This window comes from Halichoerus grypus, chromosome 7 (assembly GCF_964656455.1).
Source record: "Halichoerus grypus chromosome 7, mHalGry1.hap1.1, whole genome shotgun sequence".
NCBI classification, from domain to species: Eukaryota; Metazoa; Chordata; class Mammalia; order Carnivora; family Phocidae; genus Halichoerus; species Halichoerus grypus.
The window spans coordinates 46,457,182-46,594,905 of NC_135718.1; the positions used below are offsets into that span (position 1 = coordinate 46,457,182).

General features: G+C 47.2%; 1 protein-coding gene across 3 annotated transcripts; it reads right to left on the bottom strand.

Moving 5' to 3' along the window:
- Nucleotides 1-36,627: 36,627 nt before the first annotated feature.
- Nucleotides 36,628-99,045, bottom strand: SH2D4B (SH2 domain containing 4B). 3 transcript variants are annotated; one of them, XM_036089778.2, is made up of 7 exons: nucleotides 98,347-99,045; nucleotides 97,123-97,270; nucleotides 82,582-82,729; nucleotides 67,500-67,716; nucleotides 65,268-65,395; nucleotides 43,590-43,657; nucleotides 36,628-39,215 (listed from the first exon to the last, which is right to left on the bottom strand). In XM_036089778.2, exons 1-7 carry the CDS (start codon nucleotides 98,445-98,447, stop codon nucleotides 39,123-39,125), a joined length of 903 nt encoding a protein of 300 aa, XP_035945671.1. In that variant the 5' UTR covers nucleotides 98,448-99,045; the 3' UTR covers nucleotides 36,628-39,122. The 3 variants fall into 3 exon arrangements, with proteins under 3 accessions (XP_035945671.1, XP_035945667.1, XP_035945668.1); XM_036089774.2 differs by having other exon boundaries at nucleotides 43,437-43,657; nucleotides 98,347-99,037; XM_036089775.2 differs by having other exon boundaries at nucleotides 43,437-43,657; nucleotides 65,268-65,392; nucleotides 98,347-99,036.
- Nucleotides 99,046-137,724: the final 38,679 nt, after the last annotated feature.

The window sequence follows — 137,724 nt, forward strand, 5'->3', positions numbered from 1 at the left end:
GCTGATCCAAGCCATGGTTGAAAATGCACTTGCCTGTTTGGGAAAAGCCATCTGTTACGGTTACAGGCTACCTGATGGGAGTAAAAGTAATGACAGGCACATCCCAAGCCAGGCAGATGAGACAGTACCATGTGGTTTTCAATTCTAGGAGAATGAGAAGTTGTACAAGGAAGAAATTAGAATCATAGGACCAACTTGACCTGCAGTGAACAATACTTTTCATTAAATTCGGAGGATCTGGGTGGCTGAGGAAATGAAAAAGAGGGTGCAGACAGGCAACACGAGAGCTGACTCCAGTCTGTAGAGAATTGCCTAAAACTGAGAAATCGAGAAACAATAGATTAACCTTGTAATTCAAGAAAATAAAGCTAATACTAGAAAGAACAAATAAAGAATTGAGAAAGGTTGTGTCTAGGGAGTGGCATTGGGTGGGCAGGGGAAGGGGGAGGTGGGGGCCTGCCGGGTCTTACGTTCTTCTCTGCATGATTCTGGGACCCGTGAACTGCCCACTCTAGCTCTCAGTTTCCCTGTTTGCGCCATGATAGTGCCATCTAAGTGATCTTTAGTGGCTGTCCAGTTCTCTGGAGTGGAGTTCTGGGCTTGTGGGTTTCTGTGGATGGATCATACTGGGTGTGATCATGGTAACCTGAGTATCACACACAACCAGGCCACACCCGCCCCCACACACATCTCAGAATGGTGCTCAAACTCCAACAGGCACATGGTCTACCCAGGGCAGTCTCGGCCTTTCCCTAACTCAGCCAAAAGAAGCCCTGCCCAGCTGCTCCCAGGCTGAGGGCCCGGCCACAAGAAGGCACCTCTGAACAGGTATCATGGATATTATTGGAGGCGCTCTACCACACTGCAATGGTGGCCATTTATTGTAGATGCTAGTCATCACCCCGCAGGAGGCATCTTTATGTCTGCAACCTCCTCCCTGCATTCTGAGCTCCCTCTTCGACCCCCTCCATCCTGCATCCCACATTCCACCCCCTATTAGCAGACCATATTAGCAGCTTCTATGTGAACGGAACATGCGTTTCTATGTTGAATGAATGAACACGTGAGAGAATGAATGAATGAATGAATGAATGAATGAAATCATATACCAATTTGTTCTCTAGGCAGTGATGTCTTTCCTGGGCTCCAGAGTTGAAGGAATTAAGGCAATGAAGAGATACAAAGCAGGTGGAAAACGACATGCACACTCAACTCAGAAAGAACAAAGAAGTAACCCTGAGAAAACACAGACTTCTTTGTATGGGCTTCCTCTGGAGACTAAACATTTGTGGGGAAATGAGGGAAGTCGTCCCTATAGAAAGGTAACTTTCTACAAACCTTCCAGGGAATCTTCCTAGCCTGGCGCCCAGCATGGTCGCACGTAGCCATGTGGCCAAAGGGCCCTTTCTTTCACTCGCAAAGCCGGTTGGGACGGGAAATGCTTGTGTGTGTCGGCACCCCTGGAGATACTGGTTATCTTTGACCCTGAAGATCTGAGGACAGGGAAGAAGCCTGTGTTTAGCTGCTAGTATACATCACCAACTTTTTATATAGTTTCTCCTTTAATCCTGAGAATGACCTTGTGACATAGGGATCATTACCCTAACTTGCAAATGGGGACACTAGAAACTCTCAAAGCTGATCTGTCTTCCCTCAGCTCCCGTAGCCAGTGAGCATCAGAGCTGGGGTCAACCCAAAAGTCAGCGAAATGCATTCTTCCTCATCTACCGACTTGCACAAGACTTGCTTCACACAGTTCTTGGCCTGGCTGAGGAGGGACACGAGGGTCAGACCCCAGGAGGGAATGTGTTCAGTGGCTGGTCTGCTCCCCCCTCCATTTCCCAGGCTGGGGAGTGGATGGAAGACCACAGTAGTTTGTTGGTCAGAAGGGCCCCTTGCTGAGAGGGAAGCCTGAGAGGGGGTTCAGCACAGCTATATTCCTTCCAAACGGGGAACTCGATCACCCTGCGTTAACTCTGTACCCTTACGAATGGGTCTGTTTTTTTCCTGTTTCCAAATATTTTAAGTGCACTTAAAGGAAGGGATTATTTCACAACTTCTGCAGATTTTCTGGTATTTGTTTTGAGGGTTTTTTCTTTTTCCTTCTTAATTTTGTTTTTGTTTGACAGCGTTGAATCAACAAAATATTGTAAAGCACTTTTTTGGCTCACTAACTGATACACTCCTGCCTAATTGCCTGCAGTTTCATTTCTTCTTTGTTAAAATGACACAAGGTTTTCAGTTTTGTTGCTTCCCAAAAACAAACGGTGTTGCTTCACTACCCTTCCATCTGCACCTCCACCAGGATGAGAGTGCACAGCACAGACTCCACAAATCACTGGTCCTGGGCAGGAGGTAGGGGGCAGGAGCCGGGAAGGAGGGGGGCAGGGGACAGTGGCCTGCCAAGAAAGCTCCCTCCCCAGCACCCCGGCTGACATTATCTAGTGGATCTCCCGACATCTTTGGCAGGTCTTAGTTATCTATGCCATGAATTGCCAAAGGATTTTTAAAGCTCCTAGGAGTCTCCAACCAGAAACTACCAGAAACCAACTGGCCTCATGCACTCCATAGTACTGTACTCCACAGGCACCCAGCCCAGATGAGAGCCCCACCTGATGCTAGTGGATGTGTGGACCCTTCCCAGCATCCTACATTTCTGACCTGTGGTTTGACCTCACCTCTGGTTCCACGAGCTCACCTTGAATCACAGGACTGATTGTTCTTCTAGCCCCACGTAGGGCATGGTGTACATGCTGGTGCCCCAGGCCAGCCTTGTCTGGCTCTGACCATGGGCTTGTCCATGATGCCCTGCCTCTTCCAGCTTTACCCAGGTCCCAGGATAGGAAAGCAAACTCCAGTAGTGCTTGGCAACATTAGAACTTCAAAGGGGTATGTTTTTCTGAGCACACTTCTGCCTTTTCCAGAGAACCTTGCCAAAACCAGAGGTTGATTGGGAGCCAATATTATGATCCTGACCTCCTGTACTATAGAAGAGAAAATACCGAGGCCCAATGAGAGGAAAGTAGAGTCCAAGGCCACCGTGTGAGTCAGTGGCTGAGCTGGAACCAGACCAGGAGCCAGACCTCTAACCTGGTACTATGCTAATTCCAGACTTGACTTCTCTCCACCTTTCCCAGAACATCCATCTGTTCTCTCTTTCTGAGGACCAGGTTATTGCATTCTCTAGAGTCAGGCTCATGAGTTTAGAATTTACTCTGCAGTTTTCACAAGTTTTCTTGAACTTAAGAATTATCTGGAGTGCTTATCAAAGAAACAGATTGCTGGAGCCTAACCTAGACATACTGGTTTAGAACTTCTGGGGGAAAGTTCTGACAGACCAGTAATTCTTTTCATCAAGAAAGTTAAAAAAAAAACTTTGTAGAGGTAATTGGGAGTCATCGAAGGCTTTAGAGCAGGGTCATAACATAAATAGTCATGCTTCTGAAAGATTAAATAAGTGGCCCTGTGGAAGCCAGACTGTCAGCATCGAGCTGTAAAGAGCTCTGATAAGGGGTACCTAGAAAGGTATCTCCAAGATCTGAGTGGAGACAGGAGAAGTGCAGGCTCTGAAACCATGTCTTCCTCTCATGATGCCGCCTTCCCAGCCCAAGTGGAGAAGGACAGCATGCACATGTGACACAGGTGGGGACAGTTGGGTTGTCCCTCACAAGGCTTCAGAACTGGTGTCAGGATGACTCTCTGCCTCATCTCCCTGGTCTAATCCTGCCCAGATCAAAGCCCACCCCTCCACTGCTGTCCTGAGCCAGATAGCATCTCCTCTTCCTTCAAGTACTTATGTCACCTGTCCTTGGCCTCTCTTCCAACCCTAGTTACCTCCTTGCATCCTAAATCAGGGAGGTACTTGATCATTAGACTAGACAATCTATTAGGAATTGAGACTCCAGCTCATTCATGTTTCTATCCAAGATTCCTTAGACATAGATTACAACACACCGGCCTGGGCTTCCAAAAGTATTTCTCTGACTACAGCTCCACTTGTTCCATGGAAACTCTGAATCCTCTAAACTTCCTTCCAGCCAGTTCTCTAAGTGGCCAAGAGGTTTCCTATAAGAGCTTTGCGAATGAGACCTCTTAGCTACCATGAGACATGTGCAATTTACCTCTTGTCCTCTGAGAGCTGTTACCTACTCAAAGAGTGGGGCCATGGCCCAGTTGCTGCTTATTAGGCACTGAAGCTCAATGCCAAGTACACGGGAAGTCAATGTTGCTGCCATCCTCAATTCCAAATCTATCTATGCCTTATCTTTTCTATGTCCTACAGAGACACAGTCAACACAGTTATTCATTCAATATAGATTACTATGGGTCTGCTTAGTACCAGGGCCATTGAGATACAACCCATTCACACTCACTTCCTTTAAGGCTCAGACATCTGTGGAAAGTATCTGGAGTGAAGGACTGTCTTCCTTGGAATCCCACCTCACCCCCCAAAAGGACCCCCTTGGCCTGAAGCCATGCATATGCACCATGATGCTGTCTTCCCCAACCCAATGCCATCCTCTGAATCAATGCTAGGGTCAAATCTCACCTCCACTCAGTCCTCCAGACCAGGCTAACTGCTAGGGTAGACATAGCTTAAGCCCACACTAACAAATATCTCTTGAATACTGAATGAATGTCTTCCCCACACAAATCCTGTACAGACCAAGACATTCCCTCCAGTCTCCTTCTTGACCCTTCATACACATCCTCCTAAAGCACAACAACTAAGAAAGCTTCATGGCTCTTAAAGGACTTTCAACAATACAGTCGAGGGCCTCATAGCCTCAGGGAGAAGTAATTAGAGAGCATAATCATATGAATCCTCTTTTACAGATGAGGCAAGTGAGGCCCAGAGACGTTAAGAGCTTCTCAGAGCTGGGCGGATCAGAGGTGGTATGTGAGTCCAGGTTCTTTGCTCTTAGTTGCTGCACTTTTCCAATCCAGCTTCTCTCCGAGGGAGGGAACGGTGCCTGATCAAGCACATGCTCTCTTCCAGCTGTCTTACATGCTTCATCTCATCTAATCCTTGCAGTGGCCCCAGGAAGCAGAAGTCATCACCCCCATTTTGTAAACGAGGTGACTGAGATACAGGGAGGTCAAGTCACTTGCCAAGATCACCCTACAAATAGGTGATGAGAGCAGTATTCCAGTTTAGGTCACCGGGATCTGAACCTCATGACTTTGCCCTTCACCACATTGCCCTGCCATGTAGAAAACTCGATGTCTTAGGACTGCCTCATTTGAAAAACAGCCCTCACGCTACTGCAATCCTCATAAATAAATTACCTCCCCAATCAATGAAATAACGAGCAGCAAAGGGTGCTTTAACTCTCAGACTTCCAGCCAGCCAAGTAGAGCCCTCAGTGTAGCTGATAGGTGCTGTCCCTGTGTAATGTCGCACAAATTCCCAGCTGAATCACCACAAAATTTCAAAAGTTAACAAGTGCATTAGCCCAAACAGAGACATCTCGAGACAGGACTGAATGCCCTTCCACATCACAGAAGTACCTGAAATCACCAAACTTGTAGGGGTTTGACTGGAAATTGAAAGGGTCATTGTGAAATCGTATTTGGAGAAACTTTATTAAGACACAAATTATGCCCGCTACGAAAATTATGCCTGCTACAAACTCAGATTTTTTAGCTCATTTTCCAGATGGGCAGTAGCACAGACTTTCTTAGATCTTCCCTCCCACAGTCCCACTGGGAAGAGAAACAGGGGAAGGGAAGTGGCGGGTAAGGCAGACTTGAGATCGGGGTGGGCACAAAGTGTCTGGGTCACGGGGCAGAATGCGCCAGGACCTCATCTGGGGTGGTTCCCAGCAGACATGGCCTTGCTCTTCTCCTCATGTTTCCACCTCTCACTCTTCCCACCCCTGCCCTTGTCCCCTGGGCCAAGCGGGGTAGTGAGAGGACATTGAGGACACCAGCCCACCCGGGTGCTGGAAGGAGAAATGAGTCCTCTTCCCCCGGGGCCGGCCTCCTCCAGGCATGAACAGAGGCCAGAGTACTCCCACCATTTCCCAGTGCCCTCGTGCTTGGGCTCGTCCACGCTTCCTCCCTCATCTCTTTGGACGTGTCTCCTGCGGGTTCACTTCCTTTCCCTGTAAGGAACTCCCTGAGGATTTGAGCACAGACTCAGAGCGCACTGAGTCTGCCTTCTCAAACTCCTACGTCGCTTCTCCAGCTTTCTCCTGGGGGTGCCAAGTACTCTCCCTCAAACACCACACGCCTGAAACCAGGCTGCTGTTACATGCCAACAACAGAGGCGGGTAAATGAGAGCCGGCTTCAAGAAGCACCGTAGAAAAATCAGGACAGGACTTGAGTGGCCAGACAAGTTTTCTGAAAAGGCAGCACCACCTTATCATGCCCCAAACTGAGCTCATTGTCTTCCTCTGCTGCCTTCTCCTCACAGGTGCTCTGTCCTGGTTAATGGACTCATCAATCAGTCAGTCACTCAGTCCAGAAAGCTAGGGCAGGGGGGCAGGAAGGACGGACAGCCTTGAACTCCTACATCCAATCGGCAGCCAAGTGCTGTCAATTTCATCCCCTTGATACACCTCAAACTTGCCCCCTTCTCTCTATCCCTAGCTGACATTACCTGACTTCAGCCCTTCTCACTCCCCGTGTGGATGATGGCATTGGCTTCTTCTCTGGGCTGCCCCCTGAATAAGCCAGTCCTTCCCCAACTCTGCTGCCTCAGGGGTCTCTGGGAAATGCAGACTCTAACCTCGGTAGCTTTCTGTCTATCCAGCCCCAGAGTGGCACAGACTCTAAGCATTTTGCCGCCCATACTCGACAACACACAGCCACTCCCAGGCGCGCAGGCGGCCGTCCTAGTTCGCACCCATATTCCTCAGTGGGGTCTGTTCTCTTCATCTAAATCCCCCTGTCCAGATCTCCCTAAAACACTGCCAATCACCTGCAGGGAAGTCCTACTTCTCTTCAAAGTCCACTTCAGGTACAGTCTGATGTATGAACCCTTACCTGCCACCTCCGATCTCCCCTTAGCACTAATTAGTCCTTCCTCTGTGTGGTTCATATCCTTAAGCAAATGTGCTTACCTCCTGTCTGTCTCCCTGAACCACTTGAGAGCAGAGGGCTTGCTTCCTTTGTCACACATCCGGAGGGCCTGTCCCACTGAACGACCGGAACTCCATTCAACCCACCAACTCACTGCAGAAAACTTGAAGTTCATCACTTTGTGTAAAGGGTCTAAGTATGTACCTCTCTATCATCCCTGAAAATGATATTTAAAGGTAATAGATGGTGACATATTTTTAAGTGAAGGCCATGTAGAAAACTCCCATCCTGGGCACTGGCAAATGGCACAAGGTACCCTGAGACAAACCGGGGAAAGCTATTGAGTGGATCAGCTGTCAGGGAAACAAGTCACCCGGTGCCAAAATATAACAATTTTTATGGGAATTATTTTGGAATATTATTCTGTGGAGCAGGATATGACTCCCCAGCATGGGGAGTAAAGAGGACAATGACCAAAAAGACTGCATCAGGTGGCTATTATAGGACAAGCATTTTGTGAAACATTTTATAAACATTGACTCCCTCCACAGTCATGCAAGATGCATGCTATTAACTATTTGCAAATAAAGAAATGAGGTCAAATACAGAAAATAGTCCTAGTTTTTGGCTAACAAATGACAAAACAAGAATTTAAATTCAAATCTGATTAGTTCGAAGACCAGCTTCCCAGACCAAATGTCAAATCAAAATAAGGAACATAAAAGTCATGATATGAAATGATGGGCAATAAAAAATGAAGACCCCAAAATCCTAACTATAGTGGTTAGGATTAAGTTCAGCTTCAGTTAATAGTGACACAAAGCGACAGGGACTTAAAGCAGGTAGATGTTTATGTTTGTCTTATTTCCAAGTCTGAAGATAGGCAGGCCAGGGCTGGCTTAGTATCTGCAGAATCGTTGGTCACTCCCATTCTTAGGGGACAGCCCTCCTGCTCAAGTCCCATCATGAAGCTCCAGCCATCCCATCCATATTCCAAGAAGCAAGGAAGGAAGGAGAGGGAGAAGAGGCAAAGCACTCCAAAAGCTACTATAAAACAACGCCATTTAACCCTATTGCCTGGAGCCTAATACATGACCTCACCTAACCGCAAAGGAGGACAGGAAATGGAGTCCTCATTCAATGCAGCCATGAGCCCTGATAAAAATCAAAGGTTCTGTGAAACAGAAAATGGACATTAGGTTAAACACATACTGCCCCTGCCACAAGTACTTAATATTAAATGTATTAGAAATATTGCTATTGTATGAATGCACCACTGTTCCTGCAAAAGAAAATGTGTACATTTATATATTAATGTGTGCTCATTTGGAAGGACCCCAGCCTTTATTAACAAGCCTGGCAAGGAGGAAAGTATGAAAGCGAATGAGGGTTAAACTCCTCATGCCTTGGGGGCAAGTCAGGAGGGGGGAAGTGAGTTTTACCATTAATTATGATAACAGAAAAAATGTGGTTATTCAGAGCACACATCACATTTAATGCAGAATTGCTGAAGGCATTGGTTACAAGGCAAGGACACCCATTTTTACGACTCTTACTTAACACTATGAGAGATGATAGCCAATCGATAAGACAGGAGGAGGAAATCGCAATAAGAGCAAAATAGGATGTATGGTTTTTACAACGGAGAAAAACTCAACCTACCCAATGAACAGCAGAAGAGAAGAAAAACACACAAAACAAATGGAAAATAGGACATAAGATGGCAGAGATAAGTTCTAATCAAATAATAACAAAAAACCCAAATGGGTTAAACTTACCAATTTAAAATGAGACTCCCACATTGGATTAAAGAAAACAGTATCCACCAAGACATTATCTTAGACACATTTCAAGCAAAGAAATAGAGAAAAGCTAAAGAAAATTGTGAAAGGGGAGAGATACACCAGGCAAATATGAAGCCAAAGAAAGCTGGGAGAGTAGTCCCAATACCTGACAAAATGGAATCCAAAACCCAGAGAATAATGTTACCTATTGATCAAAAGAAATAGTAAAAAGTACATATAATTATGAATATTTATGTACCTTATGATATAATTGTAATAATAATTCAAAATATATAAAGCAATAACTGACAGGACTGTGGGAAGAAATATACGAATCAACAACTATAGTTGAGAATTTAATATCCCCTTCTCAGACAGTGATAAATAAAGCCATAAAAATTGAGCAAAAATAGAGACTATCTGAATAATGCAATTATTGAAGACAGAGGACTTCACACCAGATAAATACTGAGTATGCATTCTTCCTAATTACATATTTAACCTACACCAAGAAATGACCATCTATAAGACCATGGAAGTGTCAATAAATTCTAAGAGGTATGTTCTACTACCACAGAAGTATGTATGTTCTCTACTCATACTCCAATATTAGAAATTACCAACAAAAAATTAAATTCAAAATTCTATGTACCAAGAAATAGGATTACACACTACTAATAACTTTTTTTAAGATTGTATTTATTTATTTATTTGACAGAGACATAGCAAGAGAGGGAACACAAGCAGGGGGAGTGGGAGAGGGAGAAGCAGGCTTCCCGCTGAGCAGGGAGCCCGATGAGGGGCTCGATCCCAGGACCCTGGGATCACGACCTGAGCCGAAGGCAGACGCTTAATGACTGAGCCACTGAGGCACCCCCTACTACTAATAACTTTAGAGCTAACAAATCATAACTTAAATTAATAAATTCTCTAAGACTCAGTAACATTTAAGACACTCCACTTCAAAACTTGTGGGAATAGCTGAAGCAGAACTTTTTGGATACTCATAAATTCATCAAAAAAATAAAAACAGAAATTGAAAACATTCAATTCAAGAAATTGCAAAAAATATAGCAGAGCAACTAAGATAAATAAAAAGCAAAAAAAAAACCATAAAGGCAAAAATAAGTGAAATTGATAATTAAAAACAAACATTTTACAAAACCAAAAGGTAGTTCTTTTTTTTTTATTAGATTAGGAATTATTTTTTAATTTTATTTTATTATGTTATGTTAGTCACCATACATCATTAGTTTTTGATATAGTGTTCCATGATTCATTGTTTTTGTATAACACCCAGTGCTCCATGCAGTACGTGCCCTCCTTAATACCCATCACCGGGCTAACCCATCCCCCCACCCCCTTCCCCTCTAAAACCCTCAGTTTGTTTCTCAGAGTCCATCGTCTCTCATGGTTCATCTCTCCCTCCGATTTCCTCCTCTTCATTTTTCCTTTCCTTCTCCTAATATCCTCCATGCTATTCCTTATGTTCCACAAATAAGTGAAACCATATGATAATTGACTTTCTCTGCTTGACTTATTTCACTTAGCATAATCTCCTCCAGTCCCATCCATGTTGATGTAAAAGTTGGGTATTCATCCTTTCTGATGGCTGAGTAATATTCCATTGTATATATGGACCACACCTTCTTTATCCTTTCATCTGTTGACAAAAGGTAGTTCTTTAAAGAAATTGACAACACAGAACTTTGGCAACACTGCTCGGGACAAAAGGAGAAAAATTAAAATAAACCAAAGACAGAATGAAATAGGAAACACAACTACACAATAATAAATCTCAAAAACTGAGATAAAAGGAATAGATTTCTTAACATGCTTCTGGCAGGAGCAGAGCGTGGGTCTGACCCAGTGAGCAACATAGCCCACCTCCCCAGATCCCTGCCCCACAGACTAAGGGTCTGAGCCCAGATGCCAGAAGTCCACCTGTCATCCTTTATACCCTGAGGCTCATCTCTGAGAGGACACCCACCTTCCATCACTCTAGTCCCAGAATTTTCCAAAGCTCAAATCTGACCAGATAGCACCCTTGTTTAAAACCCTTTGGTGGCTCTGAGAAACTCACAGCCAGGGGGAGCCTAAGGAGACATGACAACTAAATGTAACATGATATCTCTGATGAAATAAATCCTGACACAGAAAAGGGACCTTAGGTAAAAACTTAGGAAGTCTGAATAAAGTGTGGGCTTTAGTTTCTAATAATATATCAATATTGGTTCACTCATTGTGATCAATATACCATATTAATATAAGATGTTAATGATAAGGGAAACTGAGTATGGGGTCCATGGGAATACTCTGTTTTATCTTGGCAATTTTTCTGTAAATCTAAAAACTAATGTAAAATAAAAAGTTGTTAAATTAAAAAGAATCTAGTGGGGGGGGAACCCTTCAGTGATTCCCCAACACTTCTAAATTCAAGTCCCTTATCTTGGGAAATGCTGCCCTTCTTTGTGCACTGGCATTCCTACAGGGTAGAGACCAGTGGCCAGGGCACCAAGAATAGAGAGAGATGGGAAGCCTGCTTCTCATCATTTACCCAGGCTACAGAACAGAATGTGGGTGGGAACACTTTAAGACAGGGCTCAGGAAAGAAAGAAAAAAGAAATGGCTTTGGCTTGGGAAGGGCCCTCATTTTGATCAGCAAAACATTCCCCAAAAGGAGCCTTGGCATGCCTTGGGAACATATTGTCCCAGCTGTTGGGACATCTCCTGCCCTACACCCCCAGTTTGAGACCTACAGTGTTGCAGCAGCCCAGGTTGGAACCCCAACATTGGCCCAACAGGGGGTCCCTCCACCATCCAAAGCATCAAGATACGGTCAATCATGGTTTAGTCATCTTTAAAGAACCTGTCTGGATCAGATGCTGCTCCCCATGGCTGCAGCCCCAGATCATTTTCAGATCACCCTCTACCCGTGGGCTGGCTATCCCAAACATAGACAATAGCCATGGGTCTTCGTCCAAGCTTGCCCATTTCAGGTCAAGTTCCCAGGGCTCGATCCAAACTAACTCAAAGATTGCCACAATTTTATAAGAGAGTGCTGGAACAGAATAGATGACTTCTACAAACACTTCCAGCTCTAAAAAAAATTCTCTGAACTTTGGGGCACCTGGGTGGCTCAGTCGGTTAAGCGTCCAACTCTTGATGTCGGCTCAGGTCATGATCCCAGGGTCCTGGGATCGAGCCCCACATCGGCCTCTCTGCTCAGTGGGGAGCCTGCTTCTCCCTCTCCCTCTGCCTGCTGCTCTGCCTATTTGTGCTCTCACTCTCTCTCTTTGTCAAATACATAAATAAGATCTTTTTTAAAAAAAAATTCTCTGAATTTCTCCATCAACTCTACAAAGATGGACTCAAATCTCCTTCTCCTTCCTGTTTCAGACTCCTCATTTTCAATTCCTCTGCAGTTCTGTTGGAAATGAATGAAACCCCCTAAGAGCCTCCAGGTTTCTTTCTATCCAGACCCCACGAAAAGAGAATTCTATGCTTGAAAACCCAGTGTGGGCTACAGGAGAAATGCCAGGCGGCCACACATAGAAGCTACTTTGCAAGTTACATTTCATCCACATCCCCCTCATTCATCTTTTGGCAAAGAGCAGAGAGAGGATTAAGAATGAGGAGGATTCCATCAAGTCAGGCAAAATTAATTAGCTGCAATTTCACTGCTGAGCTGCCAGGTAAATTTCACAGTGTAATCACTCCAAGCTGCCACATTAACACGACAATAACACTTTATAAGCATTCAATATCCCATTTCCCTCCATCCATGATCAAGCCTAAGAATTAGGTACTAACCCAGCTGCCATGCTTGGTTTGGATCTGGGAAGAATCAAATTTTGTAGAATGATTCTCGGAAAGAAACACAATAGCTGCTATCTCCACTTTTCCTCCTCCCCACTCACCTCTCCACTCTGGAAGGAGGTTGGACTCCCATCTCTGGGCCTGTGGGCAAGGCTGGCTGGCAGCGTGCTAGAGCAGAAAGCGGGTGGGAGTTGGCCATGAACCCACTATGTAACTTGGGGCATTTCGCTCCGACTCTCCGGGTCTTATTTTTCTCACCTGTAAAATGGGAACAATAGCAGTCTTGTGTGCCTCTAGGCTTGATAGGAGAATCACTTGGGATTATGGAATATTGTTTACACTTTGCTAACTCAACAGCGCTCCGGTCACAAAGCATCGTAGCAAAAAAACAGCATGAGTGGGAAGACTCGGTTATTTAGACATGAGCGCTCACACACCCACCCTGCACATCCACCTCCCAGCCTGATATCTGGCTGAGTGTCAAGGTCAGCAGGAATACTGGGGGCTGCAGATGTGGGCGGGGTGTCTATCCCCCATGGCCCAGAGCTGATGTTCAAGGAAAACCCACGTTTGTCCTCAGCTAATATTCCTTAGCTATTATTCTTCAGAAAGAGCTGACGTATCTGCTGTTGGACCTTCACCAAAACATCGATAGCTAGTTGTTTTTCTCTAATGGCTTAAGGGAAGAAAAACAGCAATCCCATAATTAACCAATGAGGTTGACAAGACAGCTTGCACGGGAGTCTGGACAACCACAAGGAATGTAACCCTGGCATCCGGGCAGTTATATACAGTTACATGGATAAGCTTTGGGGCCAGGCCAGCTGGAGTTTGAATCCAGTCTCTACAACCTCATCTTTCTGCGGTCTCCTCACCTTTATATGGGAATGATAATACCCACATTACTGAATTATTGAGATGCACCTAACACAGCACCTGGCACGTAGTTAGTGTTCCGTGTAGCCTTACGCAGCAACAGCCATGTGGCATCCACCCGGCTGCAGCTTATTGATGGGCTGATTTCCATTTAAGAAAACTGAAGATACAGGAAGAAAAACTCAAGGGGATTGGGGGCATGTAGTATTTGGACTACACTTAATGGCCCAGAAAGCATAGAGGGAACTAAAGCTTGGGCCTCAGGAGTAGCCTCGCACATCTGAGAAGAAGCAAAATGAACTGGAAGGAGGACATCCATCCACCGTGATCGTGGCTCATCAGCCTGAACAGGTGGCTAACTCAGAGAACACTAGCTGCTGGGAAGTCTCCCCTGTGTCAAAGGGAATCTTCCTGGTAGACCAGTGTAGGCTCTGGGTCTGCCCTCTGCTGCTACACAGAGCAGTTCTACATCTGCTCCCAAATGGTGGCTCTAGAGAAAGCACCTCTCGTCCCCACTAAGGACGCCCCATTCCTTCCTCAGTCCCCAGTGACCAGACAGAAACTGTGTGGCCCAGGACTTAATTGCACAAGCTCTGAAGTCAGATGGGTGTGGAGTGAATCCAGTTTGGCCCTGGTCCAGCTAGTTTACCTTCCTAAGACTTAATGCCTCTACTGTAATATGGAGAATTTAATAGAGAAGACACCTCACAGAGTCTGGTGCATAATGTGAACACTGGTCTTAACTCATATTAAGCACTTACTAAATGTTAGTAATTTTTATAAAATGGAGCATTTACAGGAGAAGATAGCTCATAGAGTTTTATGCCCAATGCAAACATGAGTCTTAATGCATATTAAGCATTCCATTAAATACTAGTAACTATTCTTCCTTCAAACTCTTTTGTATTTATGATTCTGACACCTTTTATATATATATATATAATAAAATATGTATATAATATATATGGTTCCCTGTAAGTGTCTAGTTTCCTCCTACCTCACTGGCTGATACCACTCAGTGTCCTTTGTTAATTCAGGCAGTTTGGATGTCTCCAAGTGGTGGGTGCCTGGACTTTGTCCTAGGCCGTCAAACCTCCTCTATCTACCCCTGGCATTTAATAACATCCTTATGTCTAAGACTGCCCCCAATCATGTTAACTCTAGCTCAGATATTTCCATTGAGCTCCATACTCATATATCGAACTATTTACTAGACATTTCCATTTGGATATTGTGTAGTAAAAAAGTTAACCTTGCCCCAGAAAAGGTCTAGTCTTTGCTCTTCACTCCTGGGAGCCTATCTGTAAGCGCTTGGAATGTCCTGACTGATAGGAGTGTCTTTATTTGCCCGAGAGCCTTGGATCACACCAACTCGTCTACCAATGTGATTTAGGTTACATGGTATCAGCACAACCAGAGAGACTGGAAATTAAGATCAGCCACGTGAGTAGTCATCCATGCCTATGTGATGGAGCTCTGAACGCCAAGGCCCAGGTGAGCTCCCTGGTTGACAATACTCCATGCATACGGTCACACAATTGATACTGGGAGAGACACGCTGTCCTGACTTCACAGGGAAAGGAGAATGGAAACTCCATGTTTGGCGCTTCTGGACTCTGCTATGAGCTTCTTCTGTTGGCTGACTTTAATCTGCATTCTTTCTTTGTAATAAACCATAAACATGAGTATAACAGCTTTCAGGGAATTCTAAGAGTCCACCTAATAAATGATCAAATATGAAGGTGGTTTTAAAAGTCTCCAAACCTGCAGCTGGTGTCACTGTGCACTTTCTAACTTCACAGTGGGCAAACTCTTGTGGCTTCTAAATAGCATCTCTAACCTAGTGTATCCAAAATAGGAATCATGACCTGTCTTTCCAAAAAATAAACTAACAATGTATTTTTTTAAGTCTCCAAAACATGGCACCTAATACCTTGCTCATCTCCATCAAACCAGCAGAAGGAAACGGGACATGAAAATAGGCATGGGGGTTTTTTACAGGCTAGGACTGGAAGTGGCATCTATCACCTACACTTACATGCCATGAGCTGAAACCTAATCAGATGGTCACACCCAACAACAAGGGTGGCTAGGAAATATAGAAGACTTGGGTGCCCAGAAGAAGAAAGAGCTCAGTTAGCCATCCCTGCCATAGTTCCCATCAATTTAGGACTAGCGCTCAATTCCTTATTTCTGTTCTTCAAACACACTAGGTTTATTCCTGCCTCAGGCTGCCCACTGCTATTCTCTTTGCCTGGCTCTCTGCATGGCTGGCTCCTTCTTGTCATCCAGACCTCAGCTCAGACGTCACCTCTTCAAAGAGGGCTTTTCTGGCCACTCAATCTAAAAGGGTCTCCACTCACCAGTTGCTTTCTGACATACCCCACTGTTTCAGTTTTGTCATGCACTTATATTGGTATCTGAATCCACCTTGTTATTTTTGCATCTGTTTATTACCAGTCTCTACATTAGATCAAGAAATCCATGAGTGCCTGGCACTGGCAGATGCTCATGAATATTTCTGAATAAGTGAATGAATGAATGCTTTTCTTCCACTTTTCTCTCCAGTGAATATTGTTATGATCATTACTTTGAACTCTTTATCAGGCATATTGCTTATTTCTGTTTCATTTGCTTCTTTTTCTGAGGGTTTTAATTTGTTCTTTAGTTGGAGCATATTCCTCTGTCTCTTCGTTTTGCTTGACTTTCTGTATGTTTCTATGAATTAGGCAGAACAGCGACTTCTCCTGGACTTGAAAGAATGGTCTTGTGTATGGTCATCCCTTGTGTAGACTATAGGCGCCTGGTGACTTTGGCTGGCTGGCTGAAGCTGTGGTTGGCATGAGCTGGGGGTCCCATGCACTTTATGCTGGGGTTGTCCAGGCAGGATGGCATGGGGGTGAAGTGGGAGTGGGCCGGGGTGTCCCAGGGCTCTCTGCATAGAGGGCACCCTGCCAGGTAGCTGGATCCCAGATGAGTCATGGGCTAGGGGGCCCCAAAAATTATCTGTGCAGGGAGCACCCTGGCAGGACAGCTATAGCTAAAGTGGGTGTAAGTCAAGCTGTCCCAGGATGCTCTATGCAAGGGACACCCTGGCCAAGTGGCTAGAACCTAAGCCGGTGTGAGCCAGGAAGTCCCAGAGTGCTCTGTGCCAGGGGTGCCCTGGCAAGCCACCTAGAGCTGAAGTGGCATGGGCCTGAAGTATTCTGGAGTGCTTTGCCCCTGTGTCACCTTGGCACAATGGCCTGAGCTGTAATGAGTGCTGACCAGGGATATGTCCCACTGTACGCTGGACTGGGGTCCCTTTGGTGGGATGGCTGGGCTGGTGGGCCTAGGGGCCCGGAGCTCACTGAGGTGGCCCTCAGGCTATGGTGGCCAGAACTTGCTCCTTTCTGCTCTATCAAGGCCAAGGGAGAATGTGAACCATGGCGCTTGTTAGTCCCTCCACCCCAGAGAGAGTTCCAGCAGTTCCTCCATCACCTGGCAGAGTTCTGGAGCTGGATCTTTAATATGCTAGTTGCTCTTGTAAACCATAGCTTTTTTCCTGTGCCTCAGAGCAGACAAATGTTCTCCTTCCCTCAGTGCTATCCCTCCCCACTGCAGTTCCCAGGGTCAGAGGAGGGGGGTCACTTCTCTCTTACCATTCTATTTTTTGTTGTACAGAAGCTGTTCAGTCAGCCCTCAGATCCTCCTCAGGAAGAATCTCTTTATTTTTTTAAGATTTTATTTATTTATTTATTTATTTATTTGAGAAGGAGAGAACGAGCAGAGGGGCAGAGGGAGAGGAAGAAGCAGACTTCCCGCTGAGCAGGGAGCCTGACATGGGGCTCGATCCTAGGACCCCAGAATCATGACCTGAGCCAAAGGCAGATGCTTAACTGACTGAGCCACCCAAGCGCCCCTAAGAATCACTTTAGAAAGAGTTATAGATTTGGTGTGACCATAGAGGAGGCGAGTTCAAGGTCTTCCTATATCGCCATCTTGGACCAGAATCTGAATGAATGTTTTGATTGACCAAACACCATCTGAACAGTACAACGCATCCCACAGGATGAGATCTCCATAGAGCAAAAACACCTATCTTTTTTCTCGTTCTGCTATATTTCTCCTAGCAGAGCCCATGATCTGATGAGCATGGAGATTAAAACTTTTCAGCCTTTTTTGGGTAGAGCCTAAACTCTGCCTTTTCTGACTGACTTGTACCTGTCTAGTTGATGTTAAGGACCGAATAGTGAACTTGGGAGTTATTCATGCTAAAACTCATTTTATTTTATCTAAATGATACAGTTTGTCTCTGAGGGTCTGTTCAATGATCCGTTGTATTGGTTCTCCCATCCAAACTGGGTCAGTACATGAACTGATGCTCCCCACAGAGAGAGAAAGCAAACTAGTGCTCTTTCAGTCCATCTATCAACCTTGCCCCAAACAGCAGGCAAACCATGTCCTTGTTCAATTAATTCCAGACAAAATTAAATAGGCCCTTGAGCCCACCTGCTCTTGGCATTCGCTGTGAGTCTCCGATTCTCAGGGCTCTGTTCACCCTGACACTGCCTTGCAAGACCAGGCTCGGCCTCTGTGCCCCTCCCCCCACCCTTCCTACACGTGCCCTGTGGAGCCTCAGGAATTTCTGCAGGGGCTTCTGATGTCCATCACTGGGCTTGGCATCACAGGCTAAGTTTTTAAACATGGCTCCTTCACCTGCTAGTTGTATGACTCTGGGACTCTGTGTCCTCTTCTGTAAGATTAAAGAAGACAAAATGTGTAAAGCACAGAGCCTGGCACAGAGCAGGACCCCAACAAGAAAGTTCATGTCCTCGAAATAATACATGCTTCATGGGTTCACCGAGTCCTTTACGGTGCTAGCATCCAGCACTGTCTGGGTTGAGGGAGGATAGCTAACTGTCCCTCCATAGAAAAGTTCAGTGTTGCCAGACCTCACCATTATCTCATGCACTCGCTACCTCAAACAGGGGCAGAGCACTGACTCCTCTCCAGGGACGGGCTTCTGGTTCATGACAACGCCTAAAAACAGGGTTCGGTGGGCTCAGTCCCTGCCGAGGCAAGGGTCAGGGGTCAGAGATGAGAGCTGATCAGAATGTAGAATACACCTGCTGACCCAGGGGTTCTTACTGAATAGTTCACCCCTCTGTCCATAGACCTGAATGACATCAGGTTCTGGAAGCTTCCATAGGGCAAGCAAGAGAGCCTGCCAGCCACCCAAGACGTGGTCCTCCAAACAGGCCTGGGTCCCTAGCAGAAGGCAGACTGTGCCACAGGGTGAGAAGGCTGCAGGGCTGCACGCTGCTTAGGCACAGCTGGAATGAAGCCAGGTGAGCACGGGAGTTGACAAGAGCCACCTCACACCTTCCCATCTCTCTCCCCTGGGGGATCCCCTCTGCACAGGTTAAAGAGAGAAGGCCTTCACAATGATGGAATAAAAGGCAGCTCAAAGATCTTTCCTCCAGGAATAAAGGTAGCTGGATAAGAATGAAAGAGAGAAATCTTAGTCCTTTCATTGTAGCATTTTTTTCCTTCTCTGATAAATCGTATCTGAAAGGTCACTCTTTGAGATTGATGGCTTTCTTAGGAATGTGCTTTTTCTCCCCTCCTCAGTCGTGGGGTCTGCATATCACAAGACAGAGAGGCTGATATGCAGTGGTTCCTCTTACAAAAACTTAGACTGCAATGACATAAATAGCTAAAATAAAACTTTCCAGGACTCTGAGATTCTGGCCTTTTTAAGATTTGAATTTATGGGATGCTCTGCTTTCAGACCTCCCTCCCATTCTGGCTTTTGAAAAGAACCATAAACACTGAGTGCGGGGCTGGGTCTCCGGAGCCTCTCAGGAAGCAGCGATTCTGGTTCTTCTGGCCATATACTCATCATGTCCCCACCCATCCATCCATCCATCCATTAAGGCATTCATCTCTTCTCGCAACAACCCGCTGAGCACCAGGTTCTGTCCTATAAAGGAGGGACATAGCAGCAAATTCCCAGACCTGGTCACCAGTCTCAGGGGAGTGCCGCTCAAGGCACATACAGACAAGTAAACTGACGTAGCAGCATGCTTTGTCAGAAATATACTATAACCTGGTTTAGAAATAACTGTGTCTTATTCCCCCAAAGAGACATCCAGGGCTTTCCGTCTGAAGCTTCGGGCTTCCTTTACCCACCAGATGAGTGTATGAGTAAGCTTTTGTGTCCAAAAATCTGGGCAAGTGATCTCACTCTGATCCCTGCGGGCCAGCCTGCACCTGCTGTCACAAGCCTGCACAAAGCTTTAAAAGACACCGGATCTGAGCAGGTGGGAGCCTTGGCGTCCTGTGTTGACGGTAACCACTCCCTCTCTGCCGCCGGGTTTGTGAACCTTCTCCATGCTCAGCGAAGAGGAATTGGGCTGGCAGCCACTCTCAATCTTGACCACAGGTTAGAAGCACCTGGAACTCTTAAGTCACTATGCCCACACTACATCTAAGCCAATTAAGTCAGGAAATCTGGAGGTAAGAGCCAGTCACCAGTCGTGTTTCAAGTTCCCCAGGTGAGAACAGCTAGTCTAAGGTGAGGTGTTGGCCCCATTGAACATTAGGGATTCGAGATCGGCTGCATTAAGGGGAAGGGTTTGGGTTTCTCCTTCTGCTGGGAACTAGAACATCATCACAGCAGACTTCCCAGGGAAGCAGCAACGTCATTAGCAGATGAAGCAAAGAAGCAGGGGTGCCTGGGTGGCTCAGTCGGTTAAGCGTCTACCTTCGGCTCAGGTCATGGTCCCAGGGTCCTGGGATCAAGCCCCAAGTCAGGCTCCTTGCTCAGTGAGAATCCTGCTTCTCCCTCTCCTCCCTGCTTGTGCTCTCTGTCACTATCTCTCTCTCTCTCTCTCAAATAAAATCTTTCGGGGGGGGGGTGGTTGGAAAGAAAGGGAAACAGGCAACCACGGTGGATATGAAAGCTTCAGGGTACTTGTCTATGGAAAGCCCTGAAATGCCTGGACCAGTTTCTTTATGAGCTGAATCTCAGAGCTGGATTTTGTATTAGTTAGAAAAATTAGGAAATGTGTCACTTTTTGTACCTCAAGTATCATCTAAGTAATCCAGCTCTTTTATGCATTCAGTGGTCACACAGGGTAGCAAGCGCTAAGAGGGAGGGAGGCCCCTGCCACAGTAGCAGAGGAGGGTCCCCAAGCTGGCTAGTACTCTCCTCCTTTTTCTGGCACCCTTCAGTCCTCCACAGGTGCCTTGCCCAGCTGCCAGCCATCCCCACCAGGTCATATCCGCGTGGCAAGGACTGGCAGTGGTACAGAGGGGCATCAGGACCCCCAGGGAGAGGGAGACTTTACCTCGAGGTAGAGGGGAGTGGAAGGTAAGAACCTTGGGCTCCAGGCAGCCGAGTCCCCTCAAATGACCAGAGTTCTTCCCGTGACTACAGATCCCAGGGTAGATGCATTCGCTCAGCTGCCCTGCCTCCTGCCCTCTCGCCCACTGTCCTTCCCACCCCCTGCTCCAGCCTCCCTCCCAGAACAAGGAACTTTAAAACATCGGTAATGATGGCTCAGCCCCTTTTCCTTCTGCAAAGAGACTTCCATCCCATTCTTCTGAATTTCTCCACTTGGCAGCTAAGCCCAGACCCCAATTTTCTCCTGAAGCATATGGCTTTAAGAACCTTCCCTTATTTACCGTTGGGACTACTGACTGTATTTTATAGAAATAAAAAACTCGAAGCTTGTTCTCTCTGTTGGCACAGCCAACAAGGATCATCTGGCAGCTTTGTAAATGACTCCATTAAATCCCAGCTCTCTCGTGGGGCAAAGAGTCCCACAGCCCAGGGCTTCTTAGCCTCGGCTGCAAATGGAATCACCTGGGTGGGTTTTTAAAAATAAGAAGCCTGGGTCCCCACCCCCCAGAGATTTTGTTTTAATTAGTCTGCAAGAGGTGAGGCACGCCATGCATGAGGATTGCCTTTGAAGACCCCCTCCATGGGATCCTGACACGTAACCAGGGGTGCAAAGCACTGCAGTAGAGCAGATCAACGTCTTCTCTGCCAGGAGTCTTGCCTCTTCACTGAGGAGCGCATCTCGGAAGTGCCAGTGTCGGGGGGAGACATGATAAAAGCCACGTTACTCATTATCCTCCAGGGTATCTGCAGGTCCCCACCTGGTGTTTTCATTGCCGCCACACCCCCCTTCCGTCAGTTACAGGCACTGCTGGGGCCACCCCCATCTCTGTGCACATGCATTTTCCAGGATAAATTGTCTTTGCCTGGTGTGTTTCTCAGTCAGCAAAACTTTTCTGAACATGCACACTAGGAGGGATGCATCAGACCCTGCCCCCAGTTGGAGAAGAGCAGGTGACCAAGGACTGACCTGTATGTCCATGCCCGTGAACTCAGTGGGAATACAACGGGCTTTCAGAGAAGGGGCCGACGGTGGAGGAAGCTCCCTGGAGGAGGCAGGCCAAAGGTGGGATGGGATGGAATGCAGAGAAGGGTAAAGCCAAAGAAAAGGCTTCTAGGAAGAGGCAACACAGTAAGCAAAGGCTGAGGGCAAGAAACAGTATAACCTTAAGGGGAGGAGACGATGGGTGAAAAGGAAAGAGAAAGTGGTCTTATGGGTCATCCCTTCCCACTAACCCTGTGGCCACCCCCTTGCTGGGGCCGTCATGCTCTCCTCTCTGGATCTGTGCATCTGCCTCCGCCCTCCCTGTAGATATCCCCTACTGTTGGGGTGATGGGGGGTAGTAGGAGGTGACCATTTGCTGACCCATCATTTACACTATCAGCACATCTAGCCTGATTAACAAAACTTCCTTGGCATCAGCTGATCTCCTGACTACATCCAAATGTCCCCTCTGCGTGTTTCACAAATACCCTTTTCATAGGTGATTTGTTCAGCTCGAGATCCAAACAGTGTCCACGCATGGCATCCGGTTGATCTGTCTCTTAAGTTTCTTCTCCTCTAAAACTTCTAAAAACCTCTAAAAATTCCCCACCCCAATTTTTTATGCCATTTCTTTTTTGAAGAAGTCCCATCATTTGTCCTATAGAATTACCCTCATTCTGAATTCAGCTTACTACGTCGTTATAGAAGGCTTAATTTAAAAAAATAAATAAATAGGCAAAGAATCACCAGCACAGGTGAGAAGCAGAAAGACCTAACTGGGAAATACTCTTGAGAGGAACAGAATAACCAAAAACATTGGCTTCCTTTTATACTAATCCTTCAAGTTGTGGTTTGAAGAGAGAGGGAAAGTGGGATGCAACTATTTCTATCCCAAGCCCACCCACAGTTCCAGACTTTGGGCACGTGGTAAGAAAAAGAGTTAGTGGGAAGAAAGGACACATCTGATAGAAGGGGAATGACACTGAGGTTTGAACCCACTCAAAGGAGGTGAACAATGAAAGCTGCAAAAAGAAGCTTTTCCAGTGGCCCCATCCTCTGCTGGAACCTTCCCTGGGGAAGATCAAAGCCTTGCTCAGCCATAGCCAGTGGCCTGCCCTGTTCCCTCAGCAGACTTTCTTCAGCAGTGATGATGGAATCTCAGCCCGGATTTCATCCAGAGCCTTGGAGAAAGCAAGAGTGCAAGAACGGCTTCCAGAATAGTCTACATGCTGACTCAGGTGACATCCTCTCATGAAGGTGGAGGACCACCCGTTCCATCACCCTGTGAACATGTCCTACTGCACCTGGCAGCAGACATCAATGGAGAATGGAGGAGAAACGGGTCTGAAGGTGCTGAGCCAGAAGTCAACCTGTGAGAAAGTTCTCGAGCTATCACATGTATACAAGTGATGCTGGAAGAAGCCAGAATGCTCACCGACATTTCCTCAGAATGGAAGTTCTCTCCTTTCAAAAATATACTCAAGAGTGTAGTGTATGGCATTATAAATGCACCATACATTTTCTCTTTGTTGATGGGAATTGGGTGAAATAACATTTTTGGATTTCCTGTTTGAAAAGCGCAATCCTATAGCAATACTACGAACAATGAGTATGTGAACATCTGAAGTCACGTGGTTGATACAAAACACATCTCAAGAATATGCCTTAAATTTTGATCAACTCTGTTAGCAGAAACAATAGATTATCCTTTTAATTCTTTGTATGAGAAATGACAATTCTACGGAGAGATGATCAAAGAATACGAAGCCAAAAAAAAGTAGGAAGATGTTAAGTACTATAAAGGTGTGTTAGGCAATTATTTAGTAAACATTATGCCATCTTTCTAGATTTGAGGATGTTTGTGGTATTTGGCCACTTACTCAAATTTGTGTTTTGTTGTGATCTTTTTTCATATTTTAAATACTCACTTTTGTACCTGGAAAAAAGGCAAAAAAAAAAAAAAAGCGAAAGCTATAAAAATAGATGAATTAAGGAGTGATAATTAGCTTCGCACAGTTTCATTTAACAAAAAAATTCCTTTAAATAGAGAGTGTGTTCTCCCGGGGCTTTTTGATTATGGCTTCATAGAATGTTACAGCTTGGAAAGACCTTCGAGGTGAGTCCTCAGAGAGCTGGGGGAACTGAGGTGGAGAAAGGAACCAGGAACGAAAATCACACTGTGAGTCTGTGGCAGAGGTAGAGTCAGAACCCAGGCCCCTTGCCCGCGACCACAAGCTGCTGCCTCCGGGTGCGCGCGGGTTTACAGCCTTTCCAGGAGCGCCTGGGCTCATCCGGGGCTTAATCCCATTGTTTACTCGGAAACACACATATTGACAAAAGCCCCCCAACACCTCTGCGCCACAGAGCCAGATCCCGAGAAAGCGGAGAGCGAAGATTTTCCACCTCGGCCTGATCTACTCCACACATGGCACTCCATGTTACCAGGGTCTGAGCCTCCGGTCTGTCTTCCCTGCAGCTAAGGAAGCTGGCAGATGCGGCAGGCGCCCCCTGCTGGCCAAGACGAATAAAACAGGCCTGGCTGCCCTCCCCATTGCTGATTTGGCCCCCATCCTCCTTGGTTTAAAACCTATACATAAGGGGGGCGCCTGGGTGGCTCAGTCGTTAAGCGTCTGCCTTTGGCTCAGGTCATGATCCCAGGGTCCTGGGATGAAGCCCCCCTCATCGGGCTCCCTGCTCAGGGGAAACCTGCTTCTCCCTCTCCCACTCCCCCTGCTTGTGTTCCCTCTCTTGCTGTCTCTCTCTCTGTCAAAATAAATAAATAAATAAAATCTTAAAAAAAAAAAAAAACTATACATAAGGGACGCCTGGGTGGCTCAGTTAGGTGCCTGCCTTCGGCTGGGGTCATGATCCCAGGGTCCTGGGATGGAGTACTGTATAGGGCTCCCTGCTCAGCGGGGAGCTTGCTTTTCCGGATACCTGCCACTCCCCCTGCTTGTGCTCTCTCTCTCTCTCTCTCTGACAAAAAACAAACAAACAAACAAACAAAAAAACCCTATACATAAGCTATGGGGCTAACGTGGAACGATTCTCCACATGAGGGGGAAGGAAAAGTTCCATGAGACTCCGTTCTGTTCATGTTCAGTTGAGACAATGGCAATCAGAATTGCATCCACAAGACCCTGAAAGGATGAAGCCCAGGTAGCGTAGCCCAGAGCAGTGCCTTGAAATTTAATGTGAACAGACATGTTCACCTGGGGATCTTGTTGAAATGCAAATTCTGATTAGCTGGGTCTAGGGTGAAGCCTGGGACCCTGCATTACTAACAGGTTCCCAGGTGATACTGTTGCTGGCTCAAGGACCTCGCTTTAAGTAGCAAGATTGTGGATGAAGGTGCATGAACTTTGGAGTCAGAACGAATGGTCTGAGCCCCAATTTTCCCACTTACCAGTTGCATGGCCTCAGACAAAGGACTTAACCATCTTGAACCTTGAATTCCGTATTTGTAAAATGGACTACCTCATTGCATTTTGCGTGGATTATATGGATACCATATATATAAGTACCTAGGATGGTATCTGGCACAGAATGGTCAGGCCTTCTGTAAATGGTGACTATTACCAGTACTAGTATGTGAATTTTCTCCCAACAGTTTCATGTCCTCAGCAGCTCACTGCTCATGGATACTAGTAAAAGGCTTTGATTTACGCGAACATGGAAATCATAACATCTCACTCTTATGGGTGATGTCATTGTCATTTATCAGTCCCCTCGCTGCCAAGGTTAGATCCACCTGTAACCACGAGCCCTGAGGCTTTGGGTCAGTTAGAGCTGGATCCTTAACAGTGGTCTCAGGTGTCCCTGATGAATCTATACCTTCTCTCACATCCAAACTGGAAAGACACAGAAGAAATAAGATTGATGCCTCATCACCACACTGCAGGTGAGCCGTATTTCACACTGGACACTGGAACGTGACCTGCAAATAAAATCTTCAGTGAGCCCGTGGGGAAAGTCTCAATGCTGTGGAGCTAGAAGGTCTGGGTTCACATAGCAGCATTCGTGTTCTGTCATTGGGCCACCTCAAAAAAACCTTTAAGTCATCTGAGCCCCATTTCCTCATCTGTAAAATTAGATGATGAACATAATGTGTCTACATTAGACATAAAATGTGGACTGCTTGAAAATGATCATCCCCAAATAAATTTTTTAAAAGAAAGAAGAAGAAAAAGAAAAAGAAAAGAAAAGAAAAGGGAAAAGAAAAGAAGAAAGGAAAGAAAAGTAAAGATGAACCCCGTTCCATTACCTTGGCTCCTCTTATGTCAGAGGGATTGGAATTCAAGATAAATCAGGGCCTTTTCTCCACAGTTAGTTCTGGAACCAAGGATCCAGGAAGTTAGAGGCAGTAGATGTGACAGAATGTTCTTTTGAAAATTAAATATATTACAATTTATTTTATGGCTAAAGAGTTTAGGTCACTGAGTGTTGAAGGCCTATCTCCCCATTTGGGTTACATTTGGAAGAAAAAGCAACAGAAACATAAGGCCGATCTCCATGGCAGAGCTCATGAGATCCTTCTGCACTGGCCTCTGCAGCTCATCCCTGACTCCATCCCCAATAAACATCAAACTTCGTAGCTCCTGGTACCCTTTCTAGCTCCATGGCTCTTCACATGTGGCCCCCATCCTTTCCCTCCATCCTCCCCAAACTTTTGACCCAAAGACCAGTCAGGGCTCTTGGCTGCAACAGAATCTGCCTCCAGGTGACTTAAGCAGTAAAACAGCCTATCAGAGGGTGTCAGGGAACTCCCAGCGTCACTGAGAAACATGAGCAGGTGGTTGGGAACAAAGGAAAGCACAGTCAGAACCATGGCCAAGATTGCAGTGCAAAACAGCGCAGGGGTGACCCGTCTGCTGCCAACCCCAGGCACCAGAAGCTACCGCGGTATGTGCTGTCAATACCACCACCAGCACCCTCCACCCCCGCAGGCTGACTGTGCCCCCTCACTGTCACCATCACCAATCCCAGAAATGTGACTCATCAGCCACAGTGCCAAGTTTCAGACAGATCTGTCCAACTGGGCAAGTCTGGGGGACTTAAACTGAGCTTTTCAATTTCCACAGTGAGACCTGCAGCCTGAATTCTGGCCAGACCCACTCAGGTAAAGGGCTCAGACGCCGGGCAGCCAGAAGACAAGAGACACAGCAACTCTTCCTGAACATCATGGCGGCACCAAAGCTTCCCTGACGTGCTTTTCTGCCCATGTGTGTCACACACACACATTCACACACAGTCCCTGATCTGTGCTCCCAGCACCCCTTAAACTTAATCATTTGGTTTTGTCTTTTTCTGACTAGTTTTCGGTGACTGCCTTAGGACGAACTCCCCAGAAGTACACCTGAAGAAGAGGAATCAGGTACCAGTGATTTATGAAGGCAGTTCTCCTGGGAAGATCAGTGTGGGGAGAAGGGAGGAGCCCAACAGGAAGAGGAGGATGCTGAGCAGGGAGGAGATCGCAGGCAAAGGTGAAGCAGAGGGGGGTTTCAGGCTGACCCCTCAGGGGAACTCAGGAGGGTAATCTACACCTCAGAATTGTCCCAACCCAAGACAAAGGGCTGGGGTCCCACACTCCATGCCCGGGGAAGCAACAGGGATGAGCACAGACCCAGACAGGGGGCAAGCGAGCACAGGTCAGGGATTCCAATCTGAATTTACATTCCCTTTATTATCTTGCAAGTCCTGGCCACACTGTCTCTGTCCAAGGGAAGTTTCCAAGGTCAAAGGACCCCTGTCATTAGAAAGGATCCAGTGTGGAGTGAACATTTGTCTCTAGAAGGTGAACAAGCATATGGAGTTCTCAGACACAGCTAGCCTACGAAGACCCCTCCTCTTAGAAGGAGGATAGAAGCTGGAGCTAATGCAGATGGCTTCCAGAAGTCACATAAAATACCCAAAGGACACGGGCGATTTGCTACAGCAGCTCACTTCTCTTTACCTACTAGTGAGTGGAAGGCAGGACTGGACGGGCTCATAAGCCCCTGACAGATGTGCTTTCACGGAAGAGCCCCCAGAGGAATTCATCCAGACTGACTCTGGAAAGAGGACTATTTTTAATCCTATGCCTTTGAATTGGCAACCTCAGAGAAAGAGCAGAGCCCCAGGGCAATCTCTCTCTCCCATTTTAGGATGAAGAAGCAGGGTGGGGTGATCTAGCAAAGGCACAATTCAGGATGCTAGAGAGATCTGGGTCCTTCCAGTCTGAGGCATAGATGTGGCAGACCACCAAGAGAGGGAACCACAAAGTAGGGCCCTCCTTAGGGTCACCATGGCCCAAGTCATGTCATCAGCAAGTCAATGCTTTTAATACTGCCGTTGGCTTCTGGAGTTCAGGGCCACTGTGATGGTTATTTTTATATGTTAACTGATGGTAACATATAACAGTGCCAGATATGTGGTCGAACATTATTCTGGATCTTTCTGTGAGGGTGTTTTTGATGAGATTAACATTTACATCAGTGGACTTTGAATAAAGCAGATTGCTTTTCATAATGAGGGTGGGCCTCGTCCAATCAGTTGAAGGCCTGGATAGAACAAATTACTGACTTCGCTTGAGCAAGAGGGAATTCTGCAGCAGACAGTCTTTGGACTGAACTGCAACTTCAGGTTCCTTCCAGGTCCCCCAGCCTAATGGCAAACTCTGCAGATTTATAGAGAGAGAGGCTACATGAATGTACTTAGAAGGATGGACCCAGGAGGTTGCACAGAGTCTCCACGCATCTGGATATAGAGAACTCAGAAAGCAGACAAATTTTTTCTTGGGTCTTTGAGAGAAGGTGGACCTGCTGGGGATTTGAAGCCAGAACAAGACTATCAGTAGGGGCAGTCTGAATCTCACAGCTGGGAACAAGATGGGAACTTCCACCAGGGTCCAGCAGGGAAGCAGGAGAGATCCCAACATCAGATGGGGCTACATCCGGTGGATGTGGACTGGGAAAGAACATCTCCCACCAGCCCCATCCCACACCAGGAGTAGTCACCAACCCCCGATGCTGTAAATCCACCCAATGAAGAAGACAGGATTGTGAATTGACTAATTTTAACCTGAAATAACCAAGTTTAACTCAGCAGAATGGGAACTTGACAAACTAGTTTTCATTACAGAAAATTAAAGTTTCATTGCTTGCTCAGCTACCTGAAGTTATGAAGACTGTAAATGGCATCATCCCCACCAAGACAGTATGTCCACACTATCCTGTGCCCCACAGAGGGGACACTTAACCTCTGACACATAGAGTCCCTGTTTCCTTAAAATACACTGATATAGAGACCCCAGCCCAGACCAACAGTCTCAGCATCTCCAGAGCAGGAACATTGCTTGTCTGCTTGCTTGCTTGTTTGTTTGTTTGTTTGTTTTTAAGATCCCTGGAATATTGTCATGCGATTACCACTGGAGACTATCTTAGACCTTCCCGTTCATGCCTGGCATGTAATCCTGCATATTAGACCACTCACTGGATGGACAGACATAAGCAGACAATTGAGGCTCTTTCTCCTCCTTGCTGGTGTGTTTTCTGTCCTTCTGTTGTGGCCCAAATTTCAGACACAGCCATATCAGGCTCAGCCAGAAGTCCAAACTATAGTTAAATTTCACTTCTTTCTAATTTTCCAGAAATCGCACTAGGGATTCATCCCATGCTCAGATGAACCAGTGAGGAAATGACAACTGCCATTTTGCATGGCCATCCCCTTGTCCTGCCAAAACTGTAAAGCAACTGCATGGAGAAGCTGGACAGAGCTGCCCGGTGGGTGGGCCCATCTTCATGCTCCCCCAGCAGCAGGGTCTTGAGGGACCTGCGCGGGAACCCTCAGCCGCAGGCTCAGCTGAAGAACCTCTAGAGATGCTCAGAGTGTACTGGCTCCCGGTGTGTACTTCTAATGATCCTCACAAATCTCCCGTTGTTACTCTGTCTTTGTAGACCCCTAAAGTGGTCAAATGGCCACAGCCAAGACAGAAATGTACCAAGAATGGGTTCATTACCAAACACAAAATTCACTGGAAAAACGGGCGCCTGGGTGGCTCAGTTGGTTAAGCGACTGCCTTCGGCTCAGGTCATGATCCTGGAGTCCCGGGATCGAGTCCCGCATCGGGCTCCCTGCTCAGCAGGGAGTCTGCTTCTCCCTCTGACCCTCCCCCCTCTCATGCTCTATCTCATTCTCTCTCTCAAATAAATAAATAAAATCTTTAAAAAAAAAAAAAAAAATTCACTGGAAAATCCATCAAAATGGGCAGGTCAGAGTATGGAGGATGAAGCAGCCCACCATCCCAGGGTCCAGTAACCCCTGCCACACTGCCTGTCTCCTCAGGTACGGAGGGCAAGGTAAGGGTCACTTGCACCCGAAACACGACAGCCAAGTTTAAAAGCTGGAAGTTAAGTAATGAGATAATGGCGTCGGCCTTCAAGATGAAGAGGCCCATTAACAGACTCTGCAAGAGGAACTGCAAAGGTGACAGAGGCGGATGGGACAAGAGAGCAGGCAGAGATATGATCTCTGAGTATGTGAGAGGACTCAAGGTTGGCAAGGAAAGCTGGAACAATGTTGGAGTAACGTTGCCCCCCTGGTGCACCTATGGCCCCCCCTACCTTGGGAGGCCTACCTGGGTAGATTTCACCAAGAATTTCAGACCCTCTGGCTTGGCTTTAGGCCAGTTCAGCCACTGGGCATGCTACAAAGAGTAGAAGGAGGAAGTAGGGTGAGGTCAGGGTATTTATTTATGGTGGCCTACCCAGCTCTGTCCCTGGACATAGTCCTGACTCTCTCGAAATGGCCAACTGCATGTGTATCTCCCTCCTCATAGTGCAACTGCTTCCTCCCTTGTCATTGGGGCGGGGGGGGGGGGAGGGGCGGGCAGCTGGGAAGCTACTAAGCCACAGGTCACTGCACTTTCCAGTACAGCTCCTCTGCACCCCCACCTTTGCAAGTGAACCTCATCAAATGACCCTGCACCCCCACCTTTGTGAATGAACCTCATCCTCTTCCCTATTAGGGCTCTGACTAATATAGACACCAACAGCCCCCAGATCTTTTCCTGGCCACTCTCAGGGTCTCTGGACAGAGACAGATGACATACTCACTGGCATCGAAAAATGATTCCATCTGAAGAAGTAACAAACAGAGACAAGAGAAAAAGCCCATGAAATGTGTTTCTAACGTTTTCTCCCTTTTGAGCCACCATCGTACTTTTGAGTACAATTGGCTAAAAAATTAGTGTTCAGGGCTTTTTAAATTGCTGGGAGAAATGGTCCCTCCCTTAAACCAATAACTGAATTGCTTAATTGAGAACATAAATCTCTATTGTGTTTACTGACAGTTTCTCTTTAAAGGCTCTGTGTGCTACATCGTCCAGCTTGGGCTCCATTGTTTTATAGACGTGTCAGGTAAGTGCTTTAACGCAGAGTATTCCTCCCCTGGTATGCACTAAGTAATAAAAGTTAAGTCGTTCCTAAAATGATCTTGCATTTCTGTTTCAGCTATGAGTTAGCATCTGCTTTTAAGGTTAAGAATGTGTCTAAAGCAGAGTATCATTAATTAGTTTCCCGACGGCCCATTTGTTCAGGGATTCCATGCCTCTTGAACAAATTGCTAAGCTATTAATGGAAAACGATATTTTGTTAGGCAGACTTGGGGAGGTGTCGGATTTATTCCTAAAACAGTATGCTAGAGTCAGACTCTGGGCTACTAGCTCACAGATGTTTTTTTGGATTTAGTTATTTATTAGAATCTTAATTTTTGTATTTCGTTGCAATATTTTGGCTCCGTAGAAACTGGAGATGAGGGGAGAGGCTTGATTACCCCAAAGAACTTTCTGTAGTTGTGTTCAACAACCGACAACCAGTAGAAATATGACACTGTAAAGAACACCCACGCCTTGGGGCGCCTGGGTGGCTCAGTCGTTAAGCGTCTGCCTTCAGCTCAGGTCATGATCCCAGGGTCCTGGGATCAAGCCCCGCATCGGGCTCCCTGCTTGGCGGGAAGCCTGCTTCTCCCTCTCCCACTCCCCCTGCTTGTGTTCCCTCTCTCGCTGTGTCTCTATCTTCAAATAAATAAATAAAATCTTAAAAAAAAAAAAAAGAACACCCACACCACATATAAGGGGGTGGGTCCCTCCTCTCATCAAATTGCCCAGCAGCTGCCCCGGGGGAAAAAAGGACCTTCACGAAGGGCAGTCATCTCAGCCAATCAGAAGAAGCCCAATGGAAAAACCCACCAAAACTCGATGAAGACGTGAGAATAAATGAGAAATTACCCAGAGACATGCTAGCAGAGGACATGAAAGGTAGTCAACAATATGCAATATTGATGAACAGATTCAGGAAGACAGATTTAAGGAAGGTCTATGCTGAATTTTTGGTCAACACCCAAGTTATAGGTACAAACATCTGTTGCCCCATAGGCTTGCAGAAGTGTCCAAGGCGCTTGGCTGGTGGCTGAGAATCTGGGCAGAAAGTGTCCCTTGTGAGGAACTTGGTTGTGCAAATGTTTAGTTTGTATGATAAAGGAGAGGTGGAGGATAGGATGCTGAAGAGCGCCTATCAGGACTTCTCATTCACACACAAACACACACAGCCAAGATCTGGGTCTGAACGACCTCTATGGATCATATTTAAGGCTTTTAACCTCACACACACATGCACAGACACTTATGCACCTTCCTGCCTCTCTACCTTTGCTGATGCCCCTTGTTTCCTCTTTGCGGCAGCCCCTTCTGTTCTTCTTCTGCCATTTAAATTCAGATTTACATTGATAACACCAAAGAATTACTCTTCCCACTAAACTTTGCTATCTCCTCCTACCTCCTGGGGAGGTATCCAGGGAGAGAAGAAGCCCCTTAGCAAATGGGTTAATGGCTCACCAGAGATGAGCTCCGCTGGCCTCCCCATTCTACAGAGCATGGGGGCTCCTGAAGCCTCCTCTCCTCCAGCTTCTCTCGAGGGGGTCACTTTGCTGGGCCTCTGACATTGGGTGCCCCTGGGGCAAGAAATTTCCCTTCAAAAGAGCAGCTGGTGCACCATTTCTGAGTCTGCCTCTGGCCCTGCAACCTCACCATCCTCCGCTTTACACAGTCTCCTAGGGGGTGAGCTCAGAGCTCAGGCAGGCGTGAGCTCATTCTCTGAGATGAGGCTGTAAATGCACATAATACCACTCACAAGAGGGCCTTACGCAGCCACTCCCAGCATGGTCAAGGGGGAGGAGACATTCAGCTCTATTAAGTGCTTATCATAGATCCCATGCTTTACAGATACCATCTTTCTAAAGCCCACCTGCTAAAGGCAACCCAGAACACACACGTAACCAAAGTTAGGTTAATTAGCTTGTTGCAGGAGGGAGAGCACATACCAGAGGAATTGTGGAACATCTCATAAGGTGGGAGTTAAGCAAGATTACTTATTGAGATCAGGAATGGTTTTGGCAGGGATTGGTCAGAATCTGTAAACTAGGGACTAGCAGAGCACACAAATCATACAGACATACACCCATGTTCATAGCGGGATTATTTGCAATAGCCAAAAGGCAGAAGCAGACCCAACGTCCACTGATGGACGCATGGATAAAGAAAATGTGGTGTGCACATACAAGGGGATATTATTCAGCCTTAAAAAGAAAGACAGTTCTTACACATGCTACCACTTGGGTGAACCTTAAAAAAACATGCTAAGTTAATGATGTAATGTATGGGGATTAACATAACAATAAAAAAATTAAAAAAAAAAAACATGCTAAGTGACAAAAAGCCAAATACGGAATGATTCCACTTAAATAAGCTACCAGGAGTTATCAAATAAATACAGACAGAAAGCTGAATGCTGATTTCCAGGGGCCAGAGGGAGGGGAGAGTGGGGAGTTCTTTTTTTTTTTTAAGATTTTATTTATTTATTTGACAGAGAGACACAGCGAGAGAGGGAACACAAGCAGGGGGAGTGGGAGAGGGAGAAGCAGGCTTCCCGCCAAGCAGGGAGCCCGATGTGGGGCTCCATCCCGGGACCCTGGGATCATGACCTGAGCCGAAGGCAGACGCTTAACGACTGAGCCACCCTGGCGCCCAGGAGTTCTTGTTTAATGGGTACCGAGTGTTAGTTTTGCAAGATGAAGTGTTCCGTGAATAGGAGATGGTGACAATTGCATTAAAATGGTCAATTTTCTATTACATATATTTTACCACAGTAAAAACCAGTCCTGCAGAGTTACTGCCAGACCAGCTCGTCTGATGTCCTCTGAGAACACACGGGTCTGCACAAACCGGCAAGAAGCGTTTGAGCTCAGTTTCTCGTGCCTGCTATGGCTTAGCTCAGTGTCTGTTTTGCGAGTCATAGAACAGCTTTGCCAAGATGTGATTTCTGTTTCAATTCTCAGCTCACACATCTCACGTTAGCTGGTAGCAGAGCTCCCTCTGACGTCTGCAGTCTCATTGGCTTGTTTGTTTGCTTGTTCCTCTTAACCACTGAAAGTAGAGGAGTCGAGATTCCAACCCAAAGCAGCCCTAATGCTCAGCCTGGGCTTTTCGGCTGCAGGGCTCCTGTAAAGGGTAAAGCAGGTCTTTGAAACCAGCAAAGTCCATTTGTACCTAACCTGTAACAAACGCAACTCAACAACATCCACTGCTCCACGCGTGATAAAACACACCAGTAAATACGGCATCGTCGGACCTCCAGGACCGCATAGATTGAAGAGCAAAACGGATAAATACACAGTTAAGTGTAGGAAGCATGATAAATTCTAGAAAGCAAATGACTCTGTGCCCATATAAAGTATCTATATAACTGTGATAGAACCAGCTTACATTTGGTTAAAATCCTCTGACCAAAAAAAAAAAAAAAGCCTCCTTTGTGGTTACTTGAGAAGGGGTGAGATGTATCATATTTTAAAAAGGGAATTCTACCGGAAATGTAACACATTCACTTCGGCTTCTCTGAAGTATAAAGATGGTGTTAGAATCTCTCCTAAGTAGATTTAGATCAAGCAGAGCAAGACAGCAAAATAATTCCTAACATACGCACATAATTTAAAACCAGGGTCAGCAAGCTTCTTCTGTAAAGGGCCAGATAGTAAACAGTTTAGGCTCTTGCAGGCCCTACCCAGCCAACGACTCGGTGTCAACAAATGAGCGTGGCTATATTCCAATAAAACTTTCTTTATGAGTGCTGAAATTTGAATGAAATATAATTTTCACAGGTCATAAAATATTATTCTTCTTTTTAATTTTTTCCAACCAGTTGAAAATGGAAAAACCACTCTTGGCTCTCGGGCTGTGGAAACACAGGGCAGCAGACCGAATTTGGCCGGCAGGTAGTTTGCCTCACCCTGCTTTCAAAGCTTGCTTCTCAAAGCGTGGCAGACAGGCAGGCAGCAGAGGCAGCACCCGGGAGCTTGTTAGAAATATAGGACCTCTGGGGCCCCTGGGTGGCTCAGATGGTTAAACGTCTGCCTTCAGTTCAGGTCATGATCTCAGGGTCCTGGGATCGAGCCCCACATCGGGCTCCCTGCTCAAAAGGGAGTCTGCTTCTCCCTCTCCCTCTGCTGCTCCCCCTGTTTGTGCTCTCTCGCTCTGTCAAATAAATAAATAAAATCTTTAAAAAAAAGAAAAGAAATACAGAACCTCCAGCCCCACCCCAGATCCACTAAAGGAGAATCTGCATTTTAAGAACACCCCCTCTGTGTCTAATGTGCGCAGCCCTGTTTGAGAAGCATTGGTTCAAGGTCTACACAGACTCCAAAGCCAAACTGGCGAATCCCAGTTCTATCATACGACTTCCCCGAGAGCTGACCCTGGGGAAGTTCTAAACTTCCCTGTGCCTCAGTTTCCCCATGCACAAGGTGGAGAGGATAGTCTTGTCTCCCTCGGCATGATTGCGAGAATTAGACATACACACACACCCACATACACACAGCTTAAACGGTATTTGTCACTACGATTACAAAATCTCACATTATGTGACAGTTGAGCCTTGAACAACATTTGGGTTTGAACTGCGCAGGTCCACTTAGACATGGATTTTTTCCAATAAATACGGTACAGTACTGTAGATGTATTTCCTCTTCAGTATGATTTTCTTAATAACATTTTCTTTTCTTTAACTTACCTTATTGTAAGAATACAGTATGTAGTACATAAAACATACAAAGTAGGTATTAATTGACTGTTCATGTTATCCATAAGGCTTCTGTCAACAGTAGGCCATTAGTAGTTAAGTTTTGAGGGGAGTCAAAAGTTATATGTGGATTTTCGAGTGCACCCCCACATGGTTCAATTTCCCAGCCACCGTCTGAGACAGGCATGGTTTTACCCCATTTCATAGAAGAAACTGTGGCCCAGAGAATTGGAGACACTTGCCTAGGGTCACAGAACAAAAGTCCTTCTGGCTCTAAATTTAGTCCTGAGGCTAATGAAGGGTTCAAGGGTACAGAAGGGGGGCACACTCCCCAGGAGCCCAGATCTTCACGTCCAGGGCTCCATTCTAACCCCGAGAAGCCGCTTTGCAGCCTATGCCCCTTAGACCCTGGCACCCCAGGTGTCCAGCTCTCTGGCTCTGCCACTCGGGGCCCTCCCTCATCGAGACCCCAAGTTACCCTTCCGTTCAGTGACATTTATCTTCCATTAACTTGCATAGTGTTTTTCACAACTTCTCTTTCTAGTTATAGACTGTAAATTTTCTCTTTGCTGAGTCTTGTAGCTGACTGGCTATTTTTCATTATATTTGTAGGGCTCAGGGAAAAAAAAAAAAAAGGCAATCCCTTTATTTGAGAATCCTGACATTTATTAGCATAATAAAACTCTCAAGATGAAATTGCAGTTTTCCAGACAGTAATTTCATTTGCAGGACAACTTACAAGGAATTTATTTTAAGGCCAGGTAAAGCCTAAAATATATGAGACATGCAGAAAGTGCAGGCCCCAAATAAAATGAAGTAAATGTGTGAGGCATAGAAACCTCAGCTGTTGTCTCTCACGTATTAATTAGGGGTGACAGGAACAACAGCTCAGGGGTTCGGGTTCTCAGCCCAGCCTGCTCGGCTCTCAGAGCTGCTGCTAGTGCTTGGAATAGGAAGTTTCTTCCAACACCTTGAAAATCATCACACCATATTCCCCTGCCACATCACCGCTAATCCCAAAATAATTGTTGCTGTTTCTGTGGTTGTTAGCAGCAATGCCTCTCATTTAGACAGAGCTTTCATATTGCTCATTTAAGTGACCCACCAAAAAAAAAAAAAAAAACTAGTGGCGGCCACACAGGAATTCCTCTTCTCGGGTAGACTGAGCCTTCACAAGGTTGAACGTCTTGAACAAAGTCACATAGTTTGTAAGTAGCGCGGCCAAAACCAAAATTCGGTTCCTCTGAGGCTACTAGAATGGAAGACTATTACAAGAAAATCTAACCATAATCGGTGAAGGTTTTAAAGCATCTTAGCATTCAAGAAGCAAGTTTCCGCCTTCTCTTTTATGAATTCGGGGGCCCTGGGAGAGAGCAAGACAGAAGCCAGGTTGCGAGGCTGACGTTCTCGAGCACATTTATACGATGGGTCCTTACCCTGGCTTCCCTCAAAGCCAGAGCCTGTGGCAAACACCTATATGCTGCCACTTAATTCAGGGGTGGCCAGCCCAGAGGAGCTGCAGAAGGAGGCAGAGGAGGAGGAGGGACAGACGGGAGGGCGCGGACCTCATCTGGCCACTCCTTGGTTTCATCCTGACGAGTTGCTCCATCTTGCAGGACTGTCTTCTCAGAGGTCGTCAGAAGAACTGCCTGTCCGAACAGCCCCCCAGCAGGAGGAAGGGGGAAGAAGTAATCTACCAGCTGCTGTCTCCCATTGATCCAAGGTTCGCTGCACATGCAGAGTTAACTGCCCTGCTCTTGATGGGTGCACGGTGTCTTCAGCAACTGCAGCAATAGGAGATGAGGGGCCCAAAGCACCACATGGGGCAAGGTGGCATTGGCTCATCTCACATGAAGCTGATGGACCCCGTAAGGAAGAACAGAGTCCAGGCAGAACGCCTTGCAGTGGTAGTGACCAGGGTGAAGCAAGTGGCCAAGAATGTGAAGAGTAGGGGAAGCAGGAGGTGAAGGAGAGTGTAAGTGGTGTGGTACATGACTGTCAAGTAAGGTATGCCCGTCCACTGACAAGGATCAGAGCCCATCCATCCTTTCACTCCCACCAATATGGTGCTGCCAACATTAAAATACCAGTAAGTCCAGGGTAGGGAGTTGAACACAAGTCTGCTTGATTCCACTAAAATATTCCCACCATAACACGCTGTCTCTGATTGTCCATAAACGTGAGAACCTGAGTATGCACGAAGACACTATCCCTGAGAGTTACTGGCGAGTCACTGGAAGAATCTCATTGATATGAAAACCATACTCAGATTAAGTGAACACAAGGATCAGACTCAAAATGACCAGGAAGGCAGAAGTAATCATTTGGGTAACCTACATCAAGAGGGTAAAATCCTAGAGAGCAAAGGCTTTCTTGAATTTATAATTCATCCCAGGTTTTGGGCACATCTATGCGAATAAACGAAACCACTGACTCAATATTGCAAAACCAGGGTCAAGATATGCTTCCAAGACCAAGGATGGGTGGCAGAAGAAGAGGCCAATATAGAAGGCAGGGCAGTATCAGCCGCCTATTCTGGAAGCTGGGTCTCAGAAGCCTTAGGTAATTATTCCAATGATAAAATCAATGAGGGCAATAATGTACATCATTAAAGATGTAGCATCTATATTTTCCATATAAATCCTTTACAATATTTCTTCTATACTCTCCATGACTTTATAGACAGAACAGGTAGGAAATTACTTACTAGAAAACATTGCTGATTAGTGTTGGAAGACTTTCAGAAGAATTGCATTCATTCAACAAACATTTATTAAATGTCTACCATAGGTTAAATTCAGAGTTCGGCACTGGAATTATTTTGGATTATTAAAACATGACCCATGTGCTCTAGGGGCTCAGCTTAGGGTGGCCATGGCAAATAGGCTTCATGAAGTCATAACTAAACTCTTCATGAAAGAGTTGCATCAGCTATTAGCAATTTCTGTCCTGGGCATTGGGACGGGGACCAATAGCACATATATTTCATATCCCTTGAGACATACTAATCTACTTAATCCTCTGGATGGTGGTAGATCTTCCAGAAGGCCATAAGGATTTGAGCTGGGAAGTTCTTAAGTTGAGTTCAAAAACTGGATGCCCAAAGAAGTCCAATTGATAAGGGAGAGGGGGGAAGGAATCATTCAAACAACAGATGGTAGTCTGGTGGGCTGTCCCTCTGTCCACAGGGTTCCTGCAGCAGCTCTCCCCCTGAAACAGTGATAATTTCCTCCTAAAAGGAAAAACAAAAAGGAAGAATTACTTATAACCAAGCAAGGGAAATAAACATCCACCAGAGAGAGGCCAGTTCAAGATAGAAAGTCTATGAATATGTATCTGCCTCCTCCTCACTCAAATTTATAGAAATGACAGAAAAAAAATCTGCTTTAAAAAAGAAATAGAGCCATATTGGGAAAATGGAAATAAATCCAATATGGGAAAATAAGAAGGAAGGCCATCAACAAAGCCAAATGTTAAAGAATACTTGAAAACCAAAAGACCTACAGGATGAGATTGTCAGAGGAGTGAAGGTGAGGCAGGGGCTGGAGCAAATATCAGAGGGACAGGCTGGGGAGCCCTAGACAGTAGAGGTCTTTGCCTCGGGCAGATGGGAAGTGAGGAGAGGCACTGCCCTTCGTTGGGAGGCCAAAGAGTCCACAAAAGCTCAGACATTCCCATGCCCAAAAGATGAGCTGTCTTTAGGGCTGTCAACTCCAACCCTTACAGCATGGAGAGAATGGATTCGGGAAACAGGGACTGTATCCATTGATGGATAAATAGGAAATTCAAAGTTCAGACACCACCTCATAACTCAAAATGTATACATACTTAAGGAAAATCATACCCATAAAAGAAAGATGCCAACTCAACAATAGAACTGACCCCTAAGAAAATATCAAGTTTATAAAACAAACTGAAAGAGCTTTTCAGGGATGGGTATGCATCTCCTCAATGGAATAAGAAGATAAATCATTCATGAAATAAGAATGGGCTATTATTTATGGGGCATCTGGGTGGTGCAGCCCATTAAGCATCGGACTCTTGGTTTCAGCTCGGGTCATGATCTCAGGGTCGTGAGATTGAGCCCCGTGTCAGGCTCCACACTCAGTGCGGACTCTGCTTGGGATTCTCTCTCCCTCTCCCTCTGCACCCCTCCACTCATGCTCACTCTCTCTCTCTCTCCCTTCCTCAAAATAAATAAATAATTCTTAAAAAAAAAAGAATGAGCTATTATTTTTTTTAATTAAAGAAGCTGCAAATGAAAAGAGTGCCCATTAAATAAAAATAAAAATTTCAAAAGAAGACCTGAAAAGCAGGATAGACATAACTAAAGCTCAATTTAACTGCTGGAAGAACTGACAAGTCAGTAAGAAAGGAGACATCTAAGTAGAAAATGGACAAAGGACAGGAACGAACAATCCACAGAAGAAATCCAAGTGGCCATTAAACATATAAAAAGATCCTCTGTGTCAGTAGTAATTGGAGAAATGCAAGCTAAACAACAGTGAGATAGAGCATCTGCCCGTCTGATGGGAAAAAATTAAAATGACTGATAATCCCCAGTGTTGGCAACAGTGTGGGGAAAAAGCCTCATCAGTTTTGGCAGAAGCACAAACTGGCGCTATGTTTTTGGAGGGCAATCTGGCAGATCTTTTCAAATTAAAATGTGCATCATCTTCTATCCAGCAATTCCAGTACGACGGATCCATCCTAGAGAAATACTGTGCCCAAAGGGACCTAGACAAGCAAAGCTCTGGGGCCCCGTTTGTGATCATGGAAACCTGGAAGCTATGTAAGTGGCCATCAAGAAAAACCACGGGGCACGCGTACGGATGTGGTTGGTACATGTACTCAATACAAGCATTTCAGTGACAGCCAACGTCCTGATAACTTACAAATGTCAGCTGTACTGTTTCAGCACTTTACACAGTGATATCTCAATGAAACCTCCCAGGGACCCTAAGGAGGGGAGTGCTATTTTGAAACCCATCTTACTGATGAGAAAACTAAAGCACAAAAATTTCAGTAGTTTGCCCAAAGTCACTCACAGTAATGAAGTTGGGATTTAAAATTTAGCAGCCCACTTCCAGCGACCATGCTTTGAAAAAAAACACCATATGCTATCTTGATCCTGCTAAAAAATCAAATTGCTGAGCTATTGGTACAGAATTGTCCGGTTTAATCTCACCCCACTATCCTTATTTTTTAGAATTTCCCTGGATAAACTGGTACATTTCAGTTTTTTCTGGAAAATCCTATCTTTTTTTTTTTTTAAATCTCTATCCTATTGGTATATTTGTTGGGTAGAGAATTGCATTAAATTTTTTTTTAAAGATTTTATTTATTTATTTGACAGAGAGAAAGAGACAGCAAGAGAGGGAACACAAGCAGGGGGAGTGGGAGAGGGAGAAGCAGGCTTCCCGCCGAGCAGGGAGCCCGATGTGGGGCTCGATCCCAGGACCCTGGGATCATGACCTGAGCCGAAGGCAGACGCTTAACGACTGAGCCACCCAGGCGCCCCTGCATTAAATTTATAATTAGAAAAAAAAAAAAAAAGCATTGTCTGGTTTATGTAGAAAATAACAAAACTATGTACTTCCTTATGTACATAAATTTCTGTGTTAATGCCCGGGAAATACTTGGATAGGTACATGGCAAACTAATACTTTAAGGTGGAGAATGGAAATGGAGATTTGAAATGGACAAGGCATTCACCTTGTATTGTACTTCATTATTCTTAGAACATAATCATAAATTAATTGTGTAATTAAAACTTTAATTTATATACGCTGACCACCAGATCTCCACATGGGCATAGATGAACCCCCTCTTCAGTGTAAGAAACTACATTGGAAGTCTCCAACCCTAGATTTGGAAGAGAATAAAGACCTTCAAAGACATCTGTTCTAACCTTCCAATGCAAGAACAATAGCATAGCTTCTCTGAGAGATGGACTTTTTTCCTGTGTTTGAACACTTCCTGGGACAAGCAGCTCATCACTGCTCAAAGCAGCTTATAGTGGGCAGGGAAACCAAATATCATGGTAGAGAGGAAAAAGCCCAATCTTTAGAGGCAGACGGCCTGAGGATTAACTCTCAGACCTCGTGGTGCCAGCCATGAAAACTTAGGGAAGCTATTCAAGCTCCCTGGCTTTGGTCTCCTGATCTGTGAAATGGGACTAGTCTACCTCCCTCACGGAGCTATCATGATGAGGAAGCGAGAACATGGATGGACAGCACTAGGCATCATGCCTGACACAGAGAAGGTGCCAATATCCACACAGGCCCTCCCTTTCTCTTTCCTAGAGTTGTTAGAAAGCTCTTCCCAACACGGGTAGAAAACTGCCCTGAACCTGGTTAGTCCAGTTTTCCAGGAGTCCTGTCCACCCAGCGTCTAGGTATTTGTAATTAGGTAATTTTCTATGTGCTTTACTTAGAAGGTCAAGTCAAGAGCTGTCCCTAGAGCCCTGGGGACATCCATGAAGAAAAAACAAAACCAATCCAAGAGTTCCTATTACAGCAAAAACCCAGTGAGATGTGAGTCTGTGAACCTTGCTAAAGCTGCAAAGCTCAGGTAGATGGGGAGCGACCACGACTCTGTCTCTCGGAATCCCTCTCCCACCCTTGTGGCTCACCGAGTTCCACCTTTGGCTTTCTCCCAGTTACTACTGTGCTGACAGTCACATTAACACAGAAGTTGCTTCTTTCTACATATATCGTTTGGAAGGCAACATCTTTCCTCATGAGAGGTCTACAGTAGGGGGACAAATAACAAAGAGAGTTCTGGAAAACAAGAACTTCCACACCACTTCACAGTTACAGAGTGCTGTTATGGACATTGCCTCATTTAACAGTCATGGGATCTGAACTATTATTTACATCCATTTGCCTGGTTAGGATGGTAAAGTTCAGTGAGACTAAGGAAGCTGCCCAAAGTCATACACGGACCACACACGTACGTATCCTTGTAGTTGGAACAAGAGGCATGGTAACTCTACTAGAAAAGCTTCTCAAGCCACAGGGTTGACAGCTAGGCTTCAGCTAACTCTACAAAGCTGCCAGAGGCCCGGCTAGAACGTCCTCAAGCAGGACATCCTGGGGATGTGTTGCAGGTAAGCCGCGGGCTTGGACAGAAGGTGCATCAACTAGTCCCTAAGTGTTGACCATAGGGAGAACTCGGATACTTGAGGTGAGAAGAGGCTTAGGGACCAGGGCTGGAGGGGCCTGCATTAGTCAGAGGGTAAGCCAGAGAGAAGAACAGCAGGCCCCAGAGCCTGTCTAGACCATCTCTGCTCTCTCCCACCCCGATGTCCCATATCCCTGTGATCCTGCAGACCTTCTGGGGCTGCCTGCTCTCTCTCCACCCCATCTCTTAGAATACCTGCAGCCTGGCGCTCCTTCACCTCAAGTTCCTCCCAGTCCTATCTCCTGACCAGCAGCCCTGTGAAGGATACCTTGTGGAAATCAATGAGATCGGTGAGCGTTGCGTGGCGATTGGGGTCCACTCCCAGGAAGCTGTAAAAATCCCCAGAGGCATCCACAAGAAAGTGCTTGAACCCTTTCTGCAGGCGATAGGAGAGGGTGTAGCCCCAGATTTTCTCACTGACCCGGACCAAAAATGCTCCCTCCGTCATGTTCTCGAGGAGATCTTCTGCATCTTCTCGGCTAATAATTCCTGGTTTAAAAAAGAAAAAAAATAAGTCCGTAGGTTCAGCAAACCTTTCCCCTGCCACTCTCCCTGACTCACCCCTGCCCTTCAGCCTCCTTCCATGGTGTCAGGAAAGAGGTGGCCTCAGGAGCTGTCCAGCACTTACTTACCTCATTCCGCCCAGAGCAACCAGCTGTGAGCCTGGGGGCAGAGTTTCTACTAGCACCTGAGTTTAGCACGCTTTCCTCCAAATTAAGCCACACTAATTTGGATTAATTGGGTAAGCAAAGAATTAGCAATGAGCCAGAATTAGAGCATCTATCGATTACAAATACAAGTCAGCAAGCACTGCCCCGTGGAGAGCCTTAAGAGTCCTGCTTTAATGACAACAGCAGAGTGACTCAAGATTACTACCCCAGTTATCTTGCTGGTACCCATGAATGAACACCTGAAAACAGTAGGTCCTCTTAAGAAGTGAAAAGACTTCCTCCGCCCACCTGTGGGCATTGGGAAACCAGCTCAAAGGACAAAATTTTCTCAGGTTCTGCGGTCCTTCATGAGGATGTGGTTTCACCACAGTATGGAGGTCGGGTCCAGCCCTGAAGTTACTGATTACTTGTCAGTGGCAATCCCCAGAAGGGCTTTTTGGGAGCTGCTGTCCTCTGGATAGAGCATAGGAAGCCATGTGTGGGGGGACCAGTCTCGCAGGGCAGGGCAGCGGGAAGAGGGCGGGAGCCAGAAGGCCTAGGTGACCTGCTCAACCTGCCTTTGTCTGGGCTCCGTGATGCTCAGCCAACTCCTCGACTTCTCCAATGTCCTCTGACGTTTAAGTGAGCATCTTAATCCATCTACTTCAAGGGCACATTACAACTTTCAAGTCAGCTAAAGAATTTGAAAGCATTTCATAAACTGAGAAACACTGTGGAAATGTTGGCTACTGTTATCATCATATTTGGGGAGAGAGGAGAAACGCATGGTCCTTTTCACACACCCACTTGGTTACCCTGTGCATACACTCCGTGGGATCTTTACTGACGGTCACATAGCAAAGGGGTAGAAGGTAGCCGGGCTGTTGGTCCCTGTGACCCTGAGAGGTACTGCACACTTGTGACCTCTCCCCTACTGCACCCTGGTGCCTTTCTCAAGCTTTCCTGTACGTACTCCCTGCTCCCCCCCAAGCCCCTGCCATTGCTCTCCTATTTATAGGAGGTGGGGCAGGACTTTCCTTGTGCCCAAAGCAGAGGACATAGAGGCCACCACACTGTCACATGTCCCCCTTTTAAAGACAGCCAACACAATTGGGGGTCACCTCCATCCTCCTTGCCCAGACTTATCAAGAGGCAATCAAGTGAGCCACCCTCTCCCCAGCCAGGCTATGTAAGTAGGAAACCAGGGAGAGGGGAGGGGGAGGAAGTGGGGAGCCCTTCTACCACAGGACACCTGAAGAATCGCGCACAATTCCCACGTAGGCAGGAGGAAGCACCGGGAGGATGTTAGTGCCTTCAGCCAGGGAAGCAGTGACAGCCAAAAGAGGACCAAAATGGCCACCTGGAATCTGTCAGAAGACTCAGCACCGTCCCTCACCCACCTCCCTGCCCCAGTGCCAGAAGACCTAGACACTAAAGGTGGCTGGGGCAGGGAGAAAAGTAAGAGGAGACAGAGTAGAGCCAAGGGCCGGGAGGAAAAAGGACCAGAAAATGTCACCCCCATCTCCACTCTGCCCACCTCAAGCTAAAGCCCAGACCAGACTGGAAATTGGGGAGGAGAGAATTGTTGCATTGGGCAGGAGCCTGAACAGTCAAACTTGAATAGGACTCGACCTTTTAATATCTGAAAGCGACCAATAACACCAAAAGGACAATGTCATGTGTCTGCCATCTAAAACCTTTGAATAGCCTCCCCGGACTCTGGCAGACTCCAGGCTTGGGAACGACAGACACGGGGCTCTGGGACCCCACCCACCCACCTCTCTAGGCTCATTCACTCACTCACCTTGTGCACCATTGCTGCTCCTTCCCACAAGCCCCCTTGTGCAGAAGCTTCATGCCCGTCCCCGGCCCCCTTTGTCCCAGCTAACCCTGAATCCTCCTCTTCTCTCCTGGGAAGCCCATGCTGCTGGTCACCTACACTCTACCTTTGTGCAAGTGAGAAACAGATGTCCCTCTGAGTGGTGGACTTTGAAAAGGGTGCCTCTCTGGGCCAAAATGGCCAAGCTCACATTTCCACATTTCAACCCCTCCTGCTCACAACCAGCCCCCTTGGCAGGGTCCCTTTATTCAGTGTGCAACCTGCTCCATCCTGTCAGGAAATCATCGCTATCCCAGGAGGCTGCACGGGATATCCACCTTTGAGCTTTCGTAACACCTGCCCAGATGCTACAGTGTATTAGTAAACAGCCTGTGAAGGGCTCGAGGATAAAGCTTGTGGCAACCGTGGGAGCGCGCTGCTCGAGCCTCCCTCAAGAGAGACTCTGCTGCAAGGAACAGTGTCCAGAGCTGACAGCCCCCAGCCGCTGCTCAGGATCCACCGCTGAAGCGTGTTCTGCCCCAGCTGCTTCAGGCACAGAGGGTACAGGACCCAGTGCCCCTGACTCAGAGCACAGAGGGTTCTATGAGCACAAGGCTACGGAAGCTGCCATTCTACCCAGTGTGGGACTCCTCTAGTGAGCAGTCACTGCTCAGGGCTTCCCATCAGCCGGAGCAAGACTCTCCCTGAGCTGTGTTCCAGTAGCAGGCTCTTCCTCCCAATGACCCTTCCTTCCCACCCTCCCTTCATGGGCGTCAGGCCTGCACCTCATCTGAAGACTCTCCCCACCTTCTCCTGCTCCCTCTCCCCTTTATCCTTCATGGGCATTTCTTCCAGGAAATCTCTTGTACTTCTGCTTCCTGGAAGACCCAAACTGACACTGAATGCTGACCTTTGTGCCCCAAGCATCTGGAATGTTGGGGGGCTTGTTTGGAGCAGTAATCAAGAGCAAAGACTAAAATCACAGCTCAGGTGGACATCTGGGTGGCTCAGTCGGTTAAGCATCAGCCTTCAGCTCAGGTCATGATCTCAGGGTCCTGGGATCGAGCCTCGCATCGGGCTCCCTGCTCAATGGGGACTCTGCTTCTCCCTCTACCTCTGCCGCTCCCCCCTGTTCATGCTCTCTCTTGCTTTCTCTCTCTCTCAAATAAATAAAATCTTTTAAAAAATAAAAATAAAATCACAGCTCAGGGATTTGTTCAATGGGTGACCTTGGGCAGGTTACTTAAGCCTCTCTGAAACCCAGGGCAGTGTCCTCATCTATTAAGTGGTACCATTACTCTTACCTACGTCATAAGGTTGTTTGAGCCTATGTTAAATTAACGTGTGAGCATGCTTGCCACAGTGCCTGAGGACACAACGCCTATCTAATACACATAACTAGTTTGTCTTGGCTACACCAAGCGTATCACTCATGTGCCAGGGTTGGATGTCACTTCGTCCTGGGAACAGCGATGGTCATAGCACTGCCAGGCTATGCTGCCCACACCCACGCACCCAGTCCCTCCAGACAGAGGCTGTGGCGGGTGACCTCTGATGGGGACTGCTTGGGTCCCGGGGCCCCAGCCTGCACCATCCCTGGCAGACTCTCCTGCGAACTCTGACCCCACTCTTTGATACTTAGCTAGAAATCAACAGTATAATTTGGCCCAAGGCCAAAAGTAATGCAGCCTCATAGTTGAGGATGGCATAGACCATTCCATAGAAAACCTGACCCCCAGGAGAATTAGTGGGTGGCTGGGAGGCCTGCAGGACACTTACAAGGAGAAGCTGTTACACTTCTCTGCCCACTCATACTCTGCGCTGGACTCCCTCTCTCTCTCCGTGGATCACCTCTAAGCCAAGTGTACTGGGAACTAAGCACTAATCATACCCCATCCCATCCCACCTCTGCCCCTTCTAAACACTCTACGACCTCTTGGCTAAGGAAAGAAGGGAGGGCCTCACCTCACCCCTTCTGACTGTGGAGCAAGCACACTGCTCCCCCGGGATCATGGAAACTTTCTGCGTCTGCCAATGACCAGGGCTGGCCGAGGGATGCGGCCTTACCACACAGTGCTCCAGGGTAGCTGTTCGGGAATGATGACTGCAGAATGCGACCGTAGATCCCTTTTGAGCCAGTTCTCACCTGCCAACATTGGGCAATGTAGCTTTTCCCGCAATTTCTCTCCTTCCTCCCTTCAACAACTATGTATTAAGCACTCTCTAGGAGCCAGGCCCCATACTAGGCACCTGGGAATCGGCACTGAATGAAAAACAGTTCCTGCCTTCCAGAAGCTTTGACTCTGGACAGAAATAAAGATCGACAGGATTTTTTTTTTTTTTAAGAAAAGGCTCACTGTAACGAGTGGTGATCAAGGCCCCAGGTGCTGCACGAGCAGCTGGGGGAGGCACCCCACCCAGCTCTGGTGCCAAGGGGTGGAAGCGACAGCTAGACTGAGACCAGAAAGGTGAAAACAGAGGCGCGAGGCAAGAACTTGTTTGCAAAAGAGATTAATTAGCACGTGGCCCGAGGGAGGGCCAAAGTAGGAGCCGGGCAACAGCAATGGTGAGATACGTAGAGGTCGGCAGGGGCCAAGCCCCCAAGAGCTCTCTGTACCATTAGAAGGATTCTGGACTTAATTTCGAGGGCCATGGGAAATGACTGATGATCTCTAAACAGAGAAGAATGTGAGAATGTTCAAGGATGAAAAGACGGCTCCAGGGGTTACGAACTAGACAGAGAAGAGTATGAGAATGTTCAAGGATGAAAAGATGGCTCCAGGGGGTATGAACTAGAGGCACACAAGCCAGGGATCTCAATGCAGTGAGGGCTTCATCATGTAGGGATTGCTTCATAGCTACATTTCCCCAGTTGTAGCGCTGGACTCCAGCTCCCAGACTGAGTGTCTGCCAGAGATGGCTTCTATGTTGACGCAGGGGGGCAAAAGGACACACCAGGGGTTACCTAAGAAGCCCCCTGTCACAGCCAGCCCTGGACACCATCCAGGGACTCTGTGGCCCTCATCCCCTTCAGTCCTCCTAACATCCCGATCATCATCAGTTCATAACTGAGGACGCCGAGGGTCAGCAAGAAAAGTGACCTATCCCAGGTCACAGAGCTAGTAAGTGGTGGGGCCAGATTTTGAACTCAGGTCCTCGGACTCCAAGTCCAGTGCTCTTTGCTCTACACCATGTTTTCACATGCACAGGACAGTAAGAGCTGCTGTAAAAGACACAGAAGGAGGAGATTAATGTGACCTGGAGAAGTCAGGACAGACCTGAGAGCAGCAACGAAGGGAGATGTGAAGCAGGCCTCTGGGGCTGGGTAGATTGTGGGTACAAGCCGTAAGCAGAGCTGATGACGTGGGAGGGGAGAAGGAGGGACGCAATGAGTGAAGAGTCACAGCCAAGACTAAGAAGGACACCCCCATGGCATATTTATATAAATGGAACATTAGAGAAGCTTAATCTAAGTCTCAGGACAGGAAGGAGACGCAGAGGATGGGCTGAGAGGTCTAGCACATGTGCGATCCGGATCCCAGAGAATACAGGCGAGAGGGAGAGGAGGCCATATTTAAAGAGTGAAGGACTGAGGATTCATCAAAGACACGTTGCAGTGAACCTGCCCAAAGCGACTTAGTGTCTCATTCTGTCAGCCAGAGAGAGAAGGCAGATTATCTCCAAAGAATGAACCATTAGACTGATGGTTAACTTCTCAGTTACAACAGTAAAAGCCAGAGGACAATGGGATAATATTTTCAGTGTGCTGAGAAAAAAAAAAATAACAGTGTTTAATGAAACTATCTTTCAAGGAAAAGGACAAAATAAAGACATCTTCAGAAAAAAAATTTGAGAAAATCGACTATCAAAGATAATCTAAAGGACATACTTCAGGTGGAAGAAATTTGAAACTGAACAGAGAATCTGAGGGGCTAGAAGGAATGATAAGCATAGATCCTGCAGGTGAATTTAAAAAGATATATTGACTTACAAAACAATACTAGTAATGGATAATTTGAAGATTTAAAGAAAGGACTGCCATACTGACAACATCTGATCAGTTGAGAGTAGAATCACTGTTATGTGTCTTGAGGGGGAGCCTGTGTCTTGAGGGGGAGCCTGGCTGGCTCCAGCGGAAGAGCATTAGCCTCTTGATCTCGGGGTTGTGAGTTGGAGCCCCACGTTGGGTGTAGAGATTACTTAAATACATAAAACTTTAAAAAAATAATTTAAAAAATTCTGTGTGTCTAGAAAGAGGGTAAAGATATATATAGCAACTTGAGAATATGTGAAATATGCATGTTACGCCCTCTCAATTAACCACTGAAAGATAGGCATTGAGAGCGGTGTAGCCTCCGAAGAGCAGAGGTGGACAAATGCAACAAGGAGAAGTTTTTTTTTCAATGAAGCGTGAAACAAGCTAATAACTAAAAAATAACTACGCTATAGTTCCATTGGTACTAAAGTGAAAAGCTCACAAAGCTAAAGGCTACAGTGCTTGGAGATTAATATACAAACAATAAATGAAGCAAAGATCTGATAGAGCAGATATTCGGGAGAGGGATGGCATCTGGTGGAAGGACCAGGGCGACCAAGGTCAGGGGCACATAGGTGCTTCCAGGATGGCTCGTGTTTCTGCTTCTGAAGCTCTCTTCATGCCCTTCACATCTGTATGTGCGCACACTGTATACATTCGATGTTTAATATTTTAAGGATTTAAATATCATGGCTCTGCACCTCCCCACACATCATGCTATGACATTCATTCAAAGTTGGTCAATGTCCTTTGAGGGATGGGGAGGTTATCACCCAGAGAAAAAAAGGATCACTAATGAGCTTTAAATGTCAGTGTTGGCTGTCTTGGGTCCCTAGAGCACAGTTCTCCGCCCTGGCCCACTCTGACAGAGTCTTACTAATTCATTTTGGGTACAACAGACATGAGTAACATTTACAATCTTCCCAGGTAATTCCAATACGCAGCCAGGTTTGAGACTGACTGAGCTAGAGTGTAAATGGTCTTGCAAACCAGGGCTGGCAAAGATGTAAAAAGTGGATTTTTACATTCTACAAACTCCCTCTATATTTCGAGTAGTACTTGGAGATCTAAACACAGTTTTATAGACCTACTCTAGAGGGGACAGAGGTAGGGCCTGTGAGAAGACCCTGCAGACGGGAAAGAGCTTTTCCTGGGCTGGGGTGGTATCCCACCTCTATCCCCTCCACCGAGGGGAAGAAGGACTAAAGGGAGGGCCCCCACTCATGTTCCTGCACCCCACAGAGAAACTAGAAGAGTCCCGTATCCCAATTTTGTGGAGAATCTAGCAGGAGCCATGCGCCAGCATAATGTAGCCACAATTAGGCAGAATGACGGATTTGGAGACAGAACAGCCTGAAGATGATGGCTGCCAGGCTCCCCAAATTTCTGTGTGTCCTGGAGGGGAGCCAGGACTTCCAACACCTTCTGGTGTGGGATTTGGAACATGGAGGGAGAGAAACCATCATGTGTGGCTGCTGGGAATCGGGATTGGGTCAGCCTTCCGGACACCCCTAACCAGATTAACTGCACATTTACCCTCTGGTCCAACAATTCCATTCCTGGGATATATTATAAAGAAATCCTCACACAAGTCCATAAGGGTCCAGGGCAAGAAAAGTAATTGACTCTTAGATTAATCTGTGGTGGTGATAAGTTGAGGGCAATGTGGGTGTCCAGGACTCGAGGAGAGGGTAGCAGAATTAGGTAGATGCAGCCTGTGGAATTCTGTGCAGCAATTAGAAATAATAGGCCAGAGGTAGAAACAGCATGGCTCTCATAACAAAGTCCATGGACTAAGTTTCCAACAAAACTAGGTGGCAAGGTAGCCCCGTGAACCCCAGATACAAATGGAGGTAGAACAATCAATCAACACAAGACTTTCGTGATACCAAGTGTTTCCACGGGAAGAAGAAGAGAGAAACAAGGGTGACCAATGGACCCGAGAGCAGTCGACAGGAATTCACTGGAAAGCAGGAGGCCAACTTAAGAACAGCAGCTGAAACCTGGGGAGGATCTGCCTTCCCCAATCCTGGGGAAAGGCAAGAGGCCCATGGTGACACCCTCTGGGGCCACCTCTGATCACTGGGAGTGGAATCAAAACTGAGCAAGGTAGGAGAAAAGAAAGGGATGAAGGAGAAGGTCCAGACCCACGTTGGGGAGGGGAACAGAGCCTAGATATCCCAGGAAGCAAGCTGCGCTCTTCGTGGACACATCACAAAAACAGCAGAAGTGGGGCGCCTGGGTGGCTCAGTCAGATAAGGCATCTGCCTTCGGGTCAGGTCATGATCTCAGGGTCCTGGGATCGAGCCCTGCGTTGGGCTCCTTGCTCAACGGGGAGCCTGCTTCTCCCTCTCCCTCTGCCCCTCCCCACTCATTCTCTCTCTCTCTCTCAAATAAATAAAATCTTTTAAAAAATTAGCCACAGAAAAGCATCAAGGTCAAATCATATGTAACGTTAGCTGAGAAAAAAAGAAAATAAGGAGCAGAATAACTTCCCTTGGGTGATATATACATAATATATATACAAGAACCCTTTGAACAGATACTCATTATTATCAGGAAGGCTCCTTATTGAGGAGGAAGGGGAATGTGGGTGGAGCATAAAGGAGAGTAAGAAAATAAACAAATAAGGGACAGCCTTGTGTCTTTCCATAATGATAATAAAGTATGAGGACAGGGGTGGAAGAGGTGGCCAGTGAACTGAATCTTTAGGACTGAGGGTTTTTTGGAAAATAAACATCATTAAGAGCATAGCCCAGAAGAGAGGCATCATTAAGGCATACCCCAGAACCTAGGCTTTGGGGTAGATGGTCTTCTCTAACAGTTAACTGATGGCAGTTGTTGAAACTCAGAAGGCCCAGCAAGAGCCAAGGTAGGGCCAAGTCAAGTGTGGGGGATAATCAGTGTGGAGAAGGGGACCCCCAGACCCCAGCTATGCTCAGTATCCAACACTCATAGATGCTTCCAGCAGCAGTGGACCATCGGATTCGTAAAAGTAGAGAACAAGGTCCAGAGATGAGGGGCCAACCAGGGCCTTTCTTTGACTCCCTCCCAAGCCATGAGCTCCCCCTACACTCAGACACCACCTGGGGAAAAGGAGTGATGTTGGAAAGATTGAATATTTGTTAGAAAGTAACTGAGTTAAACTGAAAGAGACTCTTAAAACCAAAGGAACTGGAAATGTTGAGGGTGATTTTTTAGGCATTAGCAGGAAACAGAGGTCCTGACAAGGTAAGATCACTTATAAAAACAAATAAACAAGAAATTACACTTTTATATCTATCTTTCTAGCAACAATTCAAAAGTTTGATGGAAATGTAGAGACAGCCAAATATGTCTCCAGACACTGTCAGCTGCCCCGTGGGGCACAATCATCCCTGGCAAGAACCGCTGACATACAGATAGACCCGAAAGATCTCTAACTGATAACAACAACAACAAAAGTCTTAACAAAATAGTCCACGGCTCCTCTGGGTGCTGAACATCAGAGGCAAGCCAACTAACTACAGCGCCCTCTGCTGGGCCTCTGCAGTAAAAACCATGGCCAAGGTCAGGGGCAGAAGCCTTCCAGCGCCCCCTTCCCCCCACCCCATCCGCGATTGCACAGCGGGAGGGTAAGAAGCAGGGAATGCAGAAGCGGAGATGGCCAGCGTCGCCAAGAAGTCCAGGCTTGCTCTCCCTGTCCCAATTCCCGCACATTTATATCGCATTTGCAGCCAGCAGCCCCGCGAGGTGTGGCCAGCAGCTCCTGACTCCCTTCTTATTGTATGGAGCACAAATCCCCGTGCCATCTTCGCTAAGCCTCACCTAACCATCTCCCTGCATCCCGTGAAGATGATGCTCTCAAACACCACCAACAACAACTTCAAGTTGCTATCAAAATATTGATTCCATCGGTGCTAACTGGCGGCAGCCCCAGGAAAGGAAAGGCACTTTAAACACACCTCCAAAAGACGCTGGGCTCTAAGGGCCCCATAAATCCATATGTTAGCAAATCCTGGATTCAGTTCCCAGCCCCTCCTCCACCTCCATCCCGGTCCCTGAAATCACTGGCTCCGAATTTAACCTGAGTAACCAAATGGGTTCCTTTTATTTCTCTGTTAGGGTTTCTCTCTGAAAAGAACGAAATGCAGGCAGGCCAGACACGACGTTTTACTTTTTATGGGTCTCAATTTATCTGATGGGCATATTTCTTACAGCTTTCACTGTAGCTACGCCTCACCGGCCGGCAACTCCTCCATCAACCGGTTAGCTATTTCTCATTCATTTTTGTGACTTTCCTTTCTTATTGCCATACTTTCCAGACGATATCATTAAAGAGGCTGGAATTATTATGCTCTTCATTCTCAACAGTTTCTTAAAGCATCCTAAAGCCACAGAGATTGTGATGAATGAGTTCACATGCCTTCATTTTTTATAACTCCAAATGAAATTTAACCACGGCTAACTGCTGAGACAAGGGTTTCACGGGAAGAGCTTCTTGGTTCCAGATATCGCCATGCACAAGAGGCAATATCGCATGCCCACGACCGCCTGCTCCAAGTTGACATGCCAGGTTCAAATCACTAACGCCACTGCTGGGACAGAGGATGGCAACCACGCAGTAGAATGACTGCTGAAACTGGCTACCCAAGGATCCTGTGTAGCACTAACTTCAGCTGAAAGTATAAAACGACTATTTGTTTCAGGTCAGTCTTGCTGAGTGGACTGACAGTTTCACGAGGACAAAGAACGGGCTTTTTCCTCTCTATGGCAGACATCGTTTGGTCTTGCCCACTCGGGACCAGCTGCCCATCTTCTGGCAAGGGAAGGCTGACCTCCTTTTGGGAAGCCACGCCCCTCACTCACGTCTACACCCACGTCTATGCCGTTGCAATGGGATGGATTCTAGTCCTCACCCGGGATGGTCATGTGACTCACGCCTGGCCAATCAGAGAGGTCTCGTGCCTCTGGCCACAGTGACTGGTTCAGGAGAGAGCACGTGACCAAACCGGACCCAACACAGCAGGATGTGGGGACTAGTATCGGGAATATTGAGAAAAAAACATGGCCTCTGTCTGGTGGACTTCAACCTAAGCAAAAGGGGACGTGGCAACCACAAGCTGGTGCGTTGCTTAGGCAAGAAATCATGGTGTAGAGCAACAGAGCTGAGAGATGGAGAAAGGCCAGATGCTGAAACCTTAAGTTCCCTGGATCAAGCAAAGCCTGAAGCCAGGCCTACCTTTGGATTTTTCAGTCACATGAACAAATAAATTCTTTTTTATTATATCAGGTTTTTTTTTTTTTTTTTCTGTTACTTGCAAATGAATATAAGTTCCATGAGGGCTGGAAGCTGTCAGTTGAGTTCACGACCAAATGCCCTGTACTTAGCACAGTGTCTAATACAACAGAAGCTTAATATTAATTACAAAATTACAATAAATTAATTACAAAAATGCCTTATACAGGGAGCCTGCTTCCTCATGCCCCTGCCCAGGTAATTCGACAATTCCCAACACTGACAATTCCCTGTTTTACTCCCATTTATTGCATGAGGACTTTGAATACTGTACGAGACTTGGAGGTCACCCTTCAGGCTTTCTGTGGGGGGGGGGGGTGCCGGCCTAGGAAGGAGCAGACACTTGCCTCAGCCAAGAATAAGCCATGACAGCTGAAACAGCTGACCCCACAACCCACAATGCTGCGTGTCTCCTAAGGAAATAGCCATCTCTTCCTCCTCGAGGAGCTGTTCTGGACTGAGAAGGAACTGGCTCCCCTGAGTCCTGCCTGCCCCCGGGGAAGTTACATAACATAGTCCCTCACCTGTGAGATGGTGACAAGGCTGCTTTGCATCACAGGGGCATGGACTCTAGAGCGGGATCTCCAGGGTTTGAGCCCCATGGCCCCCACTTACCACGACTGAGCCTCAGGCCAGTGGCCTCAATTCTCTGTACCTCAGCTTTCTCGTCTGTGAAATGGGGCTAATGCTAGCAGGAAGCACACAGCGATGATACAAGGATTAAATAAGTCCATGAATGTGAGCCAGCGTCTGGCCTATTATAAACACTGTGTTCCTACCTAACTGCCTGTATTCCTACCTCTTCCAGAGAGTAGTGTGAGGAGTCAAGGAAATGTTTCCTTGGCATAGCCAGCACAAAGTAAAAATTTCATAAATTATCTGTTAAAACATAAAAGCCAGCATGACCCCACAGGGGAGGCCAACCAGCCACACCCCCTGGAGAGCAAGCTGCACCCCTGAGAACCAGTACAAGGTTAAGTGCCCCCTTTCCAGGGACGCCCGCGATCCAAGCAGTGCTTCTGTGCATCTCCAGATGGACACAACTCCATTCACCGTACAGGGCTTGGCCACAGAGACCCAGGGGTCAGCCTCTCTTCTCCCTCAGCCCCCTACCCTGATGCAAGACAAAGGCCGAACATCTGCACGGCAACCCTGCCCCCAACAACCTCCTCACCCTGGAGAGAAGCCCCAAATACTCCGATGCCTTCTTGGAGAGAAGCAGACAGGGGAGAAAATCCTAAAGACCTAGCCTCCCGAAGAAGATGACTCCACTGAATAGGATGAAGTTAAACAAAATGGGCTAGAGTTTATTTTTTCCCCTACTACCCAGAAAGGAAGAAGGGGGGGGCAGTGATAACTTCACGACATGGGAGAAATGTAGAAAAATAAAGGAATTCCACTTTCTTTGTACGCTGAAGCTTGCAACTTGGCTGCGCCAATGTTGGTAATGCCCCACTACCTGCAGGGGGCGGTGTATTGTCCCCATTACAGGAGGAGCCGTAACGTTGATTGCATATGCAAGCCATGTTGTTCCCCTCCGGGAAGCATTTCTAGATTGTCCCATGGGTAGAGGACACCCTCCTACCCCAGGCACCCTGGTGAGAGGCAGTGTGAATCACAACACCCAAAAGCAGCATCATTGTTTGAAATGAAACCTGTAAGCAAATGCTCTGGCATGTAAATCTATAAAGAACTTAATTACAGAGCAGAAGGTAATTTCAGTCTGATAAACTGTTAATAATTATGCATAAAATTAATGAGTCTTCATTTCCAGAAAGGCTTCTCAACGACTATAGTGACTAGACTTTATTCTCTAGCAAATGTCAAAGCCACCATATTGGTCTCTCAGACAAGCAGAGAGAGAACACCTCCTGGTGGGAAGGTGAGGGGAGAAGAGTCACGCGATCTGACCTAATCGCCATCAGACGGGACCATCCGTGCTCTCACTGTTTTGACTGAAGGGCTGTCTGGCTTCTGTTTACACACCCCAGCAGTGGGTGCTCAGGACTCCTGGAGGTAGCTTATTCCATCTCAGGACATCAGACTGTGCCAAAGTCAGCCCTTGTGATTTTCACCTCCTGCTCCATGTCCTGACCTTGCGGTCTCTCACAGGTTGGGGGACGTTAGTGGTTTGAAGACAGCAGCTGTGCCCCGCCCCCCACCACATCTTTCTGTTCAACCCCGTGCCTGCCCTCAGGAAAACAGGAGGCCAATGGCTCTGGCATGAGCTGGGGCGCCGGGTACCAGGGCTGGGAACAGGTGGGAAACTAGACTACAGAGCCTGGAGCAAAGAAAACCCCAAAATAGCTTGCTGGAGTTGAAGAAGGGTCTAACCTATGATAGGAACCTCCCAGAGTTAGGAAGATAGGAAGCATCTTTTGTCACCACCAAAAATATCATGGGACTGTCAGAAGAATATCAAATCAATTACATCAACAGACATCATGGTTTGTGGCTACTCTGCTTTTTTAAATCCAAATAGAAAAAAGAAAAAATTCAGTTCTCTCAAATCCAACGAGAAGTCCAAGCCCTGTCCCTTCCCACACATTTTAGTTACCCTCACCTGTGGATCAGAAGACAAATATCTCAGCAAAACAACCCAAATAAAAGTGTTAGGTGGACAAGACACAAAAGGCTGAAATCAAAAGCACAGAGCTATAGAGAGCCAAAAGCAAAGAGTTCAGATCTTGAAAACACCATTACAATCTATGCTTTCCTAAAGCAGAAAATAATGTTGCTGTTCTCTGTAATCCTTTTTTGGGACTTTACAGCCAGTGCACAATTTTTTTTAAAAGAAGGAAAAAGATTCCTTTATTTCTTAGTTGGAACAGCTTAAGCAAGAACTTAAGAGGAAAGTAGGTCAACTAGCCTACTTTTTCCCTCTTTAGAAATTTTTGCATTTGGGATCCGAGTTGGTGGAAAATTTCCACTCCGTGCTCTGCTCAGGAAACTTAGCAATCTGACTTGACATGATGGATCTGCCACATGCCAACTATCCTTCCAAACGACCCGTGTGTTACCCTCACAGCTTTCAAAACACATTTCAAGATGGGGATCAGAGTCATGATGTAAGAAAATTCAGACTTGTGTTTTTTGGGGGGAGGGTGGAGGCTAAATAAGTATCATCTTTCTTTTATGCAATCATTTGATGTCATCTTTTTCTTTACTTCCAAGTGACAGCAGTGACCTGGCCTCAGGGTCAGAGGCCACCATTTACATATTCAAATCCTCATATGCATCTCCAAAGGCTACCATGTTTATTTATTCCATATAATAAATGGAAGCATTTATTTTACGTCAGGAATGTTCTAAACACTTTATAAATATCATACACTTAATCCTCATAACACCACTACAAAGTGGGTATGACTACTTTCTCTGCAGTCAGTCCTTGCTTAACATGGACTTCGTCCATGGGTCATAGTTGCCCGGGCCCCTCGTACTGGCTGCCACTTCGCGACAGCTTCCAAAGCCTCACCATGGTTCCCTCTCCTCCCACTGATCTTGGACACCAAGGACAGGGCCCGAGCTGGCTCATTCTTTCCATCTCAGCCCCAGAAATGCTAGCTTCTGAGAATAATGTCAGAGGCCAAACAGGGCATTCCCAGATTTTCCCTCTAGCTGGGCCAGGAGACCAGTGGCAGCTCCACTCCACAAGGTCACAGAATGAGCAGGGGTAAGATTTAAAATAAAGAGCTCAGGCTGCATCTAAAAGAGGTTCAGATGAAGGGCGCCTGGGTGGCTCAGTCGGTTAGCGTCCAACTTCTGGTTTCAACTCAGGTCATGATCTCATGGTTGTGGGATTGAGCCCCACGTCAGGCTGTGCTCAGTGCGGAGTCTGCTTCAGATTCTCTCTCCCTCTCCCTCTCATTAACTCTCTCTCTCTCAAATAAATAAATAAAATCTTAAAAAAAAAAAGAGCTTCAAATGAATATACAGTAAGGGACAGTGAATCCAGAGGGAAGACTTTTGGGCCCCAATCTCTTTCCCTTGGTAGCAGTATATTCAAGGAACCTCCAAAATGGAGTAGGAAAGACCAGGATCCAGAAGCCAACAGGGGTTGGTTTCTCAAGCTCTCTGGGCCTCAGTATGGTCACCAGTAAAGAGCGAACCATGACTGGGTCAAGAGCAGTTGAGAGTTCCCGTGAGATGATACCCATCAAGCCACCCCATACATCTACACCACCACACAAACACGCAAGACTGCACAGCCACATCATGCTAGGAGGGTCACCTACGGTCGGCCAATCTAAGTCCTCCCTGCTCTGGGCAGTTCAGAGAAGAGGAGACCTCCCAATGCACGCAGTTGGAGGAGCTGAGTCTAGACTCCATTCCCACTCAGCCTCTGCCTTCCAAGCACAATCTTTCCCACTTCACAAGGAGCTGCCTCCGGACAGGACGGCCTGGTAAGTCTGTCTTTCGCCTGCAGGACTCCCAGAAGAGCCATCCAGAGGAGGTCCCCACTGCCTGTACCTCAGCTCCTACACCAGAAACACCACCAGCAATAGAGAAATGAGCAAGGTGAAGAAGCCAACAGTCACCCTTCATTCTCAGCCCGCAGACTCCCAGGCGCCCCCTAGTGGCCCCGTGCCCTGGCCATAGTTTCCAATGCACCTGTGCACCAGAGAAAACTCTAGAGGCTCAGCAGGAGCAGAGCCCCTGGTCCTGGAGTGATGCCAGCAGAACATGCACTCAGAATCACACTGCACCCTGGGCGCTAAGGACAGAATGCTTAAAGGCCCCCATCTCCCCATCCAATGAGTCCACCAGCCATCCAGACTGCCTAATAGTAAGCTGTAACCACCAGAAAGCTCTTTCTTCAAGAGAGGAGCTTGACTCTCTCTTGGGATCCAACTCGAATCCCAATGCTAGGACTCTCTTCGTAAGTCCTAGCCCCCAGCTCTGGTCCTATCCTCTTAGAATAATCTTCTTTTCTCAAGACAGAACTCCAGAGATTGAGAAATGGTGGCTCTATTCTCCCATCCATCCCACGCCAAGACTTTTCCAAAACAAACATCCCCCTGGGTAGTCACTGAAAATGACCACAATGACCTCTATTTCCTTCCCTTCCCTCAAACCCATTGAGATGCATTGTGATCAAGGGCAAGGTGAACAAGGAGTCTGAAGGCTTGGGCCCATTCTAGAACCTCACAGCTCTAGGACCTTCAACGTTCCTGTCCTCTAACTACGCTCTGAAGTCACAGTGTGGAAAGGTAGGAAGCAGTGCCCATTCCACTTGGGAGCTCAAGCTTTGCATGGAAAGCCACCCCCCACTGCTGGGCTCCCTGCAGACTGCACTGTCTACGTGGGGGAGGGAGTACCTCCTCCCTGGGGAAGCCCCCACTTTGTGCTTGTCTGAAAAGGCAGGACAATAACACCCCACCTGAATGCAGGTGAGGCCGTGCTCAAGATCCACTCCCAGGACCTGAACAGGGTCCTGTGGGAATAGTTTACCAATACCAACTACATCAGCCACTGCCTAGCACCATCCCCCACCAAGCCCTAAGGGTAAGTGGCAAGACAGCGAGTGGGTTGTTGCCAAGACAATAAACCATGGATCACACTGTGACTATTTTTCTATAAGTTAAGCACAGAAAGAGAAATGGGGTCCAACTGAGCCAATGTTCAGACAGAGGATGTTCTTAATAATTTTAGATACATGTTGAAGTCCAAAAATAGATTTTTCCCCCAAAGCCAAGCTCATATGCACGAGCTTTTCTTGGGAGTATTTTTGTAGAACTAGAAGTCTCTCTTATAACCCCCGGAACATGACAATGAACAAAGGAGAAAGGAGGAATAACTTTACCACTTTCTTTTTAACAGAGGAGACTATTGAGAACTCCTTGGTCCCAGCAGGAAGCCAGTTCTCCTTCCCCTCCCCCCCCACCTCTGAACTCTGTTTCCCAAAGTGGGTGGCTTCTCTTGTGGCCCACCTCAGACTCCGACAGACATCAGCACTCACACCAACATGGCTCATTATGGTGGACAAAGCACATTTGTTGGCTTGATCTTCATAAGTCCTGTGAAACCAATGTTAAAATCTCAATTTCATAGATGGGGATTTAAAGGACACGCCCAAGGTCACAGAGCTGCTAGGTTCTAGAGTGGGCCCCAAATCTTCAGACTCCTCGTCCACATTACTCTTGGGAGCATACAATGCAACCAAATGTGTTTGAGGGTAGAGAAGGAACCAGGAGTCACAGTGGTCATTTTTAATCTCCATCTAAAACCCAGCTAAATTGGGGCGCCTGGGTGGCTCAGTCAGTTAAACAGCCAACTCTTGATGTCAGCTCAGGTCATGATCTCAGGGTCATGAGATCAAGCCCCACATCGGGCTCCATTCTCCATGTGGAGTCTGCTTGAGATTCTCTCCCTCTCCCTCTGCCCCTCCCCTCTCTCGTGTGCTCTCTCTCTCTTTCTCTAAAATAAATAAATAAAATATTTTCTTGAAAAAATATTTAAAATCCAGCTAAAATAATAAGGAATGTTTTACCCAGGAAAGAAAAGATTTATTTTGGGGTTGTAATAGTTTACATTACTGGCTCAAATTCTCTCTCCTTCCTTATCTTCACACCCTTCGACACACAGCTTCGCAGTTCCTCACAGGAAAGGACCAGGATATACTTTCCCACCCTGAACTCTGTGACATACTGCAGCCAATGTTATGAGGTGAAAGTTGACAGTGTCCTGCTTCAAAGACTAGATTCACAAGCCTAGAATGCCACTTGCTCTCTGGTCGCTGGGAAGAGCATGCCTGGGCTAGCCTGCTGGTCCCGGGGGGAGCGTAGGAGATTCGGGGAGCAGAGCCACCCCCGCTGAGATGTCCAACCAAGAGCAGTTGAGAGCAGAGCCCCCAGCCAACCTTGGCAAAGACTCCCTCACAGTTAAACGGGTGCAGGCTGCCTGTGGGCAGTATGGACAGTAGCTCACTCTCTGGAAGGACATGGCGGGGGGGGGGGGGTGTGCACTCAGGGATGCTGTCAGGGAATGCCTCCACTGGGGAAGAGGTTGGACCATACCAATAGTTCCAGACTTTGGGATTTTAGGTATGAAGCAAAGTTATTCTCAAGAGTTTAGAAACCAACATGGGGCTGCTAGCTTTTTGCTTTTCTGAGCAAAGGTAATATATAAAAATAACTACCACTTACTATCACCACCAATTCATAAAAGATAGAACATTTTCACACTACAATAGAGGAAAGGAGATCATCTTAGAATACGACACAGTCCTTTCCAAGCAAAGACGGTGGGCCACCCTCCATCCATGAGCCTTTTTCTTTTCATTCTGTCACAGATCAATAAAAACTTTGTCACTAAATAGCTCCAGTCTGTGTATTAGCAACTTTCCCGCATGCTTTATGATAGAACTGTCAAGAGAACATGAAATCAGTTACCTAAATTATGAGACTTAAATCATGGTTCTGTTTGTTCTGTGACAATATAAAAATTACATTTTTTTCATCAGGATAGAAAATAAAGCTAGAGATGAATTGCAGCACCTCTGTCGTGCCTTCTCCACCGGCTGCGGCAAGCACTGCGGATCCCCCGGGGCCCCTGCCCCACCCCCTCCTCCACAGAACTTCGGAGCTGCACTACGCAGGCGCCTAAGATGCTCCTGATGTCCTTCTGTGCTTCTAATGGATGAATGAAAAGGAAAGCAGCAATTCTCAGGGCTACATAACTGGGACCGAAGTGAGAAGCAGGGAATCCCCTGGGACCAGCTTGGGGGATGTGTGCCTCAGTCACCCGTGAATGTTGACTTTTTTCTTTCTGGGCCATAAGGAGCCTCTCCATCCTACATATCCTACAGCTACAGATACCTGGAGAAGGGGGCAGGCTACAAGTGGACGGCTCCCGCTTAACCTCACTCATCAGGCCCTCAGGAGACCCACACACCTACCAGACCTACCAGGGCCCAGTGTGGAGAAGCAATGGCTATTCTCTGGGACTGGGAAGACTGGATCTGATCTGGCACTTGATTCCCACCTTCACCCATTCTTTAGGCATTCAGAGAAAATGAACAAGGTCCTTAGTTTCACAGGCTTACGTTCAGGTAGGAGAACAGAAAAAAGCAAATAACAAGATAAATATCAATTGGGTGAGCACTCTTAAAGAGATGAGCATAGTGAGTTGAGAGAAACTGGCAAAGGCTTCTTTAGGTAAGGATTCAGGAAAGGCCTCTCTGAGAAGGGGATATTTGAGATGAGAAATAAGAATGCATTGTCCATGCAAAAAGCTAGGAAAAGAGCAATACCAAGCAGATTAAAAGCAAGTGCAAAGGGCCTGGGGTAGAAAAGAAAATGGCTTGTTTGAGGAAGAGGGAAAAAGCCAGAGTTGTGGAAGCAAGGTGGACAAAGGGAGAATTGTGGTATGAGGCTGGAGCAGGAAGCAGGACCCATCATTGGGGGCCCTGCAGGCCCCAGCATGGTGTTTGAAATTCATTGCAAATATAAAGGTATTAAGCAAGGGAGTGACAGGATCTGATTTATATTTAAAATATTCGCAGGATGCTGCGTGAAGGGTTAATTGTAGAGGGGCCAGAGTGAAACAGGCAGACCAGTGACGACATTCCTGCATGAACTGGGTGGTGCCTCTGTGCCCTTTATGACCTTGGACAGTCCCTGAAAAATGCTACATTTCAGCCATGTAGGTAGTATGGCTACCACCTACACTCAGTAGTTCATAAACTCTTTGGGCTCCTGAAGATGGGATGAAGGTGCACATGGCCTTGCTCGCCCCTGCAGGATTTCACTCCAGCTGCCTTTCCTAGGGCTGGAGCCACGCCCACAGCTTGCCTGTGAGGGCCTCCCCATTAGCCCTTAAGAACACACAGTCTCTCATGCCCATCATGGCACTGAGGGTCATGCTCTCCATCCGGATGGAACTGAGAACACGTGGAGGCTGCTCAGGAAGCAGGTGTGTAGTTCACATTGCAAGGGGAGACACAGGCCAAGGTGGAGGCTGGCCAAGCTCCCCGGAGGCAGGCAGAAGTGAAGCAAAGGCAGGTCAGGGTCTGATGGATGCTAACTGCAGCCGAAGAGACCCATTCTGACCAGGGGAGTCCTCAGACAAACCTGGGCTCAGGGCTGATAAGGGAGGGAAGACTCCAGGAGCAAGGCCAGCATGCAACTTATCCAGAGAAACCTGGCAGTCTGGCCAGGCTGCTGGAGAATAAGAAACCATACGGAGCAGAGAAGAGATGTCTCGGGCAAGTCTGTCCTGGATAAGTCAGCACCCAGCAGACCAGCCCGCTATCTGGGGACACATGAGCAAGCTCAGCTCAGATCATCTGAGCCTGGCCCATCCCAGAAGAACTGCCTAGTCGATTCGGAAATTTATGAATAAACAATAAATGCTTATTTGTTTTCAGCTCCTGAGTTTTGGGGTGATTTGTTACGTCACAATAGCTAACTGATACAGAAGAGGTTGATGGCCAGTAACGACTCCTAGTTCACTGTAGCAAGTCTCTGCTGAAATTACAATCCGGTTTCCCGGTTTGAGGCCTCTCCAGGTTCAGATCACTGGACTGGGATCATGAGCTTGAGACATATTCTTGAACTTGACTTTATAAGGCTATCGGTGATATGATGAAAACTTTCTCCCCACTCTGGACCTGTTTCCTTATCTGAAAAATGAGGAGTTAGACACTTCCAGGGAGCCTTCTGCTTGGGTGACTCTGCCCTCTTCATTCAGCCATTCTGTCATCTAATCAACAGGTATTTGTTCAGAGCTGCTGCGTGCCGGTCTATGGCCAGGGCCTGGATGCAGGCTCAGACCACAAGGTGCAGGCCCTGTCCACCAAGTGCAAGGAGAGCTCCCTGTCTTGTGAGTATAGAGAAGACGCCTCTGGATGGCCAAGGAGGCTGTGAGTGGGGGCAGTGGGCAAGATCGTGGTCATCCTTCCCCAGCAGACAGAGGGGAACGAATGCACATGCAGAATCCCTGGCGCCTCCAGTCTCCTGGACTCCTGCTCGGAGATGTTTGCCTCGGTCCCTAAGGCCTTGATGAACGCCACTCAGCATTTCAGCTCATGCCCTGGGGAAATCAAACTCTGCCTTGAGCTCAGCACATTCAATGAGCAAACAGAGGGCAGCCATGGGACCTGTCTCCACGCCACTGTCCCCCAGGTGACCCAGGAGAGCCGATCCTTAATGCTGGGAGACTGGCCAGTCTCTGTGGGGGCGGCGCAAAAGTAGCCAAGTCCAAAGTCCTCCACTGCCCCTGATGACAGCAGTCCCTCAGGACCTCCTCCCAACCCCGGAGAGAGGCAGACAGGTGGAAACTGTCTGCCCCAGGGGCCCGGAAAGCCATCCTACCATGGAACCAGGGGGCGATGGACTCGGTGTTCCTCTCAAAGCCAGCTCTGCGAGGCAGCTGCTCCTCCTTAAACCAGCGGACTATGACTTCTCTGGAGACAGGTCTCAGTGGGCGCTCCCAGGTCCTGCTGAGAAGAGAGATGAAGTGTGGAGAGTCGGGGAGGGAGGGGAGGGGAAGGAGGGGAGAGGGGAGGGGAGGGGAGGGAAGGCCACTGTGAGAATGAATCAGCACGGTGCCCACGCTCATGCCTGTGGAGAGAATTAAATGAGTCCAGGTGCATGAAGGCACTTTGCAGATAATAATGCACCAACTAGTATTATTTTTCCCAAAAGAGCACTGTTATCCCTTGCTTCCAAAAAAGCCACACAGGTGGGAATGGAAAAGAGGACAGGAGGGGATGTTTGAGGGAGAGAAAAGGCATTTTTTTCCCCTCTAGAACTGCAGAGCACGAACAACAGCATCCACGAAGGAAGACCCTCGTGTACCAGGAGCGGCAGACCCACGCACCTGGAGAGGCCAGCCATCAGCCTCCCTCCTGGGGCAGACCGTGTATAAAATGAACGTCTACAGCATTATTCATTAAGGGCACTGTTGGTCATAACCAAGGATTTCAAACAACTCCAATGTCCATTAACAGAGTTTTTGATAAATAATTTCTAGCACATCTGCGGAATGAACACGATGCAGTTATAAAAAAAGGAAACTAAACCAGGGTGCCTGGCTGGCTCAGTCAGTGGAGCATGGGACGCTTGATCTCGGGGAAGTGAGTTCGAGTCCCACATCGGGTGTAGAGATTACTTAAAAAGAAAATCTTAAAAAAAAAAAACTAAAACTAAATAGGGTGCCTGGGTGACTCAGTCGTTAAGCGTCTGCCTTCAGCTCAGGTCATGATCTCAGGGTCCTGGGATCGAGCCCCACATCGGGCTTCCTGCTCTGCAGGAAGCCTGCTTATCCCTCTCCCACTCCCCCTGCTTGTGTTCCCTCTCTCACTGTGTCTCTCTCTGTCAAAAAAAAAAAAAAAAACACAACTAAATAAAAATAAATGACTAGCTAAGAATTGACATGAAAAGACCTCCAAAATACAGTTAAATGGAAATAAAAGTCAAGATGCAGAGCCATGTGTGTAATATGCAACCTTTTCTGAAAAAAAAAAACAAAAACAAAAACACAAGACAGGGCTACGACTTTTCATGTCATCAACTACACAAAGGGACTAGGGGGGTGGTGCATAAAAACACTGAGGACAGTGCTCCCCTGCAGGGCCAGGGAGAACCAAGTAGGTGGAGGTAAGAATGGAAGGCAACCATTTTCCATATTTCTTTTTAAACTTCATGGTTTGTGAATCATATAAATGACAAGGAAGGAAGGGAGGGAGGGAGGGAAAGAGGGAGGGAGGGGGAGAAGAAAGGAAGGAAGAAATGCAGGTATGGTCAGCCCTCTCTAGCCCGCAGGGAGAGGGAGAAGGGAGTTATGAATAATCCTAAATCCCAATTAAAGTAAAACTCAGAATGGACTCTTCTGCAGATTAACCAGGGTTCGGGGACCCAGCAGGCACTCACCATGCACCCTCATGGGGCAGTAGTTGCTCAGAAGGATGGAGGTGTGGGGCACCAACCTCGGGGCTGGCCTAAGGTGGGCACAGGCAGAAAGCGGAGAGGCTCCAGGCAACCTCTTGACCTTGGGTTCTGGCAATGATGGGCAGTCACCTAAGTGCCCTTGCCAAGCCACTCCAGAGACACCAGTGTGTGTGAGGACCCTCAGGACTCAACCACGCTCATCTGCAAACCTGTTACCAGAACCAGGGATGCACCAGCACTACCTATGGTTAGAAAAAGCAGCCAGCCCTGGTTTCCAAGCAGCTGGGCCATATTTAACCCATCTGAGGTCTTATATTACAAGTTCTTGGGGTCTGTGGACATTTAAGAGCTTGAAATTATATGCAAACATTTTTGGGTATTTTCATATGCACATCTTGGAGGGAAGAGGGTACACAGCTTTCTTTAGATTCTCAACAGAATCCTAGACCCCAAAATGTTAAGACTCCCAGAACTCTGGGGCTATTAGAAATCTCCAACCAGACTCCTCACTGCCCTGCTCTGGCCCCATTACACAGACTTGAACACTGAGGCCCACAGCGGGGAAATGACTAGCTCCAAATTTCATAGCTGTTGGAGCAGAGCAGGGACTGGATCCCCCAGCCACGCTGCATTTGCAGAGTCCCCCAGACCCACCTGACAGGTATGGCAAGGGGTGGCGGAGGCCCGGGGCCTGGGAGGTGGTGGTAGAGTCTGGCCTCCTGCTCGTGGCTCTGGCCAAGCTCTCGGAACATGGAGCTGAGGCCGGCGACCGTGCCCTTCTGGATGGCGCGGAGGGAGTGGCGCCGGTACTCGTCCCTGGCGCGCTGAGCTCGGCAGCTCCTCTCCTCGTCTGCGGCCTTGGACCTGCGCACTGGAAAGGGGTGGAGAGCGTGTTCACCCAGACCCACAGCCCAGGCCATACACCCGGCAAGCCAGGACTGGGCCCGGAGACCCGGGACTCACCCAGAGTCTCATGAGTCACCTGGATTCACCTACATGGGCTACATGGAGGTTCAGAGCCCAGGAATGGCAGGGCCAGCCCAGCTCTGGCCAGCAGCTCTGGGCTTGCCTGTCACCGTGGAGGTAGAGACACTCATGACAGCTGAGGGTCATCTGCCTGTTCCTGCAGCCCTAGTCCAGAATGCGCAAGCAACCTTTGGATGGAAACATACATCTCTATATGTATTTCTTTCTGGGAGTACCCTGCTTAGAGCAGCTTCTCAAACCATGTGCCCACCGGCCAGCCTCAAGGGCACCTGTCCAGGTGGTCAGCATCTCCAAATACCACTGCCATCCCCAACAGTGACTGTAGGCTTTCTCTGTGCCACACCCTTGTTCCATGCTTTCCCTACAATATCTCGTTACAGATGATTCCCCCAACCACCCAGGGTGGAGGGTCCATCACTCTTTCTATATCAGAAACTCAGCCTCCAGAAGGTTACATAACTTGTCCCCAAATAAAGAGCTAACAAGGGGCAGAGCCAGCGTGGGAACCCGAGTGTGGCTGGCTCTAAAACCCATGCAGCCATTCCTACCACCTGCACCCTACCTCTCAAGCTCCCTTCCTTTGAAAACCAGGTGTGCCTGACACCAGAGCCCCTGCTCCTTCTTACAAAAAGCCAAAAGAGCATTTAAGACCCTCCATCCAACCTCCTCATGCTGCTCATGTGGAATCTGAGGCCCGAGGAAGGACAGTAACTTGACCAGCTGGAGCAATGGCCAAGCCAAGCCTGGAGCCATCCTCCCGGCTACCACAGGCTGAGTTGTTGGAAACCCTGGTGTCCTGGTTCTGGTGCCCTTTCTCTGGTTTGCGGTGGCCTTGACCCTGGGTGAGTGTGTTGGAGAGAGAGGATCCTCTGGGAGCTCTGTCACTCACAGACCACAAACTCCAGATGCCCCTCTCTCCAGCCTTCCAGCTTTCTGTGTTTCCCGAGGCAGGGCCTGGTCTCGGCCAAGTGGCCTTGGAAAGACATCTGTGTGTTGCTGCTTCTAAAACTCAAAAGGGAGTCCTGGAACTGGGGAAATGCCAAGAGAGGGAACACAACCTGTTGGAGGCAAGGTCTTGAATTAAAACCAATTCTTTTGCAGTCTGATTGCATCTCGTCAGGCTCCTATCTGCCTCTAAAATCTAATTCTTTTTGTAGAGAACTCTTGGAACTGGACATGTTCTAACTGTGCGTGACTGGTGACTGCGTGGGCCCGGGCAGGTCCCCTGCCCCCCCCCCCCCCGGAGTCAACTCTTATCCAGAGTCTGTTCCTGCTCCAGCTCCATTCCACACGTGTGTCGCAAACACCTACAACCGACCAACATCAGAGAACTGTGTTCTGTCAGTGTTTAGGAGGATACAAGGTAAATAGCCCTTGTCCTGAAAGAGAGCACTTCTACCTCTCAAGTTATCAAAGACCTTTTCTTATGATAGAACATTTCCCCAGATCTGAGGAAGGCAGCATAAAGTCTGTCCCTCAGAAAGATTTATGGAAGTGGAGGTCATACGCCGAGGATCCAGTAGGCTGAGCCCCCCAAGGGCAGGTGGGGGACTTGCTCTGCTTTGTTCACGGCCATATCCCAGTGCCTACATACACAGGTGTCAGTGAACAGACAATGCCTATTCTTGGATGACTGTGCCCAATCGAGTATTTAACTCTGAGCTGGGTGCAGACATAACAAAGACCAGACCCTTCCCTCAAGGCACTCAGAGCCTACCTGGGAAAATAAGACAAATATCTCTAACAAAAAACAATGAAATCTGGGACAGATAAAGTACTGTCAGGGTTTAGGGGCAGCAGCTCTCATATTCTGTGAGGGAACCAACAGCGATCCCAGGAGAGGAAGCATCTGGAAAGGTCAGTAGGAGTTTTCCAGAGAGAAGAAGCCATCCCAGGGAGAAATCTAGGTTTGGTGCCCAGCTGGTTCGTCGGTACGTTCCAGACACTAAGAAGACCATAATGGCTGCCCCACATTGCTGTGGGAGGGTCAGATAAGGCCAGGATGCCCGGGCGTGAGCTCTGCAGCTACTACCAGCAAACTGAACATGCAAGCCGGTGACCTACAAAAGCCAGCGACCTTTGAGAGCTTATAGCCCCTGGGAGACAGTGACACTCATTGACAGGTAGCAGAAGGAAGTCATAGGCAAACTAGGAAGACAGGCTGTTGGAACTCAGCCAGGTGAGGCCCTGAGCCATCGGACACACAGAGACCAAACCCAGCCTCCTAAAGGCCAGCTCTAACCCGGCCATTCTCTTCCTCAAACGCCTTCAGGGGCTCCCAATGCACACAGGATAAAGGACAGCCCCCCTCTCTCCCAGCCCTTAAGAAGCGTCCTGCCTGCCCCACTTTTTCCTCCAGTCCGATGGCTTCTGAGCTCCTCCCCACTCTGCGGTCTGGCTCCACCGTGCTCCCCACGCTCAGCGAATTCTCCCCTGTGCGGCTGTGCTCAGCCACCCAGACCCACTGTGACAAGCGGGCAGCCAGGGCAGCCAGAAGGGCCAAGCACCGACGGCTCCCGGGGGTGAGCGAGCGGCCGAGGCTGAGAGCAGGAAGCAAGCAGGGGCTCTGCCGTGGCCTTGGCCAAGCCTACGTGTTGCCCAGCCACACACGCACATGCTCCTTATCCACTTATCCCATGCAGACCCTGAGGTGGTTTCCATATCTCGGCCGCTGTGAATGACGCCGCAATGCCCGTGGGGGTGCAGGTTATCTCCCCAGGAGCCTGCTTTCATTTCCTTCGGCTAGATACTCAGAAGTGGGGCTGCTGGATCATAGGGTAGTTCTATTTTTAATTTTTTGAGGAAGCTTCATACTGTTTTCCACAGTGGCTGCACCAACTTACATTCCCACCAACAGCGCACACCGGGTCCCTTTCCTGCACGTGCCTGCCACACGCCATCCGGCTTCCCTAGGAAAGTCCTTGAACGTTCAGCCTCTAGGCCTCAGTTTCCACCTCTGGCAAAATGAGAATGACACAAATGTCTGCCTCACAGAGTGGTCATGGAGGGTAAATGGAACATAAAAACATATGAAGTATTCTGGAAAGGCAGTGTCTTATTCGATCAGGCCCCTGACGTTGATCCTTTCTTCAAATGCCCCATAGCCTGGGTCTGGAGCCAGGCGGCCTAGATTCAGATCCCAGCTCCACGGTCCAGCTACGTGACACTGGACAAGCTGCTTCATTACGCTGGGCCTGCGTTTCCTCCTATGTAAAATGGACACAACCATAGTCCCTACCTCATAAAGCGGTCGTGAGGCTTGAGAGAGCTAATAATGTCCACTTAAAACCATGTCAGGGACATATTAAGCACCATGGTTAAGTGTTAAAATTTTTCCTTTTTTTTTTAACAATTTTTTTTTAGGATTTTATTTATTTATTTGAGACAGAGAGATACAGAGAGAGAGAGAGCATGAGCAGGGGGAGAGGCAGAGGCAGAGGGAGAAGCAGACTCCCCACTGAGCCAGGAGCCCGATGTGGGGCTCGATCCCAGGATGCTGGGATCATAACCTGAGAAGAAGGCAGACACTTAACCATCTGAGCCACCCAGGTGCCCCTAAAATTTTCCTTTCCATTAGCCCTGGTATTGCCAAGTCCAAACCAGAGTTCATGGCCGGTCCAGGAAGAGACACCCTTGCTGGTGGATCACAGGGAATCTGCTCTGGGTCAAGCAGCTTACCCTAAATTGCAAGTTGAACTCTTAAAAGATTGCTTTAGTTCCTTCTCAGAATCAGGAATGGATTCAGACTGTATCCCGTGAATCTGCCGCGAAAACCCTCAGCCAAAACTCTCGGGGTTTCTTCCTTCTCACCCAGTGAAAATAACCAAAACTCAGAGGAGGAGCCACATTAGGAGCAGCCACAAGCATCTTTTGCCCTGAGCCAGCAAGAGTCAGACTCTCCGCGTGGCCCAGTGGATCCCCTGGCGGAGGTGAGGATCCACACCGAGTCACCTGCTCCCTCCCCCCGCCACACTCTGGCCCGAGATGATGCCCCGCGGGCCTGTCCAGCAGACACTGAGAGGGCCTGCACTGTGCACAGGACAAAGGGTGAGCACAGCCACCCCCACTTCTGAGGCAGAATCCAGAGTCTCCTCTCTCCTGCTTGTGGGAGATTGAGGCTCATCTCCCAGTAACACCATAAAGACAACTGGGACCGCGGGAACACACCAAAGACTTCAGAAGCAAGGCTGACTTGAGAGATCCAACAATGGACCAAGCACAATAAGACACCACTTCACACTCATGAGGGTAGCTATTTTTTTTAACTTGTTTAATTAGAAAAAATAGAAAACAAGTGTCGGCAAAGGTACGGAGAAAGTGGAACCCTTGTGCATTGTTGGTGGGCATGGAGCATGGTGCAGCTGCTGTGGAAAATGGGATAGCAGTTCCAGAAAAATTAAACATACGATTACCATGTGGGCCAGCAACTCCTCTCCTGGAGATATATCCAAAAGAACCAAAAGAAGGGCTTCGGACACATTTTTGTACAGCGATATTCATAGAAGCGTGATTCACAATAGCGAAAAGGTGGAAACAACTCAAATGTCCATCAAAGGACAAATAGGAAAATGCAGTAGGGTATACACACACAGTGGAATATTACCCAGCCCTAAAAGAAGGGGATTCTGGGGCGCCTGGGTGGCTCAGTTGGTTAAGCATCTGCCTTCAGTTCAGGTCATGATCTCAGGGTCCTGGGATCAAGTCCCACATCGGGCTCCCTGCTCAGTGGGGAGCCTGCTTCTTCCTCTCCCTCTGCTGCTCCCCCTGCTTGTGCTCTTGCTCACGCTTTCTATCAAATAAATAAAATATTTAAAAAAAAAAAAAAAAAGGAAGGGGATTCTGATCCCTGCTACAACACAGATGAATCTTTAAGACAGTTTGCTAAGTGAATAAGCCAGACACAAAGGACATCGTATGATTCCACTGATACTCCACGTACTGTACTTACAATAGTTAATTACACAGCGAAAAGTAGAATGGTCGTTCCAAGTAGCTGGGGACAGGGTGGATCAGGGACTTACTGTTCAATGGAGGCAGAGTTTCAGTTTGGAAAGATGAAAAAGTTCTGGAACGTACTCGATGCGACTGAGCTGTACACTTAAAAGTGGGTAAAGTGGTAAATTTTAAGTTGTGCATCTTACCACAATTTTTTTAAATGGACATTCTGTAACATTCTGGTTGGTGAGCACTGGGCTGAGAATGAAGAAGCCAGAGCATAGGGGCACCTGGGTGGCCCAGTCAGTTAGGCGTCCGACTCTTGATTTCAGCTCAGGTCATGATCTCAGGGTCGTGGCATCGAGCCCTGGGTCAAGCCCCGCATTAAGTCCCATGTGGAGTTCTGTACTTGGCAGGGAGTCTGCTTGAGATTCTTTCCCTCTGCCCCTTCCCCTGCTCATGCTCACTCTCTCTCTCAAATAAGTAAATAAATCTTGAAAAGAAGAAGAAGAAGAAGCCGCCAGAGCATAGCTAAGTGTCGTCATCAGCTAGATGTGTACCCAACTGTGTCCCCACCTCAGCCCTCAATTCTCTCCCATGCAGATAAGGGGGTAGGTCCCTTCCAGCTCTGACCCCCTATCTCAGGGATGCACCCACACCTGCCTGGCCTGGGGCCACCTCCCCAGAACTGAGACACCACTCTCCAGGATTGCCCAGCCTGGAACCCTCCTGCTCAAGAAGAAACCACGAGTCCCACAGGTTTTGGAGTCCAACCTCTCCCATATCAGACCGGGAAACTTCAGTTGCCTCAGGCTCAGGGGTGTGGAGAGAGCTGGGCATTTGCTTGGCTTTACTCCTAACAGTCTGTCTAGACGGGGACAAGTTTTCATCTCTCTGGGTCTTAGTTTTCCCTCCCTTGGAGACAGTACCATCCTTTATCCAAGGGCTACCAAACTGCCAGACTGGTCTGGAATCATGTCCTTACCTGTGCTCAAGATAACACTACTCAGTTCTCCAACACTGAAGAGAAACAACAGAAGTTGGTCTCCCCTGGCAGAATCTGCAAGCAGTTACATAGCTCCAGACGTCGAGCCAGACTAGTCACTGCAAGAGGCAGAGTTCTTAACACTCTAACACAGTCGGGCAGGGTGTGCGCATTTATTCAGCACATGCGTACTTAGTACCCGCTCTGTGCCCACTCTGTGCTGCACAGGACCAAAGCTGCGCATTGCACACCTCCAGAGGGCACAGTCCCTGCATGATCATCATAGATTTGAACACATGTAACAATTTTCTGGCAGATGGTAGTGCAGTGTCTTTTTCTAATTTTCACAAGGTCAGCATAACAGCTGGCTGCCAAGCTGGTACTAGGAGACATGGGTACAGCAATGAGCAAGACATTGGCCTTGCTCTCAGAGAGCTCACCATCTAGCAGGGGGACCATGCCAGCAAACCGTGGAGCTGAGCTGGAGAAGGACATCTAAACTGATGCCTGGTGGACACGTGGGAGTCAACCAATGGAGGCCAAGGAGAGGGTCTTCTGGGCAGAGCAGGCTCAGGGGCAGAGGCCGAGGGGCAAGAGGGAGCTCAGGCCTCCCTCCTGGAATGGGTCAGCATGGCTGGAGGGCAGCTCTCTTACAGACTGGGCAAAAGGTGAGGATGCAGAAACAGAAAAGGCCATTTAGGAGACCAATAAATACTGGCTAATTAATTTTAATGCTTTACCAAAGGGTGACTGGAAGCCACTGCTGTGTTTTTAGCAGGAGAGCAGGATGCTGTTTCCACCTCTCGAAGATTGGTTTGGCTGCAGTGTTGGGAATGAATCCGACAGGAACAAGAACGAAGGCTTGGAAAATAGAAATATAGGTAGAGCCGTGGGGTCAAAGTTCAGATGGTACCAGGACAATGGGGTGGGAGGGTGTAAATTCAAAGAATAGTAAGGAAGTAGAATCCTTACCACTTGGTAAGTTTGGGGATTGATAGTGAGCCAAAAGGACAGACCAGAATGACAGCCAAGCTTCTGCCTTTGACAGCCAGCTGATAAAGCCGGCTGAGGGGAAGTGGGGGTTTGTTTTGGACGTGTTGAAGTGGAGGTGCCTATGGGATCCCAGGAGGACGTGAGGTTCTGGAAGATCATTAGCTGCTGCTCGTCATGAGACCCCTCTCTAGAGAACCTGCCCATGGTTCCTTGGGCGCTTTCTACCTCTGCCCAGATAGAAAAGAGTACTTTATAGAATTCAGATGATCCAGTTACATCCACAGAGAAACCCAATGCTTCAAAGCAATACCAATTTGTAGTAACGCCTTGGGTGAATAATATATAATGTCTCTGAAAATTAGTGATTCATATATACATATATGTATACATACATTATATATATATGTATATGTATATATATATGTATGTATATAATGAAAAAGCAGCCATAAAGATTTAAATTGTTTCTGTGGGCAGTGTGTTTAACTTCTGCTCCATTTTCTGCTCCATGTGACATTGGACAACTCGAGTTACCGTATCTACACTTTATCCTCTCATCTGTAAAATGAGGGGATAAATCATCTAACTTCAGAGGGCTGCTCTGTAAATGAGGTAATGAGATATTACACAGAAGGGTCCTGGACAGCTCTGGCACAGAGCAGAAGTTCATTAAATATCATATATTGTTGTTACCTGTCTTCACTGTGAGGTAAGGGGACTGGAACGCCCCTCTAGAAAGGGCCCGTCCCACTTAAGGCAGAAAGGGGTGGAGGCAGGGAACTGGTGTAGGGGTAGGGCTGAGTAGTGTCAGGAGCTCTGGTTGGGCAAAGGGGGAAAATGAAAATTTTGTGAAACGGGGAGTCTTCCTGGCCCCGGGGGGAGGACAACAGGCATTCCAGATATTGAAGGCTATGCACACAGGCCCCTGAGGACTCAACCTACTGAAGCAGCCATCACCTGGGGAACGGGTGGGCTTGGCACCAAGAGGATGGACCCTGAGAGATGAGCCTCAGGGAAAGAAAGTGAGGCTCCCCCACAGCTAAATGTAGCCCAAGGGAAGGAGGGCTCTCTCCTCCCCGACTCCAATGCCTCTGAGATCACCGTGAACCGAGTCCCGCTAGCAATTCCTGATGGCTGCCAACAGTGACCCCCCTGTGGCCACCGGGCACACCCAGGGGAGAGGTTCCTTAAGACCAGAGTGCTCCCCGCACCAGGGTGAACCCGGGAAGGACTCCTGAGACAACAGAAAGCCTCCAGAGATTCTTGAGCAATTCAAGAGGAGAGAGAAGCCCACGCAGGATACGAATCGAGCACACGGGGACTCCGGCGGGCATTATTCTGAGTAGTAAAACCAAACCTACATGGCCCTCGGAGCTGGAGGAACGGCCAGTACTGGTTCTGTCCAAAGAGACACTGCACCATTTCTCAGGCCATCAGTGCATAGAACAGGCCCTGCTTTGTGTCAGCTTTCCCTCCAGCCCCACATCCAGCTCTGCCCCACCCCATCTCCCGACCACCCGGCATCTCCCCTTCGGGGTCTGCCTGTCTCCAGCACACGGCATTGTAGAATCACCCACGTTAAACCCAGACTCCAGAGCACTCTCTTTTCTATGAACAAAGAGAACAGAACCAACATAGCTGGACTCCGTCCTGAGCAGGACTCCATCTTGAGCCTGAGCACACATTTTTCTCCCATGGCTCTGAGCACACGGCAAAGGGTGAGACAAGCAGAGTATAGATTGTGGGGAAGGCGCCACCCCAGAATGACATGGTTCAAGGGAAGAGGGGAGGGGTTCATGAGAACACAGTTCCAGTATTCGAAAATAGTATCATTGACCAAGTCATGCAGGCTCTTCTCCAACTCTCTGGGCAACTAGACAGCACCTAACTCCACACTCCTACATGTTTGCAGCTGAGAATTAATTAAATGAATTTCTGCCTGGATTTTCAGAGCTTCTGAGAGGCCAGAGCCTGTTCTATTATTTGAACTGAATAACGAATTCTGTATTCGAGTGATACTAAAGGAAACAATGCCCTTTTTTTTCCTAACTCGGAGAACTTAATTTAGGTGTTTTATCAAAAACGGCTGCTCCCCGTAGATTAATGGCCCACTATAATCTTTCATATTAAATTAATTGAGGGCAGAATGGCTTTGCTGGTTTTGAATGACAGCCTCCAGAGTTTAGCTACATCATTCTTTAAGAAAGCATAAAATAAGGAACCAAAGTTGTGAGGCTGGCATTATCACTTTCTCACTGTCTTTTGGAGGTTTTTCCACTTTCCGTTGCCACACGGCGCATTAATTAGCAGTCAGGCAGCACTCGGGCCAGATGATCTCCAGGCTGCATCCCTAGCGAAACACCTGCCTGGCCCCTAACGGTCCGCCTCATCGTGTCGCTACAAAAAGAGGAACACTCTTGGGTGGCGCTTCCTTCCTCCTACCATACCCTCCCAACAAGCCTCAACTCAACATGATTACCCCCATTTTCCACAGGAAGAAACCGAGCAGCTGAGCAAGAACTTGCTCTCGGTCACACGAGTCCGTGGCAGAACTAGGGCAGGACTCCCAGTCCAGTGCTCCCTCTCCCACACTAGAGTGGCCTCATGTGACCTCATTTTGTAATTGTTCACTATTTTTTCAGTATAAAGCTTTGTCCTGCCTTTTTTTTCCCCTATCTCTTCCATTCTGAATTTAAATGAATGAATTCTTCTTTAGCTCTTATCCATCTTGCCTTTCCCACTTTCACCATTGTTCACTATGAACCTCAGGCTGCAGCCACGGGGAGACACATCCTAGGCACCCGATGACCTTGCTTTTGCTCAGTGCTGCTCCCTCGGCTGTGATGCCCTTCCTTGCTTCTTTACTTCCCCACTTTTCCCAGACCAAATGCCATTTCCTCCATGGGGCCTTTCCAAATGCTCTATACACCACGATCACGTGTGACTGATTCCTGGGATGCCAGGCTAGCTCAGCACCCGCAAATCAGTAGCTATGATATGCCACATTAACAAAAAGAATAAAAATCGTATGATCATCTCAATAGACGCAGAAGAAGCATTTGACAAAATTCAGCATCTTTTCATGATAAACGCTCTCAACAAATCGGGTATAGAAAGAATGTACCTCATAATAAAAGCTGTATATGACAAGGGCATAGCTAACATCATACACAACAGCGTAAGGCTGAAAGCTTTAGCTCTAAGATCAGGAGCAAGACAGGAATGCCCACTGTCACCATTTCTTTCACCATGATACTGGAAGTCTTAGCCAGAATAATTAGGCAAGAAAAAAAAAAATAGGAAAAGGCAGGGCGCCTGGGTGGCTCAGTCATTAAGCGTCTGCCTTCGTCTCAGGTCATGATCCCAAGGTCCTGGGATCGAGCCCCACATCGGGCTCCCTGCTCCACTGGAAGCCTGCCTCTCCCTCTCCTACTCCCCACTGCTTGTGTTCCCTCTCTCGCTGTCTCTCTCTCTGTCAAATAAATAAAAATAAAATCTTTAAAAAAAATAGTAAAAGGCATCCAAATCAGAAAGGAAGAAGTAAAATTGTCTCTGTTTACAGGTGGCATGACCTTACATATAGAAAACCCTAAATATTTCACCCAAAAATTGTTAGAATCAATAAATTTGGTAAAGTTGCAGGATACAAAATCAACATACAAACATCAGTTCTGTTTCTATGCAGTAACAATATATATACAAAAAAGAAATTAGTAAGACAATCCCACTCACAATCGCATCAGAATGGGTGAAATAGGCAATGGGTATTAAGGAGGGCACTTGTGATGAGCATTGGGTGTTATATGCAAGAGGTGAATCACTAAATTCTACAACTGAAACTAATATTACACTGTATGTTAACTAACTGGAATTTATTTTTTTCAAGATTTTATTTGTTTATTTGAGAGAACGAGAGCATGAATGGGAGGGACAGAGAGAGGAGAGAGAGAATCTCAAGAGACTCCATGCTGAGCATGGAGACAAACGCGGGGCTCAAGCCCAGGACCATGAGATCATGACCTGAGCTAAAACCAAGAGTTGGACGCTTAACCAACTGTACCACCCAGGCACCCCACTAACCGGAATTTAAATAAAAACTTGGAAAGGAAAAAAAATTTAATAAAATACTTACAAATAAATTTAACCAAGGAGACGAAAGACTGGGACACTAAAACTATAAGACATTGATGAAAGAAATTAAAGAAGACACAAATAAACAGAAAGATATCCTGTGTTCATAGATAGGAAGAATTAATATTGTTAAAATATACATACTACTCAAAGCAATGTACAGATTCAATGCAATCCCTATTAAATTTCCAATGGCATTTTTCACAGATAATAGAAAAAATAATAATCCTAAAATTTGTATGGAACCACAAAAGATTCTGAATACCTAAAGCAATCTTGAGCAAGGAGAACAAAGCTAGTAGCATCTAACTTCCTGACTTCAAATTATATTACAAAGCTGTAGTAACCAAAACAGTATGGTGCTTACATAAAAACACATAAACCAATGGAAAAGAATATAGGGCTCAGAAATAAACTTATGCATATACAGTCAAATAATTTTCAACAAAGGTGCCAAGAATACACAATGGGGAAAGATAGTCTTTTCAAAGAAATGGTGCTGGGAAAACTGGATATTCACAGACAAAAGAATGAAATTGTACCCTTATCTCCTAGCAAACACAAAAATCAACTCAAAAGGGATTAAAGATTTAACTGTAAGACCTGAAACTGTAAAACACCTGGAAGAAAACATAAGAAAAAAGCTCCCTGACATTGGTCTTGGTGATGTTTTTTGGATATGACACCAAAAACAAAAATAAACAGGTGGGGTTATGTCAAATTAAAAACCTTCCGCACAGTAAAGGAAACATCAACAAAACGAAAAGGCAACCTGCGGAATAGGAAAAAATATTTGTAAACCACGTATCTAATAAGGGGTTAATGTCCAAAATATATAGGAATCCATACAACTCAATAGCCAAAAAGAAATAACCCAATTTTAAAAAATGAGCAAAGGACCCAAATAGATATTTTTTCAAAAGGATATACAGATGGTCAATAGGTACATGAAAAAGTGCTCAACATCATTAATTATTAGGGAAATGCAAATCAAAACCACAAAGAGACATCACTTCACACCTGTTAGGACGTCTATTATCAAAAAGACAAAAGATACCAAGCATTAGCAAGGATGGGAAGAAACTGGACGATGGCATGGAACGTAGCTAGCTTCCTTCAACCACTACGGATTTTTTTGTTTGTTTGTTTTGGCTTTGTTTTGTGGGGTTTTGTTTGTTTTTTTAAATTAACATATAATGTATTATTTGTTTCAAGGGTACAGGTCTGTGATTCATCAGTCTTGCACAATTCACAGCGCTCACCATAGCACATACCCTCCCCAGTGTCCATCACCCAGCCACCCCATCCCTCCCACCCCCTCCCCTCCAGCAACCTTGTTTGTTTCCTGAGATGAAGAGTTTCTTATGGGTTGTCTCCCTCTCTGGTTTCGTCTTGTTTCATTTTTCCCTCCCTTCCTCTATGATCCTCTGTCTTGTTTCTCAAATTCCTCGTATCAGTGAGATCATATGATACTTGTCTTTCTCTGATTGACTTATTTCGCTTAGCATAATACCCTCTAGTTCCATCCATGTCATTGCAAATGGCAAGATTTCATTTTTCTGATGGCTGCATAATATTCCATTGTGTGTGTGTGTGTGTGTATATATATATATATATATATATATATATATATATATACCACATCTTCTTTATCCATTCATCTGTTGATGGACATCTTGGCTCTTTCCATAGTTTGGCTATTGCTGCTATGTCCCTATTGGACATTGCTGCTATAAACATTGGGGTGCACGTGCCCCTTCAGATCACTACATTTGTATCTTTGGGGTAAATATCCAGTCACTACTACTTTTTTTTGAGCTTGCACTTATGTTTTAAGAGGATTCCAGGGGTACATTTTGCACTGAAATCTAAAGATTTCACTTAAATCTTAACTTAAAAAAACACTTCACAAAAATAGTCTTTGTCACTACATTATTTACTCATGTGTTTGTACATTTCTTTAATTTATGAATGATTTTTTTCAGTAAAAACACACATATTCAAGAACCACCAAAAGAAAACCCATATGTTCACAGCAACATTATTCATAATAGCCCAAAAGTAGAAACAACCCAAAGGTCCATCAACTAATGAATGGATAAACATCATGTATAATTCTATTTATAAGAAATATCCATAATGGGCAAATTCATAGGGACAGAAATTAGATTAGTGGTTTCCAGAGGTGTGGCAGGAGAAGGAAAAACCAATGGGGACAGAGTTTCTCTTTGTGGTAAAGAGATCTCTGGAAGTAATAGTGGTGGTGGTTTGCACAAGGCGGTGAGTATCCTAAAAGCCGCTAAACTGTACTCTTTAAAAGGATGAATTTTATGTTATGTGAATTGTATTTCAATTTTTTTTTCTAGTCTATTGAATGAATCTGGCATGTGGTTGAAAAAGGCTGCGGACCAGAGGGCTGGCGAGTAGAAGTCATGCGGCATCTGCGCTCCCCCTGTCGTGGCCCTGGCCCCAGTCATCTCTCGGGGGTACCACTGCAACAGCCTCCTCCTCTCTCTCACCCCCAAACCCACCTTTACAAGTGTCGCACTGCCCACCTGCAGGAACCATGCCTTTTTATTTTCCCCATGTTTTGACTTCTGGGACCTTGCTGAGCCGAGAGAGACTGGCCCTCCCAGGGATGGCCAATTCCTAAAGATACTAAAGGACTCACCCGTAAGTGTGCCTTTCATTTGCAAACCAGCCAATCCAAAATACTCCGATCACTTCCTCTATCTAGTTCTGACTGTCCACCTGACCTCCTCACCCCAGGGCCAGGCGTCAGACAACTAGAGAGCCCCTGTGCCCCAGAGCCTGCAGACTTTATTCAAACGAGCCGATCCTACCCCTGCGCTCCCTGTCTGGCCTTACCTGCCCCGGGGAAACCACGATGCCAGCACTGTGCCCTGGCTCCCTCCGCCCCCTGACGGGCCCTGATGCACTTGTAGCCCCGCCTGGCGTGTCCTGCTCCCTGTGAGTAAAAACTTCTTGGGGCAACGTCATTTCCACATTATCCATATGATCCAGGTGTTACCGCACCTGATTCAAACGAAGCCCGAGCACATACTGAAACAGCACCCTTCCAATCTGCTTCCGCCTCCCCTCTCCCCACCCCAAAACTTTTCTCCCCCCGACACTCTCCAAGCTTTGTAGCCTCTGTAGCCCGCCCCATACATCTCCACCTTCCTACGCACATCCCATTCCCATCACCATGCCCTTACGTATGCTGGGGCCTCCGTCTTGGGCACCCTCTCCCTCACCCGCCTCTTCGCCTCCGTTGTTCCTGTGCCCGCATCAAGCTTCGCTTCGTCATGCTGCCTCCGGAAGCCCACCGGGATAGCCACTCTGTACTCCAACAGGGGTGGTACTCTCTCCCTCAAAGCCGGCAGCCTGCGTGTCTGTCTCCCGCCCGGCCCGGGAGTTCCTCCAAGATAAGCACGGTGATCCCTCAATTCTGGGTGCCCAGAGCTTAGCACAGAGCCAGTAAAGTACTGGTAACGCAATCAGTATTTTTTAGTGTAAGAAATCTCCTCCACAGGCATATAAATAAGCTCTCGGCGGGCGGAGCCCTCACCCTCTGGGTCCTTAGCAGGGCCCCGTGCAGGGTGGGTCCTGGGTAAAGGCCTGGGGGCCGAAAGCGTGAACGGAAGGATGACGGAGCAGACAAGCGGGAGGTGAGCGGGTGGGGCCGCAGGCTGGTCTACTCACGCTGTTCCTCCCACTCGCGCTCCTCCTTCTCGCTGGCGTGGCTCTGCAGCTGGGCCTGCTTCAGGGTCCAGTAGAGTTCCTTGGCCCTCTGCTCTTCCCGGAGGCGAATCTGCTCCTCTCCTCGCTTCCTCTCCTCTTCCTCTTTCCTCTAAAATATCATGGGGACAGAAGGACGTTAGGTCACGAGAGAGAAGTGCCCCTGTGACTCTGGGGCAGGGCAGTGCTGTGGCGGGGTGGGGTGGGCCAGGGCTGGCGGCTCAGGTGCATTCTCTGACACAGGAAATGGCCATAGGCAGGCCTGATCACAGCTGCGGGGAAGGATGCAACGGGTTAAAATCCGGGGAACAGGGGCGCCTGCGTGGCTCAGTCGGTTAAGCTACCGGCTCTTGGTTTCAGCTCGGGTGGTGATCTCAGGGTCATGAGAACGAGCCCTGTGTTGGGCTCCTCACTGAGCGGGGAGTCTGCTTGAGATTCTCTCCCTCACCCTCTCCCTCTGCCCCTCCCTCCCTAAAATAAATAAATAAATCTTTAAAAAAATATGTGTGGAATAAAGCTTTCTGCAAAGATAAGAGGAGGCTGGGCCATCCTTGGCCATACCGGCATTCTGGGGGAGACGGAGGGTAGGTACCATTCCTTCTGGAGGCCAATTAAGCAGGATATGATCATGTCTTAACCTTCTGTCTGGATAAGATATTTCCAAGACAAGTAGGTTTCGGGGGACCCACATCTCCAATTGTCACACTTCGAAGCTCCAAAAAGCTGTGTGTGTGTGTGTGTGTGTGTGTGTATTTCCCTCTACCTTTGTTCACATCAAAGTAACCCACAGGTGTCAAACATGCATTATATGCTATAGGCTCATTTTCAGAACCAGCAATTCTCCAGACCACATCACCCCGAACTACCCACCCTCACCCGGTGCCCAGGGGCCACCATTCTCAATTATTTTAGCTGTTCTTTCATGTTGTGACATCTCTGTCTGAATCATGCAGCTGATTTTTTTATTTATCAATTCTAGACATTAAACTACTGCCTTTCCTTTTTGGTACATGAGTATTTGACACTTATGTTTGCCACATAGGTACACGCCCAGACTTTTCCTCTCCTCATCCTTACCGTGCCAACATCAAAATTTGTGGTGAAATCAATAATCGGTGTAAATACGGTTCACTGCAAAGCCAAAGTAGGGCGCTGTTTTCACCAATGATAAGAAGTACGTTTTGTAACTTTCTAACATAATGTGGGTATGATATGTGGGTATGTCTCAAGACTTGCAAGTTGCCTTTTTAATAGGCAACGGTTTTTTCTTTCTTCTTAAAATAATGATTAATAAATCAATACTTAACTAATATGGCATTTTATATTCAGTAAAATATGATAGTATGATGGCTTTTTCTTTCCTGGGTTCATAATTGTTTTATCCTGAAGTTGCATATTGAATTTTCCCAACTTCTCTAAGATCTGTCGTAAATCTTTCTCTGTGTTTATTATTATAACAGGTAAACAGCAGTTATCTTTTTTCAGGGGTCGCCACTGTCCCCAGATGCCAGCCTTCCTTCTTCTCCCATCTCAGTTTGTTGTTACCTGGGTCTCCTGTCTGTCCATCCACCTGGGGACTCATTTCTCAGCCCTCCTCCAGTTGAAGCTCTTGTTTCTTTGTTCCATGTTCTTTTTTGGCCACTTCGTCATTTTGCAACAACATAGCTAGCAGGACTTCTCAAGTATGGACTCACAGGGAGACACTCTGAGTCTTGTCTGAAAACATCTATATGCTGCCTTCAGATATAACTGCTAATTTGTCTGAGCATAGAATTCAATTAAAAATCACTTTCCTAAAGCAGAATTTGGAAGACTTTACTTCCCAGCATCCAATACTGACCCTTGGATTCTCAATTTTCTGCATGAGACATTAATTTTTCTCTTTATCACTGATGTTCTGAACATGGTTAAATGATGTGCCTTGGTGGGGATTTTCTTTCATTGATTGTGCTAGGCACGCAAGGAGCTTTCTGCCTGAAGTCTCAGATCTTTCCAGTCTGATACACCTTGGCTTAGAATTTCTTGGGTCATTTCTTCTCCTCTCATTGTTTTTCTTTCTAGAACTCCTGTTTGTCAAACTCTGGACTCCTTGACTTGATCCTCTAGGAGGCTTAGCATTTCTCTCTTATTTTCTCTCCCCTGCCTTTGCTGTTCTACTTCCTGGTTGATCCACCGATTTTATTGTCTAAACCAAATGCTACATTTTTTATTACAGATTGCATTTGTAATTCCTAAAGCCCTCCTTCTTATTCTTTGGTTGTTCCTTTTTGCTTCATTGCACCCTGTCCTGGTTTCAAGAGTGTAATGTTTCATCTCTGAGGACTTTAGAGCTTTCTTCCCCACCCCCCATATTCTGATTTAGGTCTATTTCCTCTGTTTTTTGCTTTTTTTTCCCTTTAAAGTATGTTTTATGTGTTGCCTGTCATTGGTGTTGGAGGCTTTTCTCAGATGTCTGATGTTTCCTGGCTGTCCATATTCAAGACAGGAAATAACTATCCGAATGGGAGACTCAGAGTGTGTAGACAGGACTTCCCTGGGAAGTGGGCTTCACTCTAGGATGACTGGATGAGGAATCAGCCATTTCACTGAGGAAAATACTCAATACTCCAGTGTAAGTATCTAGAGGTCCTTTGACTGAGATTATTCCGTGTCTTCTCCTCTATCCTACTAGGTGGTGTCTGAGCACCAGCATACCGAAGTCTGTGGGGGAGGCAGTCTGCAGGCAGGACAGCCCTGAGACCTTAGCTAACAGAACCCCTAGCTTGCGTCCCACATTTCATAGGAACACCATGCCTTGAAATGCCTTCTTTGCAAACATCCCCCTCAGGTGTCCCCCAGGAAAGGCCAAAAAGAGTCCTCCCAGGATTGGCAGGGGCAGCAGTGGTATCCAGGTAAGGTACCTTAAGTCCAGACCAGGTCCCGCATGAGCCCTAGTCCCTTGTTTCTCCCCCTCAGGGTGTTCTTTGACCCTCTCCTTCATGAAAGGGGTTAACCATATGGCCCCAGGAGCTCCAAGATGCATATTTATGGAATCATCCTGAAGTCCAGTGGCCAGGCCACGTTTCCAGGGGCGTGTCCTAGCAAGCCTACAAACCCTGCCAGTAGGCACCGTATTTTTATCGCAGCATTGCATGAGATTGGGTCACCAGAAAAGACCTAACAGGCTGATTTCATGTGGCTCAAATTGATAATTTATGAGAAACAAAGACACCATGCAAAAATACTTGCTGGCCCTGTGCATCCCAGAGGCGACCCAGGCTGCAGGTTCCATGGCTCAGGTTACTCACTGCTTAAAGTAAGACCCTTCCTTAATCCTCCTGTTTCCCACCTGCCCCTCACCTGCTCTCGACACTCAGCCTGACACACTGAGCTCTGAGCCTCTGCCCACTCCCCATCTCCTTCGGCTCGGAGGGAGGGATATAGTAGCCTGGGTGAAAATGTGGACATGAGGGTCCAGCCATTCCGCAGGGAAACTGGTCGCCAGCCTGAGCTCCCTGCTTCACAGTCCCTGGTGTCTCCAGGTCCCGAGCCCATGGGGACCCAGACTGAGCCAGCTCACCCACCCACCCCGTTCCTGCAGGTGCCCCACTGAACCTCACCACTCTGTCTTCCAGCCTTCAAACCTCAGCAAACATTTTCTTATCTGTTCCCTCTTCTCATTTTCTCTCTCTTGGTGCTTTGGAAATTTTTCAGTCCTTTGCTACTATTTAAATGGATCAACAAGAGTTGGGGTGGAGAGGAGGTAACTGAGTTTTTAATCTCTTATTTAATAAAAAAAGACAAAGTTTTTTGTTTCTTCTGAAACAGTGTAGATTAAGGATTTTTTACTAATTCAAAAATCAATTTTTTAGCCGGAAAAAATAGGCAAAATTCCCACTTCCTAATGAGTCACTCTCAAGAGTTGGGCATGAGGACAAAAGAAGCTGAGTGGCTTCACGCGGTCACTCACCAAATACTTACAGAGCACCCAGAGGCTCAGGCCTGCATCGGCCACAGCTGTGGCCAAGACACATGCAGGCCCCACCTCCATGCTTGCCTTTCCAGGGGGCGAAACACACCAGACAAAAATCAGGAAATATCAGAAGATAATAACCAGTGTGCAGAGAATTAAAACAGGAGAAAGGACAGAGAGAATTTAGGAGGCTACTTTAGGCTGGGTGACCAGAAGTCCTCTCAGAAGGGTCGATGTGATCTGACAACTGAACAGTAAGGAAGAACGCCAATAAGTAAGTTTTGGGGAGAAGAAATTTCCAGGCAGAGAAAACCATGAGCACAATGGACCCAGCATTGCAAATGGGCTTGGCATGTTTGAGTATAGAATCATCCACTGTGGTTGGAAGAAGAAAAGTCAAAATTCTATATTTGATGAGTTCGAGATGCCATCTGACATCCCAGAGGCCTGCCATTAGTAGTGGGATGCGGGAGCCTGGGGCTGAAGGGCAAGTTCAGCTGAAGGTATTGGTTCAGAAGTCATCTGCGTAGGGATGATGTTTCTCAGCCACAGGACCTAATGCTATCACTGAGAGAAAGAAAGCCGATCCAGAGGAAACAACCAGAAATAAGGTACGGAGATGAAAGTACAGCATAGGGAATATAGTCAATAAAACCATAATAACCTTGTAGGGTGACAGGTGGTGGGTGACCCCACTTACCGCGGTGAGCACTGCGTAATGCAGAGAACTGTCGAATCACTATGTCGCACACCTGAAGCTCATATACCGCCGTATGCCAATTATGCTTCAACAATAACAATAAAAGAGAGAGAGACAGACAACCAGAGTGTCTTGAGCCACTCCACCATTTAAAAGTTGAGAGAAAGAGCAGGAACCAGGAAAGGAGGCTGAGAAGGAAATCCAACAGATAAGCTAAAAACCCAGAGGAGGTGATGTCTGTTGGGGAAGCCAAGAAAGAGCGTTTCAAGTAAAAGGGAGTGGTAAACTGAGCTACAGGCCCTGAGACATCACAGAAGATAAGGACAGAGAAGTGACAAGGGACGGCAGGCAGGTCGTGGCCTCAGGACATGATGGGAGAGCTGCCCGGTGGGGTGGAGGGGCAGCCCTCCAGGCGGCATGGGGGAGGGAGTGGAAATGACCACAGACAGCCCTCTGGGGACATCTTCTGCGGACATGAGCAGAGATAGAGAGGGGCAGGTGGAGGGGAACGTGGGGTCAGGAGGGACATGGGCTCGGATGGGAAATGCTAGAGCTGAGAGTTGATGACGGATGCAAAATTGGAACCAAAGTCTGTCTGACCCCAAAGCAGAAGTTTTAGCTCGAAGCCACGAAGAAAACCTCACCTTCGGCAATCACCGGCATCTCAGCAGAGCAAAAATCCACCCCACCCCAGCACAGCACTGCAGTGTATGCAGCCGGTTTCCCATGCCCGCCGCCTTCACCTCAGCTCCCTCATCTCTGACCCAGGTTGTCACAGCACCCAATACACGGGGCACCCACAAAGACAGCGTCCACCCCGGCTCTTCAGATCTGGCACCTGCCCAGGGCGGGTCTTCCAGGCAAGAACAGGTCTCAGGGAAAATACCGTCAGCCAAGGCCTGTCCGAGCAGAGGGTCTTCAACCCCCCTGGTCCTACTTTCTGGTACAGAGGAGGAGGGCACTGGCTTGTTCAGGCTGCCATAACAAAGTACCACAGACCAGGAGGCTGAAGCCACAGACGTTTATGAGCTATCGAGGCCATAACTCTAGAGGCAGGGTGGCTCTTTTCTGAGGCTTCTCTCCTTGCTTGGTAGAGGGATCATCTTCTCTCCGTGTCTCACACATTCTGTCCTCTGTGTGTACATATGTCTGTGTCCAAATTCCCTCTTCTTCTAAGGACACCAGTCATGCTGGATCAGGGCCCACCCTGAAGACCTCTTCTTAACTTATGACCTTTCTAAAGACCTTACCTCCACATACACTTATATTCTGAGATAGTGCCGATTAGGTCTTCAACATAAGAATTTTAGGGTGACACAGTTGAGCCCATCACAAGGAGACAGCACCCCAGGGAAGGTCATGACTGACACTTAGCATAATGCTCTCCAAGTTCATCCATGTTGTCAGAAATGGCAGGGTTTCCTTCCCTATTAAGACTGAATAAGGGGCACCTGGGTGGCTCAGTCATTAAGTGTCTGCCTTTGGCTCAGGTCATGATCCCAGGGTCCTGGGATTGAGCCCCGCATCGGGCTCCTGGCTCCACGGGAAGCCTGCTTCTCCCTCTCCCACTCCCCCTGCTTGTGTTCTCTCTCTCACTGTGTCTCTCTGTCAGAAAATAAAAAAAATAAAAAAAAAAGACTGAATCACATTCCATTATATATATATATACATAATACATATATAAACATTATAGATACATATACATTATATATATACATACATTATAATATATACATTACATTATGTATACATTGTATATATATACACACATAATATATACATACCACATTTTATTTATCCGTTCATTGGTCAGCAGACACTTAGGTTTTGTTTGGCAAACGAGCACAAAGTTTCAGTCATACAGGATGAATACATTCCAGACTTGCTGCATGGTGCCTATAGTTAATACCATACTGTCTACTTGCAATTTGCTAAGAGAGTAGATCTTAAGTGTTCTTACCGCACACAAAAAAGGTCACCAGGTAAGGTGACAGATGTGTTCATTATCTGGACTATGGTCACCATTTCGCAATGTATACCTATACTAGAACATTGTACATCTTCAATATATACAATTTTTATTTGGAAATTGTAGCTCAGTAAAGTGGGGGGGGGGGACTACCCTCAAATAAATAAATCAACAAATGGCAGAGCCACACTGTTCAGTCAATCGTCTTTGCCCGAGTGAACAGCACGCTGGGAGCCGGGAACCCGCCGCCTCCTCCATCTCTGAGGAAAATAACCAGCCACTTACTGTGACAAAGACAAGCTTCTCACAGGGCTGGGGACAACAAAAGAAAACATTTTGCAGCCATAGATAAAGAGCATTGCATCTTTCCCTCCACGGTCTTGCTGAAATGCTTCACCCTTCACCGCTGAAATTGCCTGGAAACGTCCCCTGTTGCAGCCGCTCTCACAATCCTTTGGCTCCCCTGCGAGCCCTGAGGAAATGTCTATCTTTTCCAAAGATAAGGCGGCCACAGGCAGATGGGCAAAGGCCAGCGCGCCCAAAAGGCAGATGGGCACTCCCTTCTTCTACCTTAGGAATCGATGCCTCTTTCTGGTGGGCCCAAAGCCCTCGGAGCCGCCCGCCTTATTCAATCCCCCTTCTCCTGATAACCCATCAGTCACGCCACACCGTGGGAGCCCACGCCCCACCCCCATGGAAACTGTCACCGAGACAGATGCTTTTCTGGAAGCAAAAGAGTCGTTTTTGTTGTGCTGGGGAGCAAGAATTCCTGTCCCCTTCAAGGGTCCTTCTAGCTGGACTAAGAATCAAATTGACATGAGACAGATTAACAGTAGAACATCAGAGTTCATAGCATACATACGGGGAAAGCACACAGATATGGAAGACTGTCAGGCAAAATGAGGGATATGTGTCATCCTGAACTTAGGAGAAGGGGAGTAGGGGTCTGGGATTTCAAAAGAGAGGAACGCAATTCACAGGGCAATGAAGAGAAGAGCAGGTGTTTGGTAATTCGATGTTGGCCCTGCCATACAGCTGGGTCACTCAGATCAAATATATCTCTGCTAATAAACCCCCATTCTTGAAAAGATCCCTCCATTTATATTCTTCTATGTAGTTAGAGGGTAGGGCAATAGTTTCTCTTGAACCCTCGGGGTCTCAATTGCCTTCAGCTCAAAATAGTCCGCTGGCCAAAGTGGCACATTCTGGAGGCAAGAGGGCTGTCCCGAGCCCCTTCAGTTAGTTGTTCATCTGGCCCGAATAATACCATCATGCTTTTCGAGACGATGTACTCCAAAAGGGCAGGGCCATGCCTGTGTCCGTCCTTCTCCCATCGACAGCCCCCAGCACGGGGCCTAGCAGAGAGCAGGTTCTCCATAAATGCGGACCGGATGACTGAATGAACTAACAAACAAAAAGAAGGTAACACAGGGTTTGTGATGATCGTTGAGAGGGGAAGGGTAAGCCGCATCGTGTTGTCTTGTTGAGGCCAGCCTCATCCAAGAGAAACTGGGAGCAAGCCTCCCATTTTCGAGAGAAAAGTGGAAAGTGTCCCCACCACTGATAATCCTATTGGAAACAAGGTGGGGATTGTTTCTATAGTCGTACAAGATGGCATGAAGGGCCAAGATGAATTCCAGCTTTAATGGAGGAAAAAACAAAAAGAGAATGAATGGCCTTGAATAGGAAATGGTGCAAAACCAGAGGACAACGTAACTATCAACTGTGCATGTTCCTTATCAGGAGCACTGGGAAGGGAGGGAGACTAAGGCAGAGGGAGAGAGCAGGATCCTTATTGACAGTGTTCTGTGGTCTTAAGCAGAGGCAAAAGCAGCCAAAAGCAGTCTTATGAGTTAAGAAAGCAGAGAAAATATGCAAATTCTGTCCAGCCTCATGATCCCTTCCTTCTAAAGGAACACTTTCATATGCATGTAAATTGCATCCAAACAGCGCCAGACACAACAGAATGGGTTTTTAAAAAACAGGTTTCCAACTGTCTGCACCTTCTATTTTGAAGTTCCCTCTTTAACCTTACACAAGATTCTTGGATTTTCCCCCCATTTCCTCAAAGGAGTTTTCACTCTTATCTTTCCTATGACCAAGAGAATTCACAGAACCTGCCTGCATTCTGGACAGAGGCAACCTGTCCCCCCTCCATCAGCCGGCTTCCCATCCAGCTTCCCACCCTCCTCCAGCCCCCACCCCAAAGTCCGCTTCTGGTGGCACAAAACACAAACCCCCTGGGCCAGCTAGCACATTCCCTGCCCCCCAAGCCTACCCGCCCCCTTCCCAGCTTGCCTCTGCAGCAGGGTGGCTCCCTCTCCCTACTCCTCAGCCTGGGTTCGGGTGCATCCCCTCATCCCAGCAGCTAATTGACGCCAAGCCTTGCTGATTTCGCCTCCCCTGTTTCTCTGTGTCCATCCCCCTGAATCTAGCCATCCTCAGACTCATCAGTGACCACTTCGAGGACCGCAAAAATCTCCTCACTGGCCTCTTCCTCCCCCGACGCCTTCATCACCTGCATCACACCATGGCCACCAGTCATTCTCATAGAGGTTGATCTAACCATGTCCCTCTGCATCGAGATCCTCACAGCACTGCTCTGCCCACAGACAACAGTCTGCCTCTTTATCGTAGCATCAAAGGACCCCACAGCCTACCTTGCCAGGTTCCTGTCTGGCTTCCCCCATCACATGCTTTTCTCTCTCCCCCTAGCAGACCACAGTTACCATTCCACATATCTCCTGTCCATTTCCTGCTCTGATCACGCCCAGCCTCCTGCAGGTGCTCTTTTGCGCTGCATGTAGTCCCCCAGGCGTGGTGGGGGCTGAGGGGTGCTCACAGAGTTGTCTCTCTCTCTCTCTCCTGGCACCCTGTAAGCTTGTAGAGAGTAGGGAGTTTATTACTATTACCACCACCCTCCCCCTAAAGAACCTGCACTTAGGTTCTCAGGGAAAGGAGGAAAAAATGTATGAAATTAAATGAATTCTGTTGGTGCATTCCCGCATGCAAGACTCACATCAGGTTAGAATCTTGATGTTGAAAGACACAATGAAAATGATCTAAGCCAATCTCTAATCCAACGCATAAATCCCTTTGGTGAAGCTGTTCCCGTTATCTATTACCGAGTAACAAACTCCCGGAACACATAATGGCTTAAAACAACAACCATTTTATTTGCTTGTGGTTCTGTAGGTTAATAATTTGGGCAGGGCTTGGCGGGTGGCCCTTCTGCTCAACATGGTTACATCTGAGGTCGATCACTTCACTGGGGTCATTCACCACAGGAAGAACCCAGGCTTCACTCACATGTCTGGTGCCTCGCTGTCCTCCACACGGCCCCTTTCCCTCTGCCTGGCTTGCCCGGCTTTCCTTACAGACTGGTAGTCTAAGGCTGTAGAGCTTCTCACGGGGCAGCTTCCAAAAGGGAGCATTGCAAAAGGGGCAGAAGCTGCAAATCTCCTTTAGCCTGTCCTCAAAAGTTACACAATCACTTCTGTTGCCTTCTACAGATGAAGGCTAAGCACAAGGCCAGAGCCAACTCAAGGGAAGGGAGGTCAACCTACCTCTCAAAGAGAGACGGGACAAAGAATTTGCCGTCAGCCATATTTAATCCACCACAGCAACTTCTCAGATCGTGTTTCAGCCCATGCTAAGACAGTTCCTGGGATGAAGAGTTCATCACAATACAAGGGCAGCCCATTTACAGAAAACACCCCAGCTCGTAAGCCTGGACCTTCCCACCCCCAAGTCCATGAGCTGACGTTCCCGGCAGACACTGCCCTGATGAGGCCCACCCGGGCCTCACAGGAGCTGCTTGCATGTCTGAGGCTCCTCAAAATGCACACATACCAAATCAGGATTACTGTGAGTATTAAAGTTTAAATGTTCACATGCAGCAAATTAATTTTGAAAGCAAAAACAAACATAGCATTACCATAGCCTTCCTTGTAAATAACACCCAAAGCCTGCATGTGGGTCCCTTGGTGAACCTCATGGCTTTATTGAGCGCCCCATGAGCCCCGATATGGAGCACCCCACAATTTATCATCTCTGTCTCACTGAGGTTCTCAAGGAGACCATCAACCAGAAAATCTCTGGGAATTCAACCCCTCTGTAATCTCCTTGTGAACTGAGCCCCAGGACACCAGCTCCATGGAGCCACCTTCCCAGCATCTGGGGCTCAGCTCCCCTCCGGGGAGGAGGGAGGCCAGAGAGTAGAACAGGGGATTCTTGCTGTTAGAGATACATAGGAAGTATTGCTTGACTACTGGGTATTTACCCCAAAGATACAAATGTAGGGATCCAAAGGGGCACGTGCACCCCAATGTTTACAGCAGCAATGTCCACAATAGCCAAACTGTGGAAAGAGCCTAGATGTCCATCGACAGATGAATGGATAAAGAAGATGTGGTATATATATATAATGAAATATTATGCAGCCATCAAAAAATGAAATCTTGCCATTTGCAATGACATGGATGGAACTAGAGGGTATTACGCTAAGCGAAATAAGTCAATCAGAGAAAGACAAGTATCATATGATCTCACTGATATGAGGAAATTTGAGAAACAAGACAGAGGATCAAAGGGGAAGGAAGGGAAAAATGAAACAAGACAAAACCAGAGAGGGAGACAAACCATAAGAGACTCTTAATCTCAGGAAACAAACTGAGGGTTGCTGGAGGGGAGGGGGGTGGCAGGGATGGGGTGGCTGGGTGATGGACACTGGGGAGGGTATGTGCTATGGTGAGTGCTGTGAATTGTGTAAGACTGATGAATCACAGACCTGTACCCTTGAAACAAATAATACAGTATATGTTAATTTTTAAAAAAGAGAAAGTATTGCTTGTCTTCTCTAGCAGACTTAAATAATTGTATGCAAAATCCAACGATATAAACCAAACATCTCTCCACTATGGGTTGATTGGATTTTTATACTGTTATGGAATTATTGTTCATTTCAACAGGTATGATAATGATTGTTGTGGCTCCAGAGGGAATGGTCCCCAGTCATGGGAGATGCACACTGAAGTATGTAGGGTTTGATCAGGAGTCGGCAAACTTAGGCTCCCAGGCCAGATCTGCCCTCTATTGTTTAAAATAAAGTCCTACGGGGGCACGTGGGTGGCTCAGTTAAGCGTCTGCCTTTGGCTTAGGTCATGATCCCAGGGTCCTGGGATCCAGCCCCTGTTTCTCCCTCTCCCTCTGCCCTTCCCCATCCCGCTCATGCACTTGCGCTCTCTCTCTCTCTTTCTCTCTGTCAAATAAATTTTAAAAATCTTTAAAAAATAAAATAAAGTCTTATTAAAAGACAGCCACACCCATTTGCTTACATACTATCTGCAGCTGCTTTTGTGTTGCAATGGCCTGGTGAGTAGTTGTGACAGAGAGGGTGTGGCCGACAAAACCTAAAATATTAACTATCTGGACCTTTACAGAAAAGAGTTTGGTAAGCCCTGGGCTAGAGTATATGATATCTACAGCTTCCTTTCAAATTGCTTCGCAAAACAATTTCGTAGTAGCAACAGAAATATACATACGTATATATGTGTGTGTATGTATCCATGTGTGTACAGATAGATACAGATATAGAGGAGAGGAGAAAAGAGACAATGCAAATGTGACAAGACATTAATAATTGGTGAATTTCAGGGGAGATTCTCCGAGTCCTTTTTTCTTTCAATTTTGCTGCAAGTTTGAAATTACTTTAAAAAAAATGTTTGGAGAGTAAATATTGCTTCCCTTAAAAACTCAAGAGAATCTCCTAAATATATATATAGCTCAAGGGAAAATTAAATAAGATCAATAACAATATAAATATGTAACCAGCAATTGCATTAGGTTTTAAAGTAACAAGAACAATCTTATTCACAATCACAACAAAAAATATTAAACCTATGGTTTAACAAGAGAAGAGATGTGGAGCATTTAAGTAAAATAATAAATTTCACCAAAGTCCAAAAGATGGAAGCACAACATTATGTACAAGTTATTGTGAATGTTTGGGATTGGGTGGCCAGTGCATTTACAGGTGTTTAAAAACAAAAAACAAAAAAACAAGAAATAACAACAACATCAACAACAAATCACTTCACTAAAGACAAAAAGAAGCTTTGAGTAACCAGGAGAATATACCATATCCTGAGCAAGAAGACTGAATGATTTAGTATTAGAAAAAATGTCTATCCTCCACAAATACATCTGTAACATTGATGTAATTCCAATTAAAATCACTTTGTGGTTTTTTTGTTGTTGTTGTTTGGGGGAGGATAGTGACATAAAGATTCAAATGTATCTCGAGTAGAAAAAAAAAATGGGTAAAATCAGCCAAGGGCATTTTGAAAATGAAGAGCAATGATAGGTTCATACCTTCGCAGATGTTAAAACTCATTTTAAAAGCTACGGTCATTAAATGAGCAAATCTGGCTCAAGAATAATCAAAGAAGAAAAAACCCATGAAGAGGTCCAAAAGTCTGTAAGAAGAATTGGGACAGCAAGTACAATGAGAGGGGAGAGGACAGATTATATAATAAACAATGATGGAACGATGTGCCCACCATGTGGAAGGAAAAAAAGTTATAGCCCTGTATCATACCACACTCCAAAGTGCAGGAAAATTAAGTACAAAGAAAGAAAATCATGAACGATATAGAAAACAATGTAGATTAATATTAGTACAAGCTTGTGGCGGCACAGATCTTTCTTAGCATGAGACAAATCATTTTTTTAAAGCTTGATATAGTTGGCTAATAAAAATTTTAAACTTCTATACACCTAAAAGCACTATAACCAAAATTAAGGAAAAAAACAAACTGTGGGGCACCTGGGTGGCTCAGACAGTTGAGTGTCTGACTCTTGATTTTGGCTCAGGTCATGATCTCAGGGTCCTGAAATGGAGCCCTGCACTGGGCTCTGCACTGGGTGTGGAGCCTGCTTAAGATTCTCTCTCTCCTTCTCTCTGCCCCTCCCCCTGCTCTTTCTCTCCCTCAAAAAAAAAAGAATCCTCTGAGATAAATATTTGCAACATAAATGATCTTAAGGGGCCACTATCCTCATTGTCTAATCATTATAGGAAAAAATATTATTAAAACGTTTAAATGTGCAAATGCCGTGAATATCAATTCATAAAATAATATAATTATTGGGATTCAGCATGGTTATTATTTTCTTCTTTTCATTTATATATATTTTCTGAGTTTTCTACACCCCCCCAAAAAAATGTATTATTCCTATAGAAAAAAATAAATTCAAAAATAGGGACCAGAAAAAAATTTTTCTTCAGGCAATCTAAGCTTCTTACCAGAGAGCAATAAAAAACTCCTTTACCAGCTCCGAACTTTCCCAGAATGAGTAGGTATGCAAGGTTCCCAACAACTCCCTTTCCAGGGCCAGAAAATGTGCATTTTTCATCTCCTTGAATCTTCCAAAAATCTCAAGTTGGGTGTTGTTATTACCCTAATATTATAAACAAGAAAGTGAAGGCTCAGAGTTCAGCAAGCTTCCCAAGGTCACACAGGACCAAGCAGGAGAATTGGAACTGGATCCCAGGCTGGTCTGACCACAAACTCAGCACTTTCTGGGCCCCTTTTCAAGCCCCTTGGGTTGGGAGGCAGAAGGTCTGAGTTCTGATCCTGCCTCTGTCCCCTCCTACACGATATCCTCCGCAAGTCTCTCCCTCTGTCTCACACTTAGTTTCCTCATCTGTCCAATGAGAAGTGGATTGGCTCAAATGGGGTGTCACATTCCTCCCTGCTCAGACATTCAAGATTTCTGCTCTCATAAAGCACTCAGTACCAACCAATGGCCAAACCAGAGATGGAAGCCAGTAGCCTGGGAGCTAGCACTGGAGGCCGCACAAGGATGCCCCATGCGCTGGCTCACCTTGAACTCCTCACGGATGCGTTCCTCCAGGACCTTGGCAGCCTTCCGGTCCTCCATCTCCACTTTCCACTTCTCTGCCAGGATCCGGGCTTTCTCATTGGCCAGAGCATCCCGGAACTTCTTGGTGATTTCTGCCTCCTTCTGTCTCCTTGCAAGAGAACACCAGCAGGTATGAGCTCATGTAGGCACATAACAGCAGGACTTCAAATAAATACCAGGAGCAATATTTCTTGGTCTATCAGAATGGAAAACATCTAAGAGCAGCAAAACTCAATGCTGGCAAAGGTGGGGGGGAAATAGTCACTGTCCTGTAGGGTAATGTAAATCAACCGAATTTTTCAGGAAGCCAGGAAAAAAAATAGACTCAGAAATCCTTTTTCTCGCTTAAGATCACAAAGGTGTAGGTAGAAGATGTTCATCAGAGGATTTTTATCACATAACAATTGGCAAACAACCTAAATGTCCATTAACAGGACCAATAAGTTGGGTTTCTCATGTAATAGGGTACCATATAGTAATCTTAAATAACATTGTGAATCTATATTAATCAATTTGTCTGAGAAAACTCAGAAAATACATATAAATGAAAAGAAGGTGTTGCCAAATGCTCACCGTGATTATCTTAGGTGGTGGGTGTTGAGTTGTTATAATTTTACAATTAAAATATTGTCATTAAAAGCTGGGTGGGAGGGAATGTTGGAGTCAACTTATATGGATTTCCAAGTTGGGCAAAAAAAAAAAAAAAGGTTAAAAGTTGTTTATGAAAGAAGGCTGACTCCAAATCTTACCGGGGGCTCAACTATCCACATTGTGTGTGAAATGCAGCTAAAAGGAAGAGAAATGAGCAGACAATAGTGAATCCAAATTCCTTTATTGTCACAGGGACAACTCAGTGAGGAATAAAGGAAATGCATGTCATCTGTATTATCTCAGTGAATCCAAACTATGTCCAGATGGAAAGGGGGTTATGCCCACACCACAGATGCGAAAACTGAGACCCCAGATCAGCTCACTACTCACTGGTGAAGCCAGGATTTGAACCCGCAAGATCTACCTGATGAAGAAGACTCTGATGCTTTGGTCACCTAATCTTAGCTGAGCTCAGCAGGGTCCGCCAGCTGCCTGGCACCTTCTCCCTCCCACCCACCACCTGTCGTCCTTCAGCTTGGACCCAGCCTAGGCTCTGGGTTCAGACCCCACCCAAGACCCATCTGCACCTCTCACCAGAGCTCCTCGGCCTCCCTCTGTGCCTGCAGCCTCGCCCTCTCTGCAATCAGCTCCTCAGAGATCTCTTCGTAGGGCTTGTCACCAGGACCTTCTCCCATGATCCAGACCCAGACTTCACCATCTGCCCCCAGGAGCCACCGGATGTGCTTGTCGCTCGCTGCCTCACAGCAGAAGGAGGAACAGGAAGGAAGAAGAAACAGGTCTGAGTTCTAATTAGTCCAGGACGGGCTAGGTCGGCCAATGGTGCATCACGTTGTCTCTACAGAACGTTGTCATCTACAGAAAGCATTCCAGAGAGATAGCCTGAGCGCAGGTCCACCTCCACCTCTCCTCCCACTCCCTCCAGGGAGCAACGCAGCTGCCAAGTCAGCCCGTTGAAGCAGGTGCCCAAGGCTGGAATTGGTGTCGGCGGCCGAGCTCTGTGGAGATGGACCGTCAGCAGACAGGACAGCAGGAGACAGTGCATCCGGCCTTCTCTCCCTCCCTCCTGTCCACTGGCTGCAAACAAGGAATTGGAGATAGTGTTCCAAGATACAGAGCCTAGGCCCCTGACCCGCATCTGCCTGTAACATGAGCAAGAAATAAACCTGTGCCGTATTAATCCACTGAGATTGCTCAGTTTGCCCATTGCAACAGATTCCATTGATTACCAGGATGAAAATGGAAATCTGTGGGGCGCCTGGGTGGCTCAGTCATTAAGCGTCTGCCTTCAGCTCAGGTCATGATCCCAGGGTCCTGGGATCGAGCCCCGCATCGGGCTCCCTGCTCAGCGGGAAGCCTGCTTCTCCCTCTCCCACTCCCCCTGCTTGAGTTCCCTCTCTCGCTGTGTCTCTCTCTGTCAAATAAATAAGTAAAATCTTTAAAAATAAATAAATAAAAATAAAATAAAATGGAAATCTACTCCCAAAGCAGGGTAGGGCCAGGACAGAAATAGCAGCTGTGTGTCGTTGCCTCAGCCAGGTGGCAGTCAGCTGCAGGCTGCGTGAACAGCTACGGATCCATGTTAATACAAGAGCAAAACATCTGAGAAAACTGTCAGATGCTGTAACTGGAAAGGCAGACCCTCACGCCTTCCAGACCTGCCACTCTGCCACTCTAAGGCAAGAGACTGGAAAACAGAACATTCCTAGTGCCTGTTGTGTTCAGCAAGGTGTTAAGAGAAAAGAAGTGAGTTCCAAGAAGAATTGAGTGCTTTGCAAGTAAAAATAAAAGGGAATAGAGAGAACACAGAAATCTGGGACTTTGTAGGACTGGAAAAAACCACCTCCTTCTAGGGCCCAAATTACAGGAGAGGGGATTTTTTTTTTAAAGTTTGCATGATAGAGCCCAATAGGACTTCTAAGGTGAAGAAGTGACCTAAGGCACAGAACACCGTGGCTGCCATGAGAATGTGCTCCACCGACATCCAGCTGCAGGGGGCAGAACCGAGCAAGCCCTTCAGTTCCTGCGCTCCTGTGTTTGCCTGCCGCCATGCTTCCCAGAGGTGGCTCCCGGCCTTTGACTGACCATGGTGGGCCCATTCCTGGGGGACAGCAGACTCTTCGGATAGGCAACGTCAATGACTTCTTGACTGCACAGCTTGGGCTGCATGGCTACCTAGAACGCCTCCGCCCCCTACCAACCTCCCCCCTGCCTAGAACACCTCCTCCCCCACTTCCCTCCCCCCTGCCCAGAACACCTCCGCCTCCCACGCCTCCTTCGCTCAAGGTCAGACTTGTGTTGCAACACAATGGCTCTCCCACACTCCTCCAGGGCTCTGCCCCTTTTCTCCCATGAGGAAAATTTTATTTCCTGAATAAAGCCCTTGTTTGTGTAACCCCATCCCTGTCTCCACTCCTCAGAGGAGTCAGGCTAACACAAGTGCATTAAGACTGCAATCTCTTGTGTTATTTTTCAAAGAGCCTGAGATAGATAGATGCCCTTCGGTTGAAAGGAGAGATATAGGGAAATGGAGGCAGAGAAGTACAGTCAACTTGCAAAATATGTCTAGAAAAGAAATTTTAGATGTGGTTACAGGGACATGGAAGCAAACAGATCAGAAGCCTCCTAAGTTTTTGAGTCTGGACTAAAAAAAGCCTTTGATTATTCAAGATGTCAGCCACCCTTGGATACCTAACCTCGATGAAGGAACAGGAGGCAGGTTTCAAAGGCTGTACTGGTCAGGAGGGCGTGGTCCTCAACGCTCACTTCAGAGAAGGCTAAGGGGAACAGTGAACAAAGAGGAGGCTCCTCAAGGGCACAGTCCTACACTTATCGAAGGCTGTCCCTTCACTGCCAGGGCAGGAGAACTGCAGAGCCTGACGTGTGGGACTGCAGGAATGCTATCAGCTAGCGACTGAGTGGGGCTCACCCTCTCTCCTCCTCCATAGTGGACATTCTCGACCCCGCTCTACCACTGTGTAGTATGTCGTAAAGGTGGGGGGTGTTTAGAAGACATGCCTTTTCAAGCCACATCCAGACATTAGAGAGATCAATGCAGAACCCATGCAGACTGTGGACTTTGGGCTGGAGGCAGTGACTGCATGGGACTTGAGGGTATCCCCCTTAAGGAGGTCGTGAGTGTATTTATATGGAAGAGGAGAACACAATGTGGGCGGGACCAGAATGACCATCTGTGACTGCCACCATGCTGTCTGGCACCCTTTCCTCAGTTCCATGTGGCCATGTGAATGAATTCTAGACTATGGATGATGTCAGAGGAGGTGATTTGTACCTTTTCAGGCTGCGACTGTTGCGGTTGGTGTGACTTTTCCATATTCTGTCCCTCACCCACCCATCTCATCCAAGATGGCGGCACTGCAAGGAAAAAGCAGCCTGATCCATGAGTCACTGTTTGAAAGCCAGTGACACAGAAGAGCTACCCAATCCACATCAAGAAATAAACCTTCTTTATATTAATCCACTGAAATTTCAGGGCTTATCCATTGCCCAAGGCAGCATTAATTCCCTGATTAATATAGGAGGATACTGTTTCTTTTTTGCATGGTAAAAGCAACATTGTAATAGAGAAACACAGGCTTAGTAATGACTGATAAAACACTATTAAGATTATAAAACTTCCAGAGTAATAGTGGGGGGAAATAAATGATAAGAGGCTTACCAACCCTGCAAAAATCTGTAAAGGGCAAGAGAAAACAAACACGATGCAGCTGTTAGAGCAGACAATGTCGGTGCCCAGCCGCCGCCCCTCCACCCCACCTTCCTCCCTTATGGGATAACCCCGATCTGCCCAGGGCATAGAGAGATCTTGCAGCATCAGGAAAGGCAAGTTTCTATGCCAGCCTCAAAGGACAAGCAGAATTAGTGAGGGATCAATCTAGGAGAGACCAAAAGTCCCCATCTCTGACAAAGTAGATGTAAGCAGAAGTCCAAATAAAGGGCTTTCTGCTCTGAACCGAAGGGGAAGACTCCTTAGGAAAAACCCCTGCACCCTTCCTCTTTTATTCCCTCCTTCCTCCTCCCTGAAATGAAGACGTGAAGCCTGGAATTGCTGGAAGACTTTTGCCACCGTGAGGAAGAAAGCCGCAGCTAAGGGCGAGTAAGCAGAAAGAGAGAAGGAGGTGGGGCCCTGCTGATCTTGCTGGGCAGCTCTACCAACGTTACCCAAGCGGTAACCTCCAGAGGCCTCGCCGTTTGAGACAAATAACGACCTTCGAAGAATACAGTGGTATCATTATCAAATGAAATATGATAATATTAATTTGAAATGAATAAATAAATCTCACTGTCTCTCTGTCAAATAAATAAAATCTTAAAAAAAAAGACAAAGAAGAATATTGTGTGATAATAAAAGATGCACCCCACAAAGAAAATATAAAAGTCATAAAACTTGATACAACATACAACGTAGCAGACAAATGCATCAAACAAAAACTCCTAACAGTGCAAGGAGAACTTGAAAGTGTATCTATGGTGGGGAGTTTTACTATATTTATTTCAGAAGTTGGTGGATCATGTAGGTTTTAAAAATTAACCATACAGAAGATTTGAATAATATGGTCAAAAAAATTTTATTTAACAATTACAGAACTTTATTCCTTAAGCTTTGAGATTATACTTTTTTTCCTTTTGAGCTTACGATCATGAGAAAAAATGTATAGGCCATAATCTCTAATAATAATATAAAAATTAGAAATTGATGGGAAAAATAGCCATTTTTAAAAGCCATTAATAAATTAATAATTAAGAAAATATCTCCTAGTGGGCACCTGGGTGACTCAGTGGGTTAAGGGTCCAACTCTTGGTTTCAGCTCAGGTCACGATCTCAGGGTGGTGGGATCAAGCCCCGCATCAGGCTCCATGCTGAGCATGGAGCCTGCTTAAGATTCTCTTAAGGGGCGCCTGGGTGGCTCAGTTGGTTAAGCGACTGCCTTCAGCTCAGGTCATGATCCTGGAGTCCCGGGATCGAGTCCCACATCGGGCTCCCTGCTCAGCGGGGAGACGGTCTGCTTCTCCTTCTGACCCTCTTCCCTCTCGTGCTCTCTGTCTCTCATTCTCTCTCAAATAAATAAATAAAATCTTTAAAAAAAAAAATTCTCTTAAGATTCTCTCTCTCCTCCCTCTCCCCTAAGTCCCTTCCCCACCCCGCTCGTGCTCTCTCACTCTCTCTCTCAAAAAAAAAAAAAAAAAAAAGGAAGAAAAGAAAAGAAAATATCTCCTAGGTAACCTAAGAATCTTAGCAAAAATCAGAATTGCAATTACATTTTATGTAAGGGGAAAATGTAGCCAAAAAATATAGGTACACATAACAGTGAGCTCAAAAGTATAGGCATAAAGGCTTTTCTTTTGGATGTCCTGGTGAAGATGTACATCTCTTCTTCAAACACATAACAATAATAGATACAAAATAGCAAGACAAAATGCATAGGAACACAAGAAACACCTCCAAGGAATCTATACCAAACAGGAATGTGAAGCAGAGAGCAGGGCTGAAGCCTTAGACTCCACTTGTTCCTGAAGCATCAGCGGTCACCAAGAATGTGACTCCTACTGGTGAAGGGGAACAAAGGTTCTCTGGGCAAGGCAGGGGTCTGAATAGGCTCATTACTGAAGCCAGGTGCTGGTGATGTGCTTGGTGAGCTCAAGGAACAGCACGGAGGCCACCGTGGCTGCAGTCAATGGGGGCAAGAAGGAGAGTGGGAGGGAAGGTGGAGAAGGGGCAGCAGCCCCAATCATGGTGGAGGAGGCACAAAGTGGCTAAGATTTAGGACATATTCTGAAGGAAAAAGCAAAATTCGCCTAAATTCTGGATATGAATTGTGAAAAAAAGAGAACGAGAAAAGTCCAACGTTCCAAGCTTAAACAACAGAATGAATGGGCTGGCACCATGGAAGAAACAACTTGCAGAAATAGATGATTCTGTTTGGGCCAAATTAAGTTTGAGATGCTTATTAGACATCCAAGAGTCAGTTGAATAAAACAGAGTTGAGAGGAGAGGCTAGAATTAAGATACACATTTTTGGAGTCATCAGTGTATAGATATTTAAGCCACAAAACTGGATGAGAACAAAGAGAGCGTGAAGATAGATAGAAAAGAGAAGAGGTCGAAAGTTGGAGTTCCAGGACACTTCAACACTGAGGAGGAGGACCCCCCAAAGGAGGCAAGGACAAAGAAGCCTATGAGCAGGAGAATAACCCTAAAAGAGCGATATCCCAGAAGCCAAGGAGAGAAAGAATTTCAGGAATTAAGGAAGCACCGATTGCGTCGAAAGATGCCCATGAGACAACAGGATGAAGACAGAGGACCGACCACAGCATTTGGCACCACGGAGGTCATGGTTATCTTGACAAGAGTGGTTTCATGAACTGGTGAAAAGGAATACTAGGAAACTCGGAAATTTTTAGAGGGAAATATAAAAGCACATCATTATAACTTTGGGGAAGGGAGGAATTTCTTCTACAAGACATAAAAAGAATAAACTATGAGAGACAATGTTGATAAATTTGAATACAGATTAAGGCTTAAAATTTCTACACAAAAAGGCACACCATAAAGACAATTAAAAATCAGGCCACCAGCAGAGAGAAGATATTTGAATACACATAACTGTCAAATGATTGCAACAATTAATTAAAGCAATAATAACAGCTCACATCTACAGAGGGCTTATCTGCTAATCACGGTTCAACATATTTTACATCTATTAACTTATTAATGTCTAGAACAAGCTTACCCTCCTGGGGTCCTGTGAGAAAAATAAGCCCTATAAAACGTAATTTGAATGATGATTTTTAAAGATGGTACATAGATAGTGCTAGCCTCGATGCATTGTAGAAAAGTTAACCCATTACATACAATGGGTCCTTTAAGGAAGCTATTCTCAAATAATTCACTCTCAGGACCCCTTTACATTCTTTAAAAATATTAAGTATCTCAAATGCTTTTATTTATTTGAGTCATATCTACCAATATTTACCCTATTCAAAACTAAAACCAGAAAAAATTGAATGCTTATTAAAAATAATGGCAAATCCATTACATGCTAACATACATGGCATTTTTATGAAAAATGGCTATATATTCTAGCACAAAAATATTTAATAGGAAGAGTGGCCTTGTTCTACATTTTTGCAAATCTATTTGATGTCCAGCTTAATAGAAAGCAGCTGGATTCTCATATCTGCTTCTACATTCACTCTGCTGCAATATGTAATTTTAGTTGAAATATATAAAAAATGTTTACTTCACACAGATACATAGAAAAGAGAAGAAAGGAGAAAAATTGATAGTTTTTCAGAGAGTTTTTGATAATCTTTGATACTACAGTGAAAGTCAAATGGTAGTTCTTAAAAGTTAGTTGTGATGTGGAACCTGAAAAAATATCGATGAATTTACTGCACTTGGTTATCTTAGGACTCATTGGTCATGTTATTTTCTTAGTTTTGATCAATGGACCAAGGTAACATAAGATGTTACCATTCAGGGAAGCTGGATGAAGCCTACATGGGAATTCTCTGAACCACTTTGCAACTCTTCCCTAAGTCTAAAGTTGTTTCAAAATTAAAAGTTTAAAATTTTAAAAAGCAAAATAAAATAAAAATCCGTTGGTTTATTTTGTGCTTCGAATGAATCATGCACTAATGCATGATCTTCCAAAGTTATCCATTGGTCCTTTGGAAAATATTGGTTCACTGAATCAAGCAGATATTCCAAATGTGGATGCATTTTATTTTATAATATCAGAAAATCATGTTTGTTAATATCACTATGAATCTCATGAGAAAAGCCTTTATGTATTGGGAATTTAATAAATTGTTGGTGACAGAAGTTTTCCCAAAATTCTAATTTTTTCTTGAAAGCTGGGATTTTACCGTTGGCATAAATTCTATCAGTTGTTTTTCTTGAAGTGACAGATTCACTTTATTCATTTTCAAATACCCAAGTCTTACAAAAGATGTAGCTTGTCTGTCAGTCTTCCTTCAAGTAAAAATGGCATTCTAGGAATAAAGAGGCTAGTGTAGCACATGACTTAAGAAATCCCACAGTGCTTTTCCTGAAGACACTCATCATACTTGAATATGCAATGGAAATGTTTTATGCATACTTCCCATTTTGTCACATGATAAAATGAATAAGGTTTACTGTTTCATCAAGGAGTGAAACCATTATTAACTTTACTGTAAGTGTGTGATGGTGAAAAAATACAATGACTATTGCTCCTAAGATACCAGCACATTTACCCACTCTTGGTTTTGCATCATTAGTACAAGTGTAAACATGGTGAGTAGGTCAGAGAACACCTCAGTATTATTGTGAGAACAGTTTTAACCTTGTTGACGTGGAGAGTCTCACACTTCCAGGAATCCAGGGACCACACTTCAAGAATCACTGCTAAAATATAGAGGCTTAATTTTTTTCACAGAATCTTGACTGGAAAAAAAAAAACTATCTGGAATAGGGGCACCTGGGTGGCTCAGTTAAGTGTCTGACTCTTGGTTTCAGCTCTGGGCTCAGTGGTGAGTCTGCTTGAGATTCTTTCTCACCCTCTGCCCCTCCCCCTACCCGTGCTCCCTCATGCTCTCACTCTCTCAAATAAATAAATAAATAAATAAATAAAATCTTAAAAATAATATTTATCTGGAATATACAAAGAATACTTAGAAACTAATAAGAAAATGATAAACAACCCCACAGAAGAAAGGGCAACAGATATTGTCCCAAATGCCTTCAGTTACCTACCAGTTACCCCTCAACCCTCCTTCCATTGCTTCCTTGCTTTTAGTATGCAGAGTTTAATCAAAACAGCAATAGGTTTGATTAAAATTCTCATTTTCTGTCTCCCTTCCAGGGAAGGGCGGCCATGTGACAAAGTTCTGGCCAATTATTATAAGTAGAAGGTAGTGAGAGTGCTGTGAGAAATGTTTGCTGTCCTGACACAAATAACACCCAGTCTTTCTTCCCCTATTCTTCACGTGATGCTAAAAAGCACAAGAGCCACCTGAAGATCCAAAATACTAAGCCACCATCTAAGGTCATGAAAGAAGAACCAGCAACATTAATGACATCACAGGACCAATAACCCAGGTCAGGTCTGCCTATTTCTAGATTTTTTTTCCTTGGGTGGAAAACAAACCCTACCTAGCAAAGTCCCTGGTGATTGGATTTTCCGTTGCTTCCAGCTTAACACATTGCTGTCAGGTTATTGATATGAACAAACATTTCACGAGAGAGGAAACATAAACAGTAAACTAACATATTAAAGAGACTTAACTTTATCACTAATTAAACACAAGCATATAAAAACAAGAATGAACAGTTATTTCACTCCTACAAGATTGGAAAGAATCTTGTAAAAAGTCTGATGAGACAAGTGTTGGAAAGGATATGGAGCAACAATAGTTGTTACAAAAATTGCTGATGGTACAAGGTGCTGATACAACCACTTTGAAGATCTTTGGTAATATTCGGTTATGTTGAAAATGCTATACATCATTACTAAGGAATGACACTTTAGGTACATAACTTACAGAATCTCTTTCACATGTGCTTGGAGAAAACTGAACGAGAAAATATTATTCAAATTTAACACTGTTCAAAATTTGAAAAATTAGAAACAACATAAATACCCAATAAAGAAAAACAGACAAATAAATCATGATATGTTTTTATAATGTAATACTCTATAGCAAGAAAAATAAATATATTTGAACAATATAAATATATGCCTTTTAAAAATGCAGAACCACAAAATTAAATTCAGGTTGCATATAGTATAATGTCATTCATATAATGATTAAATAACATAGTGCCTACAAAATATATATCACAGTATGGCAAGGATATAAGTAGGATATGCATTGAATTTAATAAGGTTTGCATATTGACAGAGAGATGGGGAGTAAAATTTTAGGAAGGCATTAATGTAGGTCTCTACTCTATATGAAGTATTTTTTTTTTTTTTTTTTTTTGAGAGAGAGAGAATGAGAGGGAGAGAGCACATAAGAGGGGGGAGGGTCAGAGGGCGAAGCAGACTCCCTGCCGAGCAGGGAGCCCGATGTGGGACTCGATCCAGGGACTCCAGGATCATGACCTGAGCCGAAGGCAGTCACTTAACCAACTGAGCCACCCAGGCGCCCTATATGAAGTATTTAAATAAAAACCAAGACGGCACTAATGTCAACATTTAATAAAGACATTATGGGTCCAAACACAAGAAACAACAAGTGTTGCAGAGGATGTGGAGAAATAGGAGCCCTCAATGCCTTTTTGGTGGGAATGCAAACTGGTGCAGCCACTGTGCAAAACTATATGGAGAATCCTCAAAAAGTTAAAAATAGAACTACCCTATGATCCACTAATCGCATTCCTGGGTATTTACACAAAGAAAACAAGAACACTAATTCAAAGGGATACATGCACCCCTATGTTTATAGCAGCATTATTTCTAATAGCCAAATTATGGAAACAGCCATATGTCCATCAATAGATGAATGGATGAAGAAGAGAGGTGGGGAGGAGGAAGGTTATTCAACCATTACTCTTTTTAATTTTTTTTAAAGATTGTATTTATTCATTTGAGAGAGAAAGAGAGAGCAGGAGCAGAGGGGAGAGGCAGAGGGAGAGGGAGAAGCAGAGTCCCCACTGAGCTGGGAGACCGACATGGAGCTCAGTCCCAGGACCAGATCATGACCTGAGCCAAAAGCAGATGCTTAACCATCGGAGCCACCCAGGCGCCCCGTTATTTAACCATTAAAAAAAAGAACAAAATCTTGCCATTTGCAACAGCATAGACAGAGCTAGACAATATAATGCTAAGCAAAATAAGTCAGTCACAGAAAGACAAATACTGTATGATTTCACTCATATGTGGAATTTAAGAAATAAAAAAAAATGAGCAAAGGAAGAAAAAAAAGGAAAGAGAGACAAACCAAGAAACAGACTTTTAACTATACAGAACAAACTGATGGTTACCAGAAGGGAGGTGGGCGGGGGGATGGGTGAAATAGGTGATGGGGATTAAGGAGTGCACTTCTCCCGATGAGCACAGGGTATTGTATGGAAGTGTTGAATCACTATATTGTACATCTGAAACTAATATAACCCTGTATGTTAACTATACTGGAACTTAAAAAAAAGATATTATGGGTCTATGAGTATTTATTATATTATTTTCTATTTTGCCTGTATGTTCAAATATTTTTTAATAAGAAATTTTTAAAGCTTTATTTTTTAAAGATGTAAAATGAGGGGCGTCTGGATGGCTCAGTTAGTTAAGGGGCCAACTCTTGGCTCCGGCTCAGGTCATGATCTCAGGTTCATGAGATCTAGCCCCGCATCAGGCTCCAGGCTTAGCTCAGAGTGTGCTTGGGACTCTCTTTCCCTCTCCTTCTGCCCCTCCCCCCCGCACTTGTGTGCACATGCTCTCTCTCTCCCTCTAAAATAAATAAATAAATCTTTAAAAAAAAGAGATGTAACACGAATAAAGTAAGTTTTCAACCTAAGACATTTTTTAAATAAAATAAGATAAAAGAAAGTAAGGGAAAAGAATTAATGAAGAAAAAAGCTAATATTAGTGAAATGCAAAGCATATATAAGTCCAAACATTTGTTATTTGAAAAATGTAATAAAATGAGAAATCACCTAGCATGCCTAATTAAATAAAAAAGAAATAAAACAAAAAATAGCATTAGGAATTATAAAGATAACATAAAACAAGGAGTGATTACGAGAGAATATCATGTGCTATTCTGTGTCAATAAATTTGAAAAGAGATACAGATATAGGCACAAATCTTCATCACCTTAAGTTAGACAATGATTTCTTAGCTATGACACCAAAAGCACAAACAACAAATATATATATATATATATATATATATATATATATATATGCAGACTTTGCTGAAATTTAAGACATTTGTATTTCAAAGGACACCATCAAGAAGGTAAAAAGGCAGAGCACCTGGGTGACTCAGTCAGTTAAGCGTCTGGCTCTTGGTTTTGGCTCAGGCCATGATCTCAGGGTTGTGAAATCGTGCCCTGAGTTGGGCTCTGTGGAATCTGCTGGAGATTCTTTTCCCCTCCCCCTCCCTCCCCCTCTGCTCCTCTGCCCCCCCACCCCACGCTTGCACACACACGCGCAAGCGCTCTCTCTCTGAAAGAAGAAAGAAAGAAAGAAAGAAAGAAAGAAAGAAAGAAAGAAAGAAAGAAAGGAAGGAAGGAAGGAAGGAAGGAAGGAAGGAAGGAAGGAAGGAAGGAAGAAAGGCAACCCAAAGACTGGGAGAAAATATTTGCAAATCATATATCTGATAAGGTACATGTACCTAGAGTATATAAAAACCCTTACAACTCAATAGTAAAAGACAACCCAGTCAAAAAAATGGGCAAAGGATCTAAATAGATGTTTCTCCAAAGAAGATATACACGTGGTCAATAAGCACAAGAAAAAATGCTCAACATCATTACCATCAAAGAAATGAAAATCAAAATCACAATGATCTAACACTTCGCATCCACCAGGATGGTTTTAATCAAAACCATAGATAATAGCAAAGGTTGGGGAGGATGTGGAGAAACTGGAATTCTCATACTGCTGGTGAGAAGGTAAAATGGTGCAACTATTTTGGAAAACAGTCTGGTAGTTCCTCAAGTGTTTACACATAAGGTTACCAAATGAGCCAGCAATTCCACTCCTAGGTACACATCCAGGAGAAATGAAGACATACGTGCACACGAAAACGTGTACATTCAAGGTTTATAGAAGCATTATTCATAAGAGCAAAAAGGTGAAAACAACCCTAATGTCCATTATGAGATGAACAGATAAAAAAATGTACATCTGTACATGGAATATCATTTAGCCATAAAAAGGAATGCAACAGCATGGATGGACCTTGAAAACATTATGCTAAGTGCAAGAAGCCAGTCACAGAAGTCCACATATTTACAAGATTCCCTCCATATCAAAGTCCAGAATAGAGACATTATAGAGACATAAAGTAGACTAGTGGTTGCTAAGGACTGGGGAAGGGAAAAGGGGATCTAGAGGAGTGACAGTTAAAGTGTATGGGGTTTTCTTGAGGTGATGAAAATATTCTAAAATTGACTGTGGTGATGGTTGCACATTTTGGTGAATTTACTAAAAATTATTTAACTGTACACTTTATATAAGTGACTTACATGGGGGATGAATTCTATCTCAATAAAATTTTTTAAGAAAAAATCGCTCCTGGTAATTTATAAGTAGAGGAAAAAATCAGTTACGGTATAAGAGGTCGTTAAACAACACTGTCAACCAACTTAACCTAATTGACATTTATAGAACACTTCACACTGCAGCAGAACCCTTTCTTTTTCAAGTGCACACAGAACGTTCACCAAAGATAAATCATATTCTCAGCCATTAAAAAAAAGACAAATTTAAAATGTTTGAAATCATCTATGGTATAACACTGACCACAGTGGAATCAATCTAGAAATCAATGACAGAAAGATGTCTGGAAAAAAATCCCTTCAGGTATTCAGAAATAAAACAATACAATTCTAAACAACTCATGGATAAAAGAAGAAATCACAAGGTGAATTAGAAATTTTTTTAATTGAAGAAAGATGAAAATACAACATGTAAAACCCATGGGATGTTACTAAAGCAGTGGGCTATAAGAGAAATGTAGAACGCTTATATTTTTTTAAAAGAGAAGCATCTCAAATCAGTGGTCTAAGCTTCCACATTACGAAACTAGAAAATAAAGAACAAATTAAATCCAAAAATAAAAAAAGAAATAGTAGAGATTATAGAAGTCAAGAAAACAGAAAACAGAAAAAATCAGTGAAATAAAAATTGGTTCTTTGAAACCACTAGTAAAATTAATAAATTTTTTCACCAGACTGACTGATGAAAATAGCAAGAAAAGACACAACTTACCAATATCAGGCAGAAAGAGGGGCCATCGCTGCAGATCCCACAGACACAGGAATTTACAAAGAACTTAATGCCAATAATCTGGTAATTTAGATTAAATAAACAAATTCTTTGAAAGACATACCAAAGTTCACTCAAGAAGAAATACACAACCTGCATAGCTTTGTGTCCATTAAAGAATTTGAATTTGTACTTTAAAATCTGCCCACAACAAAAGCCTGGGCCCAGGAGACATTACTGGTGAATTCTACCAGATATTTAAGGAAGAAATAAAACCAATTCTACACAAACTGTTCCAGAAAATGAAAAGAAGAGAGTATTTTCCAACTCATTTTTATGAGGTCAATATTATCTTAATATTAAACTAAAGACATTTCAAGAAAACTATAGACCAATATCCCTCACAAACACAGATTTTAAAAACTTTTAATAAAGTATTAGCAAACTGAATTCAGAAATATATAAAAAGGATAATGTATCATTACCATACAGGGTTTATCCCAGGAATTCAAGGTTGATTCAACATTCAAAAATCAATCAAAGTAATTTGTCATATGATCAGACTAAAAAAGAAACACCTATAATCAACTCAACAGATGCAAAAAAAACTTTTGAAGTATCCAATGTCCATTCCTAATAAAAATTCTCAGCAAAACAGTAATAATGGAGAAGTTCCTCACCCTGATAAAATACATCTAGGAAAAATCTTTAGTTAGCATTATGGTTAATGACCAAAGATTGAGATTTCACCCCTAAGACTGGGAACAAGACAAGGTTGTCTGCTCTCACATTTATTCAACATTGTACTGAAGATCCTAACCAGTGCAATAGGCAAGAAAAAGAAATTTACAATGTACAGGTATTGGAAAGGAAGAAATAAAATGGTCTCTATTTGCATATTGTATGATCACCATGTATAAAATCTTAAAGAATCTACAAAAAAGACTATTTGAACTAATAGGTGATTTTAGCAAAGTCGCGGAAAACAAGGTAATCAAAACACAAAAATAAATTATATTTCTATATTTTATCAGCAAACAGGTAAAAATTAAAATTTAAAAAACCATTTACAATAGCATCAAAAAACATGAAATAGAGATAAATTTAAGAAAAGGTGTTCTCTAATCCATAAAACATTGCTGAGAGAAATAGAAGACCTAAATATATGGAACATTATACCTTTTTCATGGATTGGAAAACTCAACTGTATCAATATGTCGACTCACCCCAAATTGGTCTACAGGTTCAATGCAATCTCAAATTCCTAGCAAGCTTTTTATAGAAATTGACAAGCTGATTCTATGTGGAGAAGCAGAAGTCCTAGATTAGCCAAAACAATGTTGAAAAAGAACAAAGTGTGACTCAGACAATTCAGCTTCAAGATTTACTACAAAGCGATAGTTTTAAGATTTACTATGAAGCTACAGGCAGTGTGGTATTTGTGTAAGGGTAGGTCTATGCATCAGTGAAACAGAACAGAGTCCAGAAATAGACCCACACATATATGGTTAAATGCTTTTCAACACGAGTGCCACAGTAATTCAATGGAGAAAGGATTTTTTTTCTCCAGCAAATAGAATCTAGACCTTACTTTACCTCATGTAAATGTCCATGTTCTACCTGTCAACGAGTGGGAAAGGTAATATCATCCCCCTTTATCTTACAATTTCTCTCCAAATAGAAAGGGTGTGCCAGAGACAGGATGACCAAGAGTCCCAGTTTGCCTGGAACTGAGGAGATTCCCAAGATGCAGAAATTTCACTTTTAAACAGGATAAAGGCTGGGTTGACCAAGAGAAGAAGGTTTACCCTAAGCAGATATATTACCAGTTTACCCATCACATCCAACTCCCCTTCTAGCTCTGCCTTCCATAGCTCATAACTCTGAAAATCAGCAGCCTTACCTTCTCCATGACCCCAGCTCCTTTGCTCATAGAGGTGAACCAGAGCTGGGCCTATCAGACACCCACTGAATGGAATCTAAACTGAGGGACAAAAAGGGTGGGGTGATAATGGATCTTGGAAACAGAAGGCCACCTAGATTCAGATCTGGGGCAGTATTAGAAGGGCTGTGTCTGCAGATGAATAGCACTGGGAGCTGGCCTGAAGGAGCAAGTGTGCCGAGAGAAACACCAACAGAAAACCAGGAGAAAAACATCTCTGGCTGCAACTCTGATTCCAGATTATACTTGCCGTTCTTGGATTCTGGGAGGTAGCTTGGAAGAATCCTCCTTTACCCCGCACGTCCTTACCAAAGTGGCTGGCCACCCCAGCCAGATAGAGGACTTCTAGCATCTCTCCCAGTAGAGGCACACAGTAGGTGCTTACTACCTGTGAGTAGGATCAGTTATGAACTGTGATGGTCAATTTTATATGTCAACATGACTAGGCCATGTGCCCAATTATTTGGTCAAATACTAGTCTAGATGTTGCTGTGAAGATGTTTTGTAGATGCGATTATCATTTACAGTTGGTAGACTTCAGTAAAGCACATTACTCTCCATAATGTGGGTGGGCCTCACCCAATCAGTTAAAAGACTTAAGAGTCTCCCCAAGAAGAAGGAATTCTGCCTCAAGACTGGAACAGAAATCCTGCCTGAGTTTCCAGTCTGTGGGTGTGCCCTACAGATTACAGACTTGCCAGCCCCCATGATCATGTGAGCCAATTCCTTAAAATATAGACAGACAGACAGATAGCTATCTCCTAAGGGGAGGGCCACTTCTGATGAAATGGTGCTTCAACAATCCTGCAGGGAAGTGGCTGCCCCAACGGCTGGTGTGTTCTCTTAATATAAGTGCTTTTTGTTCTAAGTTGTGAACTTTAATCTTCTGGGAAAAACAAACAGAAAAGAACTCCTCTAGGTGAGAAATATGCTCTTGCTCATGTTTATCAGGTACTTAAACATACAGGCTCGACTGGGAGCATCTCGTTCAATCTTGCCCACAGATCTGGGATATAGGTCCTATTGCAATCATCCCCAATGTACGTAAAAAGAAACTGAGGCTCAGGAAGGCTTGAGCAATTTGCTAAGGTCAAATTAATATGTGGAAGACACCTACAGCTAGGGAGTGGTCAGAGCCAAAACTTGAACCCAGGCCCTCTGACCACTCACTGCATAAGCCACCACTGGGGCAAACAATGTGAAGCTTGGCACGGTGTGGCCATAAGGTACACAGTCAACAAGGCCAGGCTTTTTTATGCTGTATTCAGAACTGTCCTTGCTGTGGGTCAGCGACAGACTTGGGGTTAGCTCACACTAAACCACCCTCCCCCAACACTCATTTCAACCTTGTGAATGTAAAATGGCTCCTCACCTGGCTCCCCAAGCTCCATGCCACATCTTCTCAGAAGGCTTGCCCTCTCCTGGGAAAATAAGGGACAAATCTGAAATCTGCCACCAAGACCATAATGCCCCATGTGTGTTGGGACTTGGGTGTCATTATCACTGGGAAATCTGCAATACCCCACCTTTGACCTCACCTCCCCTCAGTTCAGGCACAGCCCAATCAATGTGCCAGTGAGATCTCTGGACCCCAGTGTCACTGGTATTAGCCCAGTATGTTTATCTGGAACAACATCTGAGGCACAAAATAACTTAATCTGCAAAATGAAGGGGTACACATGTACCAGGACACGGACCGACTTCCTAAATCTTTAGCATCTCACAGAGTCTTACTGTGAGAACCCAACTGTGGTGGCCAGAAAATGAACAAATCAGTGAAATGACAGGATAAAAAAAATGACCCCAGGGGCGCCTGGGTGGCTCAGTGGGTTAAGCATCTGACTCTTGGTTTCAGCTCACGTCGTGATCTCAGGGTTGTGAGGTCAAGCCCCACAGAGGGCTCCGGACTCAGCAGGGAGTCTGCTTGAGATTCTCTCTCCCTCTCCCTCTGCCCCTCCCCCCCTAAAATAAATAAATCTTTAAACATAAATAAAATAAAATAAATGCCCCTGAAGCCTAAAATCATGTAATTTTGCAAGAACATGGGAGAAATCAGTGCGAAAATGCTCCCCCCTCAAAGAATTCAGACCCGGAAGTCAAATGCAAAATCTGGTTCCAAATGGGAAAACCCTAAGAAGCATTGCTAATTTTTACGTGAGAAAACCCTGGAAAGCAGTAATGCCAGCCTCTCGGAGAGATGAGCTGAAGGACAGGCAGCCGTCTGCAACCTGTTACTTCAACACACCCTGAGCTGGAGCTGAGACCTGGGATCGGGTTACAGGGAGTCAGGAGATAACCAGCTGGTGGCCTTTCTCAGAAACTGCCCCCTGCTGACCTCCAACCTGGAATGGCAAGCAGGGAGGTGGAGAGGGGAGAAGCAGGGAGTGGCAGGCCTGGTCACCCCTGTGGCAAGGGGGCAGAAATTAAACCTGAGCACAGCTCACCAGGCATCCCCCTTGCAACAGCGATGAGGAGGGCTTCCCTCCATCCAGAGCTGAGCAAAACTCATCAGCCCAAAGTCCTTGAGCTTTGGCAGCGGTGAGGAGAGGACAGGGTACCACCCGGAAAGTCAAGTTCTCGGCTGGGCCACTGACCCCTGGCCGGCTTGTGTGCCTCCAGGCACCAGCCTTCGCTACCTGCCCAATCCCAGTGGGCCCGGGCTCTTCGGGAAACTGCAGGAATACTGGAAAAAGACAAGCACTCTGCCCCTCTTGCTATGTCCCCGTCAGCTGTGTAGGAGAGAATATCTCTTTCCCTGGATCATCATCAACATGACTACTCTCAAACTTCTTTGACATTTGCCTATCTTCTTGTTATAATTTGCCCTGTTGTGGTTTACTAGTGACGTTGGGCTTTTCACTTTCAAAAGTGCTGGCACTGGACATGGGGAGCCAAGGACCCTGGCGCCCGTGGCCAGGCGGGGCTGCCTCATGACTGAGGCACCATAGCGCTGGGCTTGGGGAAGGCAGGAAGGGAAAGGGGCCAAGGTGGCGGGCTGCAAAGGAAGCAGAGGCCCCCACAGCCAGGGCTGCGCATGCAGCATTGGTTCGGAACTTGACACCGTGGCCCCTACTTCCTCACAACCACTCCAAAATCCCGCCCCCCATTGCCGATGAAGGAAGGGAGCTGCAAGGAAGCAGAGTGACATCACCCCAGGAGCTCCCTGGCCAGCGCAGCCGGCCCACCCTGCTGTCTGCCACATGGGGGCAGAACATGACGCTAGCAAACCAGAAAGTAGGGCCCCAAAGTCAAGTCTGCAAAGCTGGGTAGAGCACCTACTGGTGGAAGGCCCACGTTGGGTCTCACAGTCCAGGCGGGTGGAACGGGGGGTCTGGCCCCAGCCCCCATCTCTATGCCCCAAAGTACCAGCAAAATGCGTACCACACACACGTACACGCACACACGGCTCTCAGAGATCCCTCACCTTTATTCCACTGCCTTGCCCGGGACTAGGCCCCACGCCCAGCCACACAGTCACAGACAGGGTGGTCTCAGGCCACATAGTGCCGTGCCTCCAACAGTCAGCAGATCACAGCAATTGCCCATCGACTAGTCCTGCACTCCCCGTATCACACCTTTGCCCAATCCATAGGAAAGGTGTTTATCAGGATAGCCTTTTAGTGAAATAACTGAATGTCCTCCCAATTTATCCTAAAAAATAAGCCACACAAGGAGTGATTTGACAGACACAGGCAAGACTCCACCCCCTTATGGCTGAGGCTCCAGAAAAACAGAGGTTGGCCAGGCCAGGAGGCAGCTGGCCCCCCAGCCACCCCAGGTCTAGTGGTGGAGCTCTCAGGAAGAGGCTGAGCCAGTCCCCAGACGATCTGACCCCAGAGTCGGGGGGAAGAGGGAGGAGAGGAAGGAGAGGAATAGGACTTGGCTCTTAAATGCCCCTCACGCAGCAGGAGATTTTCCCACTTGCTGAAGAAGCTTTATGAATCCTCCCAACGACTGTTGAGAAAGGGTGGTTATTCCCATTGCACAGGTGACTTTCAAAGGTCAAAACGGAACCAAGATGAAAATCAGGAGACCTGGTTCCATTCCACCATGCTAGAGGCATTTTGAAAATAGCATCGACCCAACCAAAGAGTGAAGAATTGATCAGTGACTGTTATTTCCCACCCCTGAGCACCTCAGAAAATGAGCTAATAGAGTATCCCTTCCGGTGTGAAAATCTAGAAGAATGAACATGGTCTGCCTGTCCCCAAATATACCCCAAGAGCTGCAGGTGCCTATCTCTAAGTCATGGGTCCTAGGACACCTCTCTGGGCTCAGGTAGACAGCCCTGTGTCACCACAGATACACTTCTCATGATGTTCTTCTTGCCTGACTTCCGGGTTCCCAGTAGGAAGCCGGTTGCTCCCCCACTGCTCATCTGCTACCCTAACTGACCCCTCAGACCCACACTCAGCCCCAGTTTACCAGCCAGGCACCCCCTACAATAAGTTTTAAAACAGCATATGCTCTTTAATATGGCACCAAAAAGCTGGAAGAAAAAAACGGTAGAGGCAAATATACATTAAGAAGGGGCACCTGGGTGGCTCAGTCGTTAAGCGTCTGCCTTCGGCTCAGGTCATGATCCCGGGGTCCTGGGATCGAGCTCCAGGTCGGGGGTCCCTGCTCAGAGAGGAGTCTGCTTCTCCCTCCCCTCCCTGCTCGTGCTCTCTCTCTCAAATAAATAAATAAAATCTTTAAATATATATATATACACACACATATGTGTGTGTGTGTGTGTGTATATATGTATATATACACATACTAAGAAGATGTAAGGGAGAGACGCCTGGTGGCTCAGTGGGTTAAACATCTGCCTTCGGTGGGGCTCATGGTCTCGGGGTCCTGGGATCAAGCCCTGCATGGAGCCTGCATCAGGCTCTGCGTTCAGCGGGGAGTCTGGTTTCTCCCTCTCCTTTTTCCCCTGTCCCTGCTCATGCTCTCTCTCCCTCTTTCAAATAAATAAATAAAATATTTAAAAAAACAAAAAGACGCAAGGGGAAAAATGTTGTATTGGTCAAACTCACATCCAAGTCAAAAATCCGAAAATGAGGAAGGAAGCTGAAATGAAGTATAAGCCTGAGTGAAAAGGTGACAGAACCGCCGTGACTTATATGTTGTTATACATCGTAGTTCAGCTTCTATAACCCATCCCCCAACACAACTATATTGGGACTTCGATACTTTCGATGCAGATTTTCAAGGTCTAGAGGAGGGGTCACGCTGCAGAGCGCACAACCATTCACTCAATAGCATCCTATTTTCTCTGAATACAATGGAAGCCACTGAGGCAGGGAGATGAAGGAGCTAATCAGCATGTTACAAAGTTTCTTTACTACTCGTCCCTTCCCCTTCGGTCCAGCTCCTGTGACACAGCACGTGTGTGCAAGATGCGCACCCACGCCCACGCCCCCACCCCCACCCCGCATCCAGACATCCAGATGCTGGCACAGAAGCCAGCGATGCTCCCGGCTCCAGGCCTCGCAGCACTTTCAGGCTAATGGAGGAGACAGACAACAAACAAGCAAACAGATACATAAAAAAAAAAAAAAAAAAAAAGGCAGCAAATCCATAGAGAACACAGACCCGCGCGGTTGCCAAGGGCTGAGGGGGCAGGCGGGGGGGTGGGGGAGGGATGGGGAGTGAGTGCTTAATGGGTAAAATGAGTTTCCTTTCTGGGCTGAAAATGTTCTGGAACTAGATGGTGGTGGTGGTTGCACAACACTTTTTTTTTTTTTAAAGAGAGAGCGCACGCGAGCTGGGGGAGGGGCAGAGGGAGACGGAGAACCTCAAGCAGATTCCAGCTGAGTGCGAGCTGGAGTCCTAGAGCCTCAACATAACAGCACCAATTCCTGTCAGACATTGAATCTTAGAAATGTGACGAAACAGCAAGCATGATGGTAGATGGGAAAACACAGCTGAGGGTCTGGATCTTCCACAGCAGGGTAGAACAGCAGAAGGTGCTCACCAAAGCATAAGGTGAAGACAAAAAAGACATGCCCGCCTGGTCAGGGGAGTGATGCGTGCCCAGCCATGACCATCATCTTTACCCCAGCTCATTTCTGCGTGGACCTCAAAGGTGTGTTCAAGGATCCATAAAGCCCCCGAGTTGCTATAAACTAGAATGATCCGTATCACCAGTGTTCACTACTACCCTCTCCAGGAACGACTGGATAGCAGGAAAGTTCTCACGGACAAGGCACACCTTGCCCTGCCCCGTCCTACAGGGGCCCTTGGGACAGCAAGGTCAGATCTGCTAGGAGCTGGGAAATGTCCCCAGAAAAGAGACAGTGGGAGAGAGGCCTTAGGGGACAAGACAGGACTGGGGGAATGGGCAGGAGGAGGCAAAGCATCATTCCAGGCTCACCAGACTGAGTAAGTTGTGCTCGGGGACCCCAAGGGGCTGGCACACACCTCAGCAAAGCATAGCAGATGCTTCCTTCCGGACATACTGGGAATGGGATGGAGGTGGCGAAGGCAAGGAAGAGAGAGGATCCAGCCAGTAGAGCATGTCCCCACTTACTCCTGCCCTGAGCCACCATGCAGCTGCTGTGCGCCAAGCCCAGCTGCTGGCACTCCAGTCGGCTGTGGCCCCTGTGATCTGTCTACCCACAGTCTCAAGGGCCAAAGCTCTGTCCAGTTCACCAAAGTCTGCACTTAGCAATGTTGCACACGGGAAGGAATAAGTGAAGAAATGAACAAGTGAATGCACACACAGATCATTTGTGGAATTCAAGTCTGAGTTCAGAAGCTAATGAATAGAAAAACATCAGTCACCAGATCTAAGGTCAAAGTCACGAGCTGTGCTTCCTGACTCCACTTCTTAGCATTTAGGTGACGTTAGGTGGATTGAGTCACTTCGTGGCCCACGGCTTCTCGTCTGAAACAGGGTCTCAGCACACAGTGCATCCCAGACCCTGCAGCAAAAGCTCTGCTAAGCCAGACCCCCCCACACCCCACCCCACCCAAGGCTTCCCCATGGTCCACCCAGATGCTTCCACAGGCGGGGCTGAAGCCAAGAGCTGAGATTTGAATGAGATCCTGACCTGAAATGCACACATTCCTCAGTGTGTTTCCTCTTTTCCATTCTTTATAAATCAGAAAACTAATTACCCGGAAAAGAGTCTTCTGCACCAGAAACCCAAATGAGTTTAATGTATAATTTACACATGAAAATGTAGACGTCGGTGTGTGACAAATTGCCATAAAAATGTTTTTGGCATTAAAATTTGGGGCATCTGTCTTCCTCCCAGAAGAGCCACCATACAGACGGTGTGAGGCCCCAGGGCTGAGGCCGGGCGGGGCTGGAAAGGCAGCCTGTCATTTTCACCAACTAGGGAGGCCCCAGCCTGAACACCAGCCACGCCCAGCCAAGTCGGAGCTCTCCCCCTTGGGGTCCTGTTGTGGGTCTCGTTCAAAACACAGATTTAACCGTGTGCCAGCTCTGTGCTAGACCAAAGGATGGAAGACAGGATGGAGTATGGTCTCATGCTCCAGTGGCTTTGAGACCCCTGGGAGAGCCAGGCAAGCAGATGATAAATAACAGACAGTGTGGAGGCGGGGGGGGGGGGGCTCCCTGCACCAGGAGCACCCGCCAAAGACTCCAGGGGGCAGGGACTAGTCCTGGGGGAGTTTGTCAGGGGGAGCAGGCAAGGGGGGGACATTCCCCATAGGAAGAACCCCTCGTGCTAAGACAGAGGCTAGGTATAACAAGCATGTGCAGATGGGTGTGAGTGTGGCCAGGACGGCCCAGCGGGGAGTCTGGAGGGGGAAAGGAGCTAGGTCACCAGGGGGCCTGCACGCCCAGTCCAGACATAGGACTTTGTCCTGGATTGAAACTTTAAACAGATCAAGTCTATACTTCACTCTGCTGAACCGTATGGAGGCCAAGAGGAGGGTTGTTGGGGGGAGTGAATGAGAGAGAAGATGAATGAGCTCTGCGTGCTGTCAAGTGCAGGAGCCTCAGAAAGTACCATCCCTCGCAGGACCCAGAGTCCTCCACCAGGTCCTGACTACTTCAGTGTATCTTCATCCCGGGCGCACCAGCCCGCGGGCACAGGACTGCACATACACCACCTGAAACGCGAAACACAGGCTGGGCCCCTGCTTCTTCTTTGCACCTGCTACTGCCATTCGGGGCTGGTCATTCTCTGTGCAGGACATTCCCTGACACCCTCTCTCCAGATGCCTGGCGAGGCTCCAGCCACAGCCCCAGGCTTCCTCTCACACCCAGATTGAGAGCAGCGGCCGGGTGCTCTCTGCTGGCCCTAGCTGAGAACCACTGTGCTGGCACGCACAAGGGAGGGAGGAACTGCATGTCCTCCTTACACGCTGGCCTTCCATCCTAGAACCACTGGTGAAGGTCAAGAATACGCCCTCTCCCTCACCAAGGGATCATCACCTGTGTCGGAGCCCAATCGGAGATCCCAACGGAGTCTTCCCAGAACTTGGGTCTCCCACAAGGCCAAGCAAGTCCCCATTCCCTCACCCCATCAGGAGCCCCCTCTGCAGCCTTGGAGCCTCACAGACCTGATCAAAACATAGAGGCCGGGCTAGTGGGGCCAGACCCTCCCGGAACAAGGGTTTCGAGTCCCCAGCCCTCATCACACTTGGGCTCCTTTTAAAGAAGACAGCCTGGCATCAATAACTTTTCCACCTCCTGGGAGGCCAGGGACCGACCCCTTGCTGACTCCCAGCCACATACCTCGCTTGACTTTCGGGGGCCTGAGGCCCTCCGCCTGGGCCACGACCTCCCAAGCCTCGCGCTCCCTCCAGCGCCTCAGCTGCTCCTCTCGCATTTTGTAGAAGAGAATGTGCTTCTGCACATCACTGAGCTCGGCGAGGAGTTCGGGGTCGATGTACATGTCGTGCAGGATCTGCTGCAGCATGATGTCAGCTGGGGTGCACCCACCAGAAGAGCAGCCAGCCAAGGAGCCCTGCCAGGTGGGACACCCCGGGCTACTCCTCACCCCCGGCTCCTCACTGCAGGGTCACTTGGGGTGTCCCTTTGTGTAGCATCGTCACGCTGCCTCAGCGCCCAGCCAGGGACAAACGCATCTCCTCTGCCCGGGACAGCAACAGGGACCAGGCAGCAAGAAGCAAAGAGGCAGCTGGGCCCCGGCAAGGGGTGGGGGGCAGGCATCAGGAGCAATCTAGTCCTTCTGTTGGGTCACCAACTGCCACATCCCAGCAGCGCCTGTGTCTTGGCCTCCCCTGGGGTTCAAGGACAATGGGGAGGATCAAAGGCTCCAGCTCTGCAGGGCAATGTGCGGACCCGGCCCTGCCTGGACCGACAGGTGTCGAGTGATCTGTTAGTGGAAGGTAACGATGACACCAGCCGTATCGATGACACTGCCCGGGCCAGCCAGGAACTGATCTCTCCTCTGCAGGTAAGAGGAGGAAAAGGCAGGGCTGCCTACGCATTCCATGACTTCTGACCCAACTTCAAACCGGCCAGAGGAGCCAGCCAGCAGTTTCTAGGCTCTTCAGCCTCTCCCTCTACCTGCTCCCATCTTGCCAGCCTTCTTCTATTCCAGGACATTTGGCATCCTGAGGTAATGCTTTTAAAACTCTGCCTCTCACTGTGTTAGCGCCCAGAAAGGAAACACGATAGAATCAATAGGGACCAGGAAGGGGCATTACCGTGGATGGAATTCGAGGACACACAGGTGGCCGACTTCCTCTCTCCTTTCCCTATCCTGAGCTCTGAAAGCCGAGCATGTCCTGACAGATTAACCCTCCAGGGCTCAGTTTTGGTTGTTGCAGTTGATCTTTTTTTGTTGGTTGCAGGTGTCTGGAGATCACCAAACAGAATGATACGGTTTCTCTGTGCCCTGAATCAGAAGCACCTGGGACAGAGTGGGATGCTGCTTTCAGGTGGATAGGACCGGGTCTAAGAGGTGCTCACAGCTACTCACAGCTGCCCCTGTATTCTGACAAGGCAACTGGGCTCCAGAAGGTAAGTAACCTGCCTATTGCTACCCAATCCCTAAGTTGCCACCTTGGGACTCTACTTTCAAATCGGACATCCACTGGCAACTGTGAATCTTTTGATGGTTTAAAAATGTAACCCGACCAGGAGAAAAACAACAACGGTGCGGGTCTGGCACTGTGGTGTGGTAGGATTGGTGATCTTCATGTCCCCTTCCCTCCCCATGAGGGCCAAAGGTGGATCAGACACCCGAGGGTGATGGGCCGCAGGTGTGATTGGGTTCTCTTCTCCCGCTGCTGGGTTAGCACCAACGGGAGAATAATGAAGCGGTTGGGATGAGTGTCAAGCCACGGGGTCAAAAACAAGTGTGGAGGGCCAGGCTGCCCCTCCCCTAGGCCTAGCTGGCTTGCTGCCGCGCGACCGAGACCTTGCAGCCTCCACACTGAGGCTCGACCACCCAGAGCCGTGGCCCTGGACTCGCCACGCCGTCCTCTTCTCTGTCCTCCCAGCTCCGACATTCCAGTGACTCCCCTACTTGTGTGCCGGTTCCCTGTTTCTTACAGCGAGGATTTCCCTTGCCTCCGGCACAGCTCTCCGCGCCCTCCCTGGGGCTGGGTGGGAGAACGGCGTCCAGAGCAGAGGCAACAGGGGCACGAGGGGAGTCCGGCCTCCTGCTGGCAGCCTCCTCCTCCTTTCTTTGGGCGGGGAAGGGGGCGGGCGGGGAGAGACGCCTGCAGGGAGAAAGGCCGGAGGGGACTGAGAGCAGGAACGGGCAGGCTGCACGCGCGCCTCGGGCGGGGTGATGCCGATGGCACCCATGCGGTGGCCCCTCTGCCGGGACAGGGTGGGTGGGCAATCCCAGGTCGGTGGGGCGGGAGGCCGAGCCTTCAGCCGAACGCAGCGGGGCGCCACCGGGTCCGCTTTCCGGAAAGACGCGCTCGCCGGGCACGGGTGGGAGCCGCTCTGCCCGCTCGGCGCCACCTCCCGCCCACCCTGCCCTGCGGAGGAGGCCGCTCGGCCTGGCCTGGGGCGCCCCCTGGCGGCCGGTGTGGGCGCCTCGAGGAGCCCGGGAGCCCGCCTGCCCGGAGCCCCGGGGCACCAGGCGCGGAGAGGTGGATCCGGGCGGGGAGGACACCACCAAACAGTGCGGCGGGGACACGGTGGCCGTCAGCGGCCGCGACCCCAGCGGCAGGGGCCGCGCAGACGACAGGAGTACCGGCGAGTAAAAACGAGGCGAGGGGGCCCCTGGGTCTGCAGATGGTTGTCTGCCGCTTTTCAGCTGCCCTTGTTTTGTTTTCATTTGTCATTGGGCGCGTGATTGGTTTAATTCTGCACGCTAACGCAATTGCTTCTGGGGCGGGAGTACACGCCAAGGGACTGGAGACCACCTGAATGTCCCTCTGTGGGCTGGGGGGCTGCTCAGTACCGAACACTACACCTGTCACAAAGGATGGGTGGAACTGTCTGCTTTGGCAAGGGAAGATATCCATGGCAGATAAAAGAAAAAGGTGACCCACAGAATACTGTGTGCAGTGTAATTCATTATTTGAATTTGTATCTGATTACTTTTATGTAGACAAAGGACAAATATGGAGCACACATGGCTTCTTTTTTTTTTTTAGATTTGATTTATTTATTTGACAGAGAGAGCACAAAGTAGGCAGAGAGGTAAGCGAGGGAGAGGAAGAAGCAGACTCCCTGCTGAGCAGGGAGCACGACTCGGGGCTCCATCCCAGGACTCTGGAATCATGACTTGAGCCACCCAGGCACCCCCACACATGGCTTCTTGCCTTCTTCTTGGAAGGGGAAGGGGGACCACTATAGGCAATTCTGCATTGTTTTATACAGTAAGATATAGAATACATACGACTGAAGCAAAATGTCTTTCAAAAGTCCTAAAATGTGATTCCAAATAATTGGCCTCCACACCAGCACCCACCCCCAGGGAGGGAGGGAGATGCAGGCAAAGCCAGAGCTCCCTGGCCAGGAAGGCTAGAGTGTCAGGATGGATGAACTGTTCATGTCATCAGAGGTTCCTAAACCAGAGAAGGGCTTGGAGGCATTTCTCAGCTCTGGCGCTGGTGCCAAGAGGAGGCTGGAAGAGCAGGAGGCAGGCAAAGCCGGCCGACTTTGGCCAAAGTCTAGGAGAGAGGTGATAAGGACTGTATGGGAGCTGCCAGTGGGGACCAAGGAGGGGAGACTTGGGAGACATTTCTTATCCCAGAGCCTCCTGTCAGGTTCTCTCTGCATCTGTTTAAAATCCTTTTAAAACTTAAATCAGATCATGGCATTCTCTGCTCAAAACTTTGCCATGGCTCCCATTTTACTCAGAGTCAAAGCCCAAGTCCTCATAGGGGCCCACAAGGCCCTCCAGGATCTGCCTCTCTCCACCCTCACCCCCTCAGATAAGCCCTCCCAGCCCTCTCCCTCCACCTGTGCCCCAGCCTGCTGGCCTCCTTGGCTTTCCACAAACACACCAGGCATGCTCCCTCCTCAGGGCCGCCCCTGGGCTCTTCCCTCCGTCTGGAACCTCACCTCCTTCAAGTCTTTGCTCTTTTAACTCCTCTGTACTCCTGATCCTCTCTTACTCTGCTCAACTTTTTTTCCTTATTACTTGCTTTGTAAAACACCATTTTACTTATTTTGTGTTTTTCTGTCTCTCTCCCTGTTAGATAGCAAGCAGTGCTTCACTGATGTTCTCTGTGCCTGCCACACTGCTTAGGCTGCAGCAGGTGCTATTAGATAAATATCTATTGGAAGAGAATGAATGAAGGAACTTGCAAGGGGGAATTGATTGGAGCCTGTGCAAATGCTGGGGAGGCATCCAGAACAGGACTCTGAAGTGAGGTTGCTGGAGACTTGGACGTAGGAGTCATGAGGAGATAAGCTAAATCTCTGGGGCATTAGGTAGACTGATGGCCCTGCTGTAGGACCCTTGCCCTGGCTGCCCCCCCCCCGCCCCGCCCATGACCTCACCACACGGTCCCTTGAAGGCTGAATCAAGTGACGACCAGAGAACCACATCATCTTGGCCTCGGGAAAGCCTGGGTGCAGCCACCATGTAAGGATCGGCTACAGGAAGGCTCTCCTGAGATTCCATTCACCTCCCTTGGCGAGTCACTGGGGGAAGCTGCTTCCAAGAGCACACCTGGGATCTCACCTGGTCTCAGTTTTGCAATCCGGGGCTCAGTGAAAGTCTGGAGTAATTTCTGCCTTGTCACCAGTTAAGCTGCTCTGAAAAATCGTGGCCGTGAAAATCAATAGTGTCCCTGATGAGTACAACAACTATGTAGAAAATACAACATGAAAAAGGTCCCACTCACAGTAAGAACCAGATATGAAATACTGGGAATACCTTTGGCAATGTGGGGACCTGTGTAAAGAAAAGTAAAACTCCACACTGAGAGCCTGCCTAGGATTTCAGGTGGCATAGGAACAAAACACATTCACAATCAGAAAGATCTAATGCCAGAAAATGTGTAATCCATCTGTGTTCGTGGGCATCCAACGTGGCCCCCCGTGATTCCTGGTATTTGTGACCCCCCGTGTGTCAGGGTTTTTCTGTGCCATCAATAGAAAATGCTAGAATGGTGATCTGTCACTTTTGAGGTTAGTGCATAAAAGGCATTCTGCTTCTCCTTTGGGTTCTCTTTCTCTCATCACTTTGGGGAAGCCATGTGAGCCCCACGTGGTAAGGAGCTGACGTCTCCTGCCAACAATCACTTGAGTGAGGTGGGCAGAGATCTGGTCAGGTGAGGCTGCAGCCCTGGGCCGGCGGTTTCACTGTAACCTCCCCAGAATCATCCAGCTAAGTCATTCCTAGATTCCTGACCCTCAGAGAGGGTATGAGATATATATGTGTTGTTTTAAGCTGTCAGACTTCAGGGTAATTTGTTATGCAGCAATACAATATCAAATTAATGTATACATTTAGTGCAATTTCAGGCCAAACCTGGAAATTAATTGGGAAGTGGGGGAGAAGCTTGATAAAATGATTGCCAAGTTCGACAAAAAAAAATGAATAGATGAGAACAGCCTAGAAAACGTACAGAAGTACCGAAAAAGTACAGAAAGTACAGAAAGAAGTACAGAAACTCTGTACTGCCCAATTCAAACTTATAAAGCAAACATTTCAGTCCTGACACAAGAACAAGCAGACTGAAGTGAGAAAGCCCAGACGCAGATCCCCAGACATATACGTAATTATTTAGTACATGGTCAAAATGGCAGTTAATAATAGGGGCGGAAAGGATGAATATTCATTCAATAAACAGACCAGAAATAGTTAGCTAGATCCTTGTCTGTCACCTGTGATCCTACCAGGACATCCTTACCAGTGGCCGTGAACTCTGGAGTCTGTGCAGTATTAGTCATGAGAGCGAACATTTCAAAGTAACTGTTGCATTCAATATATGAGGTATAGATTAGTAAATCATGGCAGGTTTATAGGATAAAATGCTCTACAGTCATTAGGATTGCTGTTGAGAAGAATATTTGTTGACATAAAAGGGTGCTCATTATGTATTGCTAAGACAGAAAGCGGGTTGTAAAATAGTATGTGTAGTAAGGTCTCAGCTGTATGAATGAGGAAAAGAATATTTTAACCCCTACTGCCTTTGAAGGAGACTAAGCAGGTCCAATTAAAAGGAAAAGCCTAGGGGGGCCTGCGTGGCTCAGTTGGTTAAGCACCTGCCTTTGGCTCAGGTCATGATCCCAGGGTCCTGGGATTGAGCCCTGCGTCGGGCTCCCTGCTCCGCGGGGGGAGCCTACTTCTCCCTCTCCTCCCTGTTCCTACTCTCTCTCAAATAAATAAATAAAGTCTTTTTTAAAATAAATAAATAACAAGAAAAGCCTGTGATCTGGAAACCTTGCTAGGTCTGGATGTGCCCCTTTGGGAGGCCGTGCTGGTGTGAACTGAGCAGCTCCATGTAACCCAGGCTGGACATCAGGTTCCAGAGTGGCAGAGATAGCAGGGGAAAGAGAGAGGGAAATGACAGATGACCACACAAGCCAAGGCTGTTCCAAATCTTCATCAAAATGATTTAATTCTCAAAAGGTTTGCTATGAGGAGATTTCTTATTTACAGGAAAAACAAAAAACAAACCAAAATCAAAACAAACAAAAAACCATCCTTAACCTTTATCCAATTCTGCCAGGACAGAGGAGGGACAAAACAGAGACCACTAAGGGGCACAGGAGTTGGAGGCCCGTGGGAGCGTGGGTCCCTGGAATGAGCGGAAATCGTGGGAAGGGCTTGGGGCTCTCCCCTCCATGGAATTGGTGGGCTCCAAGGACCCCTGAAGGGCAGGACACCCACGCTGACATTTGCAAACAAAAAGATAACAGTACGGACACACTGCGCATTCGTGATAATAGCAGCAGAGCCCAGGCCTGCAGCCCACCAGCCCTGACATTTCCATGACTCATCTTCCTCTTCTGTACATGCAGAAGTAATCGTGGCATACACGGGGCTTCTGTCAGCATTAAACAGGTAAGGTAAGTCAGAGTCGGCCAGGCACATAGTAGGTGCCAATGTGAGCTGTCTCCCCGCTCCTCAGTCTGGGACCTGGTTCCTCACTAACTTGGTGAATCAAACTATGAAGTGGGGGTGGTGAGCTGTGGCAGCTAATTCTGTCTGCCCAGAGAGCTTCCCCAGACACATGTGGGATGGAGGCCTGAGACGGACGTGCCCTCACTGGGAGAAATCGGCAGATGTTCCACTACAGTTCTAACTGCTGCTGACCCTCCTGCTTCCCCACAGGGGAGAACAGGGCCGACATGCAGAGAGAAGCAGGCACTGATGGAGGGAACACCCCAGTAGTGTGAGGTCCCCTCCCAAAGCCCCGCTCCCTCTCTGTCTAGGAATGTCCCGCTGTCCCTCCCGGCCCTAGGAACTGATAACCTTGCTTGAGTTAAGGTCACCGCCAACCATGCATCCTGACCACCCCAGTGGCTTGGCTCTCTCTCCATTTGTCTTGCCACGGCTGCTTCAGAGGTGGACAGGACACCAGGAAGGCAAGGCACCTGGGGCAGGGCCTCTCGGAGGGCTCTTCCTGAGGGTCCATTTCTCACAGGAAGTCCTCCCAGACCCCAGGTCTCTGAATGCAGCCGCCCCACCTCCTTGCTGCCCAGTCCCACTCCCTCTGTCTCCCTCCAGGAAGCCAGGACCCCAGCAAAGGAAGAGCAGTTCCTAGAGGAGGCGAGCCCTTCGTGCCTGTACACAGCTAGTGGACGAGGAGGCTTTGGGTCCTCGGGGTGGAGGAAGTTCTGAGCCGGTTGCCACCTCCCCACCCACCATCGGACACAGACAGACGACCGACACTTGCCTGCGTTCCTGCCCCCCAAATCTCTCCTAGAGCCCTAGTCCTGCTAAGTGGGACACACTCTGCTCTGTCCAAATTCCCCTGGAACAAGGCCACTCAGCACAAATAGAACAGATTGGCTAAGTCTCAGCCCAGGACTGACTCTTACTGACTCAGAGGGCAGGAGGCAGCTCTGGCGCCCCAGAGGGCAAACAGGCTTACACCACAGGCGACTGCCCACAAAGTGCCCCCCCAGGTCCCCTGGTACCTGCCGAGGGCCACACAGCCTGTGAGCCCAGCCTGTGGCACCTCGCAGCTGCAGACACGGTCACATCCAAACCGCAGGCCCAGCCCCGCCAGGCCCCGAGGCCGTCCTGAGCCCTGGAGAGAAGCAGTGCCCTCGCCTTGCAAGCAGCTCAGACCCCCCGGGCCAGGTTCTCAGGCCCCAGGGGAACCCTGAGCCCCCATGCTCCTGTGCTCCTCCTCCGAGCAAGCAGAGAGGAGCTACTACTATGTCTCACACACCCACCGTGTGGCAGTGGGCACTGTGCCAAGGGCGTTCTTCCTCTATCTCATTTAATTCTCAGAACAAGACTATGAAGCAAGAGATTCTATTATCCCAAGGTCAGCTTTATTGTCAAGGCCAAACAGCTGCTAATGGATCCAGCACTTAAAGCCATCATGCTGAGCTGGAACAGGTCCCTCCCCTCCCACCCCACCCCAGCCTAACCTCCAGCCCACTCCCCCCACCCCTACTCGTGTTCTGAGTTGGACAGTCCTTCCAGGGCCGTGGAGCCATGCCCACACCTCCCCAGTGGCCAACCTGAAGGGCACTGAGAGGAGTTCCGTGTGCCACGTGCCCCCCGATCTGCTCGCAGACCACATCCCTGGCCCTGTGGAGTCCACAGTCCTGCCCAGCACGGTGAGGTGCCCAGCGCCTCCAGCCACTCTGTGAAGCCATGACGTGGCTGAGCAGAGACCGTAAGCTAGGCAAGCCAGCCCCGCGCAGACGGTGCCCTTGGTTCCTCGCAGAGGGAGATTCTGGAAGACGGTAAATCCAGTTCCGGTCTTCATTTCCCTAAACTGTGGAACTTGGGGCACAGACCACTGGTGTCCTCCAAGATCAGACCTCTCCTCTTCTTCCTGGGCATGCGGCTAGACCTTTGCCAGCCCCTTGTGATTCAGCGTAGCATCTGTGTTCCGGCCAATGGAATGGGAGCACGAGTAGTGTGCCCGCCACCCAGGCTTCGTTCCTAAGACTTCCCCTCCTCCCCCTTCTTCCCCAACCACCAGCAGACTAGAAAGGACTCCAAAGACCTATAATTATTTTTCAAAGCCACTCAAGTTTAAGGGATGCTTGCTACAGCGGCTAGTCTATTCTGACCGTACCCTCACGCAGTGGTCCTCACACTGGAGCATGCCTTAGAATCGAAGGACTGGTTAAAGAGATGACTGCGCTCCATGCCAGAGTTTCTGACTCCAGAGGTCTGGAGGGGGGACCACAGAATTTGCGCTTTTGACAAGTTCCCAGGTGATGCTGCAGCGGCTGGTCTAGGGACCACAGCTTGAGAACCTCAGCGCTACCCCTAAGCTGTGGGTTGGAAGAACTATCCCCATTTTACTGAGGAAACGGCACCAGGTTCCTGGCTCTTTCTTGAGTGCTGTGTTGCCAGCGCGGATCCCCCACAGAGTGCCCATCAGAGTCTTTCATATGGGAGAAAACCACTGAAAACCGTCCCCGCCCTGCAGCTTCCAGGAGTCACTTGGCGATCCACAGGGAGGGGAGGTAAACTCACTTCAAAATGCAATTATGCTTGAAAAGAGGCTCGAATGCACATGTTACAAACCAGGGGAGTCCCAGGAATCGTGCAGCAGGACGAAAGGGAGAAGGACACCGAAATCTGTCACGTTGGTTATCCCAGGGAGTGAAGCGTTAAGGATCTCCCGATCTCCCAATCAGACGAGACGTTTCTTGGAGAACGGATGACCTGGCATTCTGTTGACCACGGAGGAGCTGACGGCATGCTCGGAACCCAGATGATGCCCACCCTCCTGGACTTGGCTGCTGGGTGGATGGCGGGGCCCTCAGCTGAGATGGGAGAAAATGGAGAGGAAAAGTTTGGGGTGTGGGCGGGATTTGGTACCGGGGGAAGAGAAGACAAATTCGGTTTTGAATGTAGCTCCTGATGGGTCTGCAGGGGTGGCCATGGGGCTAAAGCAGCTTGGCTGACACCCAGGCTCTCGACGCAGCAGACACAGCCTGAGGACCTAAGGCATCCGTCCATTGCTAAGGGGGCAGCCAGTGCCCCCAGGACGCCTCCAACAGGGGCTGACCTTTACTTAGGGCACCTGGGAGATACGCTAACCCCCAGACTCCATTTTTCACAGTAAGAGATTGGCTCCTTTGGATTCCCTGCCTGGGTCCTATTTATTAAAATTAAGCTGTGGGACGCCTGGGTGGCTCAGACGTTAAGCGTCTGCCTTCAGCTCAGGTCATGATGCCAGGGTCCTGGGATGGAGCCCCGCATCGGGCTCCTTGCTCAGCGGGAAGACTGCCTCTCCCTCTCCCACTCCCCCTGCTTGTGTTCCCTCTCTCACTGTGCCTCTCTGTCAAATAAATAAATAAAACCTTTAAAATAAATAAATAAAGTGAGCTGTGGCCAGAAAGACGAGAGGTGGAAGGAAATCTTTTTTGGAATAACAACGCATTGTTTAGAGCACGCTCTTCCAATGATCTGATTCTAGGCTTTCGTTACCTTTGAGCGGCTTTACAACTAAGTTGTAGAGTTAATGCCAAATACTTCTTGTCTATGGACCTGCCTAACTGTACATATCTGAATGAAACCCAACTACCCCCTCTCCCCCTGAAGAAAAAGCCAGTCTTCACATTCCCTTACTCCATATAGATTTATGTGATTTCTCCTTCGAACTGTTAATCCTACCAGCTCCCTCACTTAATTAATGAGTTAAATAAAATTTTTGACACATGCATATGTAATATTATATAAGTAATGCTTTTTTGCGGGGGACATAATCTCTAACAAAAGGCACACCAAAGACCACTGCCTGTCAGAGATGGGAAGGAAGACTGTCCGTGGTCCACGCAGCGCAAAACCGGCTCCCAGCCCCACCTGTATCACCCCCACCAGGAGATGGCGAGCCTGGGCTTGCATACCTCCAGAGACGGGGTGCTCAGTCCCTCCCAGAGGCTACTCCAACTCTGTCCAGATAGGCCCACAGTTGTGCTCATTTTAAAAAACAGGAAAAAGAAAAATAGGTCTAAAACTAAAAGAAAACACCAGGCCTGGGCCCAGTTCCTGCAGACAGATGAATGACTGCATCCAAACAATCACCTACAAACAGGGCCCGCAACCCTGGGCTCTTTGCAAAGGCACAGCTAGGCTGAATGGGCTGGGCAGGGAGGGCGAGAGGGAGAACCACCAGCAAGACGGAAGCAGTGAGTACACAGGTGAGACCACTGGATTCACAGTGTCTTAGAACCTCGACCCGGCAACCTTCCTGACCCTGGGGGCTCCCGCAGGTTTTTAGACACAAAGATTTTCTCGTGGGAGCAAGCACAGTGAGGGCCCAGGCACCTGTCTTACACACACACACACACACACACACACACACTCGTCTCCCTGGCTCCTGGCTTCTGTCCTGCTGAGGCTGCCCCACCACCTGGAAGGTCACCCTCACTTGTCAGCGGTGGAAAGGACACAGAAGGCCTCCGGGCCTCGGCCCGCACTCAGGCCTCGGCAGGTCCCGGCACTTCCCTGCGCATCTGTGCTGCTGACCAGAGTGGCACCAGAAGGGGTCCACCTTGTCCAAACGTGATGTCCTGCCGTGTCTGGGGCTTGTCTCCTGCAGCACCTGGTTCCCATCCCAAGCTCCCCGAACCCTTCTCCCCACGTCATCCCTGCTGAGCCCCTTGAAGGCAGGCTGTGGTGCTACGCTGGTTCCCATGGGCTGGCCTCCGCAGACAGCCGTCGTCCCCTAGGACGGCGAGAGCCACTCTGCTTCCTCCAGGGGCTCCAGAGACCTCTGGGGTTGTGCTGGTTTCCGACAGGACCCAAACTCCAGGCGAGAAGCGACACCCTCTCCGGCCTCCCCACCTCTATGACACGGAAAGCAAACAGACCTTGAACTCCAAATGCCTGCTGAGTCTCCCTACAGACCTCTGAGCCTTGTTCCTGAACGGACAGAGAAGTGGGGCGTTTGGCTGGGCTCCCAAGCTGTGACTTGGAACCCAGTCTGGCCGCCACCACGAGCTGCTCTTCCCTAATCTTATCGGCAGTAACTTGGGAGGCACAGACTAAGTGATGGGTAAACCACCTCAGCTCATGTAATCCTCAAGACAACCCCATGTGGGGCCATTATTGCCCCCATTTTACAAAGAGGGCTCAAGGAGGTCAAGTGACTTGTCAAAAGCCACACGGTTAGTGAGGAGTAGGTGGCTGGGGAGTCATGGCTCCCCGCGTTCTTTCATCTCCACTAATGAACGGAATATTCCTGGGCACCTTGTGAAAGAAAGATAATTAAAATGAAGAAACTGAGGTACTAAAAAAAATTTTTTCTTTTTTTAGCCCAAACTCCAGCTCAGGCTCAGGCTTCTTCCCACCACAGCACAGGTCCTAACCCAATCGAATCTGGGTCCAGACTCCCTCTCCTCTCACATAATGACTCTGGTTTCCGCAGCCTGGTGCTGCAGGGGAGTGGAAGAGGCCGCCACAGCCCATCCCCGTCTCCACTGGGGCTGCACCCCCACGGAGCCAAGACCTCCTCCTCTCCCTTCCCAGCTTCTCCTCCCACAGGTACCTGCCTCTCTGGGGAAGTGGCCCTGCCGGCAGGCGGAGCCCAGCGCGGGCGCCTCCCTTCTCCAGGAGCGCCCAGCCGCCAGGGGGCGCAATCAGGCCGTGTGAGCTTGTCTGCACCCCACAGCCGCATAGCAAGGAACCAGGGCCTGCGGGGAGATGGGGTGGCTCCTTGACTTCACAAGTGTCGCATCCTAGAGCTTCAGCCAGGCTGGCAGGGGCCAGGCTTGTGCCTGCCCAGACTCTGCAGCTCCCTCCCTATGCAACCTCAGGGGCAGCACTGGGCCTTGAGTGCTTGTCCTCACTGATAAACAAGGATGCCACCCAACACTGTTCCCACGGGCTAGGGCTCCCCTGCCCATCTTGCTCAGCCCCTCTGTGGAAGCTGTGCTGTTAGAGAGCCACAGGCTAGTGGGAGGGGTCCTTGGAGAGACATCACCCCCCCACCCATCTACCCCCTTGGCCCAGAACCAGCCCACACTTCCATCACAGATGCTCATGCTCACAGCATGCCCCAGCCCCAAGTACCCGATCATTACAGTGTCAGTCCACCGCCTTGGAGAACTCCTTTAAAAACATGTTTTTCTTGCAAACCCTTCTAGGAAGTCATTCTGACAACAAAATACCATGAAGTTTTTATAAGCCCTTGTAACAACAAAACACCACACCAACTAAAACATCCACTAAAAGCATCATGAGGGTTGTTGGCAGCCTCCTCAATGTTCACCCCCTTCCACAGGGGTCTGTCGCCCTGACGCGTGGTCTGAGTAGGAAGGACGAGCACAGGGGGTTCTGGGGTGGGGGTGGGGAGTAGCTTCCCTCAATGGCTTCGCTAAGATGCCATTCCCATCACAGTAAGGCCCCAGCTAGTCCGTGACGGGTCTGCCTTCCCTCTGCCTTGGCCCATGGGGACACTATGGAAGGCAGAGCACAGAGAATGAAAGAAACCAGATCCTGTTGGCGTCACTGAGCCACTTGGATCAAACCAACCCCGAAGCTCACCCCACCTCCGGACTTTCCAGTTTCAGGAGCCAAAAACCTCCCCTCATTGTATAAACCAGTTTGAACTGGGTTTTCTGTTACCTGCAACTGTAAACATACTCCCCTGAATAGAGCAAAGTTCATTCACTGGCTGGCCGGTCCTGCTGTGGGCAGTGTGACTGTGCAAATGCACCATGGATGGGTAGGCACTCATGGAGAAAGATTTCTGAGATATACTAAGTAAAATTAATTGTTGACTACTATATAAAACATGATCCTCATTTGTGTGAAAAAGATATTTGAATATGCATCCACGTTTTCTGGAAGGGTACTTAGTAGCGGTTGCCTCTGGGGAACGGGAAACGTACTTTTTCACATTATACTAGCCCACGTTTAGATTGCTTATACATATAAAATGACTAGTCTTAAAGTTGTTTGAGGTGATAAAATTATAGTCCGAGGTGATAATTTACTTTGGTAGTTATTAAACCATGCCTCTGAAGCGCCCACTGAAATATGAGATGCGGGGCATGGGAAGAAGGCGGAAGAAAGAATGGTCTCTGACCTTCCTGAGGAATACTTCATTTCCTCCTCCTCCAAAGCTGGGCTCTCTGAAATCGGTCACTTCACCAGAACAGCATCCACTTGAATGTAGGCTTGGCTTTTTCTTCCTGTCAAAGTCACTCCCCAGTCCTTATTCCACAGCGCCCACGGCAGGTTTTCTGGAAGCATCTGGAGACCCCAACAGCATCCTGAGAATGAATGTACCTTTTTACTGCCGTCTAGAGGAGGAAAAGCCAGGTCTTGCTGGGTTGGCAGAGAGCTAAAACAGCACTAAAGGTATACGGTTCTCTGGATTTTCAGAGTGTCCTTGTCGGCCCTGGCAGGCCAGGCAGCAACCTCTTGAGTAACAAACACAAGCTTGTGGACGCATCTTTACCAAGATCCATCATTTGGTACAAGTTACCACAGTTTAGGGGCAGACAACCAAAAAACCCTGTGGCCCATGGACAGACACGATGCATGACCCTAGAGCTGGAAATGCCCACCTGTGAAGGTCATACAGTCATTCTACTCATCTGGTACTGCTAAGGCACTGCGCCTCTAGGTGGCAGGCCTGAGCACTTGCCGCCTGGGCAGGACTTCCAGGGATGCTGGGTCCTTCCTTGGGTGCTGGGACCACTGCAATAGCCCCTCGCCTTTCTCTGTGCCTCTGCAGTCCGTGCTCTGAGGCTGCTGACCAAGAGCGGTCAGGTGGCCCCTGCTACCGAGACTGAGGCTTTTCCTTCGCTGCTGGACTCCTCTTCTGGGGAGCTCTCTGCTCAGGGTCCCTAAGATTGCAGAGGCCCACACTCAGATGAGTGCCCATTACCACCCTGGTGGCAGTCCCCTACATAGTATCCCCTGGAGAGAAGGCCATGTCCGATTCCTCACCACCCGGTGCAGAAAGACCTCTGTGGGCTTGCTGGGTGGAGGGCAGCTCTGGCCTTGCAGGGAAGTGAGCCTGCTGCCCAAAGCCAGGGCCTCACGGGCAAGGCTGAGCACCATGATGATCTGAGCGCCTTGAGTAAGGCTGAGAACCATATTCTCCCAAATCCAGGTCCAGAGGCAGGAGTGAGCACTCCCCTGCCTTTTCCAAATGCCTGTTGATCTGCCACAGAGCTCGTTAGCTGGACAATCTTCAGAAAACTGCTTCTCCCCAGGCTTGCCCTTGATGTGGTTTTGCTCAGCAGGAGCCAGGCCTATTTTAATAGGTACAGGTTCTGGGACTGGCTTCCAGAGTTTGAATCTAGATCTTCCTAAATCCTCAACAGGAGCTCCCCTTTCTCTGAGTTTCACATTTGGGCATGAAAATGGCTTCCTCTGAGCTGTTCTGGTGACTGAATTTAACTGTTAAGTACCCAGAGCACTTCCTATGTTCCAGGAGGTTCTGTAGCCAATTCATTTTTATTGTTATTCATGTGGGGAAACCTAGCACAGGCTTCCCGTGCACCAGCACGGGTGGTTTTCCTGCCCAGCTCACAGCCTTGCCCTTCAGGCAGGGGGCA

Excerpts from the sequence above, each read along its gene's own strand:
- SH2D4B (XM_036089774.2), bottom strand. The coding sequence starts at position 98,447 with ATGGGAGAAGGTCCTGGTGACAAGCCCTACGAAGAGATCTCTGAGGAG. Across the intron at positions 97,271-98,346 it reads AGGGAGGCCGAGGAGCTCTG|GAGACAGAAGGAGGCAGAAA; the intron begins GTGAGAGGTGCA and ends TTCTCTTGCAAG. Across the intron at positions 82,730-97,122 it reads GCATCCGTGAGGAGTTCAAG|AGGAAAGAGGAAGAGGAGAG; the intron begins GTGAGCCAGCGC and ends ATGATATTTTAG.